General features: G+C 43.7%; 1 protein-coding gene and 1 long non-coding RNA gene across 2 annotated transcripts; both read right to left on the bottom strand.

The window, feature by feature from the left end:
* Positions 1-50,470: 50,470 nt before the first annotated feature.
* LOC143931968 (uncharacterized) lies at positions 50,471-123,388 on the bottom strand. The gene is made up of 3 exons (XR_013262893.1): positions 120,636-123,388; positions 52,217-52,437; positions 50,471-50,785 (listed from the first exon to the last, which is right to left on the bottom strand). It is a non-coding gene; the product is annotated as an uncharacterized LOC143931968 (long non-coding RNA).
* A 2,864-nt stretch (positions 123,389-126,252) lies between these two features.
* Positions 126,253-143,031, bottom strand: LOC143931952 (glyoxal reductase-like). Its single transcript, XM_077455795.1, has 2 exons — positions 142,877-143,031; positions 126,253-127,439 (listed from the first exon to the last, which is right to left on the bottom strand). Exons 1-2 carry the CDS (start codon positions 142,908-142,910, stop codon positions 126,580-126,582), a joined length of 894 nt encoding a protein of 297 aa, XP_077311921.1. The 5' UTR covers positions 142,911-143,031; the 3' UTR covers positions 126,253-126,579.
* Between the last annotated feature and the right edge of the window lie 1,148 nt (positions 143,032-144,179).

The raw sequence follows: 144,179 nt of genomic DNA, 5'->3' as shown, positions 1-144,179 counted from the left end.
CGGAACTGTATCGAACGCTTTCGCAAAATCCAAGTATACCACGTCCACCTCCACCCCTCTGTCCAAGGTTTTACTTACTACCTCATAAAAAGAAATCAGGTTTGTCTGACAACTTCTGTCTTTCATGAATCCATGCTGTCTGTTGCTTAAAATATTTTTTTCCAGCAAGAACTCGTCTATGTGGTCTTTTATTATCCCTCCAGTATCTTCCCAACTATAGAAGTTAAACTAACAGGTCTATAGTTACTTGGTAAAGACTTTGTTCCCTTTTTAAATATAGGCACCACATTGGCTGTGCGCCAATCCAGTGGTACTATTCCTGTCATTAATAGTCCCTAAAAATTTGATACAATGGCTTTGAAATTACAGAGCTCAATTCTTTTAGGATCCGTGGGTGGATGCCATCAGGTCCAGGTGCTTTATCCACCTTAATTCTGTCCAAATATTTCTGGACCATATCACTTTTGAGCCATTGTGGATTTGGGGCTGCGTCACTACCACCCCCATTATAGACATGAGCTCCCCCATGCTCCTTTGTATACACAGAGCTGAAGAAAGTATTTAATAAGTTAGCCTTCTCTTTGTCCCCAGTCACCCACTCCAGATTATTTTGTAAAGGGCCTACATGCTCAGACTTGACCTTTTTACTATTAATATATTTGAAGAATTTTTTGGGGTTTGTCCTACTATCTTTTGCAATCTGTCTTTCATTTACAATTTTTGCATCCTTGATTTCCTTTTTACATATTCTGTTATATTCTTTGTAACATTTAAATGACACTAGCGTTCCTTCATTTTTTAAAAGCTCTTTTTTTATAGTTTATAGCTTTTTTTACTTTGGCCGTGAGCCACATCGGTTTTATTTTTAGCCTTTTAAACTTATTGCCCATGGGAATATACTTTGCCGTGAGATCACAAACAGTCTTTTTGAAGAATTCCCATTTCTGTTCTGTGCCCATTGATGCCAGTATTCCCTCCCAGTCTAAGTCCTGGAGAGCAGCCCTCATCCTTGTAAAATTTGCTCTCTTGAAATTAGGTGTTTTTATCTTCCCCGTATGTGATTTTTGCTTACAGCTAACATCAAATGAAATCATGTTATGGTCACTGCTACCCAGGTGTTCCTTTATCTGAACATTAGTAATACGTTCTGCATGGTTTGTGATTACCAGGTCCAACAGAGCATCATTCCTAGTTGGAGCCTCAATAAACTGGGCACATCTGTATGCAGTTCCACCCATAATGCTTCAGACTCATCACACTCTCCGTCCACCAGGTCCTCTTTCTCACTCGCTTTGAGATCACTTCTCACATAGAGACAGACCCCTCCACCTTTCCTTTTTACCCTGTCTTTCCAAAAGAGTGCATACCCAGGAATATTAATAGCCCAGTCATGTGAGGAATGAAGCCAAGTTTCAGCAATACCGATTACATCATAGCTCTCCTGATGCACCAGAGCTTCCAACTCACCTATTTTACTTGGCAGACTTCTGGCATTGGTAAACAAACATTTTAATGCATTAATATATTTTGACCGGTCACATACTATCCTCTTGGGTGTTCCAAGATTACAACTAGGACTTGCTACTATGGTTACCTTGGGTTTATGTGCTTTTGTTACCCTACAACTAATGCCCCTAATATTACCCTCTGGAATATGCTCCATGCTGACTATCTCTGGACCCTCCCCCCCATTGCCTAGCTCTTTTGCTAGCGGAGGAGCCCGGCTTTCTTCTTCGTTGCCGCCCTCTTCTTCCGACTTCGGGGGTCTTGCCGGGCTACAGCTTCTTCTTCCAGCTCTTTTACTAGTGGTGGCCCGGTCTTCTGTTGCCGTTGCCGCCGCCGCCGCCTTCAGTTCTTCTTCTTCTGCAGATGTGGAAGACCCCCGGAGCTGTACAATAAACTATTTTAACCCTTGTGTGTTGTGTTTTTTTGTACATTTTTTTCACAGGTGAATGGGTAGGGGTACATTGTACCCCATACTCATTCACATAGGGTGGGGGACCGGGATCCGGGGGCCCCCTTATTAAAGGGGGCTCCCGGATTCCGATAAGCCCCCCGCCCGCAGACCCCGACAATACATATATAGGGATTCAAAAATATATTAGAAAGATGAACATTAAAAAATCTATAATGAATAACCCTATTAGGTCTACTTATGAGATACAGAGTGAGCAGGGTCTAATACAACATAGTACGCTACGGAACAATTCTGTATACAACCCACAAGTAGCCAATAATCAGCACATTGAGGTTTTTAAAAAACTTGTACTTGATGATTTAGAATCTTTGCAGATTAAGAAAATCTCTGATCCGATACATATTAAGAAAGGAATGAAATCCCTTGCACAGAGAAAAGACATTGTGATTCGCCCGGCGGATAAGGGAGGAGCCATGGTCATACAATCTAAAGAAGCATATCTATATGAATTGGACCCACAATTACAAGATGGAGACACTCATGTTAAACTATTAGGTAATCCTACTCATAAATAGAAGAAGGAATTGGAACAACTGGTACACTTTGGTATGAAAAAATCAATTCTAAATAAAAAGGAGACTAAATACCTTATTCCAGAGTCTTGCAGGACACGAATAATATACACTATTCCAAAGATGCATAAGAATCGTGAACAACCACCAGGCAGACCTATCGTTAACAGTATAGAATCACTCACATCAAGAATGGGAGAATATTTGGATTTTTTTATACAACCAGCAGTACAAAAAACGAGGGCATATTTGAAAGATCCGAAACATACACTACAACTACTGGAGACTGTTCCTGTTTTGGAAGGGAGAACTATTTTGGCCACGGCAGATGTGTCATCTCTATATACTATTGTAGCACATCATGAAGCATGTGCTGCGATTAAATGGCTCTTAAAAACATATACGATACTAGAGTACAAACAGAGAAAGTTCTTGATAAAATGCCTCGACTTTTGTCTAAAGCATAATTATTTTTGGCACAATCAGACGTATTATAGACAGGCCATTGGTATAGCAATGGGTGCCAAATTTGCCCCCAGTGTTGCCAATGCATTTATGGCACACTGGGAGGAGGAAGCTGTATATAAAAATATGCCTGCTTAACTTACATTATATAAAAGATCCATTGATGATTTGATCATTGTATGGAATGGCAGTTTGAACTCACTGGAGAAATATTTGAGTGATTTAAATAATAATGATAGGAACATCTATTTAGAATGGAAAGTGGATAAAATAATCTGTGGATTTTTTGGATCTAAATATCTCTTTAGAGAATGAAATCATCACCAAAACCCACTTTAAAAGTGTAGATACCAATAGCTATCACTCTATAAAAAGCTGCCATTTTAAACCTTGGTTATACAATATACCTAAAGGACAACTGGTAAGGATAAGGAGAAATTGTACTAAGGATGACGATTATCTTATGCAGGCTAATTTAATTGCTGGAAGATTTAAAGAAAAGGGATATGAGGATACCCTAATTAAAGATCAGATTGAACAAGTTAGGTTGTTGCATAGGAAGAATATGCTTCAACAGAGGACAAATGAAAGAAAATTTAACCATGAGGTTCCCTCCTTAATATTAGACTATAATGTTCAACACAAAGAATTATCTAGACTTATTCGATGCCATTGGCATATTTTGAAAAAAGACAGAGACCTGGGAAGTATTCTACCTGAGAAACCCAATATTATTTACAGAAGGGCTCCCACCTTAAGGGATATAATTGTTAAATCAGAATTGCTTTGCCTGTCGACATTCAAAGAAATTTGAAAGTAAGAGATCAGAATTTTCAGCTACCACTACGGGACTTACATATACTATCCGCGACTTCATTGGATGCCATACTGAAGGGGTTGTAATCTACAATATATAGGAAGAACTAAGAGGGCTTTGAAAATAAGAATAAAGGAACATATACAAAATATTGTTAAGGGTTTTCCTAAACATAGTGTATCTAGGCATTTTGACTTAACGTACATAACAGGGATCCCTCTCATTTACAATTTTGGGGTATTGAAAGATATAACCCATCATGGAGGGGCAGTCGTAAGATTAGAACCATTAGCCAAAAAGAGTCCAGATGGCTATACACTATGAGAACTGTTACTCCTGAAGGCCTAAATGTCGAATTTGATTTGAATTGTTTTTTAAGTAATTTTTAATTTTCCTTTATAATATATATATATATATATATATATATATATATTTATTTTTTTAATATATAACTTTTTTCATATATAAAAAAATTTTTTTATGGAGATATATATATATATATTTTATTGTTTTCCCTGATTGGTCATATATGATTTGGTATTTTTGTATTTTATTTACATACGTTTGAAGTCCTACTTCATTTCCGGTATGCGTTTTTTTAGTATAGAATTGTATTAAAAAAAAATTATTTTTTCATTTTTATTTTGCATTTATTTTTTATTTGTATTATTTATTTTCATTTTATTTTCTTCAATTTATTTCTGTTGTTTATTTTTATTATTTTTTTTTTTTCACATTTATTTTATTTTATTTGTATTTATTTTTTTATCTTAATTTATTTTTTTATATTTTTATAAACATATACATTTTTTAATTATATATGTAACTTTGCCGCTGTTAAGAAACGTTTGGTTTCGTTTGAATGGTCTGGGTCTATTGTATTTGTGGATTTATAACACTCTATTCGATATATTATGAAACCATGGTTGCCCATATATCAATACTATGTATAGTTTGACATTACCACATTCAAGATGGCGGAACCTATACTTCCGGTTTCTATTCATTTTCCTAAATAACCATAACCAAGATGGCCGTGCGGGCACTTCCGGTTGTGATGTATTTAAGGAAGGGGTTTACGACCAATCACGCTACCCTGAAGAAGTCACGTGATTGACGTAACGCGTAGGGAGTGGTCGTGACGCGATACCGGAATTGAAGTAAGACTAGCAGAAGACGCCAGGACACCATTTTTCTTTATGCGCTGTTTCATTTCCTAAATGTGAGAGTCCGATTTTACTTGTAATTGATTAAAATTGATTGTTTTAATAAATACTACACTATCAGAGCCCCTTTCCTCTCCATATGTTTTTCTTCTGAGCGGCACTAATCAGTGGAAATCGCCACCGCAGTTACTATCAGCTAACACAGGGATGAATGGCCCCCTGGTGGTCTAGCATGGATATTTATGATGTTCCAGTCAGCTATTACTGAAGATCCCCTGGTGGTTAAAGATAAAATGGAGGCTGTTTGGTTTGCTTGATGTGCCTGATTTTAAAGATCTGAGGTGAGAGTTCTGGGAGCCCTTAGTTTCCCATTTTTTTAGAAGCACCTTTACCTGCTGTTTCTCTGAAATATCGTTTGAATACATCTGACGCCATTGAACGAATATTCTGGGATTTATTTATGGACTGTTATTTGTGCCTGATCTTTACTTATTAATATTTTTTAAGCACGTAGCACTTTTATTAGTATTTGGTTTGCGCAGGACCATTTTATATCTATAGCTGTCACTTTGGTATTGTATATAATATCATTAGGTCCAGCTGCAATACATTAGCACTTTATTGCACATTTACACGTGCACTTTTTTGGGAAATAGTTGTCAAGTGCATTTTATTTATTCGCACATTTATGTACTGTTTTCTATGAGGTATATTATTACCCTTCCTTTATTCATATATATTTTTCACCTTGAAATAGTAGCGCGAAGGCTCTGTTCACTTTTATAACAAAAAAACATTGCACCTACAGCCATTTTATTCTACAGGGCATCTGCTTTCTAAAAATATATGATGTTTGGGGGTTTAACGTTTTTTTAGCAAAAATTGCACATTTTAACGTGTGCAAAAAAATTAAAAAAATGCCTTGGTGGACAAGTGGTGTACTGTGCATCCTTGCCAGTAACCTGTCCCTAGCTAGAGTCATGTCTCCCACAAAATGGGTTCCTGTCCCTGCCTGAACTTCTCACACTGCAGGGCCCCCAATGATCCAGGGAAGGGCAATTTATAGCCCCTCTGTATCAAAGTTGGCTGCCCAGATCTTTTCCTGTATCCAATACGACACAGGCTCACCCAAGATGGCACCCGAAGTCCATAGGACCATTTGCTCCAATGCTGGGCTTCCCAGGTGCCAATAGTAAGGAGCCATCACAAGATTGCTTTGTTTACTACAGCAACAAAACTAGGACTTGACTGAGTGATTGCTGCATCACTCCCTTGCCACGTTAATGACAGAACTATAACTATATCTTCAGACTAACAGTCCCTACTGCTGCCACCTGCCTACATATGCACTCAGGTGCTGTTTAGAACAGATAGCACAGCACATAAACTGTGAATTTACATGTAAGGCACATTATAACACAGGGCTTTAACTTGCATTGCTGCACATGCATAAATGTAAATCCAAGCTTAAATAGAACATGTAAGGACCCATTCATTTCTAGGTGCTACCATATGTACATGGGTATGAATGGACTCTAAGATCTGATAGTATTGACTGGCAGAGAAGAAATAGCCATAGTGCACAGAGCTCTGATTGAATACTTCAAGCTATTCTTTAAATAAGTAAAATGTGTTATTTATAACTAAAAACTGGTCTGTTAAATCCCTCATCAAAAATAATGTGATGTCTTTCTGCACCAATTTTTATGTGCTGTTCACAAAGAAATAACAGCTTTTCCCCTAAGTATGCATGCTAAAACCAAAAATAGCTTGTGTGCTGTAGAGTCAACAAAATGGTCAGCAAAGCAGATGAAAAAAAGAACATTTCCCATGTCACCTTGGATACAGATTTTCTCTGACGCTCTCTTACTAGTATATTGCTACTTGTCATTAGTTACCAGAATCTCAGTGCAGAAATGTATCTTTCCATTTGCATGTGAATCAAGCTTTGACTGTCATTTTGGCTGGTTAGCCTGTACTGAAAGAAAAATAAAATCTGCATGGCTCAGGCATATGAGATTAAAACTATGCATAATCAATTATTGTAATAAACTGCCCGAGACATCAAAGGAAATATGCCTCATTATATCTACTGGGCTGTTAATGCTTGCTTATGCTAAAAAATAAATAAATACAAAAAACACAACCATAGCCTTTCTAATTATTCTACTTTTTTTTTGCATTCATTACAAAATACAATCTATATTAGCTATAGTAAATTGGTAAAATGGTATTATTGAGATCATGCAAATAACATTAATCTGGAGTACAGGACTATTACATCTACAGCAGAATAAATATACTCATGTACAGGGCAATTATGTGACACATTTGGGCAAATTTGATTTAAAGTGCATCTTTTAAATCTACTAGCATAAAAACACATACAGTTTTGGACTAAACAACATTCTTTCTTATATGCTAAATTAAATTTATCAAGAATCAAAACTAAGGTCTTATTTATATCATACTTACCTGTTCTGTGTAATGGTTTTGCACAGAGCAGCCCCGATTCTGCTCTTCTCAGATCCCCCATCAGCGCTCCTGACCCCTCCTTTCTGCTGAGTGTGCCCACAGCAAGCAGCTTGCTATGGGGGGCTCCCGAGCCACTGCTCTGTGTGTCCATTTGCACACGTAGCTTGCTTCAGCCTCGCCATTGCTCTCTCCTCATTGGCTCCCTGGCTGTGATTGACAATAATGGGAGCCATTGCCTCCCACTGCTGTCTCAGCCAGTGAGGAAGAGAATGGGGAGAGCTGCTGCTCTTGTGCACATTGCTAGATCGAGATGGGTAAGTATTAGGGTGGCTGCTGCACACAGAAGGTTTTTTTACCTTCATGCATAGAATACAACCACTTTAATAAGAGGGTCCCGATTGACCACCTGGCTTCACCCTATCTATATTGTGCCAGAGGCAAGATGTAGGCGAATATTTGTTGGGCTGTTGATTTAATGGAAAGAAAAAATAGGAATTTTTACTTACCTGTAAAATTCCTTATCTTGGGGTATAATATAATATAGGACTTGTATTCATAGACCATGGGTCAAATGCTTCTTTTCCTTCAGTTGATTAGTCGCTGGCAAAGGTTTTTGCTAGAGCCACCCATAAAGCATACCCTTATAACCCCACTTACTCTGTGGAGCTCTGTGTTTTTAGCAAGCAATAAGGAGTGATCAAGATGTAGAGAAAGAGAAACCTGTGTCCTGTACTGTTCTCCAAGGTAATAAACGTACAGGAGACATCAACAACCCTAGTATAATATACTCTGATGGGAACAGAAGGAACCTTTTCCTTAAAGCGAACCTTCAGTAATTATTTCAACTTTCCATCTATTAAATCTTCTTCCCTTGTTGTTTTAACTTTGGATAGTAAAACATTTTTTTCCTGCCAGTAAATACCCTATACAGCCCACTATGTTTTTATTGCAGATTATGTGGGCAGACTGCAGTCCCTCTTTAATGATGGAGGGCCCAGGAAATGAGCTGTCCACTTCACCTGGCAATGATGGAACAGGGAGACAGGTGTCTCAGAGTCCTCTACTAGGTGCTCTAAAAAAAACAAAAGGACTGCACCTTGGGAAAGAGGCTGTGGCAGACAAGAAAACTGACAGCCCCGATCACATCCAAACAATGTAGGGCTATTTTCTTGTCAAATTATGGGGCAGGACAGAGGAAAGGGAGGACAATGCCCTCAGGGAGGTGGCAAGAGGAAATTACCTTAGGTAAAAAAAGTTTTGTTTCCAAACCACCTTGTCATTATGCTTAACAAGAAATGTCTCTTTACAAGAGAGAGCTGCTAACTCAGAAACACTCCTAACAAACGTGATGTCAACCAAGAAGGCAATCTTAAAGGCGAGGTTTTCCAATAGAATTTTCAGTTAAAGTTGAGATACCAAGGTGAAGCAGTAGGTAAAATTGGGGGAACTGTATTAGCAACTCTCTGTAGAAAAGTTTTGATAAGGAATTGTGAGACAAGAAGTTTCTGGAAGAGGAAGGATAGGGCAGAAACCTGTCCCTTTAGGGTACTCAGAGCCAGAAGATGGTCAAGACCAAAATGAATAATGGCCAAAAATGCAAGTGATAAAGTAATGATAGGGCAAACTTTCCATCCTCACACCATGCAAAGCCTTCTGTGTGTAATGGAAAATTTTGCGAGAGTTGGATTTCCTTGCTCTGAATGAGGTGGGAATAGCCAAATAGAGATATCCCTATTCTTTAAGACTTGGGTTTCTATAGCAATGCTGTTAAAGCTAGTGATGGAGAAGTACAAGGGACCTTGAACCAATAAGTCTGGTCTGTGTACCACAGTCTCTCTGGCCCAATTTGGTGTGATGATAATAAATGGGACCCTTTCCTCCTCTATTTTGTTCAGTAGTCAAGCAAGGATCGTCATTGAAGGGAAGGCCTGAATCAGTTGGATATGAGTCCAAGGAATCACCAGAGCATCTACTGTGAAGACTATAGGATCCCTGATCTTGGCCACAAACTTGTTCAGCTTATTGTTGAACCTGGAAGCCACAATGTCCACATCTATTTTTCCCCACCTTAGGCAGAGATTCTGAAAGGAACTCTGGAGCAGACAACTCCCAGACACAGCCACCAGCAGGGCTGGAACTGCAAGAGCAAACAGAGCTCTTTAAGGAGCTTCAAATCACCTATCAACAGAATCCTTAGAGGAAACGTCCTCAACAGTAACTATAAAGTGTTTACTAATACAAAAAAATCTAAGCTTTGCCAGACCTCGTAAAGTGCAAAATAAATGTGTGTGTGTATGGAAAAAGTATTTTTAGACTCTGAAACAGAAGGTTCTAGAAGGGCCAAAAGTTTTCCAAAGCAGTCAGACCTACAATAGTGGCAGAGAAATCATCTTTTGCCTCACAGGCCCCAAAGTGCATGCTAGAGTCATACGAGGGGAGTGGTGTCAACATAGGACATTGCTCTGGGACAAGGGAACAGATATCATCCAGAGTGGTGTTCTGTGTTTCCTATAGGCTATCAGCAGAACACATTATTCTGGCCTTTAGTCCCAGCCCCCTTGCCTGTAATCTATCGCTAGTGAGGGGGATAACCTGTGGGGTACTCACTATTCAGGAGTGCAGAATTAATAGAATACTGGGTGCATGCTCGGTGGAACATTTGGGCATAAACACATCTCTGAGGTGGGATGCATTTACCTCATCCTTCTGTGACTAAGTTCATATAAAAGGGAAAAACTATTTTATAAGTGCTTGTGCTTAGAAGCGTTAGAGAAAAATGGCAGGGATTCCCACAATTAAGTGAAAAACTCCCAAGCCTCTGCCCACTAAATTGTATAGTGCTCTCACTGCTCTGTGCCCTGTGGATAGTGTTGCTAAAAGCCAGGAATGAGAGTCCATATACAGGGAAACCCTTTGTTACCTTATCCATGATGGTGTCCTATAAAGGTCCATGCTTCTCCCACCATGCTGGGAATACCCCTGAAGGGTTTTACGTGTCTGGAAAATGGTCCTGGACCTTTATAGCAGCCTGCAGCTGTCTTCACATGTTGCAATTTGTGCCAAGGTGAACTCCTAATGCATGGTCCGGTGCCCAAAGCAAAAATTACAAGCTGGCTCACATAGAGCAGTCTGGGTGCAGTTCCCAAGGTACACACCAAGGGTAACCAATTTAGAAACTACTAGGTAGTACAAGAAAATAAGCAGTCAAATGTTAATAGAAGTTTGAAATTAAAAAATAACAATGTTTTAAAATAGAAAAATATTTCTCTGGATGAGAACAGGTTTATCACCTAAGGACACTAGCAAAAAACTGGAGCCTCACAGAGTGGGCGGTGTTACATGGGCATGCTCTAGAGCAGTGATGGCAAACCTTGGCACCCCAGATGTTTTGGAACTAAATTTCCCATGATGCTTATGCACTCTGCAGTGTAGTTGAGCATTATGGGAAATGTAGTTCCAAAACATCTGGGGTGCCAAGGTTCGCCATCACTGCTCTAGAGACAACCCTAGCTAAGGTTTTTGTTAGTATTCAACCACCTGAAAGTAGCAGCATATAACCCTTGGTCTATGAATACAAATCCTGTGTTCTGTATTGTACAACTTAAGCCGCGTACACACGGGCAGACTGTCTGGCCAACTAAGTCCGTCAGACAATCCGACAGACAGTCCGTCCTACTTTTGAATGAACGGACTTGACCACACACGATGAACAGACAGTCCGTTGAAAGCTTGCGCGATGACGTGTACAGCACGTACGACGGGACTAGAAATACGACGTCCAATACACTGCAATGCAACCTTCGGCCGTGTAAATCCTTTCTGAGCATGCGCCATACTTAGTCCGTCCAACTTGCCTACTCACGAGCGGACTGTCCGCTGAAACCAAAGTTGGACGGACAATATTACGGAAATTCCGAAAGACTTAGTCCGCCAGACTGTCCGCTGAAAAAGTCCGCTGAAGCCCACACACGAGCGGACTGTCCGCTGAAACATGTTTCAGTGGACTAAGTTGGACAGACAGTCCGCCCATGTGTACACGGCCTAAGATAGTTACATAATGCACTCAAGTCGAGCCTGATTTTGATTCAGCATTGTGCCCGAGAGCAGTGGCTTTCTCTTCTCTATCTCTGCTCACTGGACATGGAGGCTTTGGTTTCTGCTTCTGTCAATCACAGATTGTGAGGAGAGAGTAGGGGTGGGGCTGAGCATTGCTGTGGCTGTCAATTGACACATAGAACTTGGCACAGGATAAAGCTGGCATGAGTGCCCCCATAGCAAGCCACTTGCTATGGGGGTACTCAGAAGGGGGAAGGAGCCAGGAACGCCAGTGAGGGAATCCAAAAGAGGAGGATCGGGGCTGCAAAACCATTGCACAGAGCAGGTAAGTATGACATGTTTGTTTTAAAAAATATATATCTTTACAATCCCAAATGAAACTTGATTGACAGCACTCATCTGTGGCAGCAGACACATGCTAGAGATGAGTGGCATCTTTCAGCACAGCAGGGGGTGGAGTCAGCTTGAGTCCCAACACAAGCATAAAGGATCAGTAAGTGCTGGCAGGACTGTATAATAAGCCAAGAACACCCCATATTTACTAGCAGTCAGCTAATCACACAGCCCCACAAGTGCAGACTTTGGCAGAATAGTTTGTATAATTTCCCCAAAATGCTTACAGGCAACCGGGGATGCTGCCTCCCTGGCGCCCTTGGTTTCCTGAATGTGCCTTGTGGACGTTTTACAAACTATTCTGCCACAGTCTGCCCTGCCAGTCGGCAGGCCTGTGTTATTGATAGTCCAACAGTTGCACAAATCACATATCTGATGCTTATAAGACATAAGAATCTCTAGATGAAGCTTGAGTATGATCATCTGGCTGCTAGTAAACTTTTGGCTTCCTTAGCTGCCCGCATGCACCTTGCACCTTGGGGAAGTTATCAAACTATTCTGTCACAGTCTGTGCTGTATGAGGGGCAGCAGGTGAGGTTACATTCATTCTTTTGGTGAGTTTGGCAAGCTAAAACACTGTGTACAACCTTTTTCAGCAAATATCTGAAAGAGGGAAAGGTGACTACAGTGCTGTGCTGTAGCTCCCCCCATTGAAATCACTATAGACTGAGCCTGGGATGAAGCTTACAGCCCACACGAAAGAGGGCCAAAGCAGTGAGGGCCAAATGATAGCATGGACCTGAATGGGAAGTGTTACATGAGCTTGGACCCCGGAGAGATTCAACAAGGATTTTTATGTTGTGGTGATAATTTTCCTGTGTGCATGTATGGTGAAGGTTAGATGGCCAAATCCAAACATATATGGCCTGTGTAATAGCAGTGAGAAATGACATCATTTTACAAATTAGATCTGTACATTTTAAACTTCAATGCAAGGAGTTTTATACAATAACATTTATAACAAACCCTGTTGTGTTAAGTGTCATACTAATTGCATTGCCAGGAAAGCGACTTAGCCCTTGCACACACTGTCGGACATTCTGACAACCAAATCCGTTGGATTTTGTCCGAAACTGTTGCATACACACGGTCGGACAAAGTTGTCGGAAAATCCGATTGTACATAACATGATGACGTTATTTCGTTACAACGGGACTACGTTCAGGCTAGTAGCCAATAGCTTTGGTCTAGGAATTTGATCTGAGCATGCGTGGCACTTTGTCCGTCGGAGTAGGCTACACATGATCGGAGTATGTCCGATCGGAGCATGTTGTCGGAAAATTTTATAGGCAAGTTGGAAAACTTGGTCCGTCGGATATTCCGACGGAAACAGTCCGATGGAGACCACACACAGTCGGATTATCCGACAATACGGTCCGATCGGACACATTCTGTCGGAATCTCTGACGGTGTGTACAAGGGCTTAAAGGCACAGTCCATATTTCTTGTTATAGCCATATTTACATAGCCTGATGAGGCTGCACTGATGGCCACTGATGAAGAGGCACTGATGAGGCGGCACCAATATGCTGCACTAATGGGCACTGATGATCCATGCCCTGTTTATTCCTGTCACAGGAAAGCCGGTTATCACTGACGGTGCTGAGGAAAGCAAAGCCCGATAACCAGCATTTGTTTACATGGGTTCACCTGTGATTGGACACAGCTTATCACATAGTAAAGAGACAATGTCATTGGCTCTGTACTCCAATTGGTTCTGTGTTTGAGGGACTCGGTTCTGTGTTTGAGGGACACGGCCCACCACTGATCGCCACACTGTGCTCCCCAGGGTGCAAGCACAAGCGGCATGACTGGGAGAATGTCATATGGCGTCCACCCGGAAACAGGAGCGTCCCTCTCGGCCTTTAGCAAATTTTTCTCAATTCAGTTCTCGGCAGTTCTCAGAGAAAAAAGCTTCTCCCCTGCAGCCTGTTTATGAAGTGAAGAATTTCTGTTCTCATTGGGAGAAGAGAAACGTTTTTCCTCTCAGAACAACTGAGATCCAAGTAGAAAGGGAAGGCCTGCCTGTGATCTCAGATACAATGCCTTGAAAATGTATTCACACCCCTTGAAATTTTCCACACTTTGTCATGTTACAACCAAAAATTTAAATTTAAAGCGACACATAACTGATACTACATGACAAAATATGTGTCAAAAGGTATGCTTTCTAACCGCATTTGGTGTGCTAACATGCTAACAATGAATTGCACCCAGAAGCTCATTTTGCTGCAATTCCAGTATGACCTGGAATTGCAGGCAATAACTATATATAACAATATATATATATAACAATATATATATAACAATATATATATATATATATATATATATATATATATATATATACACATACACACAGTATCTCACAAAAGTGAGTACACCCCTCACATTTTTGGAACTATTTTATTATATCTTTTCATGTGACAACAATGAAGAAATTATACTTTGCCACAATGTAAAGTAGTGAGTGTACAGCTTGTATACTGTAACAGTGTAAATTTGCTGTCTCCTCAAAATAACTCAACACACAGCCATTAATGTCTAAACCACTGGCAACAAAAGTGAGTGTCCAAAGTGCACCCAATTAGCCATTTTCCCTCCAGTGTCATGTGACTTGTTAGTGTTACAAGATCTCAGTTGTGAATGAGGAGCCGGCGTGTTAAATTTGGTGTTATTGCTCTATTTCTCATATACTGGTCAATGGAAGTTCGTTTCAAATAGTTTTATTGAAGAGTCAAGTAAATCACATAGGGATAAGCAGAACAGTTTACATTGGTAACAGTAACAGATAATAATCAAATGAGCTGCTACCTAATTTTGCAGAAGCAGATATTCCAGAAAAATCTAAAGCAAGCTCATGGACCCTTCACATAAGTAGTATGGCGGACATGTAACATCCGAGAAGGGGGTCAGATAAAAGCAAACTAACGGTTTCCAGAGGAAGAAAAACATTTAACAAACATTGCTGTAGTGGCAACTATTACCACGGGTAATGGCAGAGAGAAGAGTTCCGCTGGATAAATTTTACACATATAGAAAAGAGAAAGAGGGGGGAAGAAAGAAAGAAACAAGGAGAGGGGTGAGGAGGAAAATAGGAGTAGAGACACAAAAAAGGAAGGGAAGCGAAAAAGGGGGGGGTATGGTCGGAAGGCCCGCGAGAACCACGGACCCCAAACTGACGCCCGTTCCGGGCTAAGGGGCCATAAGACGAGTATCAAAGTCCTTCGGTAGAAAATGGTCCACCCAAGGTTGCCATATTCTATTAAATAACGGGATTCTATCTAGAACGACTGCCTCTATCTTAGCATGAATCATTGCCTGTGTGATTCTATGTTTAGTTTCAATTATATTCAGGGATGGTGTCCTCCAGGCTCTCGCAATCGTTTGTTTAGCTGCAGTTGTTATTTGAAGGAAAAGTCGATTTTGGGCTTTATTGAGATCTTGATCTTGGGTCAAGAGTTATGGGGTATTGCAACAGTTTAGTTAGCAAATGGAAGACCGAGGACCAGAAATTTGTCACGATGGGACAGGTCCACCAAATGTGGAGATGAGCGCCCCGATCTTTACAACCTCTGAAACAATCGGGTGGATAGTTAGGTACAAATTTGGAGATTCTAGAGGGGACCAGATACCACCGCATCAGGACCTTATAATTCGCTTCAGACGCCACAACATTTTGTGAAGAATTTTTAGTATTGGTCCATATATCAGTCCATGACTCTGCATTAAGGTTAAGTGACAAATCTGTGGCCCATGCGGTAGCATAAGGCGGGAGGTCCTCAGAGATATTTGAGAGGCAAGAATATAGACATGAGATAATGCCCGGGGCATGTGGATCAGAGGAGCATATGGATTCAAATTGGGACATGGAATTAAGATTAGAGTTAAAATTAATATGTGCTCGAAAGAAATGGACTATCTGCAGGTAGCGAAAACATTCTCTAGGGGACAGTTGGGCCTGTGTCTGCAGGTCAGAAAATGTTGCGAGGGATCCACCTGAAGAAAAGTCACAAACTCGGGTAAGGCGTGCACGGGACCAGGCCGAAAAAGTGCCTGGCTCCGCGCAGGCCGGATAGAAATTCGGGTGACCCATAAACGAGAGCAAGGGGAGATGTGGGGACAATAGTTTAAAAGGAGTACGTACCATGTGCCAAATTTTAAGGGAGTGACTCGTAACGGGGTTAGTAAGTGACCTGCATGCCTGTGGGGGGAGCCAAAGTAAGTTGGAAACAGAAACAGGGTGAGCCTCCACTGCTTCCAAACTGACCCACAGTGGGATTTCAGACACAGCGTGGTATAGGGTCATTTGTGATAGCTGAGCTGCATAGTAGTAGTTTTTAAAATGTGGAATTCCCAGGCCCCCTTGAAGTTTATGCCGAAAAAGAACAGACTTAGAGACCCTGGGTCTTGTATTACCCCAAATATATTTGAAAGTTCGACTTTGGATAGCTTTATGAAAGTATGATGGAACCATGACCGGGAGTACTCTATATAAATATAATAATTTAGGCAACAGAGACATTTTAACAGCCGCAATGCGTCCAAGCCAAGAGACAGATAGGGGTTGCCAGGAATTGAGGAGTGATGACAGTTTACGAAGCATGGGTAAATAATTAATTTGGTATAGGTGGGCTGGGTTACTGGTCAATTTAACTCCCAAATAGGGAATGTAGGATGTGGACCACTGAAACAAATAATTTGCACGTAAACATTGAATCGTCTCTGTAGGGAGGGATACTGCAAGGGCCTTAGACTTAGCCTGATTCACCTCGAGGCCTGAGATTTGTGCAAATGAGTCAAGGAGTTTAAACAGGTTAGGTAAAGTAGTATGAGGTGAATAGGGCGTCGTCTGCAAAGAGACATAGTTTATGGGTTGTGGAAGCTACCTCTAATCCTCTGATATCGGGGTTGGATCTGATCAAAGCTGCTAAAGGCTCAATGGCGAGGGCAAAAAGCAGGGGTGACAAAGGGCACCCCTGCCGAGTGCCTCGTTGGATTGGGAATCTGTTAGAGCTAAAGCCGGAGTAGCGAACGAATGCTTGGGGATTGGCATATAGGGCCTCAATCCAACGAAGGAAATGAGGGCCAAAGCCCCATCTATGTAGAATATACGTAAGGTAGGGCCAAGAGACGGTATCGAAAGCTTTACGAATGTCAAGGGAAAGAAGATGCATAGGGATACCTCGAGATCTAGCTAAATGCTGCAATAGAATGACCCGGCGTACGTTATCACTTGCTTGGCGTTTGGGAATGAACCCTACCTGATCTCTATGGATCAACCCTCCAATGTGCGGATTCAGGCGTGAAGACAAAATCTTTGCTAAAAGTTTTATATCTAGATTCAAAAGCGATATAGGCCTGTAGTTGGACCATACGGAGTGGTCAGTGTCGGGTTTGGGTATCATAGAAACGGAGGCTGTAAGCGTCTCGCTACCGAGGGCACCCCCTTTCAGCAGGGCATTAAAGGAGTTCGCCAAGAGAGGGGCCAGGATATCTGCAAATTGTTTATAGTACAGCCCTGTAAACCCGTCAGGGCCAGGTTGTTTATTAGATTTAATTAATTTGATAGCCTGGATTACCTCAGAAGGCGAAACCTCCTCGTCAAAGGCATTGCGAATCGGGGTGGAGAGGGAAGGAATCGGTAAATCACGGAATAAGGCCTCAGCTTTATCTTGGGGGAAGGGGGCAGGGGATTCGTACAATTTGGCGAGGCGTTTAGAGAATTCGTTGACTATTCTGGCCGAGTTACTAATATGGGTCCCGTTGTGGATTTTAAGCCTAATTGGTTTGTGGATACGCTCAGGTTGTCTAAGGCGGAGAGCTAAAAAAGTGTCAGGCTTGTTCGATTTTGTGTAAATAGTATGATAGGCCCTGTGCAGAGTTTTGTCAGCCGCTTCTGAAAAGAGCAAGTCCAATTTCAATCGGATATTGTCTAATTTAGACTTGTTCGTCTCCGAAGGGGCGGTCTGAAACAGCAGAAATTGGTGCTGATATTCGTATTCTAGGTGTTGTAGACGTTTAAGTCTATCTTTTTTGAGGAAAGAGGCGGCAGAAATGCATTTACCCCGTATAACTGGTTTATGTGCTTCCCATAAGAGAATAGGAGGGGTGCCTGGGGTGGCATTGTGCACGAGATAATCACGTAGTGCTACTTGTATATCAAGCCGAAAGGATTCGTTCGTGAGATATTTATCATTCATACGCCAAGACCTTTCTTTAGATTGCGGTATAAGTGAAGAGATAGTGATAATCACTGCACAATGGTCAGACCAGGTGATTGGATGAATAGAGGATTTAAGCAATGTGGTCAATGGAAGTTCAACATAGCATCTCATCTCAACTCTCTGAGGATCTGAAAAAAAGAATTGTTGGTCTAGGTAAAGATGGCCTAGGCTATAGGAAGATTGCAAGACCCTGAAACTGAGCTGCAGCACGGTGGCCAAGACCATACAGCAGTTTAACAGGACAGTTTCCACTCACAACAGGCCTCACCAGGGTCAACCAAAGAAGCTGAGTGCACGTGCTCAGCAACATATCCAATGGTTGTCTTTGGGAAATAGACGTATGAGTATTGCCAGCATTGCTGCAGAGGTTGAAAGGGTGGAGGGTCAGCCTGTCAGTGCTCAGACCATATGCTGCACACTGCATTCAATTGGTCTGCATGGCTGTTGTCCCAGTTGGCCTCTTTTAGAAACTGTGAGGGGTGTACTCACTTTTGTGAGAGATATATATATATGTGTATATATATATATATATATATATATATTATATAATCAATTATTTATATAATTTTTAACCCTCTGGTGCTGATAATACAGGAAGTATTATTCCTCACATAGCACCAGCTTCTCTCTTAGATTCTCCATCTCTGAGCTAGGGAACCTGGGATGGAGATATTTCACACTAACAGCCAATGAGATCTTCAGATCTCACTTTCATAAACTGCCCGTTTGTGTACAAGTGAATGGCAGAACGGTTGTTTGCTGTGATGAAAAGAAGAGAACATGTTTCTAAATGGTCCCAAAAAGCACTTTTTGCCTCGCTTATCCAGGTAAATTCGAGATTTTAATTTTGACATAAAATTACCCATCTCTTTACCTAAAAACAAATAATGAACTAGGTGAAATTTTTAATTTGGTTTATGAGAAAATTGTATGTAAACTATGCAAGTTGGGAATTGCATGAGATAGGAAACAACAAATATGTAACAAAAAAAAAATATATATAACAAATGCCATGCAAAATATCATGAAGATATTTCACTTATCAATCAGGTAGTGTTCCCTGATATAGAATGCCACCAAATATCTACACAATCAGGTGCCATCAGTCAATTTATTAACTTACAGCATTATGAGGGCTTTTTCAGATAACACTTTATAGCGAGGAAAGCAAGCAGGCCTGGCTAACAAAAGGAATGCAGCAGTTACAAGGGAATGGCTGTGAAATTAGCTTTCCACAGTGATCTCCCCAGTCACCACATCTCAACAGAAATGAAAATTTATGAAATGTAGCACAGAAAAATGAACTGTTTAGCTAGCAGTCCACAAGTGAAATATAAAACATACAAAATTCAGTTTTTCATTCTTCACCGCCCCAACATATTCTTACTTGCAAGTGTTTTTAAAGCTACATGTGTTTTCTTCTTGGAAATTAACAAGGAAAGGTTAGAACCCCAGGCAGGTTTTTATTGCTATCTGTTTGCCATTTCTATTCATCTTGGTTGGTTGCCACTCTCAGGATTGAAAGTGAAAAACTACAATTTTGAGTTTTCACCACTGGGTGAGAAATAGAGAAGAAACCTTCCAAAAGGAACACTTGGTTTTGGAGACTGTCTCCCTTACTTTGTAGAAATCTCATTTTCCTGTTGTGTCTCAAAAACACAAAGAAAAAGAAAAATCTCCCAAATTGGAGCTAGACAGCAAAAGACAAACATTCCATACTCTATTTGTCTACCAGCAGAGCAGATGATGTCTAGAGAAGTCAATAGATGCGCATGGGCGGAGCCTGACTAAGCAGACGGGCCAGCTTAGAGCTCTGTTCCTGAAGGGAGGTTTCTGCCGTATTACACCATGTCCCGCCTCAGCTTCACCCAGTAAATATTGTTACTCCATCTGCTAATAACCCCCCACACTTAATGTAATGGTTCTTGGGAGTTTTCGCTTGAAAATTAAGTATAAAAACAACAAAGAAGCGGTGCCTCAGACTTCAATCAGAATGGCACTAGCTTCATTGTCCCCCCCCCTGGTACCTCACACTCAGTGAAATCTTCTCAGTGCTCTAAGGTATATGTAGCAACATGGGGAATAGGACTCAGATTCATCTATACAAATTACATCTTTTACAGACACTGCTTATTCTTCTGTTTTGTAAAAAAAATGATTCACAAAGCCCTTAAACAGTCTGACTATCAAAAACAGAGACCTGGGCCAACACACTGCAAATCGTGAACTGAGGGTTTATGCACTTGAAAATAACACCCAGGCTTATGTAGTTGAATTTGAAAACCTCAAAGAGGAAAACGTAGTCCTTCAATCTTGTTTAAAAGATTACAAAAATAGGGCCCGGCGTTCCAATATCCCTATACGTGGAATACTTGAATCTGTCACTGATTTGCAAGCCACTATGCCAGCCCTATTTCAAGAACTACAGCCTTCCATATCAGTCGAACAAGTGGAGATGGACAGGGTTCATAGAGTCCTCACACCTCGCAAAGCTGATGGATCACCACGCAATATTATCACCAAATTTCACTATTTCCGTACCAAGGAACAACTTCTAGCTATAGCTATAGCAAAAGATTCACTGATTTTCCAGGGACATACCTATTAACTTCTCTATCTCAGCTCACCATTTCTAAGCGTCAGGCTTTGAAGACATTTCTTCAAATTTTACAGGGACATCAATTCACCTATCAATGGGGCTTTTTACATTTTCAATTCGCTTCACTTACCAATGAAATATGTCTGCCATTCTGCTGAAGAACTCCAATCTTCTTTACAAAACATCCAGCTTATAGAATGCCCTCTCAACCAAAGCAACACACAAAATCGAATGATTACCTGTTCCCTGCAAAAATCAGCTGGTGCTGAAGGACATAAAAGTCACCCGGGGCAATCAAAACGTGGTCGTTTTTCTTCTCCTATGCCAACTCCTGAGGACTTTATGGACTGACTTTTTTCTTTTTGTTGGACCCAATGTCAGGTATTCTTATATCTTTTTTTTTTTTTTTTATATTAATCTTTATTAAATTTTCACAGTATACAGACCACATTTTAAAGTAACGTTGCCAAAATTTCAATACATATTCCTTCCATTCAGGAGTCTGAGTTTTAAAATTCTAGGGGGGGGGGGGGGGGGGGCATGAAAATACATCCATACCTCACATATAATTAACAAAATAAAAACAATATCTGGACAATACCATAACCCCCATTATCCTTCCTCAACTATTTTTGCAATTCCTACCCTTTTCCTATTGATATAACCCCCCCCCTCCCTCCCACCCTTTCTATCGACACAACCCCCCCCTCCCCTCCCCGCCAATATATATATTTGTGCTTTTATCCTACAATGTGTCGTAAATGTGTTATAGTGCTTCCCATACCTTTAATGTACTCTACCCTGCTTCTTCCCAATACCCGTCCCCCCTCCCCCTCTCCTCTTCCTTTTCCTATCATGGTTTAAACTGGGGTATGCATCTCTTCTATCCACTCTCGCCAATTTCTATTAAACTCTTTTAAGTTATTTCGTTTTGCATATACTGCTCTCTCCTTACATAGGTATTCGTTTACAGCACTTATCCAATCCTCTACTGTGGGGGCTAGATTTGATTGCCATCTCCTAGCGATCATCCTTCTGGCTTGGAATAGGCATCTTAGAATTACCGTTGTTACTCCCTTTCTCTCTGCTTCCTCATTTCTATATCCTAAGATACACACTATGGGATTTAATTCTATCACCGTCCCAAAGGCCCTACTTATTGTCTCTACCACTCCTTCCCAGTATCTAAATAATTTGGGACATTTCCAGAGCATATGCATTAAATTCCCTGACCCCCCACACCTGGGGCAACAGTCATCTGTTCTCTTACCGAATCTAAATAATTTCTGGGGAGTATAGTATGCTCTATTAATTACCATCAAGTGGGAAATCCTATGGGGGGGAGAAACCGAGACCTTTGGGCATGCCGCTAGGATATTTTTCCACTGTGCTCGTGTTATATTACCTAAGTCTTGCTCCCTTTTCTCCTTCTCGACCCTCCCTTTCCTCTCACCATTAATCTGTTCACCCAACTGGGCATAGAATTTAGATATTAATCCTTTAGTGGGTCCTACTTGTGCTACTGGGTATAGCAAGGGCAGTTCTTCCCATGTTAGTGATAAGTTTCCAAACTGGGTCTTTAAAGCGTGCCTCACTTGTATATAAGCATAGAATGAGTTTTGTGATATCTTAAATTCTTTTTGCAGTTGATCGAAAGATTTAATACCCCTGCCGCCATTTAAATGGCTAAGCCTTACAATACCGCATTTTTCCCATTCTACAATTTTTCCAACCCGCCATATTTCCTGTAGCTTCTTATTGTTCCAGAGAGGTGTATACTTTGTTATTTCACTATATCCCATTTTTTTTTTAACTATATCCCATAGCTTTAACATCATTTTTACTGTAGGGCAACTACACTGGAATGAGTCCGCTTCCAAGGTCTCAATCAGTGTGCTATGTGGGGAGCCTGTTAATACTAATCTCCCATTTGGGGTTCCTCCGTTCATCTCATCAATCCCCCCTAGCTGTTGTAATTGGGACGCCCAAAAATAGCACTCCGGATAAGGGACTGCGAATCCTCCTTCCTCTCCCGGTAGCTGGAGCATCCACAATCTCAATCTGACCTGTCCTCCCTTCCATATTAACTCCCTGAACAACATCTCGATTTTATTAAACCAACTTCTATTAATCCATATTGGGGCATTATGCAATATGTATAAAAGTTGGGGCATCCATATCATTTTTATCAAATTACATCTGCCAGCCACCGAGAGAGGCATTCGCTTCCATATAGCAATTTTTTGTTTAAACTTAACCAATAATGGGACTAAGTTATAACTTCTATATTGCTTAGGATCCCTTGTCAAGGTTACTCCCAGATATTTCAACTTATCCACTGTTGGCATTTGGGGGGTTCCCAGGGCCGTTTGCTGACCAATTGGGTCCAGAGGAAGACATTCCGATTTTTCCCAATTTATCTCCAGCCCTGTGAAGCCTCCAAACCCTTGCACCAATCCCATTGCCCTTGGTAATGAGTACCTCATATCCCCCAGAAACAATAGGATATCGTCTGCATAGAGTGAGATTTTTTCCTCTCCAGTTTTTCTTACAAAACCGACTATCTCCCGGTTTGCTCTAATTGCACATGCCAAGGGCTCTATAGCCAACGCAAAGAGCAGGGGTGATAGTGGGCACCCCTGCCTCGTCCCTCTCCCCAGCTCTATTTTCCCGGATAACTCGTTATTAATTTTTAGTCTCGCACTAGGTTTATCGTATAACATCCTAATCCAGCCTATGAAGGAAGGACCCAGGCCAAATTTCTCCAAGACTTTCCATATATATCCCCATTCTACGCTATCAAATGCTTTCCTTACATCCAATGCCACTACTGCACCCGGAGTATCGTTATCCATTGGGATCTGCAAATTCAAAAAGGTTCTTCTAATATTTATACTAGTTGGCCTGTTGGCTATAAACCCTGTTTGGTCCATATGGACTAATCTTGCTATAACTCGATTAAGCCTAATCGCTAATACCTTGGCCAGTATCTTTGTATCGGTACACAGGAGAGAAATTGGTCTATACGCTGCAACATCTAGGGCGTCCTTTCCTTCTTTGTACAACAGGATTATAACCGCCTCCATCATTGATGGTGGCAATTTACCCTTCCCATATGCTCCTCTTAACATCTCCAGGAGTTCAGGAAGCAGTATCTCGCCAAAATTTTTATAGACTTCAATCGGTAGTCCATCCGGCCCAGGCGATTTCTGATTTGGCATACTCGCAACTGCTTCCTGAAGTTCTTTCAAAGTTATTGGGGCTTCCAGTTCTTCTCTTTCTTCTTGTTTCAAACATGGTACCTCTAGTTGACCTAAAAATGTTTCCATTTGCTCATCCATCACCACTTTCTGTGCAGTATATAATTTTTTATAATATCCTTCAAATACTTGGCATATACTCCCAGTTTCCGTTGTAACCTCTCCCTCAGGTATCCTAATCGCCGAAATTGAGGAGGGACCCGTGTTATTCTTCACCAGTTGTGCCAACATTTTTCCCACGCTTTCCCCTTCAGCAAAGGAGGCTTGCCGTTGGAACATATGTTGTATCTCTGCTTTCTTCAGGGTTATTAGCCTAAGTTCTTCTTGTTTATCTAACCAGATTTTTTCTTTGCCCTGAATGGGGTCGCTAATAAAATCTCTTTCAGCCTCTAACACTTCTCTCCCTATTTGTACCTCCTGTTCCCTAGACTTTCTGTTTATTTTTGCTATTGATTGGATCAGAAGACCCCTCACAAAAGCTTTCAGAGTATCCCACAGGATCCCTGATGTTACTGTACCTCGGTTATTTTTTAGAAATTCTTTTAGTTCCCACTGAATTCTCTCAGGGCGTTCTTCTGTCTCTTTTTTTATCAGTTCCAACCAGAGCGGGTTCACTTTCCACAACCTCTGTACCTTTCGTTCTCTCATTTTTAAAACTGCTGTTACTGGGGAATGATCTGAAATCCCCCTGGGCTGATATTCAATCTTTTCCACCATTTGTAAGGCCAGGTCATTCCCCAGTATCATATCAATCCTGGATAACGTAGCATGCGTGGCCGAATGACAACTATACTGCCGGGCTCCCGGGTTCCCAGTTCTCCATAAATCCAGTAGTCCCACTTCTTCCAGGTACTGACCCAACCTCCCCTGCCAAGCTGGTTCCGCCAGTATTTTTTCTGGGAATCTATCAATTTTAATATCCAAGACCGTGTTGAAATCCCCTACTGTTATTATAGGAACACCATCTATCCCCACTAAAAATTCCTGTAATTTAAAAAGCACTTCCATTTTAAATATTGGAGGGATATAGATATTTGCCAACATACATTCTCTATTTTCAATTAAGCAATGTAAGAAAATGTATCTGCCCTTTTCATCCAGGCTGACCCGTTTACATACAAAATTCACCCCCGTTTTTACCAAGACACTCACCCCTCTACTATATGTCGAATTAACAGAGTGGTATTGAAATTGATATTTTCTACTCTGCAACCGGTATATTGTGTCTCTATTTAAATGGGTCTCCTGCAGGCAGAACAGCTCTACTCCATATCCCTCCAACAAGGATAGCACAGCTTTTTGTTTCACCTGCGTCCCCAGGCCCCTCGCATTCCAGGAGCCTATCTTAATTTTTCCATCCTGCATAACCATAAACAAATAAAGAAAAAAAAAATTGGAGCAGGGAAGAAAGAGAGCAAAATAACCAGTCTACTGAGGACACTATTGAGATCCATTTGTCTCCCAGTACCCACCAACTCCCCCCTACCTTCTTTTATTAACTTATACCGCACTCCCCAAATATTACTCCCTAGTGTAATAACAAATTTATTAGTCATCACCATTATCTCATATATTATGTGTCTCTTGATGTGAATTATACTATATAATTGTTTATTACCATTTTCCCCCTTTTGACCAGTAGATTTTCCTTGTTTTTTACCACCCCAAGTTTTACCACCCCATATTTTGTGTCCTTTCTTAATTTGAGTTATTTCCTGCACCCCATTTATTAGTGCAAACATATTTTTTTCCCCTTCAACCTCCCCCATATTTCCCCCCCCCCTCCCCCCCCTTTCTACCTCCCTCCCACCCCTCCCCCACCTTCCTAGGTGTTACCCTAGGGGCTATTAGTGACCTTATACCACTCTCTTCACAACCTATTCACCACCCACACCTAGTACACTCACCGTGTATTACCTCCCTCCCGCCCCCCCTCCCATACAAACCAAAAAAAAAAAAAAAACACACATACTTCATCCCCCCGGCTCTTTCTATCTTCCTGACCCCACTCAATACCAAGAACCCCAACGGCTACAATTTTTCTTTATTTTCTTCTATCCATTTTTCCACTTCCATTGGGGAACAAAAAACCTGAGTATGCCCTAGTGCATTAATCCGTAGCTTTGCAGGATAAAGAAGAGCATACGGCACCCTGAGCCTCTGTAACCTGCGTTTCACCTGGAGGAACTCTACCCTTTTTCTCTGGAGTTCTGGGGAAAAGTCAGAATATAGTGAGATTCTAACACCCTTATACAGTACATTCCCCATTTCCCTTGCTTTCCGTAATAACACCACTTTATTTTTATAATTAAGTAATTTCATCAATAATGGCCTGGGACGGCCCCCCTCCAATGGTGCTCTAAAGGGTACCCTATGCGCCCTCTCTATTGAGAACGTTGTTGAAAAAGCATCCCTCCCAAACAGTTCAACCAAAAGATGCTCCATAAATTCAGCAGGGTTTACACCCTCGCTTTTTTCCGGGAGCCCCACTACTCGCACATTGTCCCTCCGGAGCCTATTTTCCATTTCGTCCATTCTTGTTCTATATCCACTGAACTGCTCCTTCAGGCTTTCTATTTCTTTAATTAGGAATGTTGTATCGTCTTCTAATCTACTAGTCCTTATCTCAAGTTCTGTCGTCCTTTCCACCACTTTCTGTAAGTCTTGCCTTACCACCATTAGATCTTCCTTCACTCCCTTCATTTGATTACAGAGTTCTTTAAGTGAAATGTTGCATGCGTTTACCGCCAGTAGCACATCCTTTATAGTTGGCTCCTTTTCTATCGGGGGGGAGTCACCTCCTGTAATTTCTATATTCTGTTCCCCCACTTCCGTATTTCTATTTACTGAGGGTTTTACCACTGCTCCAGCTTGTGTGTTGATATTAATGTTTGACTGTCCCATACTTTTCCTTTCAGTCATTACACCTTGCTGCCCCTTTGACTGTCCTTTTTTTGGAGATGTCTGGGATGACTGAACCGGGTTATGAGCATATTGTTCTAACTTCGCTGCTGTGACGGACTGTTGCGAGCTTTTTTCCCCCCTTTCTTTTGCAGAACACAAATGTTGCATCTTACTTTCCCTTTTCTCGTCCCTGACTTCGGGACAATTCTGGATATATCGTGTTATATCGTGTTTTAAAGGGTTTCTAATCAAGCCGCCCACAACACAATATTCATTTAATGCAGTAATGACCGTATTCCAATGCTCATTTCATATATCACAAAGACCTCCTATTTCCTGGTTTTGCAGCGCCACATACATTTATTTACTCACATTGGCTCATTCACTGTTTAGCTTGTCCCTTTTTTTTTTGACACAGAGACCGTCCCACGGTTAATAGATTAATACAGTACTGAGCTAGATTTATAACCAGTTTTAAAGTCAGTCCACACGTTCTCTGCTGCTTACAAAATATTCAGTTTCTTTTTTAGCAAGAAGTATTCCTTTGCCCAGGCTATCAATTTTAGCAGTCTCTTGCCTTAAGGCACACACAAGAGGCAGTGGAATCCGAACATCCAGACATCAAAAGGAAAAAATAGAAAAATGACCAGAGAACAGGTGCTTATTTGCACATACTATTTCAGGTACTGTTCATTCCTCTTACTGTGCAATACAATACGGTGAAGTCCAGATAAAAGTGTTATAAATCCTTCTCACCCTCAGCCAGCACACTCCTGTTTGCTAATTGCCAGTCTCCAGGCACCGCTATGTCCAAGGCTTACACTGCAAAACATCCGCCTGCTATGCCCCTCACACCTCCGTCTTCTCCCCCCCCGCAATCCTGCCGCTTACCTCCTTCCTCCTAACGCGGCTTGCGGGAGAGCTTCTCGGTGTACACTGCGTGTAGGATCGTTCAGCAGGACTCGGTGACGGTCGGCGTGGCTCGGAGGTGCTCGTGAATCCTCGGCCGTGTTTGCTGGAGTTCGGAACCCGGAAAGCCCCGAGGGCTCCGTCTGTACTCGGCACGCTGGTACGCTGGCACTCCTCCTCCCGCCCAGCTTCGATAATCAGCTCCGGTCCACCTCTCGCTGCGTCCGGCCACCGCTCTGGACACACCGCGCTCTCATCAAGGGGTCAGGGAGGGAGTCATACACGGCGTCTCACATCCCTCACTCACTCCACTCCACCTTGCACATCCGGTCACACCCCTCAGGGGGTTCAAACTCTTTACTACCCTTCTTATATCTTTAACTTCCAACTAAATAGAGGTGTGTAAAACTTTTAATTTTTTTATTCTTTTTGTCTTACCAGTTTAGAACTCACTAGATGCAAACTCTTTTCTATTGTTTAACTCCTTGCTTTTCTGCTGATCTTTTTTTTACTGACAGCAATGAGTTGTTTGCTATATTTATTTTCATAGTCTTGAGCTATTACTGTATTTATCGGCATATAACATGCACTTTCCCACTTAAAATAGGGGGAAAATCGGGCTGCCTCGGAGGGGAAGGCAAGAACGAGCGCCGCCAAAATACATAGCCGCGACTCTTGTTTACTCGGCTCAGCTCGCAGTCACACCCAGTTTTGCGCCCTTGGGGGGTCCTACTGCTGACGTCCCGGCATTGAACAGGTGTTATGTCCAATATAGGAGCCGAGCCAAGGGACGGGACTGGGTGCGACTGTGAGCTGAGCCAAGTACACAGGAGATCCGGCTCTGTCTTTTCCGGCAATGACAAGGCTGCAGATGGGCACAGATTAGCCTACAATTATGGACAAGGCTGCAGATGGGCACTGATTAGGCTGTAAGGATGGGCAAGGCTGCAGATGGGCACTGATTAGGCTGTAATGATGGGCAAGGCTGCAGATGGGCACTGATTAGGCTGCAGTGATGGGCAAGGCTGCAGATGGGCATTGATTAGGCTGCAGTGATGGGCAAGGATGCAGATGGGCACTGATTAGGCTGCAATTATGGGCATATGGCCACCGATTAGGCTGTAATGATGGGCAGATGGCCACTGATTAGGCTGTAATGATGGGCAAGGCTGTAGATGGGCACTGATTAGGCTGCAATGATGGACAAGGCTGCAGATGGGCACTGATCAGGTTGCAGTGATGGCCACGGCTGCAGATGGGCACTGATCAGGCTGCAATGATGGGCAAGGCTGCAGATGGGCACTGATCAGGCTGCAATGATGGGCAAGGCTGTACATGGGCACTGATTAGGCTGCAATGATGGGCAAGGCTTCAAATGGACACTGATAATGCTGCAATGGTGGGCAAGGCTGCAGAGGGGCACTGATTAGGCTGCAATGATTGGCAAGGCTGCAATAGTGGGCACTGATCAGACTGCAGTGATGGGCAATGGCAAGGCTGCAGATGGGCACTGATGAAGCTGCAATGGTGGGCAAGGCTGCAGATGGGCACTGATCAGGCTACAATGATGGGCACTAACCCTTATTTTGCTTTAAAATTCTATCAAATTTAAGTTTTTTCCGGAAACTTCCCTCTTAAAAATAAGGTGCGTGTTATACACCAGTGCGTGTTATATGCCGATAAATACAGTATTTGTTTTTTGAATGTTTTCTGTGATGTTTTTTGTTACTTGCCCCATCCCTTTCATCTGTCTTCATATGCTATCTCATCCACATTCATGTGTATTGAACTTTTGGGACAATGAGACAATGGTATCATTTCTATTCATGTATTACCTTTTATTGTTGGCAGTGTTCCCTTTGGCGTTGTTTTTGCATCTCCAGTTTGCTACCCTCAGATCCCCATTATTATTTGGGCTTCTGGCGGTATGTTATTATTATATATATTTTTTATATAATAAATATATTCTTCAAAAATGGGGGTTTGGACTGCATTTTTTTAAAGTGGATTTCCTCCTTATATGACAAGCCAAATGCATTTATCAAATATGTTAGTTTTAAATCAGACCCTTTCTCTATAGAAAGAGGCACCTGTCAAAGATGTCTTCTCTCCCCCTCCTATTTGCACTCCTCATTAAACCCTTGGCCCATTTAATTAGATCTGATCCAAACATAAAAGGTATTGAATTAGCTGGCTGTCATCATAAAGTATGTCTTTTTGCTGATGACATCTTACTCTTCATGTCATCTCCCCATATCACAGCACCAAATTTCCTCTGTCCTAAACGGCTTTGCACATATTTCAGGCTTAACAGTTAACTATCAAAAATCGACTGCACTCAACATTTTATTGCTGAAGATACACTTCCCTTCTCTTGAGAAGAGCGCCAGTGACCACAGTTTACGGTAAGAGGCAGTGTGTGCATACCTGCTGGTAGAGGATTCCTCACAAGATTTATTGTTCACCATTTGGTATCACAACATCTGGACTCTTATCATTATGAACTTTATACTTTATATTTTCCTTTTAAAAAAACCTTTTTTAGCGCTGTACCTTTTGTGTTTTTATGTGACATAATTACCATCATTTTATTTTCCAGGTTCTTGGCTTTTAGAAAATATATACTGTTTTGGGGATTTAACTAATCTTCAGGCCTAAACTGTGCATTTTAACAGAAAAGCAGAAAAGACAGCCCTGGTACACTTAGGCCGCGTACACACGGGCGGACTGTCTGGCCAACTAAGTCCGTCAGACAATCCGACAGACAGTCCGTCCTACTTTTGAATGAACGGACTTGACCACACACGACGAACAGACAGTCCACTGAAAGCTTGCGCGATGACGTGTACAGCACGTACGACGGGACTAGAAATACGACGTCCAATACACTGCAATGCAACCTTCGGCCGTGTAAATCCTTTCTGAGCATGCGCCATACTTAGTCCGTCCAACTTGCCTACTCACGAGCGGACTGTCTGCTGAAACCAAAGTTGGACGGACAATATTACGGAAATTCCGAAAGACTTAGTCCGCCAGACTGTCCGCTGAAAAAGTCAGCTGAAGCCCACACACGAGCGGATTGTCCGCTGAAACACGTTTCAGCGGACCAACTCCGTCAGACAGTCCGCCCGTGTGTACGCGGCCTAAGCCTCTTTATTGTCGGATACTTGCTTTTCCAATGTACATACGTTGCAATCTCAAGTCATTCCAAAGGAAAAGTAAAGAGAACATAGTGCCCTTCAAGCAAAGCACTGTGCCTTTTTTTTTGCGATTGTAAATAGTCACCTATACCGGGGCATCTACATGCTATCGTGCACAACTTTTTTTTACAAACAGGAGTGCTTTATTGGAGGAAAATATACAATACAACATCACAGAAAAAAAAAAACTGTGGCATAGTGAGTACAAACGATTTACATTATCAGTGCAAACATTTTATGGGTATCAAGATCAGCAACCATTTCCTAATACAATAATTAGGCCAGTACAGGAGAGGGTATGCTACCCAGCAATCAAAGTTATAATCAGATGCTAAATCCCTTGAATGAGAGGAGGGGGGCAGGGAGAGGGGGGGAAGAGTGGGGGGAAGAAGAAGGGCACGGGGGGGGACCCAAAGAAAGGGAGGGCCAAACCAGCCACCCATCTATAAGGCTGTCCATGGCGACCACACTTTGTCAAATTTCCAAGGGCATCCACAATTAATATATGTCAGTTTGTAAAGGGGAAGGGCGGTATTAACTTTAGCCTCCTAGGTGGATACAACTGGTGGGGTAGTTGATGTCCATTTACATAATATTTATTTTTTGGCGTAGAAAAGAAGGTATGAAATCAGTAGTTTACTGTGATATGGGCTCTGATCATCGTCATGAACCCCTAATAAAGCTAACTCAGGTGTCATAGGGACCGAGAGTTCAAGACGAACGTTCAGTTGCTCAAAAACTCCTGCCCAGCAGGAGGACAGCATGGGACACTCCCAGAACATATGGAGATAGGTGCCCAACTGTGTCTTACTGAGGTGCCCAACTGTGCCCAACTGAGGACAATGAGGATCTCTAACAGGAAACATTCTAGCCATACGTACTGGAGTGAAATATACTCTATAGATGAATTTCGTTTCTGTGAGCTTGTCCCCTGCAGCGATGACCAACTTAGGGCCCTGCTCCAGACAGTCTTCCCAATCCTCCCTCTCCAACGCCGGTAAGTCCGTTTTCCACTTTTCCCACAGCCTGTCCAATTTTAGGGAGTCTTTGGGCAGCAAGATACCATAAAGTGCAGAGAGAGGCTTCTTTAGGTCTTCAGAGGATAGGAGGTCCTCTACCGGATCTAATTGTAACATTGGAGGTGTAGGGAATTGGGCCCTTGCCGCATGCCGAAGCTGGATATATCGAAATTACATCCAGCCTGGTTAGGCATATCGTCTAGTTAATTGGGGGTATGTCAGCAAGGTGCCCTCAGGCATAATGTCCCGCAGTGTCTTAATGACGAATATCGCCACACCTGAGGATCAGGTATCAATCTAAAGTGGGGTAGATTAGGGTTCCCCCAGAGGGGCTGGACTGGGGACCAGTGCTCCGTCCGGGAGAACCCACGTCTGGCCACAATCCACACCCTGATCGTTGACTTAGTTGGAGTGGGAAGGTTTTCATACGCCTCTACGCAAACTGCCGCATTTGTACGTATTGCCTCGAATCACCAGTATGTTGTGACCAACATTGCTGCCCAGTAATACACTTGGCAGTTTGGGGGGGCCAGCCCCCCAAGATGAGTTGGTAAGTATAGCGTGGACTTTGCCAGCCTCGGAACAAAGCCATGCCATAAAAAGGAGGTGATGCATCTATCCACCTCCCTGAAAAAAGCCGCAGGTATCCAGACCGGGCTGTTCCGGAAAAAATAATTTAATTTAGGTAGTATAATCATTTTGAGAATACTTATTCGGCCTAGTAAATTTAGTGGGAGTCCAGACCAAGACTGGAATTTCTCTTTTAGAAGTCGGAGCATTGGGAGTGCATTTAAATTGTAATATTGACTCGTGTCCCTACCCACCCTGATACCGAGATACTTGAACTGCGACACCCTTAACAGTGACGTGGGGGTCAATGTGGCCCGGGTCTGACCATCTAGAGGGAAGAGAACCAATTTGGTCCAATTAATGCGGTTACCTGACAGAGATCCGAACCTGTCAAACAGCTCTAGGGCAGCCGACAGGGACGGACCAGCATCATGCAGGTATAGCAGAGCATCGTTCGCATAGAGGAATATCTTTTCCTCCAAGTTGCCAAGCTGTAACCCCCTGACCACTGGAGATTCCCTGACTAAAATTGCCAGGGGCTCCAGCGCCAGGGCAAAGAGACCAGGGGACAGCGGGCAACCCTTACAAGTGCCTCAGTGTAGTGTGAAAGAGTCAGATATCCAATTGTTGGTACGTACCCTAGCCCTTGGAGCTCTGTAGAGCAATTTAACCCAGCCTATAAACTTAGGGCACAAGCCAAAACACCTCAAAACTCCCCATAGATATTCCCATTCCACTAAATCGAATGCTTTTTCAGCATTGAGGGAGGCAATTACCCAGGATCCAGCGTTGGCATGAGTTATGGACAGATTTAAAAACAGGCGCCTAATGTTTATGTCAGTGCCCTTGCTCTGCATAAATCCGGTCTGGTCAGTATGAATCAGGGTAGATATTACAGAGGACAGGCGAATGGCCAGTATCTTCGTTAATATTTTTGCATCTACATTGAGTAACGAGATGGGCCTATATGACCCACATTCCTGGGGATCCTTGCCAGGCTTGGGAATCAGGACAATTACAGCCTCCTCCAGGGATACAGGCAGGGCCCCTGATTCAGCAAGACCAGCAAAAAGGGTTTTTAGTCTAGGGGCAAGGAGGTCCAAGTGTTGAGAGTAGAACTCCGTAGGCAGACCATCTGCACCCGGGGTCTTGCCACTCTGCAGACCCCCAATTGCAGTCTGGATCTCCTCAAGAGAGATGTCCCCATCCAGCTCTGCTTTATATTCATCTGACAGTACAGGGAAGGGGACACCCTCCAGGTATTCCCAGAGTTCAGATGGGGAGAAATTGGCTCTGGAAGTATAAAGTTCCCGGAAAAACTCCAGGAATCTAGCACTGATGTCTTCAGGAGAAGACTGCATCCGCCCCTGAGCATCTTTAATGCCAGCTATGTGTGTGGAGGCCGCATGGTCCCTTGCCAGCCATGCCAACAGTTTCCCATTTTTGTTACCATGCTCAAAAATCCTCTGCTTGAAATACAGCATGGATTTTTGGGTCTGTTCAATATTGTGCAGGGATAGATCTCGGAGGGCCCTCTGCCTCACCCCATGGTTATTGTCGTTGGGGGACTGAATATAATTTGCCTCATGCCTCGCAGCCTCCCCCTCCAGAAACTCTAGGGACCGAGAGGCCTCTCTCTGCAGGGAAGAGACACGGGAAATATACTCCCCCCTAACCCACGCTTTGAAGGTGTCCCATAATGTAGCAATATTAGTCGACTCTCCGTTCAACACCCAAAAATTGCAAATAGCTTCCATCATTGGTTCCTGTAACCTATCATCTATCGCCCAGAACCTGGACAGGCGCCATAATTTCAAACCCGGAGAGTTGGCCAGCGATATCGTAACATGTAGAGGGGCATGGTCCGATATGCCACGGGGTAGGTGCTCTGCACCTCTTGTCCATTGCAAAGCCCCAAGGGAGGCATAAGCCAGGTCTATACGGGAGAGGGCCCCATGGGAGGTGTAATGGCACGTGTATTCTCTACCAGACTGGTGAAAATGCCGCCAGACGTCAGTGAGAGTAAAGACGTCAGCCCAGTTCTGTAAATCTGACGAGGGGCGGGTTACTGCGTTCAGCCTGTCCATGTTCTGCGACGGTACCATGTTATAATCCCCTAACAAGAAAAGCTCTCTTGTGTTAAATTCCATCACAATTTGCATAATGTCATAAAGAATTTGTATATTGGCAGGGGGAGGAAAGTACAGCCCTACTAGTACCAGGCTTCTGTTATAGAGTATAGCATGTACAATCACAAACCTACCCCCCAGGTCCGTCCGGACATCCAGTATCTGGAGCCGGAGGGACCTGCGGACCAGGATGCTTACTCCCCTGGCATAGTTGGAATAGGTAGAGTAATGATGGATTTCCACCCATGCCCTCCTGAGGCCAAGTATCCACGCGCCCGTCAAGTGGGTCTCTTGAAGGATACAGATGTGGGGGTTATATCTCAGGAAGATATTTAAATACTAGAGACCTCTTGGTGGCTGAATTTAATCCCCGGACATTCCATGATATAATAGATAGACTAGGTAGGTATATATGACTGACCGTGGTCCACAGGTCCCCCCCACCCCCCCAACCCAGCCCCAAGGGTGATGCAAACAGAACAGCGCATAATTCCTATACATTTTTACCACATATTCGGTACATAAGCGCCTGAGTACTGTGCACATTTGACATATAAGAACTCCAATTTTGAGAAAGCAACTCCAAACTGAACGTTTTAACCAAAAACCTCCCAGACATCTGCAACTGTAGTAAACCCCCCACCCCCAGAAGAGACTGGACGTGGATAGTATCCCAAACCCCCAACATAAACAGTAACTTATAGAGGGCGCACACTCAGAGCAAGAGGTGCTTTTTAACAGGTCAGCAGAAATGCTGGTTAGAAGTGTATATTTAGCCTCCTAGGTGATCCCAGGGGTACGTGGCTTTGTTTCAAAAGAAGAAAAAGGAAAATGAAGGAAAAAAAAAAAAAAAAAAACTTAACTGACTAATGTCAACCATGTTGTGGTAAAGTCCAGCCTGCTGAAATGTAGCTCAACTCCACCATCTCCACGACAGGCACAGCGGTTCGGATATATGGCATACCAGGAAACAACCAGTATTAAGATCCCAAGCCTGAGGCATAGACCATGTAGTCACTCCAGGTTCCAGAGATTAGGAAACTAGGAGGTGGTGTCCTCAAGGACACTGAGCTTAACATCCATAGTACCCAAGGCAAGGGGCCAAGAACACTCCAGAAATCCAAAGGGGCACTTCCATCTTCTGGGATCAGGAAACCCATGTATCCAGACATGAATTAAACAGGGCTGCCAATTTCCCGTCAGGTGTGAACAAACAATGGGCTGGCTCCCTGCGTGCCAATCAGAGTGTATGTTGAAATGCCCGGCGAATGCAGAGCCCAGAGTATCCAGTGTATCAGGGTAGGAGTGTTCAAACTGTAGGGTTGTCCGTCCAGACCCGATCCTCCTAGCAGGGTATAGCGACAGGAACTGTGGGCATGAGTAGCGACTAGATCTGGGTTACCCAAGTTAGTTTGGTGTTGATAAAGTCACAGGATAATCAGACATGGCCTCAGCCTGCATGCACACACATCCAGAAATTTCAGGCATCAGTTTCCACTGACAGAGGCGTGTAAAATAGATGTTGAGCAGGATCTCAGCACATTAGGCTGGCCGCAGGCATTGGCACTTAATGGTCGGGGGGCAGCGAATCGAGCCAGGCAGCGGCATCCCGAGGAGTAGTGAAGAATTTTACAGTCTCCCCCATTTGAACACTCAGCTTGGCAGGATACTGTATTTGATGTTCCTCACACGCAGCCCCATTTTGATCTGGTCAAAGTATCTGCGCAACTTGTGTCTCAAGAGAGTAACTGGGGAAGAACATCAGGGCAGCATTCTGGTATTTTACCTCACCTGCCCTGCGAGCCGCCCAGAGGGTTTGATCCCGAAAGTTGTGCATCCTAAAAATCAGGGTGCGAGGATTAGCTCCAGGTCAACCTGGGACCGGGGGGATCCGGTGGGCTCGCTCCACTGTATAGTATGGGGAGAACAGTGCTGTAGGTAGAACGTCTCTCAGCAGTTCCTCGACAAATACCGTAGGGTTTTTTCCCCTCCACACCCTGCGGCAGACCGACAATCTGGAGGTTGTTCCCCCGGTTCCTGTTCTCCACGTCGTCCACTTTGAATTCAAGGACCTTCGTCTGGAGAGTGCGGAGAAACGCTGTATGCTCCATAACAGCATCCTCCGATTGCCCCACTCGCTGCTCTACCTCCATCACTCTCGAGCGGAGCTTGCTAAGTCCTGGCGGATAAGACCAACATCCAGCTGCACCGCCTCAATCTTGTTGGTCAAAGTAGCCTGACATGTTACGATCGCCACCATTACCTCCTGACAGCCAATCTGCTCCTCTGTGTCCCGGTCTGCTGTCTCCGTCTGAGACGCCATATTGCCTACACGCTTAGGAGAGGCAGCCACGTGCGGGGCCGCTTGTACGGGTGTACCTTCCACACCCTGCAGAAACTAAGCCTTTTTCCCCTGTACCGCATTCTGTATGACATCCGGGGCGTGTCAGGGGAATCTGCAGGTTAGTAATTCAGGTAGGAGTAAGGATAAATGCCGAATATCCAGCAGAGCTCTGGATCCTGTGTCCTCTCAGATCGCCATCTTGGACACGCCCCTATCATGCACAACTTAGTTTCCAAACAGAACAATCCAACATTGGCCCTCAGGAATAATCTAATCTACCCAGTAACAAAAATGACCTGCTCCTAGAGTGCCAGTTTACACTATGAGATGCGGGGAACCGCATGCAATTTTGAACTGGAATCAAACCGCATGCAATTTTGAACAGGAATTGCACTGCATGCTATTCTTCAGCAGTTCAATTTGAGCCATCGTACTGAATTTTGCGAACTGATTTTGGGGTGGAGTTAACTTAACATACACACTCGCAGCGGTTCACATAAATGCTTGCGATTTGGATGCAGTGCAGAATCTGTAGAATTCGTTGAGAATTTGCAGAGCACAACCGTGAGCCAGGAGTGTAAGCATGTTGTTAAGCAGTGGTGATTTTATTTAAAAGAAATGGCACTTTAAGAAAAGATATACCAAACAAAAAAATAATGGTTCTCAGGTGCACTTCAAGTATTTTATAAATGGTAAATTACTTTATTATGCCATATTTATAACATGGCCTTTCTACAAGCTAACCATCAATTAAAAATAGCAATGTTGTCATCCAAATAAATCACTCACACTTGTTGGAAAATCATTTTCTTAAGCTGATCGTTTTCAAGTACTGATATCAATCCAAACAGTCATTAGTATTCAAAAGCTATTTGCTACTGCTGAAAGAACAAATGCTGAGACAAAAGACCAATGAGAAGAATGAAGTATGAATTGTATAAAATTATTACATATTATACAGTATTGTTAATTTATATCTGATTAGTATAACTTTTTTCATAGAATCTTGTGAAAACCATCCTATTTCAGAATGGGGATTTTGTAGCAACTGCTCACATTCAATTGCTGATTGACTGAACTACAAATTGCAATTAGCAATCCCATGGAAAACAAATTAAGATTTTCAACTTATAAAAATGATAACAAAGCCACCTTTATAAATGTTTAGTATTTGCAATCTACCAACAGATACATATACGGTAGAGAAATGCAAGCTTTTTCCATCCTATTCTTCTCACAGTCATGCCATTTTTTTACAAGGGCAGATAATTCCATCTTCCTTTACTTCCTGGAACCCTGTCTCCTGGAACATGTGACAGGAACTTCCCAGGATGCAGCTGTGAGGCCAGTGTCACATCACCAGTGCTTTTAGTAGCCTAATGCTTCTCCTAGACACACTGGCAGTGGGGTTTTTCCTGCCTCTAAAAGCTCCTGCCACTAAGCCTCACATGGACATGACATCACCTGCCACCGGGACCTGGAGCATGCAGAAGTCCAAGGAATCCGAGGCGCCTGCACCAGGCCCCAGCCTCTGAACCATCAGGACTGAGGCAGGATCTTTGGCCGGCCAAAGCCTTTGCTGGGCTGGGAAGGTGGAGGGAACTCCGGAACACCACTTAACTTTCGGGAGGGGGGGGGGGGTGCTGGGATGGCCCCCAAAGGGATAAAAAAAAGAACAGGAAGTACAAAAAAAAGGTATGCTGAAAAAAACATTCCCACACCTGGAGAAAGTGTAGCATACCCACGGTTTCATGCCCCACTTCCGCCATAGCCTTGAAAAAATAAATAAATAATATTTTGGTCCTGTTCGGTGGCACATCTGGATATGATAGCCTAAGAATACTCCTGCAAAAATGTATACCTAATAAACCAAAAAAATCTGCACTTGTGATTTATTGTTAATGCAGATGGACACTATCCCTTTGATAACAAGCACACATTTAAACATCCAAAAAAGTGCATATATAATTACCTGTAATCATAGTTTTGCAAATATAATGAAATATAGCAAAATAATCATAACTAAACCAATAGTTGAAAAAAGTGTTATATGTACATTCAATAAAGAATTGCTCTACATGTGTAGTAGTGTGTGTGTGGCTCCTCCCTATGTGTTTTGTCAGATATGCCATCAGGGGCACGAACACACGTCGAGACCATGCATCTATATAAAGATCTAAACAAGGAGGATCACTGTGATTGGACCCAACCCAAATCGCTTGGATAGCTAACAACCTAACAATAACAAGGGGCTCTGATGATCATGGTTTAGCTTTTCTTTTTCCTGTCAGCAATATGCCATTGAAAAAATTATCAAAAAGCACTGGTCAATCATTAAGACTGGTCGAGTCTTAGGCCCAATTTTACCAGATCTTTTTAGGAAGGCAAACAATCTAAGAAATCCTTTGGCACCAAATGTTCTTGATCCCCCTATTAGACCTACTTTTTTGCTAATTTGGAGGCGTACCATCTTTGCAGCAAATGTCAAGCTTGTAGGGTCAATTCATTTCGGAGCAGAAAAAATTACAGTGTACATCGGTAGGTACTGACAAGATGTATGAAATACGTTAATTTCATGTACGGCAAAATATGTTGTATATCTTTTGAGGTGTCAAGTGGCCTAGATTATATTGGGCAGACCACACGGATGTTAGTGCTAGTAACGGGTTGAACCCCCTTTTGCCTTCAGAACTGCCTTAATTCTTTGTGGCATAGTTTCAATAAGGTTTTGGAAACATTCCTCAGAGATTTTGGTCCATATTGACATGATAGCATCAAGCAGTTCCTGCAGATTTGTTGGCTGCAAATTCATGATGCATATCTCCCATTCCACCACACCCCAAAGGTGCTCTATTGGATGAGATATGGTGACTGTGTAGGCCATTGGAGTACAGTGAGATGATTTAAGCTTCGTGACATGATGCATTATCCTGCTGGAGTTGCTGTCATGTCATTGGCTGATTACCAGTTTGTGTTACCAAGCAATGGAACAGGTATACCTAATAAAATGGCCAGTAAGTATACATTTCACAAAGTTTGGGAGCCATGGGTTTCCCACTTCCTCCCATGGGACGTCAAACATCGCCTTCTAGAACTTTGATGCGTGCTAAGATTTAGAATGGGCAATCTTTGTGATGTAGGAGTGCTGAACCATATGGAGATGCATTATAATGCAATGGGTGGTTTAAGGTCCTAGAGGCTGCTCACCAACAACTGTGGGGTCTTGCTGGGCCCCCAGAGGAGATTAAAGTTTTTGAGAGGATGGGAGCACCACACCAGCTTGTATAGCCCTTTATCCCTTTTCCGCCTCTGCCTCCCGTCCCTTTTTTCTTAAAAAGTATCATTTTTATTGTTTACATACAAACAAATACACAAATTTGCATGTATCATTATTGGAGCAAACAGTGCTCAATCATTAAAAAAGTAAATTTACATTGTATCCAATCAGTGAGTACAAATTAACCACTTTGCGCAAAACGACATACTTTTGACATGACAGCAGCTAGCTGCCATAACCCCGGTATTTTCGGGAACGCTGTACATTTCCTAAAAATGGTCTCAGCTGTGAATTTACCGCAAGATCACTTTTATACTTTTATTGATGGCGGGAAAGGTGACCACCCCCCTCCCACCATGCTCCGGTCATCTCTGCCGCTTACTGAACCCACTGGTAGCAGCAGAGACGCTCTGCTCCATAGCATTGGGGGGGGGGGGGGGGGCGGAAGCGACGTCAAACGTCACTTCCGCCCATAGCTCTTGAAGGAGAATTTTTTTCTTTTTTTTTCAAGGGGCTTTTTTAAAATATTTTATTGCATTTTATTGTAAATGTGAGATCTGAGGTCTTTTTGACCCCAGATCTCATGTTTCAGAGATCCTGTCATGCTTTTTTTTTCTATTACAAAAGATGTTTACATTCCTTGTAATAGAAATAAAAGTGACCCAAATAATTTTTTTTAAAAGTGTCAAAATAAAAAATGAAAAGCAAAATAAATAAGATTTTTTTTTTTTTTTAAACAGCCCATCCCTTGCGTGCAGAAGCGACTGCATACGTGAGTAGCGCTCGCATATGAAAACGGTGTTCAAACCACACATGTAAGGTATCACCACAATCGATAGAGCAAGACCAATAATTCTAGCCCTAGACCTCCTTTGTAACTCACAACTGGTAACCTGTAGAAATTTTTAAACATCACCTATGGAGATTTTTAAGGGTAAAAGATTGTCACCATACCACAAGCGGGTGCAATTTAGAAGCGTGACATGTTGGGTATCAATTTAATCAGCGTAACATTATCTTTCACAATATAAAAAAAATGGGCTAACTTTACAACACAAGTCAACTTTGTTGTCTTGTGTAATTTTTTCAAAAAAAAGTGCTCTTGTAAGACCACTGTGCAAATACAGTGTGACAGAAAGTATCGCAAGGACCGCCATTTTATTCTCTAGGGTGTTAGAAAAAATATATATAATGTTTGGGGGTTCTAAGTAATTTTTTAGCAAAAAAAATTATTTTAACTTGTAAAGAACAAGTGTAAAAAAGAGACTCTGTCCTTAAGTGATTAATAGGTTTAACCTTAAACTACGTAGAGGGTTCTTTACTGTAAGAGAGGCAAGGATGTGGAATCCCCTTCCACAGGCGGTGGTCTCAGCGGGGGGCATTGAAACTATTAGATAAGCACTTTAACGCCCACAACATACAGAGATATACAAGGTAATACTGACATATAATCACACACATACGTTGGACTCGATGGACTTGTGTCTTTTTTTCAACCTCACCTACTATGTAACTATGTAATAGAGGAATCTAATTTTTGCCTTCTGAGTTCCAGTGTGATGACAAAGAGTCAACTTATGTATTTTGAGAGATCAAGGAGCAGGTGGTATATATCTGAACTAACCCACAGGCTCCAAATCTTATTAAAAAAATTGGGCATCCTCTGGCCTCATACGTCAATTTGTATAAGAGTATAGATTGGTTGACTATAGTGAGCCAGAAGGCTATAGTAGGTGAGGATTGACATTTCTAATGCATAGTTATTGTTTTCTTTGCATAAAACAGGACAATTCGCAGAAAGGTTTGCACATTCTTAGATATACCTTCATCATCTATGTATCCGAGCAAGCATCTCAAGGGATTACAAATAATAGGCAATTGAGTGAGGGAGCTGATAAGGGCCGTGACCCCCGACCAGAATTTCCTAATCGGCAGGCATTCCCACATTAAAAATGGAAAAATGTGCTATCAGCCATGCCACATATCGAGAACATATCGTAGAGGGTAGTCTCTTTAGTCTATAGCGTAAACAAGGAGTAAAGTGTAAAGTAGGACCTATATGTTAATTTATTTTGAATAACTTTATCTCAGGAGGAAATGACAGATGATACCCGGAGGGGGAGCATGTCCTGCCAAATATCCTCCTTCAGCTCCGGTATGTCAGAGCGCCATTTATTTTTTGTGGTGCAGATTCTAGTTGTTGTAGTATGAAGAGTTTTGTAGTATGTGGAAAGGAGTTTGGTGTTAAAAGGGTCAGTCAATAAATGAGTGGGGAGGGTTGAATATCACTGATTAGAAGGCCAAACTGTGTCGCAGCGGTATGGCGTATCTGCAGATATTGAAAATAGGCATAGGAGGAAGACCATAGTCCCTACAAAATTCAGCAAAGGATCGAAAAATGTTCGCTATAAATAAATGGGAAATCAATCTCACCCCCGGACGGGTGGACGGAAGCAGCTTCGAAAGCTTGAATATCTGTAGCATCATAGAGAGAACTTTAGTAACCTCCCTCCCCCTAGTGGATAAGCAATGTATTTGATTCTGGAGAGCTTCATAGAAAGTGAGGATGGCTGCCTCCAATGCTGTAGAACACATTGTTTGCTTCGGGGTAGAACCACCAATGTGCATGAGCAAACTGTGAGGCAACATAGTAAGTTTGGAGACAAGGGAGTGCCAATCCCCCCTCCAAGATTGGTAAATGTAACATGTTTTTTGCTATCCTAGCTACCCCTCCCCCAAGATAAATTTAATAAGGATCGTGTCAATTTGTTTGAATTTGCTTTTAGGGATGTATATTGGGGAGTTATAATGTATAAAAAGCATGGTAAAAAGATAATTTAGAAAATATTTATTCTACCCAATAATGTCAGGGGAAGACTGGCCCAAGTCTTAAGCGTATTCCTCATTCTACTGATGAGTGGATCTAAATTAATTTTGATGTATGAAAAAATAGGTTTCTGTATCTCAATACCCAAGAAATGAAAGTTGTGAACAATCTGTAATGGACATGAGGGTGGTATTGTAATTGAGGTGGGGTGAACTAACATAAATAAACAGGGATTTGTCCCTATTTACCTGGAAGCCATAAAAGTGCCCAAAGCACCGAATATTATCCAGCAAAGTAGGGAGTGACGACTGGGGGTCTGCCAAATATAATAACATGTCGTCCGCATATAAGGATACCTTTTCTACCAGGCCCCCAGTCGTCAGTCCCACCACTTCTCCACTAGATCTGATCAGCGCCGCCAGTGGCTCTACTCAACCCCTGTCTGGTGCCCCTGCGTATCATGAGGGGGTCAGAATTAATTTTATTTACTCTCAATCTAGTCCCTATCTTGAGCCACCTCTTACAGCGGCACTTTTGATGTTAGGGATCCGGCACCTCCTCCTCCCTCCCTTAGGGTATTTGCTCCCCCAATGAGTTACTCTCTATAAAAGCAGTCACACCTGGCAGGTATGTCTCTGATTGAGCACTGCCGCTGTGGTGGAAAGTTTGCATTGGTAAGTTAAAAGGTATTGTACTCTGTTAGGGGGACATGACATTGTGCTTCCCCACCCTCACCCTCATGCAGCATCTTTTGCTCGTTTATGATGAACGCAAGGAAGTATGTGTAAAACCGCTCCTTCAAAAAATTATTTATTTTTGTTTTAGACAATAATACCTTCCTGCTGGTGTAGTCTACAAGGCTTTTGTTGTGGATGCTTGCAAGCTGCTCATCCAGGAACACACCCACCCACCCGCTGCTCTGTGGATTGCTTGAGTCATTGTGGAATCCTCTATTGATTTGTTTTATTTTTCGGGCTTTATTGTCTTGTGGATCAATAAGTGAGTATCAAAATGGCTATGAATACACCACAACTCTATACCTCAGCATTATCTATTTTACTGGCTTTGTGTACTATAACGTGATTATGTTCATATTCTAGAATTTTTTTTTTAAAGTCACCCAAATAAACTTCCCCTGATGAAGGAATACACATCGTTTATTCCGAAACAAGTTGGGCTATGTGCAACAAACCTCTGTTGACTGACCACAGATTGTCTCAGGCAGCTAAGGGCATATTTGCTTTTTTGTTGTTTTTTGGCTTGACATAAGGTTTGACGTATTATTTTCTCTTATGTCTGTACTGTGTTCTTTATAATACTTTGCCTAATAGGCTATGTTTACACTTTTTATGCCTTGTATATAGAACAGAAGTGGCATATATTGCCTCTTACTATAATTACTACTTTTATGACTATTTATGCCTAAAATGTACAAGGGGCTGCCCCTATCTTGCACCTCGGTGGATGTGTCCATTTTCATTATATTTAGGATGTTGACAACAAAACACTATTATATCCCAATTTATTTGGTTTTTACTCTAAATCTAGCTTTAGGTTTGTGATATAGCAATTGAACCCATTTAATAAATGTATTACCAAATCCAAATTATAATAAGACTTCCATTCGACTGAATCAAAGGCCTTATGAGCTAAAACAGCCCTGGAGCCAATTGAGCCATGAGTGGTCTGCATGTTGGTGAAAAGCTGGTGTAGATTTGATTGAAGTAGATCTGCCAGGGATAAATCCCATCTGATCCACTCCAATAACAGTAGTAATGACTATATTTAGTCTCTGGGCAAGCACTTTGGCAAAATTTTTTATACCTAAGTTAATTAGGGAAATTGGTATGATTCACAGAGACAATGGTCCTTGTGAGGTTTGGGGATAAGGACAATTAGAGCCTCAGACATAGAGAGTGGCAGCTGTCCTGTCTTCAGTGCATGGTTATATACCCTGAGCAGATGTAGAATCAGCATCTCTCTGAATTGCATACACCAGTGGTCATCAACTCTGTCCTCAGGGCTCACTAACAGCCAGGTTATATGTTACCTTGGGGAGATGCAGACTAGAATACTGCAATCACTGAGCATGAGCAACAAATTATATCACCTGTCGTGCATTTCAGTTACCTTGCAAACCTGGCCTGTTAGTGGGCCCTGAGGACAGGGTTGATGACCACAGGCATACACCATTCTATAGGGAATCCGTCCAATCCTGCCGTCTTATTTTTAGTAAAGGATTGGATGGCGTCTCCTATTTCATCAGTCGTTAGAGGGGCATCAAGCAATGAGACCTGAGATTCTAGTAGTTTTGGAAGTGAGATATCATCAAGCTCCACAATAGTATAGTGGGCTCTAGTGGAGTATAGAGTGGATTAAAATGTAACAAAAGCCTCCACTACCTCCCTAGTCTGTTCCACTATTATGCCCTCAGAATTCTTAATTCTGGGGCTGTTGCATAGCTGATAGTCAGGCCTAGACTGGTAAGCTAACTAGGAACAATTTTTGTCATCAAATTTGAAGAGTCTCCGATTTTGGTATAACAGTTTTTTCTGGGTTTGTTTCAGTAGTTGTTGGGGCGTAGATTGGTCTAGGGGTGAGCGTACCCTCAGTTAAGATATCTGCCTAGAGTATCCTTCAAACCCAGCAGGCCTGGAGACCACTCTGATCAGGAAGTATTCACACACACACACACACACACAGTTCTCAAAGTGGTCTGACAATTTATTTCCGGACTTCAGCTCATAAGGGCAAAATTACCTCACAAAGAAAGCCCAACCCTCCTTACATTAATATATGATAAAATACAGACATTAATTAAAACAAGTAGTTGAAAATTACTGGGTGCGTGCAGAAAACAATGTACACCCCCAAATTCATATAGAAACTGGCCACAGGAAAGGCTAGTAGAAAAAAAAATAGATTGTTCTCGAGAACATTTGTTCTCAATGAGAAGAAATTAACTTAAAGTGGTTGTACACCCTTACAACACACTTTGACCTACAGGTAAGCCTAGATTAAGGCTTACCTGTAGGTCCAAGAAATATCTCCTAAACCTACACGGTTTAGGAGATATTTGCCGTAAAACAGGCACCGCTGTCTACGACTCATGCGCCGTAGACAGCGGTGCGCAGGCGCACTGAGCGCGCCGCGGTCAACGGCGATATGCCGCGAGTGGCGGCTCCCATGCACACGCGCGGGAGTGATGTCATCGTGGCTTCGTCGAATGACAGCGGTGGAGCAGCGAGACCCACCGAGAAGATGGATGCGCCGGACTACAGGGGACAGTGGTGACTTCGCTGGCTCCTGTGTCAGGTAAGTGACACATAATGGACTACTATGCAATGCATAGTAGTCCATTATGCTTTACCTTTGCAGGGAATGAAAGAGGAAGTAAACTCATCAGGGTTTACTTCCTCTTTAACTCTTAATTTAACTCCTAACAGACTCTATGTGAATATTTATCTTAAAATGGATACTCATAGGTTACAATATCTAAGAATCTAAGATGGCAGGCAATAAGCTAAAACAAACATTAAGCTAAAATATCCCTTCAGTAGTACCATATCTAATTCTCTGGCCTTATGTCGCCAGATAGCATCTATTTTGAGTGTAGGGGATGCGAAGAAGGCAGCCTCCGCCACCTGAAGCTCCCCCTCCGCATCCATCAGTCTGGAAAGAGATGCCTTGTGGGTCTGCCCCATGGCTGCAGCAAAAGAGCCGCACATGATGGCCTTAAAGGCATACCAGACCACAGGGATGGATGCACTCATGTACTCTGTGTATTGGTGGCCCAGTAGGAATTCATATCAGCCAGTCCCCTATCTGTGACAGCCTGGTCCGCCAGCCACAGCGGGCTTAGCCACCACACCAGAAAGGAGGGCGATACTTCAAGGACAAGGCCCATCAACAGGGGAAAGTGATCAGACACCGCCCTAAGGAGGTATCTGATGTCACTCACCATGCTAAATAAATCAGAGGATAGCAGATATTAAATCAATAAGTGATAGTGTAACATGAGAATCAGATTGAGAGGAATATTTCCTCACATCCGCATGTTTCCATCTCCGGGCCCCTACTAGGTAATATTGGGTTAGCTGAGTGCTTAAGAGGGTGAGGGGTACAGTGGAGCATCAAAATCTGTCAAGGGAATTGTCAAGGACCTGATTGTAATCCCAGCTATGAATAAAGGGCCCTCTGCAATTTCCAGGATGAAAGGACGTAATCAAAAAATTGTTTAGTAAAAGGTGGTGGGGTATATGGGCTAGTCACCGTGTATGGTTTACCAAGGAGTTCTAATACAACGATTACATAACAGTCACCGGGATCTAGCTTAATATGTTTGATAGCGACAGGAGCTGATTTAGCTATGAGAATAGATGTGCCCCCGAGAGTACGTGGAGTGAGTAAGCTATTTTTGCCCTCTTTAGTGCCATAATTCTGGAGCCATGTAAATGAGTTCCCTGGAAAAGGATAACATGCGGATTGTATTGTGCCAGGTACTCAAACATCAGTGAACATTTAACCTTGGAGTTAAGCCCTCTAACATTCCATGAGATCACGCGTAGTTTAGACATAATCATGTATACCATAATGAAGGATATTTCCTATATTGCAGTGAGGTTAACCATATCTTAGAAACCTGCAACCCTAATATAGAGTGAGTCAATAACAATATATAGATGAGATGAAGGAATAGTATGTTGTTGCAGCTGTAGACTGGATACCAGGGAAGGTGACCGATCTGGCCAGAAACCATGGAGGAAAAAAAAAGGAACATGTCCACGAACAAGGGAAACAGGTAACCCCCCCCCCTCCCCAACCCTCCCAACCTCCAATCCCAAACTCTTGGGGGCTTTGTTCCCATAACCAAAACTGCAAAGCAGGGGGACATGGTGTAGTCCCGCAACCAACAAACCGTGTTAGGTCTTGCAGTCCTCTTTTAATGGCCAGGAAAGTAGCCCTCTGTTTTTGCGTAGCCACTGAAAAATCGGGGAAGATAGTGATCCCATTGCCATTGAAGGATATATGGCCCTTTACTCAGGCAGCCCTGAGGACCGCTTCCCTATCCCTGAAGTGTAGTAGTTTGATGAGCATGGCACGTGGCGGTGCCCTAATAGGTGGGGCTCTGTGGGTTCGCTCTATGGCGAATAGTGAAGTGAAGGTGGAGGTGGAGGCATCAAAGGTAGATGTTAACCACCTCTCCATGCAAGCCTCAGGGGCCGTGCCCTCTGAACCCTCCGGGAAGCCCAGATAATGCTGATTATTATGCCACAGGCGGTCCTCCATAGCTGTTAACTTATCAGTGGTATGATCTTGGGTTTGGTACAATTCTCTGATAGAGGCTTGCAGGTATCATCCTCTAAATCTCCTATGTGTTGCTCTGCATTGGTCTATTATGGAGATTATGTACATCTTGTTTCAGGAAGGATAAATATGTTTTGATAGAGTCTGAGTGGTGAGGGAAGCATGGCTGTGCAGAATAGCCGCCATGATCTGTGTCATCATGGGTTCTGCAGGGCCTGTGTCAGCATGATCAGCTCTGGGGGTGGGAAGAACTGTGAGAATAGCAGGGGGTCATCAGGGCTAGAAGCAGGGGGGGTTTTGCGACTCACTCTTCCCTGGTGCATGTTGCGCTGCTGCAGATGAGGAGGATGGCTTACTGTGACCCCATCCATGAGGCTGGCCGGTGCCATTTTGCTGCGGTTCACATGGAGAGAGCAGTGGCGGGAATTCCGCGATATCCTCCAGCACGGGGCCATATTTTACCATGTGAAGGTGGGCATTCTGATCATGTGACCGCTGTGATTGGCTGACACAACAGTCACATGATCGGAAAGCTCCAGATTGCAAGTATGCATTGGGAGCTTTCCGTTACATGTCAGTTGCTGTGCTGGGAATGTGCAGTGAGCATGCTTTCAGCACAGTAAATGGATTACAAATAGATGCATTAAAGCCCACCCGCCAAGAGGCTGCATATATGTGCCACCACAGCGGGAAGAGGTTAAAAGGTTTTTATTCATTTTTTAACAGCCAATGCATTTCGGGGGACTTTAGCACTTTATCAGGGCTAAAACTTGACTTGCCTATTATTAGAGCCAAAAAAGCACATACATTGCTCAACCAGATAATGCAGGCACCTGGACTGGAAAATCCCTTGAAATGTAGAACGGAGACCCAATTGAGTACCGCGACCCCTCTGGCCACCCTTTCTCCCTCCTCCTTCCTTCTTCTATTCTCCACTCTTTAAAATGTTTTAGCTTTCTCCCATTCTATTTATATTCTACTTTCCTTCCTCTTGATTTATGACATACTATGATTTTTTTTTTATGCTTACGCTACTAGTAAAGCATCAAATAACAATTGTTATGTTGTTTCTGAAATTTCCTATTATAAGACTGACAAGCCGGCTCTGCATTTCTATACTCGTTTGATGTACACTTCAATAACTGTTGTTACACATTAAGGTATTTTTCTTTGGATATATTTTGAAGTGCCTTACTGTATGCTCTACTTTTACACTTGAAATAAATGAAAGGATTGAACATGAAAATAGAAATATAGGTTTTCACCTAGATACAACCCTAGGTGTGTGCACTGGGGCATACAGTATGTGTCTGCACACCAGCTGGTGGAAAGACACATACATAGTGTAATTATAATTTACTTAGTTCTCTGCTGGGGACACCCAAGTAATGTGAAGGGTATGTGGAAGATATGCATGTAAACATTGGGGGAATTCATGAGTGGTCAAAATAGGAGATAACATTTGCATGACATATAAATGTCAATGTCCGCCGATGTCCCGCAATCGTGTCACGGAGAACGGGGAGATGCCTATGTAAACCAGGAATTTCTGCTGTCATCGGGAGCATGTCCTAGGTAGACCCCCCCACAGTTAGAATCACTCCCTAGGACGCACTTAACCCCTTCCCTGCCTGTGTCATTTATAGTAATAATAGTAGTATAGTAATCGGTGCATTTTTATAGCAGTGATCGCTGTATAAATGACAATGGTCCCAAAATAGTGTCAAAAGTGTCTGATGTGTCTGATGTAATGTTGCAGTCATGGGAAAAATCGCAGATCGCCACCATTACTAATAATAAAAAAAAATAATAAAAATGCCATAAAGCTATCCCCTATTTTGTAGACACTATAACTTTTGCGCAAACCAATCAATATACACTTATTGTAATTTTTTTTTTACCATAAATATGCAGCAGAATACATATCGGCCTAAACAGAGGAAAAAAATTGTTTTTTTATATATTTTTTGGGGATATTTATTATAGCAAAAAGTTAAAAATATTGCTTTTTCTTTCAAAATTGTCATTCTTTTGTTTATAGCGCAAAAAATAAAAACCGCAGAGGTGATCAAATACCTCCAACAGAAAGCTCTATTCGTGGGAAAAAAAAGGACATTAATTTTGTTTGGATGCAACGTTGCATGTCCACGCAATTGTCAGTTAAACAGATGCAGTGCCAAATCCCAAAAAGTGCTCTGGTCAGGAAGGGGATAAATTCTTCCAGGGCTGAAGTGGTTAAGAAAACACTAGAAGTAGAAACCCACTTAATTCCATCTTCCAATCCATCGGTCATCACTCCCTTCAGTGATCCACATAATCCTGTGTGGCAATCTTTTGCAAATCCAGTGCATCTGCGTAAAGAAAGATACTTTTAAGAAGGGAGCTAAAAAAAAATATGGAGGGTAACAAGAAAAGTTATAGTCATTACATTCTACTGTGAATCTACTTTCAATATGGTGAAAGCGCAGCACAAAAGCCGAGTGCAGTGTTTCTCAACCTTTTTTTTATCAAGGCGCCCTTTAAAATTATTTACAATCTCAAGGCACCCCATTCTAAAATGTAAAACTAAACGAATAGTTTTACATAATTCAGCAACATCCACACATGTAGGATGCTTAGCCTTATACCGTGTACACACGACCGGACTTTCCTGCAGACCATCGGACAATTCGAAAGTGTGTGGGCTAATCCGATCATTTTTCATGGAAAAAAATCTGAGGGACCTAGAACTAGAATATGTTTCGAATTTGTCTGACGACTCAATCCCTAGCGGGAAAACCGCTCGTCTGTATGCTGGTCCGACGGACCAAATACGACGCAAGGGAAGCTATTGGCTACTGGCTATTGAACTTCCTTTTTAAGTCCCGTCTTACGTCATCACATTCAAAACTAATGGACTTTCGAACGGACTTGGTCCATTCGTGTGTGGTCAAGTCTGTTTGTTCGGAAAGTCCGTCGGAACGCCACCGAAAGTCATTCGGGAAGGCCGTCGGACCTAGTCTGCCGGAAAGTCCGGTTATGTGTATGCGACATAAGAGGCGATGACGGGGAAGCCTCCCATCTGTCAAAATAAGACACAGGAGGGAGGAATCAGGTCTGCTAGATGAATGAAGAAAAAAAAAGGGACTCATCTATGGGCTGCATTGGTCTTCCAAAGCAAATACACCTTTACACCCTTGTACTGACTAGTATTCCAACATTTTCTTCTCCCTCAGCTAACATGACCCCACTGCTGACAGAGAGGGGCAAACATGGATGTTGTGCAGATGCCCAACATCTTCCTTATAAACTGATGACGTCTTTTTTTTGTTAGGACCATGTCGGCTGGAAGGCTGGAATGGTGCACAATGAAAACCTGTGGTTTTGTGTAACTAAAAGGCAGGCTTCATCCATCTGCTGGCTTGCATACACTTTTTTGGCAATATTTAGGCATTTTGTCAAGGCATCCCTGAAGAAACCTGAAGGCACCCTGGTTGAAAAAGCTGGCCTACTGGTTATTATTTCTGCCTTGCAGTGCTGAGGTCCCTGGCTGGTATTCCTGGTTTTGTGTCAGCACACTATCTGCATGGAGATTACATGTTCTCAATGTGCTTGTACGAGTTTCCTCAAGGTACTCTGGCTTCCCCAACACTCCAAAGTCATGCTGGCAGGTTAAAGCAGTTTTAACCCAAAAGAAAACATTTATTATATTGCAGCTTACCATTTCTTGGCTAAAGACAATGAGAGGGGCGCCTCTGATTATATATCAATAACAATTTATTATAAAACCAATATCTACTCACGCGGAAGAAAATAAAGTTGAGTTCGGGCATATCTCTGGGCTGACAAGGTGGGACTACAGGTTGCAGTGAGTCCGCTTCAAGTTTGAAAGGTGCAGCACATCAAACATCAGTCCGGAGGGTGTAGAACTGTAAGTCTCAGCAAGTCCTCTAGGTACTCCTCTGTGGTGTTTACATTTCCTGTCCTGGTGATCCCCATTTCCTGTCCTGGTTTCACATGGAATCTAAAGAATAATATCCCCAATAACAGACAATCCACAGTAACAGACAATAAACCCATGACAGAAATATTAAAGCGTCAATAAACCCAGACCATGAAAAACTCTCATTACCTTTTGAAGAATAGAGTGCTCATAAAGCCAATAAAGCATTTGTTTTGTGCAAAGTTAAATATACCCGATTGATCCTGCCTTCAGCTGTCCCTCCCATATTTTCTGTGTCCCCTGAGATTGTGTAGACCAGCTGGTGTCCTCTAGGGAGCATGCTCAATTTCAGTCCCCTTCTAAGCACTTAATTTCCTCCTCTTCCATATTTGTGCAGCCCACATGACTATAGAGAAAGACATGTAGGCGTATACACAGTGGTAAATGACACTCTCCTCCCTCCCTCCTCCTCCATGTCCTCCTATTGCTAAACACTGTTGGGGCAGGATATAGTATGCTGATTGATTACGTTCACTAAGAAACTCACAAAAAGCTTAGTTTCATTGTAAATCAGTATAAAATATATCTGATGTAATTGCCAATACCTGTAAAATAAAAAAAATAAAAAAGGGCCTTGAATGCAGATCCTGTCTGAACAAAATGAAAGCTAGTGTCAATCATCTTTTACTCTGTGTACACCATATTAATGCACAAAAAATACACATCTGATGTTGAATAAAGATTTATTGAGAGCTATAAAACTGTTTGAAACTGCTGGCTAGACATAGACTCATGCTACAGACAGCATACATCAGCAGAGTACTAAAAGCCCCTCCCAAAGATCAGGAATAAGGAACTTAAAGAGGGAAAAATTATTAAAAGCCAGCAGCTACAAATACTGCAGCTGCTGACTTTTAATAAATTGATGCTTACCTTTCCTGGAGTCCAGCGATGTCGGCAGCCTCGGCTGCTGTCGGCGCCATTCTCGATGAAGGAATCAGGAAGTGAAACATTGCTGCTTCACTTCCAGGTTCCCTACTGCGCATGCGCGAGTCGTGCTGCGCAATGAGAATGGTCCGCGCTGTCTCTGGGACCCGTGTGTGTCCCAGCAGACAGCGCGGCGGGACAGGAAGAGGCATAGACTCCCGTGGGAGTCTATGACCAGAAGTGGGTGCAAATACCTGTCTTAGATGGGTATCTGCACCCCCCTTCCCCCTGAAAGGTGTCAAATGCGACACCAGAAGGAGGGAGGGTTCCGAAAAGCGGAGGTTCAATTCTTGTGTGAACCTCTGCTTTAAGAGGATTTAAAAATCAAGAAAAAAAATACAGTAACACGATATATATCATTTATGTAAATGAATTATGGAAATTAACACTTCTCCGTTTAATATCACTTTAACCATTCCCCACTCGGTTCAAGACAAAGAGGTTTTGGCTGAAGTTTGCCTTCAAACTGTATATTGTCAAAAAAGTATGCCTCAAGCAATAATATTCTTAATAGGAAAAAGGGGGAAAACACTGCGCTAAAGCCTAAAGAAGGAAAAAAGTCAGCTGCTGGCACTCAAACAAACCAAGCTTAGTGAAAATATACAAAAATTTGTGTAACGCTGGTAAACATATGTGCGCACAAATTGTCACTGTTTTAGGTCTGGCAGTTCTGTTGAATGTCTGAATGAGCATCATCTGTTGTCTTTACCGCTTGCCTGTTTGTTTTATAAAACCAAGAGGAAAATTTCATTTTGAACAATCCCGTTTTAAGAATATTATTATACAAAAATTAGTGTAGTGCTGGTAAATAAATTAGTGTAAAGATCTGTGACTGAGTAGAGGGAATAGCAATAAAGCACACATATACAATTATGTGCCCATGTGAAAAAATTCAAATAAACCAATGTAAATAAATGAATATTGAATTCAACAATGCACTAAGTATTTTGAATGACGGGGGGTGTATAAATCCTAATATATGCTAGAAAAAGTGTCCCAATATATAATCCACATAGGTTAGATGGTAAAGTTTCAATGAAGATCTTCCCAGCAACAATATGGACGACCACACAAATCAAACCAGGAACAGCAGCTTGTCTGTAGTTACATCAATTTCTGAAAAGTTTGTATACTCTTACCAGAAAGGTTGGACACACCTGTCATATGACAGTGTGTCATAAACGCTTAGAATCCTGACTGGTCTCAATCAGATGTTGTGCATTTGGATAGGTCCTGGTGATGGGTCGTCACTGTATCATTTCAAGGCTCCGCGGTTGGCTGGATCTCCTGATATGGAAGGTTAAATTGTGCGTCTCCAAACTCCAAAGTCCAAGAAGTCGAGCACTCACATTTAAATGGTGTCCAGAATGTGGTTAATCGTAAAAAAATGAAAAAAAGAAAGAGGGGCTCCAGATGGTGCAGGTCAGAGAGCAACCAATTGGTTTATTGAAAAGTCATAAAAAATGACATAAAAAACAGCAAGCGATCACATGCCCCTGTTGAAGACCTTTTGCTGTCGAAATGCGTCAGCCTTGAATTTCTTGTACCCCACATTGCATTTATGACATATTTTCTGTCCGATTTTATTTTGTGATCACTTGCTGTTTTTTATGTCATTTTTTATGACTTTTTCAATAAACCTATTGGTTGCTCTCTGACCTGCACCATCTGGAGCTCCTTTCTTTTTTACATTTTTTTTTACGATGTACCACATTCTGGACACCATTTAAATGTGAGTGCTCGACTTCTTGGACTTTGGAGACGCACAATTTAACCTTCCATATCAGGAGTTCCAGCCAACTGCGGAGCCTTGAAATGATACAGTGACGACCCATCACCAGGACCTATCCAAATGCACAACATCTGATTAAGACCAGTCAGGATTCTAAGCGTTTATGACACACTGTCATATGACATGTGTGTCCAACCTTTCTGGTAAGAGTATACAACCTTTTCAGAAATTGATGTAACTACAGACAAGCTGTTGTTCCTGGATTGATTTGTGTGGTCGTCCATATTGTTGCTGGGAAGATCTTCATTGAAACTTTACCATCTAACCTATGTGGATTATATATTGGGATACTTTTTCTAGCATATATTAGGATTTATGCACCACCATCATTCAAAATACTTAGTGTATTGTTGAATTTAATATTAATTTATTTACATTGGCTTATTTGCATTTTTTCACATAGGCACATAATTGTATATGTGTGCTTTATTGCTATTCCCTCTACTCAGTCACAGATCTTTACACTAATTTATTTACCAGCACTACACAAATTTTTGTATAATAATATTCTTAAAACGGGATTGTTCAAAATGAAAATTTTCCTCTTGGTTTTATAAAAACAAACAGGCGAGCGGTAAAGACAACAGATGATGCTCATTCAGACATTCAACAGAACTGCCAGACCTAAAACAGTGACAATTTGTGCGCACATATGTGTAGTATAACAACAGTAAAAGAATTACCAAAACTGTAAAAAAGCATCATCAGAACTGCAACTGACAGCATTTCATATTGCCTTTGTTTGTTTTTTTGGTTTATATTATGTATATTGTGTATGGTTTATGCCTAAATACTGTATATACAGTATAGTACCAAAAGTATTGGGACACCTGCATTCACACACATGAACTTTAATGCCATCCCAGTCTTAGCCCATAGGGTTCAATATTGCGTTGGCCCACCCTTTTCAGCTATAATCAGCCTAAACTCTTCTGGGAATGCTGTCCACAAGGTTTAGGAGTGTGTCTATGGGAATGTTTGACTATTCTTCCAGAAGCACATTTGTGAGGTCAGGCACTGGTGTGGACGAGAAGGCCTGGCTCGCAGTCTGTGCTTTAATGCATCCCAAATGTGTTCTATCGGCTTGAGGGTAGGATTCTGTGCAGGCCAGTCAAGTTCCTCCACCCCAAACTCACTCATCCATGTCTTTATGGACCCTTTGTTTGTGCATTGGTGCACAGTCTTGTTGGAACAGAAAGGTGGCCATTCCCAAACTGTTCCCACAAAGTTAGGAGCATGAAATTGTCCAAAATGTCTTATGCTGATGCCTTAAGAGTTCCCTTTACTGGAACTAAGGGGCCAAGCCTATCCCCTGAAAAATAAACCCACACCAAAATCCCCCCTCCACCAAATGATTTGACCAGTCCACAAAGGAAGGTCCATAAAGACACGGATGAGCGAGTTTGAAGTGGAGGAACTTCACTGGCCTCCTGACCTCAACCTGATAGAACACCATTGGATTGAATTAGAGCAGAGACTGCGAGCCAGGCCTTCTCGTCCACATCAGTGCCTGACCTCATGAATTCTCTTCTGGAAAAATGGTCAAACATTCCCATAGATTCCTAAACCTTGTAGACAGCCTTCCCAGAAGAGTTAAAGCTGTTATAGCTGCAAAGGGTGGGCCAACTCAATATTGAACCTTATTTACTAAGACTGGGATGCCATTAAAGTTTATGTGCGTGTTAAGGCAAGTATCCCAATACTTTTGGTAATATAGTTTACATACAGTATCTCACAAAAGTGAGTACACCCCTCACATTTTTTGTAAATATTTTATTATATCTTTTCATGTGACAACACTGAAGAAATTACACTTTGCGTCAATGTAAAGTAGTGAGTGTACAGCTTGTATGACAGTGTAAATTTGCTGTCCCCTCAAAATAAATCAACACAGCCATTAATGACTAAACCACTGGCAACAAAAGTGACTACACCCCAAACTGAAATTGTCCAAATTGGGCCCAATTAGCCATTTTCTCTCTCCGGGGTGTGTTAAATATGGTGTTATCACTCTCACTCTCTCATACTGGTCATGCCAAAGAACTCACTGAGGATCTGAAAAAAAGAATTGTTGCTCTACATAAAGATGGCCTAGGCTATAAGAAAATTGCCAAAACCCTGAAACTGAGCTGCAGCATGGTGGCCAAGACCAAACATCAGTTTAACAGGCAGACTCCACTCAGAACAGGCTCCACCATGGTCGACCAAAGAAGTTGAGTGCACATGCTCAGCATCATATCCAGAGGTTGTCTTGGGAAATAGACGTACGAGGGCTGCCAACATTGCTGCAGAGGTTGAAGAGGTGGGAGGTCAGCCTGTCAGTGCTCAACCATATGCCTTACACTGCATAAAATTGGTCTGCATGGCTGTCGTCCCAGAAGGAAGCCTCTTCTAAAGATGATGCACAAGAAAGCATGCAGTTTGCTGAAGGCAAGCAGACTAAAGGCAATGGATTACTGGAACCATGTCCTGTGGTCTGATGAGACCAAGATAAGCGTATTTGGTTCAGATGGTGTCAAGCGTGTGTGGCAGGAACCAGATGTACAGGATTACAAAGACAAGTGTGTCTTGCCCACAGTCAAGCATGGTAGTGGAAGTGTCATAGTCTGGGGCTGCATGAGTACTGCCAGCACTGGGGAGCTACAGTTCATTGAGAGAACCATGAATGCCATCATGTACTGTAGCATATTGAAGCAGAGCAAGATCCCCTGTCTTCGGAGAATGGGCCGACAGGGCAGTATTCCAACATGATAACCACCCCAAACACACCTCCAAGACGACCACTGCTTTGCTAAAGAAGCTGAGGGTCAAGGTGCATGACAGAGCAAACATGTCTCCAGACCTAAACCCTATTGAGCATCTGTGGGGCATCCTCAAAACAGAAGGTGGAGGAGCACAAGGTCTCTAACATCTTCCAGCTCTGTGATGTTGCCATGGAAGAAGACTCCAGGGGCAACCTGTGAATCTCTAGTGAACTCCATGCCCAAGAGGTTTAAGGCAGTGCTGGAAAATAATGGTGGCCACACAAAATATTGGTGCTTTGGGCCTAATTTGGACATTTACACTGTTATACAAGCTGTACACCCACTACTTTACATTGTAGCAAAGTGTCATTTTTTCCAGTGTGTATGCATATGTATGTATGTATGTATATATATATATATATATATATATATATATATTATTATTATTATTTTTTTTTCTATTACATTTCCCTGTGGATATAAAATTTAAAGACTAACTCCAGGTTTCTTGCGAGTTTAAATTGTTTTCTTGGACCAAGTAAACTAATTGTTGCACTAATACATGCAAACATGCATCTGCAGGGAGTTTTGTGTAAGCATCAACACCCAGTAAAACATGTCCCACCCCCAGCATGCATCAGTTTAGCAGCAAGCAACGATAAGAGTGCATAATAAGAACAGAGAAGAACCTGTGTCCTGTAATGCAGTGGTTCCCAACCTCGATCCTCAAGTACCACCGACAGGCCATGTTTTGGGAATTTCTCTTAGATAAAATAGCTGTCCAAAATACCAAGCCATTGACTCTGGTTTAAAGCACCTGTGCAAGATAAATGAAAACCTCAGAACATGGCCTGTTGGGGGTACTTGAGGACTGAGGTTGAGAAACACTGCTGTAATGTACTCCAAGAAAATGGTAAGTACCCAAACAGGTAAGTCCAGTACAGGTAAGACAAAAATTCTATTAGCTGTACCTTGCGGGACACAGGATAGTGTTTTGTACAAAAGCAGTCCAACTGGAGGTTGTGCAAAGGCAAACAAAAAGCTAATGAGCCAATGAGGTAAAAAAACAATAAGTTAACAAGGGCAGCTCAAGGGAGCCAACAGTGCCACCTGAAGTACCTTATGACCAAAACTAGACATGTGCAAAAGGAAAAAATTTGTTTAGTTTAGTTTCGTTTTAATTTAATTAATTAATTTTGTTTAGTTATATTCGTTAAATTAGTTTTCGGATTTTGTTTCGTTTTTCTGCCGAATTCGAAAAATGGGTCGCATTTGAAAATATTTCAACCAAATTTGAAAATATTTCTAACGGATTCTAAATGATTTCAACCGCATTCAAAACTATTTCAACCAGATTCGAAAATATTTTGCGACCCGAATTTAGGGCCATGTATCTCAGGGTCACTTGGTGCTAGAAACCTCAAATGTGGAGACCTTGTAGTGCTAGTTCTATTGTGTTTGCATACCAAATTTGGTGTTTCTAGCTATAAGTGACCCCGAGATATGTGGCCCCAAAGTCGGGTCGCAAAATGTAATTCTCTGCTGCAGAAAAGTGCTTGACATTTTGTGACTCCACTTTGGGGCCCCGTATCTCGGCGTCACTTGGTGCTAGAAACCCCAAATTTCATTCTCTGCTGCAGAAAAGTACTTGGCATATTGCCCATATCTGGGGTCACTTGGTGGCAGGTGACGTGGCAAGTGGACAATCCACAACTTGGTCACATGGCACTCGTGGCCGGTCATATGGCACTAGTGTCAGGTCACGTGGCACTCGTGGCAGGTCACGTGGCACTCGTGGCAGGTCACGTGGCACTCATGGCAGGTCACTTGGCAAGTGGACAATACATAACTTGTGGCAGGTGACGTGGCAATTGGACAAATACAATACACAACTTGTGGCAAGTGGACAATGACATACAGCATATGCACTTGCCTTGTGATTGACATTCGTGACTTCTTCAATCAGGCATGCTGACAACTTCATTGATACCATAAATGTAAATGGAATAAGATGTGTGTGTGTTTTTTTTTTTGCACTGGTACACTGCAAGTATGAAAAGTTGATGTGACAGATATATATAAGTAAGTATAAGTAACTAACCATCTTCCAAAATTTCTAATTCAAATAGAAAAGATTAGAACAGAATAGAAAAAAAATATAATTTAATAGAATAAAATAGAAAGAATATACAACCATCTTCTGAAATTCGAATTTGAATAGAATAAATTTGAATTTCGAATAGTATGAATTCAAATTTTTTAATTAATTAATTTTAAATTTGGATAGAAAAGATTATAATAAAATAGAAAATAGACTAGTAAAACGATACAACAGAATAGAATATATTATATTTTATTCTGTTCTATTGTTTTTCTAGTCTATTCTTTTATATTCTATTAAAATCTTTTCTATTAAAATTGAAATCATATATATATATAAAACCATCTTCCGAAATTCACATTTAGTATATAATGATTTCAACTTTAATAGAAAAGATTTTAATAGAATATAAAAGAATAGACTAGAAAAACAATAGAACAGAATAGAATAAAATATAGTATATTCTCTTCTGTTCTATTGTTTTTCGAGTCTATACTCTATTTCTATTCTAATCTAATCTTTTCTATTCAAATTCGAATTCATTCTATACGAAATTCGAATGTCGGAAAGAAATATATATATATATATATATATATATATATATATATATATATATATAGAGAGAGATATAATTTCTTTCCGACATTCGAATTTCGTATAGAATGAATAAAAAATAATATATTCTATTCTGTTCTATCGTTTTTCTAGTCTATTTTCTATTTTATTATAATGTTTTCTATCCAAATTTAAAATTAATTAATTTAAAAATTTGAATTCATACTATTCGAAATGCAAATTTATTCTATTCAAATTTGAATTTCAGAAGATGGTTGAATATTCTTTCTATTTTATTCTATATCAAGTGGCCCCGAGATATGTGGCTCCAAAGTCGGCTCGCAAAATGTAATTCTCTGCTGCAGAAAATTGCTTGACATTTTGTGACCCGACTTGGGGGCCCCATAACTCAGGGTCACTACAGTTCATTGAGAGAACCATGAATGCCATCATGTACTGTAGCATATTGAAGCAGAGCAAGATCCCCTGTCTTCGGAGAATGGGCCGACAGGGCAGTATTCCAACATGATAACCACCCCAAACACACCTCCAAGACGACCACTGCTTTGCTAAAGAAGCTGAGGGTCAAGGTGCATGACAGAGCAAACATGTCTCCAGACCTAAACCCTATTGAGCATCTGTGGGGCATCCTCAAAACAGAAGGTGGAGGAGCACAAGGTCTCTAACATCTTCCAGCTCTGTGATGTCGCCATGGAAGAAGACTCCAGGGGCAACCTGTGAATCTCTAGTGAACTCCATGCCCAAGAGGTTTAAGGCAGTGCTGGAAAATAATGGTGGCCACACAAAATATTGGTGCTTTGGGCCTAATTTGGACATTTACACTGTTATACAAGCTGTACACCCACTACTTTACATTGTAGCAAAGTGTCATTTTTTCCAGTGTGTATGCATATGTATGTATGTATGTATATATATATATATATATATATATATATATATATATATATATATATATATTATTATTATTTTTTTTTTTTCTATTACATTTCCCTGTGGATATAAAATTTAAAGACTAACTCCAGGTTTCTTGCGAGTTTAAATTGTTTTCTTGGACCAAGTAAACTAATTGTTGCACTAATACATGCAAACATGCATCTGCAGGGAGTTTTGTGTAAGCATCAACACCCAGTAAAACATGTCCCACCCCCAGCATGCATCAGTTTAGCAGCAAGCAACGATAAGAGTGCATAATAAGAACAGAGAAGAACCTGTGTCCTGTAATGCAGTGGTTCCCAACCTCGATCCTCAAGTACCACCGACAGGCCATGTTTTGGGAATTTCTCTTAGATAAAATAGCTGTCCAAAATACCAAGCCATTGACTCTGGTTTAAAGCACCTGTGCAAGATAAATGAAAACCTCAGAACATGGCCTGTTGGGGGTACTTGAGGACTGAGGTTGAGAAACACTGCTGTAATGTACTCCAAGAAAATGGTAAGTACCCAAACAGGTAAGTCCAGTACAGGTAAGACAAAAATTCTATTAGCTGTACCTTGCGGGACACAGGATAGTGTTTTGTACAAAAGCAGTCCAACTGGAGGTTGTGCAAAGGCAAACAAAAAGCTAATGAGCCAATGAGGTAAAAAAACAATAAGTTAACAAGGGCAGCTCAAGGGAGCCAACAGTGCCACCTGAAGTACCTTATGACCAAAACTAGACATGTGCAAAAGGAAAAAATTTGTTTAGTTTAGTTTCGTTTTAATTTAATTAATTAATTTTGTTTAGTTATATTCGTTAAATTAGTTTTCGGATTTTGTTTCGTTTTTCTGCCGAATTCGAAAAATGGGTCGCATTTGAAAATATTTCAACCAAATTTGAAAATATTTCTAACGGATTCTAAATGATTTCAACCGCATTCAAAACTATTTCAACCAGATTCGAAAATATTTTGCGACCCGAATTTAGGGCCATGTATCTCAGGGTCACTTGGTGCTAGAAACCTCAAATGTGGAGACCTTGTAGTGCTAGTTCTATTGTGTTTGCATACCAAATTTGGTGTTTCTAGCTATAAGTGACCCCGAGATATGTGGCCCCAAAGTCGGGTCGCAAAATGTAATTCTCTGCTGCAGAAAAGTGCTTGACATTTTGTGACTCCACTTTGGGGCCCCGTATCTCGGCGTCACTTGGTGCTAGAAACCCCAAATTTCATTCTCTGCTGCAGAAAAGTACTTGGCATATTGCCCATATCTGGGGTCACTTGGTGGCAGGTGACGTGGCAAGTGGACAATCCACAACTTGGTCACATGGCACTCGTGGCCGGTCATATGGCACTAGTGTCAGGTCACGTGGCACTCGTGGCAGGTCACGTGGCACTCGTGGCAGGTCACGTGGCACTCATGGCAGGTCACTTGGCAAGTGGACAATACATAACTTGTGGCAGGTGACGTGGCAATTGGACAAATACAATACACAACTTGTGGCAAGTGGACAATGACATACAGCATATGCACTTGCCTTGTGATTGACATTCGTGACTTCTTCAATCAGGCATGCTGACAACTTCATTGATACCATAAATGTAAATGGAATAAGATGTGTGTGTGTTTTTTTTTTTTGCACTGGTACACTGCAAGTATGAAAAGTTGATGTGACAGATATATATAAGTAAGTATCCAAAATTTCTAATTCAAATAGAAAAGATTAGAACAGAATAGAAAAAAAATATAATTTAATAGAATAAAATAGAAAGAATATACAACCATCTTCTGAAATTCGAATTTGAATATAATAAATTTGAATTTCGAATAGTATGAATTCAAATTTTTTAATTAATTAATTTTAAATTTGGATAGAAAAGATTATAATAAAATAGAAAATAGACTAGTAAAACGATACAACAGAATAGAATATATTATATTTTATTCTGTTCTATTGTTTTTCTAGTCTATTCTTTTATATTCTATTAAAATCTTTTCTATTAAAATTGAAATCATATATATATATAACCATCTTCCGAAATTCACATTTAGTATATAATGATTTCAACTTTAATAGAAAAGATTTTAATAGAATATAAAAGAATAGACTAGAAAAACAATAGAACAGAATAGAATAAAATATAGTATATTCTCTTCTGTTCTATTGTTTTTCGAGTCTATACTCTATTTCTATTCTAATCTAATCTTTTCTATTCAAATTCGAATTCATTCTATACGAAATTCGAATGTCGGAAAGAAATATATATATATATATATATATATATATTGTAAGGGATCTTCCCGGGGTAGGGTGTGTTTGGAGACAGTTCACAGCAGACTTGGAATTTATAAAGCAGATCTTGGCGTTTATTCGTGGTACAAACAGTCCAGCAAACAAAATATACAGCAACACCGTGCTTTCTAAGTACAACAAAAATAAAAGTCCTAGCCCGGCTGGGCGCTTACTAACAGGTTCTGCTCACCTATCTGACACTTACAAACACAGCGTCTTTCACCTGGATATCGCAGGGTGGGTTTTAGCTCCAGCAGTGGCAGTGCTTGCAGCTTCCTTCAACACACAGATTGTTCATTCCCTGGCTGAGAGCAATCACCTGCAGACTCTGCAGAGCCTTTAGCTTCCCAGGCTAATTAGGATCAAAGCTCACCTGATCCCAAACCCAGAACTGGATCGGGGGATGTGGAATGACAGGTCCCTCTACCAAACCTACCTGCCATTCCATATAAACCCAGGCCCGGCAAAATTTAAATAACAACTCAGCAGCATATCGCTGCTGAGAAACTGATCCATCCTGGATTTACCATCTCACACTGTGTAGCAACCTAGGTGAGATGTACACCCCCTCAACCACTTCTCCAGTGACATGTCTACATATCCCCCCCCTCTTTTTCAGACCGGAGGGCTGAGCCTTTTGTCCCCACAGACAACTTACCCTTGACAATGCGTCAGCATTTGCCTGTAATTTCCCTGGCCTGTGTTCCACAGTGAAATTAAAGTTTTGTAGGGAGAGAAACCATCTAGTCACTCTTGCATTTCTCTCCTTGTTTAACTTCATCCATGTTAGGGGGGCATGGTCTGTCACCAACTTGAATTTCCTGCCTAGCAAGTAATACTTTAACGATTCTAGGGCCCACTTTACTGCCAAACATTCTCGCTCCACAATGGCATAATTTTTCTCGGCCGGGGTTAGTTTTCTACTCAAGTACGTCACTGGATGCTCCTCACCATTCACTATTTGTGAGAGTACTGCACCTAAGCCTGTGTTAGAGGCATCTGTCTGGACCAGAAATTCTCGCCTAAAATCGGGGGTAACTAAGACAGGTGGTTGGCACAAGGCAGACTTAAGGCTTTGGAAAGCCTTCTCGGCCTCTGGGGTCCACGTGACCATTTCTGTCTTTCCGCCCTTTGTCAAGTCAGTTAGTGGAGCAGCAACTGAGGCAAAGTTCGGCACAAATCTACGGTAATACCCCGTAATACCCAGGAAAGCTCTAACCTGTTTCCTTGTCAGGGGTCTAGGCCAATTCTGTATTGCCTCAATTTTATTTAGCTGTGGCTTAATCAACCCTCTCCCAATAATGTAGCCTAGATATTTGGCCTCTTCTAGGGCTAGAGCACACTTCTCGGCATTTATGGTCAACCCCGCATCACTTATGGCATCCAACACGGCCTGTACCTTACAGAGGTGACTTTCCCAATCAGGGCTAAAAATGACCACATCATCGAGGTAGGCAGCTGAGTAATCACGATGTGGTCGCAGAATCAAGTCCATCAACCTCTGGAAAGTTGCAGGCGCTCCATGTAACCCGAATGGCATCACTACATACTGGAATAGCCCATCAGGGGTGGAGAATGCAGTTTTCTCTTTAGCCTCACCAGAAAGTGGAATCTGCCAGTAGCCCTTTGTGAGATCGAGGGTGGTTATGTACCTGGCGTTACCCAACTTCTCAATCAACTCATCTACCCTGGGCATAGGATACGCATCGAACTTGGAGATCTCATTCAACTTTCTGAAATCGTTACAGAACCTCCAAGTTCCATTGGGCTTTGGGATTAGCACAATTGGGCTGGACCATTCACTCTGTGACACCTCAATTACCCCCAGATCAAGCATACGTTTTACCTCGGCAGATACGGCTTCCCTACGTGCCTCGGGTATCCTATAGGGCTTAAGGTTTACTCTGCTTCTAGGCTCAGTTTCAATGTGATGATGGATGAGGTGTGTACGCCCTGGGAGGTCAGAGAACTTGTTTTTGTTTTTCTGTAAAAATTACTGAACCTCCTGTTTCTGTGACACTGATAGAGTATCACCTACCTTGACTGGAGGGATTGGTGGTGACAAATTATTAACAGTATTTGTCGCCACCAAGGATTCCCTGTCTTTCCAGGGCTTGATCAAGTTTATGTGATAAACTTGGAAAGGCTTCCTTCTACCTGGTTGGTGCACCTTGTAGTTCACCTCACTGACCTTTTCAACAATTTCATAGGGACCTTGCCACTTCGCCAAGAATTTACTCTCAACAGTGGGGACTAGTATAAGGACCCTATCGCCTGGGTTGAATGTCCTGATTCTTGCGGACCGGTTGTAAATTCTACTTTGGGCCTCTTGAGCCCTCTGGAGGTGTTCCCTTACCAGGGGCATTACAGTGGCTATACGGTCCTGCATTTGTGCTACATGCTCAATAACACTCTTGTATGGGGTGGACTCATTCTCCCATGTCTCTTTTGCAATGTCTAGTAGACCCCTAGGGTGATGACCATAGACCAACTCGAATGGTGAGAACCCTGTGGACGCTTGGGGCACCTCCCTAATAGCAAACATGAGGTAGGGTAATAAATGATCCCAGTCACGACCATCTTTTGCCACCACTTTCTTCAACATATGTTTCAAAGTTTTATTAAATCTCTCCACCAATCCGTCCGTCTGGGGGTGGTACACAGAGGTACGGATGTGTGAGATTTTAAATAGTCTGCATAATTCCTTCATTACTTTCGACATAAATGGCGTACCTTGGTCAGTTAGGATTTCTTTAGGGATCCCAGTCCTAGAGAACATATAAAACAACTCACGTGCAATTGTTTTAGATGCAGTGTTTCTTAAGGGTACAGCCTCAGGATAGCGGGTCGCATAATCCAGGACTACCAAAATATACTGGTGTCCTCTAGCTGACTTTACAATGGGACCCACTAAATCCATGGCAATACGCTCAAAAGGCACCTCTATAATAGGGAGCGAAACCAAAGGACTGCGAAAATGTGACACTGGGGCACTAACCTGACATGTGGGGCACGACTCACAGTATTTTTTAATGTCATCATATATGGCCGGCCAAAAAAACCTCTGGAGAACCCTCTCTCGCGTTTTGTCAGTCCCCAAGTGTCCCCCAAGAACATGGTTATGTGCCATGTCAAGCACCTGACGCCGGTACGGCTTAGGTACCAGAAGCTGTTCCACAATCTCATCCTTAACCTTATTAACTCTATAGAAAAGATCATTAGTTACCGAAAAATGTGGAAATCTTTTTTCAGCATCTGGTTCCTGAGGTACCCCGTTCATAACAGCAACCTGCTCTCTCGCATTTTTGAGAGTGGGGTCCTGTAATTGTGCAGTCCCAAAATTATCGCTAGACACCTCTAAGTCTAGTATATTTTGCTCAGTGGGAGGAGCCTCCTCCTCCCCAGCCAGGACCTGCAAAGGAAAATAATCATTTTCATCCTGCACACTTTTATCATTCACCGTGGACAAGGCAACCACCTTAGAGGTATCCTCACTCCTTTTGGGGATTTTTCTTTTTTCCCAGAGAGCCCAGAATAAAGGAAAATCGCGCCCCAATATTACATTATGCATGAGGTTTTTAACCACACCCACTTCATATTGTACTGTGCCTTGTTCAGTCCCGACTTTAGCCAGCACTATAGGGTACACTTTTGTATCACCATGTATACACACAACGCTCATATGCTTTTTAGACTCTAAGTCCCCAGTCACCAGGCTAGCATGCACCAAGGTTACAAGGCTTCCTGAGTCCATTAACGCTTTAACAGGAAAGTCATTGATTGTAATATCGCAGATTTGCGGTTCAGTCTCTAGTCCAGGAACTGCAGCACAAGATGGTTCCGCAAATAGCGACTGACGCCGGCTAGCGTCACATTCCATGGGTTCAGAGGTAAGAGGGCAATGGGCCGACACGTGTCCCGCCTCATGACATCTCCAACACTGGATAGGGCCTGGTCTCTTTGGCAAGGAGTCCTTTTCAGAGCCCCTTAGCCACCCGGGACCATCACCAGTCTTTTGTCCCTGAGACACCACTTGAGCCCTTTTCCCCCCATCAGCACCCCTCCACACTCCCCCAATAGATGGAAGTCTCTTACCAGCCGACGGCACAGATCTGGCGCTCCGGGGAGGTGAAGATGCTGCAGGAACATCACGGAGGTAGTCCTCAGTCGCCTGGAACCTCTCCACAAGGTTGACAAGTTCGTTTGCATTCTTAGGATCACCTTGTCCCACCCAGCGTTGCAAGTCAGTAGGAAGGGCTCGGAGGTAGCGATCCATCACGACCTTCTCTAGGATTTGTGCAGGAGTAGAAGTGTCTGGCTCCAACCACTTTCTTGCCAAATGGATTAGGTCATACATCTGGGACCTCGCTGATTTGTCCAGACTGTAGCTCCAGTTGCGTACCCTCCGGGCACGGACTGCAGTAGTAACTCCTAGTCGGGCAAGTATCTCCTCTTTTAGCCGAGTATAGTCCTTAACCTCTTGCTCACTGAGGTCATAGTAGGCCTTTTGGGGTTCACCTGTTAAATAGGGCGCAATTACCTCTGCCCACTCAGCGGCTGGTAACTTCTCTCGCTCAGCCACGCGCTCAAATACTGTTAGATAGGCCTCAACATCGTCCTCAGCAGTCATCTTTTGCAGCGCTTTCTGCACAGTCCTTCTCCCAGAAAAAATCTCTGGAGCGGCTCCCATCACCACAGGCGCCTCTCGATTTGCTATCAGGTGCTCGATAAGTTGTTGTTGTGCAGCCATGGACTGTTCATGTCGTCTATTGGCCTCTATCTGAGCCTGCTGTTGTGCAGCCATGGACTGTTCATGTCGTTGCTGTTGTTGCAAACTCACTTGCATAAACTGCTTCAGCATCTCCTCCATGTTGCTGGACTGTTCCTGGAGTGTCATTGCAGCTTTCACCCAAGACATAAGCAGCTGTAGCCAAGTCTGTCCACACCGTTGCCCCTAGCAACCGACTTTGCCCGCATTCGAACACCAATTGTAAGGGATCTTCCCGGGGTAGGGTGTGTTTGGAGACAGTTCACAGCAGACTTGGAATTTATAAAGCAGATCTTGGCGTTTATTCGTGGTACAAACAGTCCAGCAAACAAAATATACAGCAACACCGTGCTTTCTAAGTACAACAAAAATAAAAGTCCTAGCCCGGCTGGGCGCTTACTAACAGGTTCTGCTCACCTATCTGACACTTACAAACACAGCGTCTTTCACCTGGATATCGCAGGGTGGGTTTTAGCTCCAGCAGTGGCAGTGCTTGCAGCTTCCTTCAACACACAGATTGTTCATTCCCTGGCTGAGAGCAATCACCTGCAGACTCTGCAGAGCCTTTAGCTTCCCAGGCTAATTAGGATCAAAGCTCACCTGATCCCAAACCCAGAACTGGATCGGGGGATGTGGAATGACAGGTCCCTCTACCAAACCTACCTGCCATTCCATATAAACCCAGGCCCGGCAAAATTTAAATAACAACTCAGCAGCATATCGCTGCTGAGAAACTGATCCATCCTGGATTTACCATCTCACACTGTGTAGCAACCTAGGTGAGATGTACACCCCCTCAACCACTTCTCCAGTGACATGTCTACAATATATATATATATATATATATATATATATATATATATATATATATATATAGAGAGAGAGAGATATAATTTCTTTCCGACATTCGAATTTCGTATAGAATGAATAAAATATAATATATTCTATTCTGTTCTATCGTTTTTCTAGTCTATTTTCTATTTTATTATAATGTTTTCTATCCAAATTTAAAATTAATTAATTTAAAAATTTGAATTCATACTATTCGAAATGCAAATTTATTCTATTCAAATTTGAATTTCAGAAGATGGTTGAATATTCTTTCTATTTTATTCTATATCAAGTGGCCCCGAGATATGTGGCTCCAAAGTCGGGTTGCAAAATGTAATTCTCTGCTGCAGAAAATTGCTTGACATTTTGTGACCCGACTTGGGGGCCCCATAACTCAGGGTCACTTGGAGCTAGAAACCCCAATTTCGGTCGCATTCCAAAATATTTTAACCAAATTCGAAAATATTTCTACCGGATTGGAAATGATTTCAACATGATTTGAAATTATTTCAACTGCATTCAAAACTATTTCAACAATATTCGAAAATATTTTGTGATCAGACTTTAGGGCCACGTATCTCGGGGTCACTTGGTGCTAGAAACCCCCAAATTTGGAGATGTTGTAGTGCTAGTTCTACTGTGTTTGGATACCAAACTTGGGGTTTCTAGCTACAAGTGGCCCCAAATTTGGGTCATTTTTCGAATTTGATTCGAATTTCATCTGAATTTGGTTGAATTCGTTAGCATTGTAATTCGGTAATTCGGATGCATCCGAATGTCGGATTAATGAAAATTCGCCCGAATTTCGATTCGGAACAAAACGAAATGCACATGTCTAACCAAAACTGGCATCAGCTGAGCCCTGAATATCACCCGGTAAAACCGAATGTATGAATAGAAGACAAGATGGCCTTGCAAATCCAAGCAACCAATGCTTGATGTTAAAAAGCCATTGAAGCACTAACTGATCTAGTGGAGTGCTCTTTGCCCTGGAAAAGTGGAGCCTTGCCCCTGAAGTCATTAGCTTGAATGGGGAAGCTATGAAGCTAAGTGATAAACTCAAACAGTGTGTACCAAATCAAGGCAATGGAGGGAAATCTCTGTGGGATGTTTAGGAGCAGGATAAAGAGATAGCAGAACAAACCCTCGGTTAAGGTAAAAGGAAGAAACCACACTGAAAAGAAAAGAGGCCTTGGACCTCAATACAACCTTGTGCCTTGTGTAGCACAAAAAATGAGTCTACAGATTAAAGTATAACTAAAAGGCAAAACTTTTTTTTTACATTTTGGACAGAGTTTAGAGGGATTAGAACACATGTCAGTTTTTATTGCTGCCTGTATCCCAGTTCTGGAGATTTTGGGTTGTCCCCAGAAAAACAATAGAGGGGAAAACTTCCAATGGGGACACTAGTTCTGGTAACCTGGGGGTCTCCAAAGAATTCCCTTAATCTGGGAGAATTTCCTCTCACTTCCTGTTTGGCTATGGGGCAGGAAGTGATGGGAAATCTCTGTAATAGGACAAAGATGGCGAAAAAAAATCTGACAGGTTATAATCCTTCCTTACTCTATGCAAAAAGAAAAAAATAGGATTTTTGTACTCACTGTAAAATCCTTTTCTCTGAAGTTCATTGACACACACAGCTCCAATAAATCTCGACCGTAGGGTAATACACGTGAAAAACAACAGAACTCTACAGTTCCACCCAGGGGGCAGTCCCTCTGGCTATAACCCCTCAGCCTGCTTCCTGCAGCTCAGTACGTCAACAAGCAGTATAACGTAAAATAATAAGAAGGGTGGGTACTGTGTCCATCAATGAACTTCAGAGAAAAGGATTTTACGGTGAGTACAAAAATCCTATTTTCTCTTTCGTTCATTGACGGACACAGCTCCATTAAAACTTGACCGTAGGGACATCCCCAATCAGTGTCAGAACGAGGGGTGGAAACAGCAAACATAACTTCACCCACAACCAGAGGTGCTTCTCAACAAAGGAGTCACCATCTGAATTGACCGCATCAGAACTTGCGGCCAACGTAATCAGAATGCATTGACAACCAAAATGTAGAACTTTGTGAAAGTGTGAACGGACGACCAAGTCGTCCCATACCTGGGAGATGGATGCTTGATGTCGGAAAGCCCAGGAGGTCCCAATTGCCCCGGTGGAATGGGCCGTGACTGGAAAGGGGGGCACCTGCCCCTTCAAGGCATAAGCCTGGACCATGATCTGTCTGATCCACCGTGTGATGGTGGTCAACGAGACTGCCAGTCCTTTTTTCGGACCAGCCACCAAAACGAATAGAGAATCTGACTTCCGGAAGGAAGCCGTGGCAGACAGATATATCCTTAGGGCCGGACCACATCCAGGGAATGGAGGGCCACCTCCTTAGGATGAGTCGGCTTAGGACACAGAGATGGTAACACAATGTCCTCATTGAGATGGAAGGCCGAAACCACCTTTGGAAGAAAGGAAGGTTGCGGACGCAGCACCACCTTATCCTTGTGAAAAAACAGATAGGGCAACTTGTAAGACAAAGCCGCCAACTCAGAAACCCTCCTGGCAGATGTAATAGTCACTAGAAACACCACTTTCTGAGAAAGAGTCAACAAGGGAATTTCCCTGATGTTCTCAAACGGCGGTTTCTGAAGCGCCGATAGCACCAGGTTCAGATCCCACAGAGGTAGGGGTGGTCACACTGGAGGGACTGATGGTGCTTAAGGCCAGTTTCTTTTCCACTCCTCACTGTAAGAACAGCAGGATCCTGGAAACGGAATAGGTGCGCGGACGCCACCCCATCTTCTCACACATGGAAATATAAGCCTATCTTCCGAGAAGAAGATTTATATGCTCTCAGCATAGTGGAGATTACCAAGTCCGATAGACCTTGGTTCCTCAACACCTGTCTTTCAACAGCCATGCCATTAAAACTAGCGACGGTAAAGCAGGATGGAGTATTGGACCTTGTGATAGGTGGTCTTCTCGCATCAGTAACCGCCAAGAGGCATCTGCTACCAAGTGCACTAGGTCAGCGTACCAAGGCCACCGGGGCCAATCTGGAGCTATCAGTATCACTGGAATATCCTCGGCCTCCACTCTGCGAAGCAGTCAAGGCAACAGTTTGAGCAGAGGGAAAGCGTAAATCAGCCGTTACTGCTCCCAAAGAACCACCAACATGTCTGAAGCATCTGCCCAAGGATCTCTTGTCCTGGACGCGAACCTCCGCATCTTTCGATTGAGCCAAGAGACCAGGAGATCCACATCTGGTGTGCCCCACAGCAGGCAAAGAAGCCTGAATGCCTCTGGATTCAACAACCATTCTCCCGGGTCCAGCATCTGGCGACTTAAGCAATCCCCCTGACAGTTTTCTACTCCCAGGATGTATATGGCCGACAGGGCCGGTACATGTCGCTCTGCCCACCGGAGGATGTGAGTGACCTCTCGTACTGCAGCCGAGCTCCTTGTTCCTCCCTGATGGTTGACATATGCCACCGCTGTGGCATTGTCTGACCGGATCCTGATCGGATGCCCTCGTAGCCTCATTGACCATGTGGAGAGAAATAGCCTGATCGCTCGAAGCTCAAGCACATTGATCGGTAACTGGGATTCTTTCTGCGACCAGATGCCCTGGGTCGACTGTGCCCCCAGTACTCCACCCCAGCTGGTCAGGATGGCATCTGTTGTGATCACCATCCACTGAAGAGGTAAGAACGATTTCCCGGACCGAAAGGCAAGAGATCTCAGCCACCAGGGAAAAGAGTCCCTGACTAACTGGCTCACCCAAATCTGCTGATCCAGGGATAACGGAGATTTGTCCCATTTGACAGTATCTCCCTCTGCAAGACTCTGGTGTGAAATTAGGTGTACGGTACCGCCTCGAAGGAGGCTACCATGAGGCCTAGAGTGACAACCACGACATCAACAACTTCACCGCGGCTCTGAGAGTCTGCAGTTTGTCCGAAGGGAGAAACACCCTTGATTCCACGGAGTCCAGCAGTAAGCCTAGGTACTCCAGGCGCTGAGTCGGCACTAGCACCGACTTCTTGAGGTTCAGCACCCACCCAAACTCCTGTAGAGTTTGCATGGTAATCTCCACATCCTCCCTTAATTCTGAGGCAGAAGCCGCTCTTAGAAGGAGGTCGTCTAGGTAACCCATGATTGCGATCCCACATTGTTGCAAAAACGCCAAAATTGGAGCCAATAATGGCAGTGCTTTTCCACCACTGCAAATCGCAGGAACCTCTGATGCCTGAGGCATATGGGTATGTGCAAGTATTGGTCCTGGATGTCCAGAGACGTCAGGGAGTCCCCCTGATGGAGAGCGACTACGGAGCGAACTGACTCCATTCTGAACTTTTGTACTTTCACAAAGCAATTAAGGGCTTTTAGATCCAAAATTGGACGTACCCCTTCCTTTTTGGGGACTACAAACACATTGGAGTAGAATCCCTAAAACCTTTCCAGCTTTGGAACAGGCACTATTACCCCATGTCTGAGCAGGTCCCTTACTGCCCCAAGCAGGGCCTCCCGGCGAGCCGGGAGCAAAGGTATGCTGGAGGGAAAAAATCTGGTGGCCGATGAAATCAGATTGCAGACCCATTGGTCGGACTGCTGAGAGGCCCACCGAGCTGCAAACTCCCAAAGGCGACCCCCCCACCCGTGTGTTGGGCGGGGGCAAACCTTTATGCGGTAGCACTTTTGCTCGCAGGCTTGCGAGACCAGGGAGGTCAGGGTGGAAATGATCAGGAGAGAGAGAATATGACGGTCAACCAGAGGGGGAGATTCCCAACCGTCTCGGTCCGACTCAGAGTTAGGGGGAGGGGGAACCAAGGTCAGCAGATGCCTCTATCCAGGAGGACCAGATTTTATCAAACTTCCCTGGGCATTGTCTACTTTCATAGGTCAACTTATACAGGGGGAGCACCAGGTTTACCGATCTCCTCCATGAGGCAGGGGTAGGAGGGTCTTCAAGTTTTCATCTGAATAAAATCTCGCGTCTAGCATAATACAATGCGAAGGCAAGGCACAGTTTGCAGTACCTGTCCCCCTCAACGTCTGCCAAATGGCTCAATAGTAGGGTTTGAGGGTCAACCTGAAGGTTCCACCCGGTCACATTATTTAGCATATAAACCACTTCCATCCAGTAGGGCTGGATTTTGGGACACGACTAGACCATGTGCCAGAAAGTGCCCACCTCCTGTTTACATCTTTGACAATTAGGGTCCCTTTGAGGGTATATACGTGCCAGCCTCTGTGGGGTGAAGTAGGCCCTATGCAGGAACTTAAATTGTATGAACCTGTCCTTCGCAGCGATCATTGATGGAATGTAAGAAGTCAGGCACTCCTCCCATTCTTCCTCATCTAGGGATGGAATGTCTGATCTCCATTTCTCCCGGGATTTGGTCAATTTAGTGTCATGTTCCACCGTGAGGTAAAGATATAAGGTCGAAAGGGGTCTCCCCATTACCCTGGAAGTCAGTAGACGTTCAATGGAGTCAGATTCCAGAGTCAAAGGGGCAGGAAATTGGGCCCCAAAGGCGTGTCTCAGTTGCCAGTATCTGAACTGGAAAGAGATTGGAAGTGCATATGTACATCTCAGTTCCTGGAAAGTCATTAGCCTACCCTGATAAACTATGTGCTTTAAGGTGATGATTCCTTTTTTTGCCCAGAGAGAAGGGTCTGGGATACTATGTAGGTGAGGGAGCATGGGATTACCCCATAGGGGCATCAGAGCTTTTTTAGATGCCTGGTCCGCAGACCAGCATTTCGGCCAGATCAGGTGCCGTAGCACAACTGCTGAAACCGATGCTCTGGAGAGCAGGGGAAGTGTATCCAGGGCCGCATCACAGACATACTTAAGGTCGTGCACCAACTGCTAGTTCTATGCAGACTGGGGGAGACTGTTGCTTCTCCAATTCACAGTGAAATAACTTTGCCCACTCAGTAAGCGTCTGCAACACCAAGGCTGTGGCCAGTACAGGTCGTAATGCTGACCCCACTACCGTAAACATGGACCGGGCCACTGCCTCAGCATTCCTGTCGGTAGGGTCCTTGAATGCAGGAGCCCCTTCTACCGGAATCGTGGTTACTTTATTTAACCTGGATACTGGGGGGTCAATGACCAGGGGAGCCGCACATTTTTTAAGGAGGCTCTCCTCAAAGGGGTAACACACTGCTATCCTTATTGGAACTGAAAAGGTCAGCTGCGGGCTTCCCCATTCCTTGTATATGAACTTATCAAAGTAAGTCAGATACAGAAACACCTTAGGTGTACGGGCCCCAAAGGGAACCAACACCTCAGCAGAGGATCCTGATGCATCCTGTATTTTCAGGGTATCCCGCACATCGGTGATAAGTGCTCCAACTAGCGATTTTTCCTGCGTGGACCCAGAATCTGCATCCTCGCAGTCCGAACGGTCCTGGTCAGCATCCTCTGGCACATCAGAACAGGGGCCGCCAGTCACTGTTGGGCCCGAGTCTGAATCAGAGCTCTCCCTGGAGGACGGGGACAGGGGACTTTTTTACCTCCCTTGCGCATGCATGCCACCTCCACCCTGGCAATGAACGTTTCCAGGACCGCCGACAAAGTGTTCAAGGGCACTGCACTATTTGGAGGCGAGCCGGTTGCAGGGAGATCTGGGGAAGAAACGCCAGCTTCTGACCCACCCTGTCTGCCACCTTTGGGGACTTAGGACAAGGTGCTGGAGGGGAATGTCGTGGCCGGCCCAGCATGTAGCTATGGTCTGCACACGCTCGATGGCCAAGCTGGGGAGACTACAAGGATCTATATTATCCAGCCTGTTACCCAGCCGGCTGTTAATAGAAGATCACAGGATCAATATCTTGCGCAAAAGACAAAAATCCAGAAAAAAAATCCCCAGGACCGATAGTCCCAGCAGGGAGAATATGTCCTTCTCCTTTACTAGGCAGAAAAAAACTGAGCTGCAGGAAGCAGGCTGAGGGGTTATAGCCAGAGGGACCACCCCCTGGGCGGAACTGTACAGTTCTGTTTTCACATGTATTACATGTTCTGCCTAGTACTCTCCTGAAGGTGGCATGATAACCCTACGGTCAAGATTTAATGGAGCCGTGTCCGTCAATGAACTTCAGAGAAAAGGATTGTATGGTGAGTACAAAGAAAGAGAAGAGATTTTGCCTATAGTTCTACTTTAAAGGAGAAGCCCAGCCAAAGCTTGTTTGGCTAAGGTTCTACTATGGATCATAGAAGTGCCATTCATTTTACGATCCAGTGACCCATTCCCAGCAGAGAGCAGACTGAAGCCTGAGAGCCTGGGACGGCCGCTCCCCACCCCGCCCCACCACAACTCAGCGCTCTAGTGAGCAAGAAGGAACAGAGCGGAGAGCTGCTGATTGACAGTCGGTTCTCAGTGTAGAGGCACTGGAGGACAGATGCAGCATCAGACCAATGCTGCAACCACCTAGGTAAGTACGATATTGAAAAAAAAAATCCTTTACCTCTTTTAAAGGCCAGTAACTTGGGGCGGCACAGTGGTGCAGTGGTTAGCACTCTCGCCTAGCAGTAAGAAGGGTTGCTGGTTCAAATCCCAACCACGACACTACCTGCATGGAGTTTGCATGTTCTCCCTGTGCCTGCGTGGGTTTCCTCCGGGTACTCCGGTTTCCTCACACAATCCAAAGATGTGCAGGTAGGTTAATTGGCTTCTGTCCAAAATTGGCCCTAGTATATGAATGGGGACCTAGGATTGTGGGCTCCTTGAGGGTAGGGACCCATGTGAGTGTACAATGTACAGGGATAGGGACAATTGTAGACACTCACTCTGGATGGACTGGTGTCTTTATTCAACCTTACTAACTATGAAACTCTAAATAAAACAAACAATGTAGCATCCCCAATATCCCCAAACATCAGAGTGTAAAACATATGTAAACCCTCACCTTGTAAAACAACCCATTCAGTTTTAAATAGAAATGAAAAGCAAAACATTTATGTGTACAAAAAAAACATTAGAAATATATTTTTTCCCCATTTTAGTGATGAACTTTTGTGTATTTTTTCAACTAGACTATGTAACTATGATTACATACCCTCTGTTCTCAGTTGCATAGGGGGGTTCAGGGAAGAGAAACAGCAGGGGGATGTCAGAAGTCTGATCATTGGAGGAGATCATGCAAAGTTCCAGCACAGCCATAAAACTGACCACGGTATGCTCTTATGGCTAGTGTGGTCAGTTTTTAATAGGAAAGGAGAGGGATTGACAGGGACACCAGGGATTTCACACAAAGGAAGCAATTTAAAGAGAACAGGATACGCTTTTATACTACGTGGTATAGCAAGATTTAATTTTGAATATAGCTTTACATAATGAAGGGTTAACTGAACGTAACAAAAAGCACCATCATCCAAATTAGTATAGAGGAACAGGGGAGAGTGGGAAAGTAGGGTGGTGACTGAAGCTGACCATACAAATGGTTCACACCCAAATGGTTACGGTGGACTATCTCAGTACTGAGAAACAACAATGTAGTTAATATATAAAATTAATTATTACATATAATAACATACAGAATTCATTTTAAAAGCAAGATTGAAATAATCAAATACTCAGGGTTCCCCCAGGAGGTATCTGTTGATGAAGTGTGTCTCAAAGATTGACCTTTCCTCTACTAGTTTTGCCGTACATACACCGCTTCCTCGGGAGGAATAATCTATAAGACAAATAGTTGAATAAAACACAAATACAAATAAGTTGCAATTGAACTTATACAACTATGGTTCAGCAGAAGAATATAAAAAGAGAACGAGTTGCTCACCCGGGTCAATGGCCAAGTGTGGAAAGAGGCTCCCCCCCCACAGCGGACAACGGGGATTATGCATCAATGGTTCTAAATAAAAGGGAATATGGAAGGGCATATCACATAGTCACTTCACAGTTGGTTTCCTTTATTATTCTCACCAACTGTGGAGTGACTATGCCGTTCCACCTTCTTCTATACATGGTATAGCAGTCACATATCAGGAATATTAAATGTTGGGTTTACAAAATGAGAAAGTACATCAATTTAACAGCCAAGCTGTTAAAACAAGTGACTGAGAACCAGGGTGGTAAACCAGCCCTTAGGACTGAAGATCTGGACGATCTGGCAGGGCTCTTGAAGAGTGTGCTAGGAGCCTGGCATGGTCCAAGTACCAGGTTTTTCTGGACCAAATTGGTGCAATGAGAATCACCAGAACTGCCCTCCATTTGGATCTTGCGGAGTAGGCGAGGAAGAGTTTCAGGGAAAAGGTGTAGAGCTGAAGAGTTACCAGAGTATCTGCTACAAAGGCTAGGGAACCATTGAATTTGGAGAGAAACCTACTAAATTCCTTGGTGAATCTGGAAATCAGAAGATTCATGGCTGGCATCCTCCCCCTGTGACAAAGGTCTTGAAAGACCTATCAGTGAAGAGACCATTCTCCAGATTTCAGACAAATGAGGAAGCTCATCTGCAAGACTTCTACTCTAAGGCTCGGTTCACACAGGGGTGACACGACTTCAGGACGACTTTGTGAGGCAACTTGGAGACGACTTGAATACGACTTAGACACGACCTGTGGCGACTTACAACACAACTTTAAGTCGCCCCAGGCCAGGTGACTTTTGCCGTGGCCAATCAGAGAATGAGCTCTGAAGGGGGAACTCCACGCCAAATCTATGAAAAAAAATTTGGCATGGGTTCCCCCTCCGAGAGCATACCAGGCCCTTAGGTCTGGTATGCATTCCAAGGGGAACCCCCTACGCCGAAAAAATGGCGTGGGGGTCCCCCCCAGATCCACACCAGACCCTTATCCGAGCACGCTACCCGGCCGGCCAGAAAAGGGGGTGGGGACGAGCGGGCGCCCCCCCTCCTGAGCCGTACCAGGCCACGTGCCCTCAACATGGGGGGGTGCCTTGGGGAAGGGGGGGCGTGCGGCCCCCCCACCCCAAAGCACCTTGTCCCCATGTTGATGAGGACAAGGGCCTCTTCCCATCAAACCTGGCCGTTGGTTGTCGGGTCTGCGGGCGGGGGGCTTATCAGAATCCAGGAGCCCCCTTTAATAAGGGGGCCCCCGGATACCGGCCCCCCACCCTATGTGAATGAGTATGGGGTACAATGTACCCCTACCCATTCACCTGTAAAAAAAAAACACAACACAGGGTTAAAATAGTTTATTACACAGCTCCAGGGGTCTTCCGTCTTCGGGGGTCTTCTCGCCGGACTCCTCCACTATCTTCTGCTAGCTCTTTTACTAGCGGAGGAGCCCGGCTTTCTTCCTCGCCGCCGCTCTCTTCTTCCGACTTCGGGGGTCTTGTCCCCCTCTTTGGTTCTGCTGCCGGGCCACCGCTTCTTCTTATAGTTCTTTTACAGGCGGTGGCCCGGTCTTCTGTCGTCGCCGCCGCCTTCCGTTCTTCTTCTTCTCCTTCTTCTTCTCCTGGAGATGTTCACTCGACGTTCTCTCCGGCCACAATGCCAGGGAGGCGCTGCGCGGCGACTTATATAGGGACAAGGGGCGGGGTCATCGGTTGATGTCACATGGGTTGATGTCACATGGGTTGATGTCACATGGTGACAGTCCCAGCATCCTCCGGGACTGTGACATCGTAAGGGGGCGGGGTCACCATGTGACATCAACCCATGTGACATTAACCGATGACCCCGCCCCTTGTCCCTATATAAGTCGCCACGCAATACAAGTTAAGCTTTTATATATATATATATATATATATATATATATATATATATATATATATATATTTTTTTTTTTTTTTTTAACAAGAATAATTTGTTTATTCAATTTTTACAGTACAAGCGATGCATATGCACAGTTTATCACAGAAGATTGTTACATGAATTGTCACAAGGTGGATGGGCTGTACATTTTAGGCCGGAGAAAGATGTGCCGGATTTTTAATTACAATACATTAGGATATGGGTACGAAGGCATTCGTTTTCAGCAGTACCAAGTAAGGAGGTCCAAAGGGGGGGGTATAGGGAGGGAAGGAAGAATATGGGGTGAAAGGAGGAGAGGGGGGTGGGATGTACGGAAAGAGGGGGCGGGGGGAGGAGAGGGGAGGGGAGTGAAGGACAGGCCTCATATGCTGTATGAAGTTCACATATTACAAATAGTGATTATGCACTCAATAAATCATATCAATGGTGTCCTATTTCGGGGTAGGTCCAGCAATATAATTTTAATGATTATCCACCAGTTCCGTGCACAAGGCATCTATCCATCCCAACCATATTTTGTCAAATTTGCCAGGGCAGTTTCGATTGGCATAGGTAAGCTTATAAAGTGGCAACACTGAATTCAGTGTTAGGTGCCATGAGGACACCCTGGGAGGCACGGCGTCTTTCCAATTATAGGAATACCTCTCTGTGGGCATAAAAAGTAGCGTAACTCAGAAATAATCTAGTATATTTACCCTTTACTCTGGATTCAAAGACATTTAGTAGCATCGTTTTGGGGTCTGTTCCCAGTTCCAGAGAGGTAACCCGACCCAGGGTATCAGTTATCTCTGACCAATAGTCTCCAAGACGGTGGAGATGACCATGTCATATGGAAGAATGAGGCAGAGCTACGATCACATCTAGGGCAGGCCACTGGGTTGCTAGGATTCATGATCGTTAATCGGCTAGGAGTGTAATAGGCCCAGTGAAGAAACTTAACCTGCATAAATCGGTCTCTGGCCGAGATCATATTAGTGACAAAGGAAGACACACATGACTCCCACTTCTCCTCCGTTATGGCCTGGGATATCTAGGTTCCACTTCACCAGGGTTTTTTCAAGTTTCTTCAGTGGGGCTATAGATAAGTGCAAGTATAGGGAGGAAAGGGGTTTATCTATGATCTTGGTAGTAAGCAGTCCCTCCACAGAGTCCGACTTCAATATAAGCTGTGCCGAGAACTGTTCCCTATATGCATGGAAAAGTTGATAGCATCGAAATAGCATCCACCACGGTAGCGAGTAGGAGCTTTTGAGATCAGAAAAGGCTCTCGGCTTACCCCCCGAAACTATATGTTTCAACTTGGTTATACCCTTCTTTGCCCAGACCTGGGGGTCTGGAACTGTACTCATGTGTGATAGGTTGGGGTTGCCCCAGGGATGTGGGGAGAGAACATTTCCGGGGAACTAAACCACGCCGTGGCTTTATTCCATACTTTAATGGTTGTGCACATCAGCTCCGTGATGCCAGGGTGAGACCTTGCTCCCCTGAACACCACCTTGCCGGGGGAGGAGTATGAGACCATTATATAGATGCTAGGGTGGTGGTTACAGCGCTCACCTGTTATTGATTGAACTTGCGGTTAAACCCACCTAAATTATTTAAAGTAAAAGATAAAATAAAATAAAAAATATACTTCAAATAACACCTTTTTTGTGCATTGAGTGCTATGTTAGCAGTACCTCTCCCAAAAAACAAACAACAAATGGTAAAATAATGAAATAAATGTGTATATCACTGCCACTATAAGATATGCAAAGTGCAAGAAAAATGCTCAAACAAACCACTTGTTACAATATTAAGGTGCTTATGTGAATTTGTATGTGCAAATATGCAAATAAAACCCCTTATTACAATACTAAAGTGCTGATATGAATTTGTGCAAACCGTACGGTAAAAAGTGCTACGTGCTTAATAAAGTGCCATAATAACAAAATTGGCTATGTAAAAAGTGTCACGTGCTATTAGGGTTGCCACAGAACACAAATCCAGTCTTTTTTGTTCATAAAATCGCTAAATAGAGGCATGTGATTTTTTAAAAATCGCTAAATGGAAGTATGCGATTAATTCCACATTTAAAGTTGCACTTTGCATATCTTATAGTGGCAGTGATATACACATTTATTTCATTATTTTACCATTTGTTGTTTGTTTTTTGGGAGAGGTACTGCTAACATAGCACTCAATGCACAAAAAAGGTGTTATTTGAAGTATATTTTTTATCTTTTACTTTAAATAATTAGGCGGGTTTGCCCGCAAGTTCAATCAATAACAGGTGAGCGCCGTAACTACCACCCTAGCATCTATTTATGTCCTTCACCTTTTAGGTGAATATATTAGGTAGTGGCAGCCCCTTTTCATACAGTTCGTTTGCACATTTGGGTTTTTACTTTCGGCATAATTTAGTTGTTTACTGGTTCTGTTTTATTTAGAATAGTCCAGGGTCCTTAGCGCACCTTTACCCCCCTTTTTTTACTTATTGTATGAGACCATTATGGCTGCCTCCAAGGCCACTGCTGGGCTGTCCCGCGGCTGCGAGAACCACCATCTGACCGTCACCAGAACACTTGCCCAGAAGTAGGTCTGAAAATCTGGCAGGTACAGGCCTCCCTGGTTGACAGGCAGCTGAAGGGTGGCAATAGCCAGTCGCTGGGGTCTTCCATTCCAAACAATAGAAGATATTATGTTTTTTATTTTGGCGAAGAACGAGGCTGGGGGGATCAGGGGGGCATTGCGAAAAAGATATAGGAATTTGGGGAGATAGACCATATTAACTAAGTTTACCCTAACCACAGGTGATAAGGGGAGGGTCCTCCAGACCACACATTTCTGTGAGAAGCTTTTTAGCAATGGTTGGGGTATAGCATCTGTAGCACCACTCAACCGAGTCAAAAGCCTTTTTGGCATCTAGAGAGACGACTACCTCCGAGCCGCCCCCACTCGCTCTGGAGAGGTGTGCAAGAAGGCACGGAATGTTTATGTCGGTCCCTCTGCCCAGCATAAATCCGGACTGCTCTGAGTGGACCAGCGCCGTGATCACAGTGTTCAATTGACTGGCCAACAGCTTGGCGTCTACATTAAGGAGGGATAATGGGCGGTATGAGGAACACTGCTCAGGGGGCTTTCCGGGTTTAAGAATGATCACTATCACTGCCTCGGCCATTGTCGGGGTAGCAACTCCCCCTCCATGGCTTTTTGCAGCACTAATTTAAATGATGGTAGTATTTCCTCTACATAGGTTTTAAAGAATTTAGCAGGTATTCCATCTGGGCCTGGCGTTTTGCCGTTTTGTAGGGAGGCCACTGCCTTCTGCAACTCCTCCAGTCGTATAGGGTCATCTAAAGCTTCTCTAAATGTGGATGTTAAGCGGGGGAGCTCCACCCCGTCAAGGTATGTCGTCAGTTCTTCATCTGTGCACCCCATTCGGGAACCATATAGGTTGCGGTAAAACGCCGCAAATCTTTCATTAATGGAGGAGGGATCTGTCAGAATCGCACCATCCAAATAGCATATACTCGAGGAAGAGCTTTCCCTCGCCAGCCATGCCAGCATACTACCAGTCTTTTCCCCGTGCTCAAAGATTCCTTGGGATTGATGTAGGAATTTAGTTTTGGTGGCAGATGTTCGCAGCAACATGGCATCCCTTAGTGCCGCCTGAAAACCAGAGTATGCCCTTGGAGTCCACGACTCGGAGTACTCCTCCTCCAGTGCTGTCACCCTTTCCTCTGCCTTTTGGGTCTCCTCCCTTAGATCCGTACGGATCTTACGTATATGGGACTGCAAGCTACCCCTAGTGAAGGCCTTAAAAGCCTCCCAGGATGTGATCGGAGATACCGTTTGATCCAACTCCCGCCAATACTGCATCGCCTCAGACCTATACAGCTCAGATATTCTGGAATCAGACAACCAGAACCTAGACAATTTCCACAAACCCTCCCCCGGTGCCCCGGACACACCCAGTCTCAAAGCAAGCAGGGCGTGATCAGAGACCCCGTGGGGGAGAATGGTGATATCCCTGACCCTGGGCAGGACAGACCCCCCTGCGTAGGCAAGGTCTATACGTGAGAGGGTTTTGTGTGAGGCTGAGTGGCATGTATAGGCCCTTCGAGAGGGGTTACGCCATCTCCAAACATCATTATGGTTAGAGGCTTCCGCCCAGATGAGCAGCTCCGAAGATGAGCCCGCTCCCGGCGAGAGTCTGTCCACCCCAGGATCCGGGCCAGATTAAAGTCTCCCAGCATCACCACATTATCTGTAGCATAGACGGCGATTTTATAGATAAGCTGGTTAAGTAGTCTCATGGAGGCCGGCGGGGGCAGGTACAGTCCCACCACCACCACCAACTCCAATCGATCTACCATGGCATGGAGTATAACAAATCGACCCTCCAGGTCTAATTCCAAGGGATTTATGAACAAGGATACTGACCCCTCTAGAGTATTTAGTGTACGTGGAGTGGTATTGATGTCCCACCCAGGGCCACCTAAGGCTCAAAAGCTTACTGCCCGTCAAATGTGTTTCTTGTAGTATGCATATTAGAGTATGGTAGGTTTTGAGAAACTGAAACACTAATGACCTCTTCGCAGAGGAGTTCCAGCCCCTGGTGTTCCAGGAGATTATAGTACAGTCAGCCATAATCTAATGGTGCATTTTTAAACTGTGGGCCTCTACCCAAAGTTAGATGCAGGGTCTGGACCACTGTGTGGGTCAGGACATGGCACCTCAAATATCCAATGACATACATTTTTTCATCGCTTGCGAAAAAACAATACAAGAACCAAAAAGAGCAGAACATACCCAACCAACACCCCCACCCCGCCAACCCCAACCTTGGGGAGGCTCAGGATCCCAACATACAACCAAGGCGAACACGCCTGTCACGGGGGAACATGTGCAAAAACGGCATCTACAGTTCAGCAGGTAGATGTTACATCTAGTCTTCTGCTGGAGACCGGATCATAAAAAAAAAAAAAGAACAGGTGCAGGCTCCCAGCAGTTGCCGGGGGTACAGTTCTTAACGTTAACATTGCAGAGTAAATCAGGTTATTACAGCCTCTACTAAGGGATAGAAGATAGTGGTATTCAATGGATGATCTGGGCCAAGGGGTCCTACCTAGGCCAATATGTAATAGAGGCACGTCTCTAGGGCCATCAATAGCTACGGCAGTCATAAGCTGAGTTCCCCAAAATAGGGATAGCATTTTCCAAGTAAGTGCTAACACATTGGGCTGGGGAGAGGGGTCTGGGTCCCGGATGGGGAAAGGGAGGGGAGGAGGAGAGAAGCAGGATGTGTCCCAGGACCCAGCTTTCCAGCAGTAAGGTCTCAAAGGATAATCCAAAGCTCAGCTTCCCGGCCTTCTGGGTTCAGAAGTGGGAAGCTGCGATGTGCGGGTGGTATCCAGACCCAGTATAAGAGCCCAGGCCAATGGGTAGAAAAAAGGCACGTGTAAGAAAAAGGTGTATAACAGTAGCCTTTCAATCAGGCCATCCAGCAGGTCACTTATCTGAGCGGGAGTGTGTCGATCCATCCGGAGGCCTCCACTGGGGAAGTGAAGAACCGCATGGATTCCCCATCCTCCACCCTCAGCCTGGCCCGGGAAAAGCATGCTGTATTTAATATGGTGGGATCGAAGCATCGCTCTTACAGCATCAAAGGATTTCCGCTGCTTCTGGGTTTCCAGCGAGTAATCCAGGAAGATTAGGATTTTTGCATTTTCAAAGCAGCATTCACCCTGTGCCCCAGCCTCCATCAACACAATATCTCTGTCCCTGAAATGAAGAAGTTTAAAGATAAAGGTGCGGGGTGTTGCTCCTTGGAGTCCTCTGGTGGTGGGTATGCAATGGGCCCTTTCCACAGTAAAAAAACGGAAAGAAACGAGCCAAAGGGAGTAGCTGTTGTAGTAAGCGTTCAGCAAAAGCTGTAAGATTCATGCCCTCCGCCCCCTCCGGGAGTCCCAGGATACGCAAATTATTCCTTCTGTTACGGTTTTCTGCATCTTCTGCACGGGATTCAAGCGTCTTTACCCTGGCCTTAAGTGCATGTATGTCGGCCCCATGGTCACGTACTGTATCCTCGGCCTGGGAGACCCTCTGCTCCAGCTCGGTCATTCTGCCACGAAAGGCATCAAAGTCCTTCCTAATAAACTCCACTTTGGCTTGAATATGGTCCATTTTACCAGTCAGAGTGGTTATGGCCTGCAGAACTGCCTTAAAATCGGCCGCCGTAGCAGGCAGTTTGTCGGGGTCTTCAGCCTGGTTCTCCATCCGAGCAGGAGTCCTAGGCGAGAATTGTCGGGCTTCACAGCCTTCCTCCGGGATTGGGGCTGGCACTTCTTCTTTTGCATACCCCAGGAAGGGTATCAGGAGCAGAGAGGGGTAGGGGGCACCCGTTAAATTCACCCTATCAGACGTTCCGGGGAGCCCTCAGGCCACCCCGCAAGATCTCAGGCAGATGTTCAGGCGAGTCTGTGTTTCTGGCCTAGTGCACGAGGCCTGGCACCGCTGCCTTTGCCCGGGGTCTCCCCCAGTCTATTCCCCCCCAGTCACCCTGAAGGGCAGCAGCAGAGTGGGGCAAGAAGGAGCCATCCACTATACCTTTCAGGCGTGCGAGTGGGCTCTGGACAAGATTTTCAGGCGAGTCCGCGGCTTTGGCCTAGTCAGCCAGGCCCAGTGCCTTTCCTCAGGTCTCAGCCGATGTGTTTCCCCACCGAGGTATTCTGAAGGGCAGCAGGAGCAGTTTAGGGCAGGAAGGACCCATCCGCCACCCGTTCCAGGCATCTGAGCAGGCTCCACGCCAGCCCTATGAAGCCGTGGGCATGGATTCCCAGGCGAGCCCGTGGCTTTGGCCTAACGCCGCTGTTCTCTCCCGGGATTTCCAGCCAGCCAATTTCTCCCCCAGAGCCTCCGGGTGACCCCCCTGTCAGAAGGGATAATTAGGTGCCTGCCTCTAGTGTCCTACACCCCCAAAAAAGAAGGATTAATATGCTGGTCCTAGGGAGCTCAGACAGACACGTCTGCTCCCTTTGCCATCTCGGACACCCCCCCCCCCCAAGCTTTTATATTTAGTAGGGATTTAGCAGGAATTTTGTAAAATATTTGCTGTGCTTTTATCTGCTGATAATGGCTTTAGTGTATTCTTTGCAAATATATTGGTTTGATAAACATTTTCTCAAATACCGCAGGGTCTAAAAAATAAGTAGCACTTTCTTATTCTAGAGGTTATATGCTTTCAGAAAATATATGGTTTTGGGCGTCTTTCACAAATTCTGAAAGCTGTAAGGGAAAAATTAAAACCTTCAGATTATTTGAGAAATTTGGATATTTACAATTTTGTGCCCTTTGCAGCCTCATCCTTCCATGGTCCGCTATCCCTCTGTCATACTCATCCAGTAATACTCATCAATCCATCCATCCATGCTTAGCCATCCATACTCAGCAATACTCATCCATCCCATCTGAACCATCAACATTTATGGCTCATCCATGCCCAGTCATGCCACATCAGTTCGCATACATGCCACTACAGTGCCTCACAAAAGCGTAATTGGTAGTCAAATTAGATTTGAGGAATGTATGCCCCTAGAACATCTGATGCTGCTCCCTGCATGTTGGGCCTCTGTATTTGGCCAGGCTGTAGAAAAGTCTCCAACATGTGGCATCACCATATTCAGGAGGAGTAGGAGAATCTATTTTGGGGTGTAATTTTTGATATGTACATGCTATGTGTTAAAAATATTGTATAAATGGGCAACTTATAAAATAAATAAATATAAAAAAAATTATGACATGTTCAAAAGACTCATTATGCCTCAGATTATATGTTGGGGTGTTTTCCTTCCAAAATTTGATAATTTTTCGGGCATTCCCATTGTCCTGGTGCTCCAATGTATGCTCCTAGAACACCTGAAGGTGCTCCCAGCATGTTGGACCTCTATATGTAGCCAGGCTGTGTAAAAGTCTCACAAGTGGTATCCCCATGCTCAGGAGTAGTAGTAGAATGTGTTTTGTGGTACAATTTGTGGTATGCATATGCTGTGTGTGAGAAATAACCTGCTAATATGACAATTTTGTGGGAAAAAATAAAAAAATATATATATTTTGCAAAGAATTGTGGGAAAAAATTACAACTTCAGTGGAGTGGAGCAACTCAGGACCTATCAGTCAGGTCCTGTGGGGAGGACTCTGCTTTATTCTAATTTTTTCAGTATTTTATTAGCCTTATTTTTGGTTTGAAATAATTTTTTTTTGTTTTTCATTTATTCATTAATAGATTCATTTATCAATATGATTTGTTTATTTTTGTTTGTCAATATTTGCTAATTTTTGGTTAATAATCTTTTGTATTCAATTGATTTCATTCCATTTTCTCATTGTCCCACAAGGTTTAAAGAGTAATTGTCATCAAAACTGTGGTTTCCCATTACTATTTAGGGGATAGTTTGTCTCAGTTACGAGTAAGCGCTATTTTTTGCGTGAAACATGTTAATATTCATCTCCTAGTGCTGTCATGATTTTATCTTTTTATTTTTGATATGCATCAATAAAGTATTGACATCTGTCTGGAATGTGCGACCATCGACTTTTCTTTTGTTCCTGCTGATATTGGAAGGAAGATGGGCGGGCACCTCTATTCTTGGATGTTAAACAGGGCGTTAACCTACAAAAAGGTACTTACAAAAAAAAAGAAAACACTGCTGGATCAGGAAGGGTTAATGCCATGCGTCTTTTCATTGGAAACAGCAGTAAGTCCAATTGAAGGTCCTGAAGGATTGCAGTGGGGGAGAGGTTAAAAGGAGATGGTAGGAAATACTAAGTAGGTCTTTATGTGCTAAAGAAACTCAGGGCATGCATTACAGTACGATCAATCTCAAGGAAGGTTTTAATAGGGGAGCAGGGCAGTAAGCCCCGTGCAAACGGCACCAAATTAAAAAATGGTTGGTACTCCCTTAGGGGACAGACTGGAACGTAAAAGCACACAGAAGGTTTCCATAGTCAAGGGCAAAGGCCCTTGCTTACCCAGCTGTGGTCCTAACATCTGCAGCCCCCACAACTGGGAAAGCCCCCTTCTAAGTAGGACATGAAGGTTGGTTGACCTATTCAGTTAGTCTTAACTCTTGTGATGGTTATACTACATAAGGAGTTTTTTTTTTTTTTTATGTTGAGAAAAGCAGAAAATGTTTACTTCTTTTCTCAAAGCAGAAATGATTTCTGTTCTCCTACAATACTAGCACAAAATGGAGGCATTCTAGGAGTGAGAGGAGTTATAATGGGCTGTTCTTACAGCTTTGTTTGCCATTGTCCAAGCTCCTGAAGGCAGCAGCATAATCCATAGTACCCGAATACTTCATTCTGTGTGTCTTGATGTATGATTAACCACTTCGCATCCAGGCCAATTCTGCCATTTCTCTCCTACATGTAAAATTCCTAATTTTTTTGCTAGAAAATTACATAGAACCCCCAAACATTATATATGTTTTTTTAGCAAAGACCCTAGAGAATACAAAGGTGCTTGTTGCAACTTTTTATCTCGCACGGTATTTGCACAGCAATTTTTCTAATGCGTTTTTTTTCAGAAAAAAAACGGTTTCATGCTTAAAAAACAAAACAAAAAAAACAGTAAAGTTAACCCAATTTTTTTGCATAATGTGAAGGAGGAGGATACGCTGAGTAAATAGATACCCAACATGTCACGCTTCAAAATTGCACGCACTTGTGGAATGGCGCCATAGGCGACGCTTTACATTTTTTTACTGGTTACATATTTTGGGTTACAGAGGAGGTCTAGGGCTAGAATTATTGCTCTCGCTCTAACGTTCGCGGCGATACCTCACATGTGTGGTTTGAACACCGTTTTCATATGTGGGCGGGACTTACGTATGCGCTCGCTTCTGTGTGCGAGCTCACGGGGACAGGGACGCTTTAAAATTATTATTTTTTTTATTGTTCATTTTATTTTTTTAGTTTTACACTTAAAAATAAAAATAAAAAAATTGATGACTTTTATTCCTATTACATGGAATGTAAACATCCCTTGTAATAGGAATATGGCATGATCGGCCATATTTACAGTGAGATATGGGGTCAATAAGACCCCATATCTCACTTCTATGCTGGGAAAAAAAATTAAATAATCCTGGCTTCCTAGCCAGATCGGCGCCGTTAATTTGAATACAGAGGCCGGGCGTGACGTCATAACATCGCGCCCGGCCTCCGAACAATCATAGAGACTCCAGGGACGATCTAGTCCACCGGAAATCTCTATGGTAACTTGCTGGGGTCGGCGGATTCTGTGACCGACTCACCGATGGAAACGGTGAGTCGGTAGAAGCACCGGAGGGCGGTGGGAGCATCCCCTCCCGCCGCCCGTAAGAACGATCAAGCGGTGGAACAGCCGCTATGATCGTTCTTATGGTGCAGGGAATCGCCGGCTGAAAACGGCAATATCTGAATGATGTCTGTAACCTCAGGCATCATTTAGATATAACCACTGAAAGCCCATGACGTCAATAGACGTAGTGTGGGCGCCAAGGAGATTAAATGTCATCCCATTAGGGTTCAATTATACTTTAAAAGACTGACCTTTTATCTGCTTGTTGTTTTTAATTTTTTTAACTATACTTAAAAAAAGATAAAGTCTGCATTCAATGCAAATGATTGGAGTACAGAGACCCAAATAATGACTGCATTATATCCAAATATATGCCATATTGTGGGTTGTCATGAGCCAGCTGTCACAGCGCTTTTCAAATATATATATAATTATTATATCATTTTTTTCCACTTGCTGTCTCTCTAGCTTCTTGGCAGGTATAAATATTCATGAGAAAGAAGAGCTTTGCACAAAGCTGATAATGGGTGGAGGTTGATGGACTGAATCACTTAGTGGCTTGTAATATCTGTCAAGGACTTCAAAGGGGAGATCTCCCCAGCGGAGTTCCTGCAAGTGCTCCACCACACCATGTAGTCTTACATTTACTCTTGTAAAACAAAACAATATTTCTGCTGTTTCCTCATAATGCAAATAACTAAAACAAAAAAAAACAAAAAAAAAAACTTTTATATAAGAGTTGTGTTCGACCTAAAATCCCAGGTGCCCAATTGCAGAATCGCCAAGAGATATGAAAAACCCATTTATCATTAAATAAAAAGGAATCTACACTCAATTGAAATACTGGTTTAGATGCCAGTTTGGATGTATTGGCCCTTAAGTCTTATGTACACTAGCCTACACTGGCAGCTCCTAAATTAGGAACTCAGGTGTAAGTTGAACGAATCAACCCAAAATTAAATCAATCAAGTAGAAAACTCAAAACACAACACAAATCATATAGTATCTCTCCAATACTTTCTAGTGCTACCAATCTAGCCGTTAGAATTGTATCTAAAAGTATACAAAACTATGTAGAAAAAAACAAAACAAAAAACTCAGTGTTGTATGACCACACTAACACGTAATTGAAGGGTGGATAAATAAACCCACAAGTGCACCTACTTAAATCTATGCATACAGTTGTGCTTATAAGTTTACATACCCTGGCAGAATTTATGCTGCTTTCTTGGCCATTTTTTAGAGAATAACAAAAACTTTTTTCACTCACGGTTAGTGTTTGGTTGAAGCCATTTATTATCAATCAACTGTGTTTACTCTTTAAATCACAACAGAAACTACCCAAATGACCCCAATAAAAAGTTTACATGCCCTGGTGATTTTAGCCTGATATCATGCACACAAGTTGACACAGAGGTTTGAATGACTATTAAAAAGGTAATCATCCTCACCTGTGATCTGTTTTCTTGTAATTGTGTGTATAAAAGGTCAAATGAGTTTCTAGATTCTTGATAGACCCTTGCATCTTTCATCCAGTGCTGCACTGAAGTTTCTGGATTCTGATTCATGGGGAAAGCAAAATAATTGTCAAAGGATCTGCAGGAAGGGGTAGTTGAACTGCATAAACCAGGAAAGGGATATAAAAAGGATATCCAAGGAACTGAGAATGCCAATCAGCAGTGTTCAAACTTTAACCAAGAAAAGGAAAATGAGGTTCTGTTGAAACTAAACCACAGTCAGGTAAACCAACTAAAATTTCAGTCACAACTGCAGAGAAAATCCTACAAATAAAACTGCAAATTCCACAAAGTATCCTGCTTCCAATACACCAAACAGCACAGAGACAAGACTCAAACATAGTTACATAGTTAGTAAGGTTGAATAAAGACACCAGTCCAACCTGAGTGTCTACAATTGTCCCTATCCCTGTACATTGCACACTCACATCGGTCCCTACCCTCAGGAAGCCCACAATCCAAGGTCCCCATTCATATACTAGGGCCAATTTTGGACAGAAGCCAATTAACCAACCTGCATGTCTTTGGAGGGTGGGAGGAAACCGGAGTACCCAGAGGAAACCCACGCAGGCACAGGCAGACTCCAGGCAGGTAGTGTCGTGGTTGGGATTTGAACCAGCGACCCTTTTTACTGCTAGGTGAGAGTGCTAACCACTACACCACTGTGCCGCCGAACCTTCTGGCACAAAGTAATTTGGAGTGATGAGACCAAAATTGAGCTTTTTGGCAACAACCATAAACACTTAATTTGGAGAGTAGTCAACAAGGCCTATGGTGAAAGGTACACCATTCCTACTGTGAAACACGGAGGTGGATCACTGATGTTTTGGGAGATGTGTGAGCTACAAATGCACAGGAAATTTGGTCAAAATTGACGAATGCAGTAGGTTATCAAAAAATACTGGAGGAAAATTAGCATTCATCAGCCAGGAAGCTGTGAATGGGATGTACTTGGACATTCCAACATTGCAATGTTCTAAAACACAAGGCCGAATTGACCTGTCATTGGCTACAGCAGAATAAAGTGAAGGTTCTGGTGTGGCCATTTCAGTCACCTGACCTCAATATCATTGAACCACTTTGGGGAGATCTCAAAGAATTTACAGGAACTGTAGGCTTTTTGCCAAAAGGAATGGGCAGCTTTACCATCTAAGAAGATAAAGAGCCTCATCCACAAAAGACTTCACACTGTCATTGATGGTAAAGGGGGCAATACACGGTATTAAGAACTGGGGTATGTAAACTTTTGATCAGGGTCAATTGGGTAGTTTCTGTTGTGATTAAAAGAATAAACATGGTGGATTTACAATAAATGACTTCAGCCAAAAACTAACCATGAGTGAAAAGAAAAGTTTTTGTTATCAATCTTTCTCTGAAAAATCTTAAATTCTGCCAGGGTATGTAAACTTATGAGCACAACTGTGTATATATCAGATCCAAAAAAAAAAAAAAAAAAAATGGAGAGTCCATAAAAGTGTCCCAAAGTTATATATCATGCCAAAATAGCAAGTTTGTGTCAAAAAAGTTCAATATTCTTATTTAATCACACATATGTGAAGAACAATTCCTTCTTCATAATATGAACACCATCCCAAGTGTTATATCCCTCACCGATTATGATTGAGGGCACTCACTGTTAATAATGACTGGTGATGAGGAACCAGCAAACAAGCATTCACCCTTGCGGGGCGCAATAGCCTGCAGATCCGTATGAGGATTTCAAATCTGCTCTGTTATTGGCCAATCTCGATATCCAGCAAGCAGTTATCCTCCCTTTGCAAGGCGCAATATTCTGCACAGCCAAAATCGTCGATCCTGACTCTCCTGGCCAACAATCAATCTCTCCAGAGATTTTGGGTAAAACCCAAAAGGAAAGAAGCGCATCAAAGCATAATAATATGCTTTAAAAAAGTTTCTTTACTTTATTAAAACCACATAGCACTCACATTTATAGGTGTCTGCCGACACTGGTAAACAGGCATAGGTTATGTAGGGGTCTATCCCGGATCTCTCGATACCGCGAGCAGACAACCAATCCAACTCAATGACAATCCAACTCAAACCAACTCCAACAGCACACCCTACATATGTTTTGTCGTTAGACAATCTCACAGGGCAGTGAGGACGTCAAATGATTAAATGTATGCAGAGTGTGTTGTTGGAGACATCGTTACCACGCTACATTGGTAGCATTCAGAGATTCAGTTTAATGTTAAAATACTGTTACAAAATCAAAAATGAGAAGTAACACAAATGGGATTGAAAGTGAAAAGTACTGTCTAGTCTTTGGTTCCACACGTAGTTCAATCTAAAATATCAGAGTCATAAATGACTAGCTCTCATAAATTACTAGGCATTCCTATATATTTGTCTAATGGTCCCTGAAAAAAAAGTGTTTACAGAATGGATACAACCAAAATGTCTGAGAGGTTTTGAAGTGTTTATTATGCTTCAGTGGGCACACCTTTAATGCTGATTCTAAGTGTATCTAGATTTCCCGATAACAAGGTTTTACACTTCGACCGACCAACATACAGTGCACCCGGAATGTATTTACAGTGCTTCACTTTTTCCACATTTTGTTACTTCATTATTTTCCTCACAATTCTACCAACACCCCATAATGACAACATGAAAGAAGTTTGTTTGAAATCTTAGCAATTTAATAAAAAAATAAAAATAAAATCACATGTACATAAGTAATTCACAGCCTTTGTGATGACACTCAAAATTTAGTTCAGGTGCATCCGGTTTCCACTGATCATGCAGTATTTTAGTAGCTTTTTTTTATTATTGTATTACATTTTTTTTTTTTTTTTTAAAGCTGTGCGTTATCTTACTGCATACTCGGAAGTGATAAGATACCGCTTTGTGAATGGAGCCCATTGAATTTAAAGATAATAATAAATTCCTCTCATCTTAATCATACAGTATTAGGACACAGCTAAAGAATATAAAATGCCTTTTTAGTTATTGTTATACTGCCCATCGTTGTGTGTGTGTGTTTTTTTTGTTTAGTTTTTTTATTAAAACTCAACAAAATAGAAATAGAAAAAAAAAGTAAAGTATTCATAGAACTTGGGATGACCCCAAGCAATGAATGAGAATGGTGGGTAACAATTAACCGCTTCCCACCCGCCCTATAGCCGAATGACGGCCTTAGAGCGGGCGGCTTCCTTCGCCTGGCCGTCCCTGGACGGCCTGGTGTTTACTTCCGCAATGCGCGCCGCCGCGGGCGCGCATCGCGGAAGTTCTGTGTTTGCCGTGTCCCCCGGGGACAGGCAAACACAGATCGCTGTAAACGGCCAATCACAGCGGCTGTTTACAGCGTGATCGGCGTGTCCAATGGGAGATGATCTCATATGTAAACATATGAGATCATCTCTCAGCGCCGCTCTCCCTCCTCACACAGACAGCGTGTGAGAGGGGAGAGAAGAACGGCTGCAGCAGCCGTCAGTGTACAGAAGCAAAAAAAAAAAAAAAGTGTAAAAAAAAAGTTTAAAAAAAAGTGCCATCCTCCCCCAGAGCCATCCTCCCCCAGTGCCATCCCCCCCCCCCAGTGCCATGCCCCCCCCAGTGCCATCCTGCCCCCAGTGCCATCCTGCCCCCAGTGCCATCCGCCCCAGTGCCATCCGCCCCAGTGCCATCCACCCCAGTGCAATCCACCCCACCCCAGTGCCACCTGCCCGCAGTGCTATCTGTCCCCAGTGCCACCTGTTGTCCGTGCCATTTGTCCCCAGTGCCATCTGTCATCAGTGCCACGTATAAGTGGCATCTGTCATCAGTGCCACGTGTTATTAGTGCCACATAGTGCCATCTGTCATCAGTGCCACGTATTAGTGCCATCTGTCATCAGTGCCACGTATCAGTGCCATTTGTCATCAGTGCCACCTGTCAGTGTCACGTGCCATCTGTTGTCAGTGTCACGTGTCATCAATGCCACTTATCAGTGCCATCTGTCATCGGTGTCACGCGTCATTGGTGCCACGTATTAGTGCCATCTGTCACCGGTGGCACGTATTAGTGCCACGTATTAGTGCCACGTGTCATCAGTGCCACGTATTAGTGCCACGTGTCATCAGTGCCACATATTAGTGTCATCTGTCATCAGTGCCACATATTAGTGCCATCTGTCATCAGTGCCACGTATAAGTGTCATCATTGCCACGTATCAGTGCCATCTGTCATCAGTGTCACGTGTCATTGTCCTGGTATTTCAAAAGTGTAATAAGTAGTCAACAAGTTAGATGTGTAATTTATGCTTCTAGAACACGTGATGGCGCTCCCTGCATGTTGGGCCTCTTTATGTGGCCAGGCTGTGAAAAAGTCCCACACATGTGGTATTGTAATACTCAGGAGGAGTAGCAGAATTTTTTGGGGGGTGTCATTTGTGGTATACACATGCCACATGAGAGAAATAACCTATTACAATGACAATTTTGTGGAGAAAAATAAAAAAAATGAAAAATCTTCATTTTGCAAAGAATTGTGGGAAAAAAATGACAACATCAAAAAGCTCACTATGCCTCTTACTAAATACCTTGGAATGTCTACTTTCCAAAAAGGGGTAATTTAGGGGGTATTTGTACTTTCCTGACTTGTTCGGGTCACAAGAAGCGAGATAGGCCACCAGTACATCAGATGTGATCAATTTTGTGCGATTCGCACCACAGCTTGTAGACTCTCTAACTTTCACAAAGACCAAATAATATCCACTAATTTGGGTTATTTTTACCAAAGATATGTAGCAGTATAAATTGTGGCCAAAATTTATGAAGAAAAATTAATAATTTGCATAATTCTGTCACAGAAACAAAGAAATATGCATTTTTTTCAAAATTTTCGGTCTTTTTTCATTTATAGCGCAAAAAATAAAAACCCCAGAGGTGATCAAATACCACCAAAAGAAAGCTCTATTTGTGGGAAAAAAAGGACACAAAATTCATTTGGGTACAGTGTTGCATGACTGAGTAATTGTCATTCAAAGTGTGAGAGCACCGAAAGCTGAAAATTGGTCTGGGCAGGAAGGTGTTTAAGTGCCCAGTAAGCAAGTGGTTAAGCAAGAGAACTGTATTAACCAGGCCCAATAACAACGAGATTCAAAAAGACCCAATTTCAGAATGCTGCTGCAACAACCTTGGAGTAAGAAAGCAGCAACCGCAGATGATTGGACATCCACTTGGTATAACTTTGAGAAAGTATGAACAGAAGACCAGTCGGCAGCCTTACAAAGCTGGGCTACAAAGGCTCAATGCCAAATCACCCAGGTAATTTCCACTATCTGGTGAAATGGGAGCAAAAAAGTGCAGATTTGTCCTTGAGAGTGCAGGTTCTACCAAACAGATTTCCTACCGATCTCATGATGGTGGACTTCGAAGCAGAGTGTCTGATCGAAGCTGTAGCTTTGAGGTAGACTCTAGTGCGGTGATGGCGAACCTTGGCACCCCAGATGTTTTGGAACTACATTTCCCATGATGCTCCACTACACTGCAGAGTGCATGAGCATCATAGGAAATGTAGTTCCAAAACATCTGGGGTGCCAAGGTTCACCATCACTGCTCTAGTGGGTCTGACTATGTCCAGACAATGAATAGAGAATTCCTTTGGATGCTTTAGGATGTTGGAACTATGTGCATATTGAGGTGTAACACAACCTTGTCTTTGTGAAGTACGAGGAACAGCTTCTTACAAGTGAGCCACCAAATTGAGACATGTCTGAAAGACATGACAGCAACGGGCTACTTTGTAGGAGAGGTCATAGTTACATAGTTAGTCAGGTTGAAAAAAGACACAAGTCCATCCAGTTCCACCTTAAAAACAAATAAATAAAATAAAAAATAATCGTACAATCCAAATACCCAATTTTATGCCCACAATTGATCCAGAGGAAGGCGGAAAAAAACCCCAGCAGAGCATGCTCCAATTTGCTACAGTAGGGGAAAAAAATTCCTTCCTGATCCCCCGAGAGGCGATCGGATTTTCCCTGGATCAACTTTACCTATGTTAGTACCCAGTTATATTATGTACATTCAGGAAAGTATCCAGGCCTTTCTTAAAGCAATCTACTGAGCTGGCCAGAACCACCTCTGGCGGGAGTCTATTCCACATTTTCACAGCTCTAACTGTGAAGAAACCTTTCCGTACTTGAAGATGAAATCTCTTTTCCTCTAGACGTAAAGAGTGCCCCCTTGTCCTCTGGGTTGACCGTACAGAGAACAACTCAACACCAAGTTCACTATATGGACCCCTAATATATTTGAACATGTTGATCATATCCCCCCTTATTCTCTTCTCAAGAGTGAATAAATTCAGTTCCTCTAATCTTTCCTCATAGCTGAGTTCCTTCATGCCTCTTATCAGTTTGGTTGCCCTTCTCTGCACTTTCTCCAGTTCCCCGATATCCTTTTTGAGAACTGGTGCCCAAAACTGAACTGCATATTCCAGGTGAGGTCTTACTAATGATTTGAACAGGGGCAAAATTATATCTCTCTCTCTGGAGTCCATACCTCTCTTAATACAGGAAAGGACTTTGCTCGCTTTGGAAACAGCAGCTTGGCATTGCATGTTATTATTGAGCTTATGATCTACCAAAACCCCCAGATCCTTCTCCACTATGGATCCCCCCAGTTGTACTCCCCCTAGCATGTATGATGCAGGCATATTCTTAGCCCCCAAGTGCATAACTTTACATTTATCAACATTAAACCTCATCTACCACATAGTCGCCCAATTAGACAGTGTATTGAGGTCGGCTTGTAAATTGGAGACATCCTGTAAGGACGTTATTCCACTGCATATCTTGGTGTCATCTGCAAAGACAGAAATGTTACTTTTGATCCCAGACCCAATATCATTTATAAAGATGTTAAAAAGTAAGGGTCCCAGCACTGAACCTTGGGGTACACCACTGATAACCTTAGACCATTCAGAGTAAGAATCATTAATCACTACTCTCTGAATTCTGTCTTTTAGCCAATTTTCTATCCATTTACAAACTGATATTTCCAAACCTGTAGACTTTACCTTACACATGAGCCGTGTGTGGGGAACTGTATCGAACGCTTTTGCAAAATCCAAGTATACCACGTCCACCGCCACCCCTCTGTCCAAGGTTTTACTTACCTCCTCATAAAAAGAAATCAGATTTGTCTGACAACTTCTGTCTTTCATGAATCCATGTTGTCTGTTGCTTAAAGTGTTTTTGTTCAGCAAGAACTCGTCGATGTGGTCTTTTATTAAATGCTCCCGTATCTTCCCAGCTATAGAAGTTAAGCTAACAGGTCTATAGTTACTTGGTAAAGACTTTGATCCCTTTTTAAATATAGGCACCTTGTTCGCCCTGCGCCAATCCAGTGGGACTATTCCCATCATTAATGAGTCGCTAAAAATTAGATAAAATGGCTCTGAAATTACAGAGCTCAATTATTTTAGGATCCGTGGGTGGATGCCATCAGGGCCAGGTGCTTTATCCACCTTTATTCTGTCTAAATATTTCTGGACCATATCACTTTTGAGCCATTGTGGATCATTTGGGGCTGTGTCACTATCACCCCCATTATGGACATGCGCTCCCCCATGCTCTTTTGTGTACACAGAGCTGAAGAAAGTATTTAATAAATTAGCCTTCTCTTTGTCCCCAGTCACCCACTCTAGATTATTTTGTAAAGGGCCTACATGCTCAGACTAGGTCATCTAAGGGAATACCCCTGATTGGTGCTAAGGGTGGCTTTTGCTGGGCAGAGAGAATCAAGTTGAGATCCCAAAGAAGTACAGGTTGCTGTAATGGGGGCTTAACGCTAAATCAAGGCTTGACAAATTTGCTTGCAATCTAGGAGCCAACTAAAAAAGTTAGGAGCCAGGTCCGTAACGGCGATCCGGACTTGTCCCTGGCCTGACATGGAGACGAGTGAGGGGAAGATAGCGCCCCCCCCCCCCGTCTCCAAGTCATTGCCCATAAATATGAGATCTGAGGTCTCTCTGACCCCAAATCTCATATTTAACCACTACAATACAGGGCACTTTCGCCCCCTTCCTTCCCAGACCAATTTTCAGCTTTCAACGCTCTCGCACTTTCAATGACAATTGCGCAGTCATGCTACACTTTACCCAAATTAAATTTTTATCATTTTGTTCGCACAAATAGAGCTTTATTTTGGTGGTATTTATTCATGACTCCGTTTTTTATTTTTTGCGATGTAAGCGCAAAAAAAGCGGAAATTTGGAAAAAAAACTATATTTTCTTTTTTCTATTTTAAAAGAAATCCAATAAAATCAAATTTTGTCATAAATTTAAGCCAAAATGTATTCTGCTACATGTTTTTGGTGAAAAAAATGCTGTTAAGTGTATAATAATTGGTTTGTGTGATCACGGACATATGTACGCAAATGATCATGTACAGATGTGCGCAGGTGATCACGTACATATGTGTGCAGATAATCATTGGAACATGTGATTTTAGTGGGACATATGTGGGGGACATGTGTTTTTTTATTTGGGGACATGTCTTTTTATTATTTGGGGACATGTGTGTTTTGGGGACATGTGTGGTGACGTGTATTGTGGTGACATGTGTGTTTACACTAGACTGGTGATCAGTTAGTAAAAAGCTGTAAAAACAGCTCATACTCACTGATCACCAGCCGGCTGCAGCGATCTGCTCTCCTCTCCTCATCCATGACTTCTGTGTGAGGAGAGGAGGAGCCGATTGCCTAGCAACCGGCTGTTTGCTTACATCACATGATGGCCGTGATTGGACACGGCCGTCATGTGATCAGGAGGGCCAATCATAGAGCCCTCCTGCCGATCCGCGATGCGCCGTGTCCGGGTGACACAAGCACATGGGGATCGCGCCGCTGCGCGGGCACGCGCGCGCTCAATCCCCCTCCTTCTGAAGGACGTTCCTGAACGTCCTCTCAGAAGTAGAGAGCTCCCACCCGGCCGTATATGTACGTTGGCCGGGTGGGAAGTGGTTAAGAGGACCTGTCATGCTTTTTTCTATTACAAGGGATTTTTACATTCCTTAGAATAAAAGTGACACTTTTTTTTTGTAAAGAGCAGTGAAAATTTTTTTAATAAAAGTTAAAATAAGAAAAAAATAAGTTTTTTTAACGCGCCCTGTGCCACCAAGCTTGCGTGCAGAAGCGAACGCATACGTGAGTAGCGCCCACATATGAAAGTGGTGTTCAAACCACACATGTGAGGTATTGCCGTGATCGGTAGAGCGAGAGCAATAATTCTAGTCCTAGACCTCCTGTGTAGCTCAAAACATGCAACCTATAGAATTTTTTAAACGTCGCCTATGGAGATTTTAAAGGGTAAAAGTTTGTTGCCATTCCATGAGCGGGCACAATTTTGAAGCATGACATGTTGGGTATCAGTTTACTTGGTGTAACATTATTTTTCACAATATAAAAAAAAATTGGGCTACCTTTACTATCGTCTTATTTTTTAATTAAATAAATTATTTTTCCCCAAAAAAGTGTGCTTGTAAGTCCGCTGCGCAAATACAATGGGACAGACAGTATTGCAATGACCACCATTTTATTCTCTACGGTGTTAGAATAAAAAATATATATAATGTTTAGGGGTTCTAAGTAAATGGGAGGAGATGGGCGGGCAGTGAAAACAGGCAGGGGAAGCTCCATTAGCATTGGTGGCCGCTGGTATGACAACCAGCACAAGAGGGCGCCAGATTCCAGAAGGAAGCATAGGACCGCAGAAGGCCTCAAAGCCGCGGCCTCAATTACCGGCTGGCGGCAGTACGGCCCAATGCGTTCACGCCGAGGGGGGGTGCACGGAGACAGGATACCCCCAGCAATATACGTGTATTAGAAGAGGGGAGGGACCTCTGTGTCCCGTGATGTACTCCAAGAAAAGGATTTTACAGGTAAGCTGTTACAAAAATCCTATTTTCTTTATCGTACATCATGGGACACAGAGCCATAGTAGTTACTATGTGGGATGTCCCAGAGCAATACCAATTGAGGGGTGGGAGACACAGCAAAAGTAGGGCACCATGAGACCAGGACTTATACTGCTACTTGCAGCACACTACGTCCAAAGGTAATATCCTCACGCCTTTTACATCCACCTGACAGTATCTGGTAAATGTATGGACTGAAGACAAAGTTGCTAAAGACAAAGGTATAGATCGACATTTCTGTGCAGGTTCGTTGTGTCACTTCCTATAAAAAAACTACAAAAAGAGAGAAGTCCCCTATTTGTGGACTTTGGAGGCACGTACAACAATAAAGTAGAGTAAGAACTATTTTTATTTGAACAAAGTATATATACGTAATAGCAAAAAAGGATGTAAATCACAAAACAAGACAAGCAGCACTCTCCGTGATACAATATAGCTAATAAATTTATCACCCATACCGAGTAAGTACTCGTTACCCTACGCGTTTCTGAGGTATTATGATCTCTTTTTTTTTCTTTAGGATCTTTTGCCACTGTCGCCTCAGTTTATCCCCCGGCTCCATTCCATCGGGGTGGGGGAAGGGGTTTCTTTAGACCCCCTCTTTACCTTGAGAGCAAATCCAACCTAGTATATATACATTTTTACAAGTAAACCTTGGATACTGGAAAGCCACGTATGATATCTGCTTGATTCAAGTGTTTTTAACCACTAACATGCCGCATGTCTACATCTTTGTAATTTGATTTGTAAGTGCAATATTGGATGATTTTACATGGTCTGTATGTCATTATTACATCCTAATGTCCTGCCATTTGTGTTCTCCACCAGAATTACGCTTTTTGTCCCATACCTATCCCTGATGAAGGAAATCATAATACCTCCGAAACACATAGGGTAACAAGTACTTCGGTCTACCTTACTTTGTATGGGTGATACATTTATTAGATATATTGTATCACATAGAGGGCTGCTTGTCTTTTAATTGTTTTGTGATATACATCCTTATTTTGCTATTACATATATATACTTTGTTCAAATAAAAATAGTTCTTACTCTTCTTCATTATTGTACGTGCCTCCAAAGTCCACCAATAGGGGTCTTCTCTCTTTTTGAAGACAAAGTTGGGGCCTTGCAGATTTGAGCCATGGAGGCTTGGTGATGCACTGCCCACGAAGCACTAACAGCCCTGGTGGAGTGCGCTTTTATTTGAGCGGGTGGAATCTTCCTCTTCAAACCATAAGCTTGAACAATTACTTGCCGAATCCATTCAGAAATAGTAGATTTCGATGCAGACTGTCCTTTTTTTTAGGACCTTCTGGCAACACAAACAAAACATCAGTTTTTTTAAATGGAGCAGTCGCCTTCAAGTAGTCTGAGGCCGCGTACACACGCGGGGACTGTCTGCCGAAACTAAGTTCGTCAAACAGTCCGCTCAAACTTTTGAATGAACGAACACGCCCACACACGGCACTTTTTGAGCGGACAAATACGTCAAACTTTGTTCGTCGTACTAAGTCCGCGCAACTTTTGAAATGAACGGACTCGCCCACACACGAGGCAACAGTCCGCTCATTTCGAGCGCGTGTGCAGGTAGGCGGGGCCCGCGACGGAGACGTCGCGGGCTCCGCCGCCTGGAATGTACTTAAAGGGGAACCCCAACGCCGAAAAAAATCGGCGTGGGGGTCCCCCCAAAGTCCACAACAGACCCTTGTCCGAGCACGCTACCCGGCCGGCCAGGAAAGGGGGGCGAGCGAGCGCGCCCCCCCTCCCGAGCCGTACCAGGCCGCGTGCCCTCAACATGGGGGGTGCCTTGGGGAAGGGGGGGCCGCGCGGCCCCCCCACCCCAAAGCACCTTGTCCCCATGTTGATGAGGACAAGGGCCTCTTCCCGACAACCCTGGCCGTTGGTTGTCGGGGTCTGCGGGCGGGGGGCTTATCGGAATCCGGGAGCCCCCTTTAATAAGGGGGCCCCCGGATACCGGCCCCCCACCCTATGTGAATGAGTATGGGGTACAATGTACCCCTACCCATTCACCTGTAAAATAAAAGTACCCAAAAAAAAAAACACAACACACGAGATAAAATATTTTATTGCACAGCTCCGGGGGTCTTCCGTCTTCGGGGGTCTTCTCGCCGGACTCCTCCGCTATCTTCTTGTAGCTCTTTTGCTAGCGGAGGAGTCCGGCTTTCTTCCTCCCCGCCGCCGGCCTCTTCTCCCGACTTCGGGGGTTTTTTCCCCCTCTTCGGTTCTTCTGCCGGGCCACCGCGCCTTCTTATAGCTCTTTTGCAGGCGGTGGCCCGGTCTTCTGTCGCCACCGCCTTCCGCTCTTCTGCCGGGCCACCGCGCCTTCTTATAGCTCTTTTAGAGGCGGTGGCCCAGTCTTCTGTCGCCGCTGTCGCCTTTCGGTCGCCTTCCGTTCTCCTTCTTGTTCTTCTTCTTCTCCAGGAGATGTTGACACGTCGCTCTCTCCGGCCGGAATGTCAGAGCCGCGCTGCGCGGCCACTTATATAGTGACAATGGGGCGGTGTCACATGGTATATGTCACATGGGTTGGTCACATGGGTTGATGTCACATGGGGACTATGACATCGTAAGGGGGCGGGGTCACCATGTGACCAACCCATGTGACATATACCATGTGACACCGCCCCATTGTCACTATATAAGTGGCCGCACAGCGCGGCTCTGGCATTCCGGCCGGAGAGAGCGACGTGTCAACATCTCCTGGAGAAGAAGAACAAGAAGAAGAACGGAAGGCGACCGGAAGGCGACAGCGGCGACAGAAGACCGGGCAACCGCCTCTAAAAGAGCTATAAGAAGGCGCGGTGGCCCGGCAGAAGAACCGAAGAGGGGGACAAGACCCCCGAAGTCGGGAGAAGAGGCCAGCGGCGGGGAGGAAGAAAGCCGGACTCCTCCGCTAGCAAAAGAGCTACAAGAAGATAGCGGAGGAGTCCGGCGAGAAGACCCCCGAAGACGGAAGACCCCCGGAGCTGTGCAATAAAATATTTTATCTCGTGTGTTGTGTTTTTTTTTGGGTACTTTTATTTTACAGGTGAATGGGTAGGGGTTCCATGTACCCCATACTCATTCACATAGGGTGGGGGGCCGGTATCCGGGGGCCCCCTTATTAAAGGGGGCTCCCGGATTCCGATAAGCCCCCTGCCCGCAGACCCCGACAACCAACGGCCAGGGTTGTCGGGAAGAGGCCCTTGTCCTCATCAACATGGGGACAAGGTGCTTTGGGGTGGGGGGGCCGCGCGGCCCCCCCTTCCCCAAGGCACCCCCCATGTTGAGGGCACGCGGCCTGGTACGGCTCGGGAGGGGGGCGCGCTCGCTCGCCCCCCTTTCCTGGCCGGCGGGTAGCGTGCTCGGACAAGGGTCTGTTGTGGACTTTGGGGGGGACCCCCACGCCGATTTTTTTCGGCGTTGGGGTTCCCCTTTAAGTCCATACCAGGCGGCGGAGCCCGCGACGTCTCATTCGCGGGCCCCGCCTACCTGGAGACGCGCTCGAAATGAGCAGACTTTCCTCCGAGCGGGAACAGTTTGCTCATTTCGAAAGTGGCCTACACACGGGCGGACTGTCCGCTCAAACCAAGTTTCAGCGGACAGTTTTTCGGAATTTCCGAAAAACTTTGTTCGTCAAACTGTCCGCTGAAACTGTCCGCTGAAGCCCCACACACAAGCGGACTGTCCGCTGAAACACTGTTCAGCGGACAAAGTTGAGCGGACAGTCCGCCCGTGTGTACGCGGCCTGACTGCTCTCACCACATCCAGAGAATGTAGTGATTTCTTTTCTGTAGAACAGGGATCTAGAAAGGACGAAGGTAGAATATATCCTGGTTTAAATGAAAACCTGACATTACTTTCGGTAGAAAATTAGGATGAGGATGCAATACTACCTTATCCTTTTGAAGAATTAAATATGGCTCTACAAGAAAGAGCATCCAACTCTGATACCCTTCTTGCAGAAGACATGGCTACCAGAAAAATTATTTTCCTTGTCAGAAGGACCCAGGGAATATGCTGTATCGGCTCAAAAGGCTGTTTCTGCAATGCCGACAGGACTAAACTCAATTCTCAAGGGTTCAGGGGTGACCTAACCGGAGGATTAAGCCGTGTTGCCCCCTGAATAAAACCACAAACAAAAGAATGCAAAGCAAGTGGTCATTGAAACGATACTGATAATGCCAAGACCTGGCTTTTGAGTACAAGGCCAGCTTCATCTCTAACCCCATCTGGTCAAGGATTCTGCCAATGACACTTCCTGGGGTGCCTTCCAGACTCTATAATATATGATTCTGGAGGTCAGTTTCCTTGCATTAATCAAGGTAGATACCACAGAACCTGATAGCTCACGCTCCTTCAAAATGTAGGTCTCAATAGCCAAACCGTTAAATTTAGCATTTGTAAGGTAGGATGGAATACCGGACCTTGCGAGAGAAGGTCTGGATGTGGTGGTAGGGTCCATGGTTCCCCTACCGCCATTCTTATGATCTCTGCATACAAGGATCTTCTGGGCCACAAAAATCACCGGCTTCCCTTCCTGCTTGACCCTGCAAAGAAAACACGGAAGCAGCAGAATAGGAGGGAATGCATAAATCAGTGAAAACGTATTCCACTGGAACACCAAGGCATCTGTTTCGAATGCTAGTGGATCCCTTGTTCTTGATACAAAGTTGTCGATCTTTTTGTTGAACCTGGACGCAAACAGATCTACGTCCGTGATCCCCCATCTTCGGCGTATCGTCAGGAATACATCGGGGTAAAGGGCCCACTCTCCCCGGAACAACTGTTGACGACTCAAGTAGTCCCCCTGCCAATTTTCTACTCCTGGAATGAAGACTGCCGATTTGCAAGGTACATTGTTTTCTGCTCAAGTTAGGATATGATTCGCCTCTCCCTGGGCCGCACGACTTCTCGTGCCCCCTTGGTGATTGTTATATGCCCCTGCTGTGGCATTGTTGGATTGGATCCTGACAGGACACTGGCCAATATTGAGAGGACCCTCATTTTAAAGCTAGTCAGTGATCGTCCCCTGGTCACCTATAGATGAGCCAAAAACATCAAAGCAAAAATAGCTCCCAGCAAGACAAAATCATCTCATCCCATCACAAGTACATCATCAACTTTTTTCAACATCAAAAGGTATGCACCAATGCAAAAAACCTCTATGTCTTACATGTGCTCATGTAACACATAGACAAAAGGACTTCTATCGCAAAGGCAAACAGTACCTAATACCAGATTTTTTTAATGCTCCTCTGAATATGTAATCTATTGCTTGACCTGTCCCTGTGGTCTACATTATGTAGGCCGTACGATTAGGACTCTGCTGAAGCGGTTTGGAGAACATCGAAATCTAGTGGAACAAGGCAAAGATAAACATAGTGACATTTTTTGGAATTTCATGATCAATCATCTCTAGGACTACGAGTTTGGATACTAGAATCCATCACGAAGACTCTGCCCACTGCCGAACATTATAAAAGACTATGTAAAAGGAGAAAACTATTGGATTTATTCCCTGGATACCTTATCGTCCGGAGGCCTAAATGAAAGCAAAGAAATGAATACCTTGCTATGATGGGATGTCAAACATACGCTATACTTTTCTGATGAATGCCCCTCCTTTATTTGACAGATACTCTGGGAAACAGGAGAGGACATATATGCATGTGTATATATATATTTATTACACACACACATTCATACATGCGTATATATTTTAGATACCATGTTCAGTGCATGTGGGTCTATACACAAATACATGATTATAATAATTTCAATCCCATTTTTAATGCTTTCGAAATATTTAAAAACATTTTTTAAAAACTTTACAATCTAAAAGTGAAATAAATTATATATATACATTTTATCTATAAACACCACTATGGGAGTGATATTATCCATTAACCAAATTAGCTGCTACAATGGTAACATTACTATTAATCTAATTTTATTTACTCTAATCTTACTACTTCATCTTCATCAATTGTATTATTTTAATACTAGAATATATATATATATATATATATATATATATATATATATATATATATATATATATATATATATATATATATATATATATATACATACACACACACACACACACACACACACACACACACACACTACTACTACTACTACTACTACTACTATTATCCATTACGTTTTTAAATAATATCCATTATTGATTAATTAATCCTCGGATTTTCTCATTTATTATTGATTTATATACCAGACCGGCACTAATATAATGAGATACCTCCTGTTATTTACTTTATTTTAGGTCACTGGTCGTCTGTATGAACTAATACCATTTCTATACAACATTCCCCAGTCCAATTGATAGGATCGACAGCCAGGCCACATAACAGTATTTGAAAGTAATTAAGCATTTTATGAAGCATTTTTGCAATAAGTATAATCTCAGATTCTGCTAGCTTTCTATGTTTTGTTTCTATGGTAATCAATTAGGGCCGAAACAACGAATCGATTAATTGACAACTAATCAATTATGAAATTAATCGATTATGAAAATAGTAAATCGATTAATCGGCCACTAAAATAATGGGGTTAAAAAAAAAAAACTAAAATTAGCCCTTTATGGTACAAAAAGAGCAAATAGCTACTGTAAATATTACTTCACTGTCCCATGGTAAAAAATGAACCTCTTACAGTAGCGATTATTTTCTTTTTTTGTAATAATTTTTGTTTTTTTAACCCCATTATGTTACTAAACATCTCAGGCCTGGGTCACACCTCTGTTTTTTTTTGTGCTTTTTGCAGAAACACACTACAGTTCATTTACATGGTTTCCTATGAGACATGTTCATATCCATGATTTTTTCAGCTGCTTCGTATTTGGAAGAGACAAGGACTTTTTTTTTTTAATGCAAAATGGTGCTATTTTGGTTAAATATACTTCAGTGGAGAAGCTGCAGAAAAGCATGTAATAATGCGTTTTTGCAGCGTGTTGCTGTGTTTTTTATTAACCGATTAATCGAAATAATAATCGGCCAACTAATCGATTATGAAAATAATCGTTAGTTGCAGCCCTATAATCAATCATGTGAGCAGGATTAGTTCAGGCATATAATTCACATGGCCTCCATTGAAGCCTGAGGAAGAGGCACGCATGCCCCGAACGTGAAGCACTGCCCACTGACCCGACCTGGAAGTGCAATCTGCCCGTGTGCGCCACTGATCACAGTCCACACCACGGAAGCATTGTGTGCCCACTTTGTGGCCAGAGGATTGGTAGGATCGCGGACATACATCTAGAACAGGATTGAACATCTCCCTCCACCCGGAATTCGAAGCAGATGATACCACTGTACACACCTATTTTTATCACACCCTTGTGAGTGTATCCTATATTCTTCTATTTTATTAAAATACATTTGCATACTGCACTTAGTGGGTGCTGTTCTCTTGTCCTTTTCTGCATTTCAGAGTTTTTTTGCCTTCTAAACTACTGAACTGGCAGCCCTCCATGGACAGTTAATCACCAATTGGTTCCCACATGGACTGATTTCCTCCTAAAAGGAACTGATTGATCTATTCCCCCATGCCCCAGCCCAATCTGTTTTTATGATATTGTTATATCCAGAGTGTGCCGTATTATCCAATTATATGTACACAACAATTCCGTAACCTGATTGTTCAGGCCCTCAGGGCCAAGCGTGCTGCCCGAATCTCTAGAATGTTGATGGGCAAGGTCATTTCTGATCTGGACCATTTCCCTTGGACAGTCGTCTCTTACAGGACTGCTCCCCAACCTGAAAGGCTGGCATCTGTTACCACCTTCCAGGTAACTGGTAGGAAGGATTTTCCTTTCTGCAGATTCTTGGTTATTAACCAACTGAGGCTCCGGTGCACCCTTGGAGGCAGACGCATTGGAAAATCTAGCGCTTGGACCTTCTTGTTCCAAGCCGATAGAATACTGTTTTGCAGCAGCCTCAAATGAAACTGAGCATAAGGAACGGCCTCGAACAAAGCCACTAACTTTCCCAACAGCCTCATGCAAAGTCAAATGGAAGGATTCTTCTTTGCCTTGACCAGATGAATCAGATCCTTTATGGCACTGATCTTTGCCTGAATACCCTTTTCTGGGCTGTATCTATGATCAAATTCTATGCTCCTTGATGGTTTTAAAGGAGGATTTCTCTAGGTTGAGAATCCAACCTAGGTATTCCAAGTAGCTGACTGTGGTGGTCATGCTTTGGTCTAAGCGGGCTACCAACTGATCTATCAAGAGTAGATTGTGTAGGTACGCTATAATGGTTATACCTTGGGCCCTTACTCTGGTCTAGAGGAGGGGCCAAGACCTTTGTAAACACTCAAGGTGCAGCAGTTAGACCAAAAGGAGCTACAAACTGAAAATGAAGATCTTCTACCTCAAAGCGTAAATACTTCTGGTGAGCTGGAAAAATCGGCACATAGAGGTATGCATCCTTGATGTCGATTGAAACCAGAAGTTCTCCTTCTTGTAGGATGGAGACTATTGATCGGATTGACTCCATGAGGAAAGAACAGATATTCAGGAACCGGTTTAGATCTTTGAGATCCAGAATGGGTCTGACATCTCCATTTGGTTTTGGTACAGTGAAAAGGTCTGAATAAAACCCCAATCCCTGCTCCTGCATGGGGACCACCGAGATCACTTTTTGCGACAAAAGACGGACCAATGCTTGAAAGAGAGACTTCTTTTTCTCTGGATCCTTGGGCATATTTGATCTAAGAAAATGAGGAGACGGGGACTCTCAGAACTCTAGCTTGTAGAGCTATTGAAGAAGTCACCCATTTGTCTCGACACTCTTCCTGCCAGATCCTTGAAAACTGCAGAAGTCTTCCCCCCACTCGAGCAAGCGGGGGCGCCCCTTCATAAGGAGGCTTTAGTATTTTGTTTGGTAGGTTTCCTCCCCCAGGATTTCTTTTGTCCCTGGGGTTGACCCTGAGGTTTACCTCTTGAACCTGACGGTGGAGGCCGTTGTGACCAACACCTAAGACACTGGCGAAAAAAACTGAGGTACTCCCAGGAATGGAATTCTTGTCGTAGGGTGTGCCAGTCTCCATCACCTGAAGGTGGTCTATAATCCACATAGTAACTACTATGGCTCTGTGTCCCATGATGTACGATAAAGAAAAGTCTTTAAAAGAATGGACAAAGCTGAAACCTGTCCTTAGTCTTTAAGGCCAAGACCTGATTGTAGGAAGTCCAGAATGCAAGGCACATGGTAATTTCTGTAGTAGTGACTGAAGTGCCTGTGTTACACTAGGCCAACAAAAAAAAGGGGGGGGGGGGGATTTCTATGTGCAATAATAAATCTAAGTGTTTTTTTCTTGCTTTCAGCAAGATTGGAATCTCAGATTCAGAGACCTCTCTATCTTAAGACCCAGGCTTCAACAGCCGTGCCATTGAACACAGACTAATAACCAGTATGGAAAAGAAAGCCCTTGAGATAGCAGATCTGGCCTGTTGAGAAAAGAGCGGGGGGTCTGCTGCTAGAAGTCTAAGTATACTGTGTCTGTATACTAGGTACTTCTGGGTTCTGGGCCAGTTCAGTGCAATGAAAATCACCATTGTCCTCTCTAGCCCTATCCTTTTGGGCAGACAAGGTAGAATTTGTACTGCGAAAGGTGCAGATGAGCCTGAACTAAAGCCAGGACATTATCAAGGCCTCCCGAGGCCAGCACCATTGGACACTTGGTCCTGGCTACACACAGAGATAGTTTGTTGTGAAATCTAGAAGCTACAATGTTGGAAGTCTCCCAATTCTAGCTTATCAGATTGAAAATGTCTGGGTAAAATGCCTTCTCCCCACGAGCCACGGTCTTGAACATATGAGGCAACACAACAAAAATAGGATTTTTGTACTCGCCGTAAAATCCTCTGGAGTTCACTGACTGACACAACTCCCATATTCTGGACCATCGGGTTGTTACGCCACCTTCAGGAGAGGACTAGGCAGAACATGTTAACATGTACAAATAACAACCCCCCAGCCTGCTTCCTGCAGCTTCAGTATGTCAACAAGCAATATAACATAATCAATAAGAGGGGAGGGTGCTGTGTCAGTCAGAGAACTCCAGAGAAAAGGATCATATGCCTGACTAAGTCCAAGTCTTCTGGTAAGCCTCCCCCAGTTTCACGGTGGTGGTGGTGATGCATGTATGAAGAGTACACAATTTCCTTTGGAAGCTGTTTCTTGGAAAGTTGTTTCTTCTAAAAATATCATTGAACTTTATATTTTGGGACTTACTTAGCACCTGCACTTCTTTTGGATAATTGTCCACATATGATTATTATTTATAGTTTTTGTTCATTTTTCACCTGTATTTGCATTTCAAAGGTTTATTTAACTGCTCAAATGCGGTTTAAGGTTTTTCACTATTAGGGAATTTGTTTTTTCTCACCTTAAGATTTCTTGTCTAGAAGCGGTGTTGGCGACTTGATAAAGTTTATTATCACAGCGCAGTATATACCAAAACAGTTGGTACTGATCCCATGGAACCACCAGCGTGATTGACACGTCTGCCCAAGGATCTCTTATCCTGGATATGAATCTCAGCCCCTTCCGATTGAGACGGGAGGTCAGGAGATCTACGTCTGGTGTGCCTCCCCGCAGGCACAGTAGCCTGATCATCTCTGGATGCTACGCCCATTCTCCTGGGCCCAGCATCTGGCAACTTAGGTAGTCCGCCTGCCAGTCTTCAATTCCCAGGATGCAAATGGCCGACAAGGCCGGTACCTGTCACTCTCTCCACTGAAGGATGTGAACGACCTCCCGAGCTGCAGCCAAGCTACTTGTTTCTCCTTGATGGTTGACATATGCCACCGCCGTGGCGTTGTCTGACCTGATCCTGATCAGACGCCCACGTAGTCTCATTGACTATGTGGAGAGGAAAAGCCTGATTGCTCGGAGTTCGAGCACATTGATCGGCAACTTGGGTTCCACACCCGACCAGAGACCCTGGGGCGACTGTACTCCCAGTACTCCCCCCCAGCTGGTCAGGGTGGAGTCTGTAGGGATCACAGTCCAAAGCAGAGGTAGGAACAACTACCCGGACCGAAGTGCCGGGGACCTCAGCCACCAAAGCAGGGTGTCTCTGACTGACTGGCTCACCTGAATCTGCCGATCCAGGGATAACAGAGATAGGTCCCATTTTGTTAAGATCTCCTTCTACAAGACTCTTTAATTCTGGAGGTGGAAGCTGCTCTCAGAAGGAGATCGTCCAGATAACTTGCCATTGCGATCTCGTGTTGTCTCAACAACGCCAAAATTGGAGTCAATACCGTGGTAAAGATTCGGGGTGTTGAAACCAAGCCAAAAAAGGGGTAGCCACAAACTGGTAGTGGGCTTCCCCGACTGCAATTCGCAGAACCCTCTGATGCCTGAGGCATATGGGTATGTGCAGGTACGCATCCTGGAGTTCAAAGACGCCAGGGAGTCCCCTTGATGGAGTGCAGCGACTACTGAGCAAACCGATTCCATTCTGAACCTCTGTACTTTAACAAAGCAATTGAGGCTATTGGGTCCAAGATTGGATGTACCCCTTCCTTTTTGGGGACTACAGAATGGAGTAGAACCCCTGAAAACTTTCCGACTCCGGAACAGGCACTACCAACCTGCGGCTTAGCAGGTCCCATACTGCCCCCAATAGGGCCTCCCAGCGAGCCGGGAGTAAGGGTATGCTGGAGGGGAAGAGTCTGTTTGGTTGCCAAGAGAGGAACTCTATCTTATAGCCAGAGGAAATCAGTCGCAGACCCAATCGGTCAGATAGCCAGGAGGCTCACCGCTCTGCAAACTCCCGAAGGCGACCCCCCACCTGTATGATGGGTAGGGGCAAACCTTCATGCAGTAGCACTTTAGCTCGCAGGCTTGTCAGGCTTGCGGTTCCAGGGATGCTCTTGTCCCTCAGAGGTCGTCCTCTTGGACTGGGAGCGTTTAGCTGAAGTCCCGGACAGACGGAAAAAACTATTTTGAGCGGAAAATGAGCGCCCTTGCCTGTGGTGTGGCTCCTTAGTCTTCCTGGCCTGTGGGAGCAAGGTACTCTTCCCACCTGTGACATTCTTAATAATGTCATCCAACGAGGCTCCCAAGAGCTGCTCACCAAGCAAGAGTAGATCTGTCAAGGCTTTTTTTTAGATGCCTAATCAACAGACAAGCATTTCAGCCAAATCAGGTGCCTCAGCACCACTGCTGACACTGAAACCCTGGATAGCAGAGGAAGCGTATCCAGAGCTGCGTCCCAAGCGTACTTAAGACCGTGCACTAACTGGTCTGCTAGTTCCACACAGACGGGAGTAGCCTGCTGCTTCTCCAATTCGCAGTGCAAAAGTTTGCCCATTCAGTAAGTGTCTGCGACACAAGTGCTGTGGTCAGTACTGGTTGTATTGCTGACCCCCAACCGTAAATAAGGAACGGGCCTCTGCCTCAGTTCCTGCCCGGGAGGTCCTTAACCAAAGGAGCCCCCTCTACCGGGATCGTGGTTACTTATCTAATCTGGATACTGGGGATCCACGACCGGAAGAGCCGACCATTATTGCAGAAGGCTTTCCACAAGGGGGTAACACACCACCATGCGATGCGTTACTACCGATCTGCGATTGGCTGTGTCCAAGGGACACAGCCAACACAGAACTTCCCCGATGCACGCTCTCAGGAGCGCGCATTGCGGAAGTAAACAGGAGGATGTCCGGGGACGCCCTCCCGGCAGGTAGCGTCCACGCTGTAGCAGTCTTTTGGCTATAGCGTGGGCGCAAAGTGGTTAAATATGAAATGTAATAAAGCTTGTGCCCTGAGACATACATTATTCCTTCATGGACACATGTTAAAGTTCCATGAACATCATGTTATATAGAGGCCACGCTAATACCCGAGACAGCACTGATACTCCAAGTTACGGTGCACCCTCTGCCACCTGAAAAGACTAAGCAGTAAGGTGGGGTTGCCTAAAATGCAGACCTGACTACCATACGTTACAGATTATGGGATGCCAAAAATCCACTAGAACAAGCCTCCAAATGCACCCCTCTTTCTGCTAATTTGGAGCGCAAACACACTTAATTGCACATGCGCGTATTTTATTCGCGCCTGCAACCGCCTCACTTATTGCAATCATTGTGGAAGATGAGAAGGCGCTGCTGCTGGCTGTTTGTCAGAGCAGAAGGTAAGCAACCAAGTTGCGTCCCTTATGTTCTTGCCTTTGGCAGCCATGGCTTTTAGAACCACTTGCACACTTTGAAAACATGCAGGACTCTGATGGCATGGTTGGATCTGAACCGATAACCCCAGGGCCACCTGGTAGAAGCATCAACCACCAAAATATGGTTATACCCTGTACCAACATTTATTGTGGCACAAGGACACACACTACATAAATGCAGCAATATAAACTATCATATCCTCTACACACGAGGCATAACATTTTGATACAGTATCAACACCATCCCAAAATGCATATGTACAACGCATGACATGAAGACTTAGGGTTGAAAATTTGTTGCAACACTCCACACTAAGTGAAGCAAAACATTCCATTCCATTAATGTCTTTATTAGCAAGGAAGCTCTGAAGAGGGAACCAATGTAGTACAAGATAGATAACCCCAGCACTCATAAGTAAAGCACATGTAAATAGCTGTAGCGTTAATGATTCTAGCATTAAACTAGTGCTGCAGAGAAAGCCCATGACAATCTCTATATGTTTAGATAGAGGGCACATTCACTACAAGGAAGTCATGCAGAGGTCTAAAACTGATCTAGGATGGATAACAAAAAAGAGCACAAGAATCACACATGGCCTGTCAGTTCTTGTGTTAAAATACTAATTGGCTGCAGAACTCTGTTACCAAGCTGTATAAAACATTACCTAGATCAGGGATATGCAGCTGTTGCAGAACTACAAGTCCCATGAAGCATCAGACGACTGACAACCACAAGCATGACACCCAGAGGCAGAGGCATGATGGGTCTTGTAGTTTTGCAACAGCTGGAGGTCCACCAATTGCATATCCCTGACCTAAATGGTTAACGCTGTGGAATGGGATTGACATCAGAAGTACATGAGTACAACACACTATCCTGGCAAGGGTCTATAGTGTAACTGGTTGCAACACCAGACTAAACCAAGTGCTGACATGCAGTAGGAGACATTACATAAATATAAAATCTTAGGCCCAAAAGAGACTTGTGCTAAGGCTGTACATTTTCCCTAACACAGATTTCTATCACAGAGAATGTGTATGGCAGGATAAACCCCACAGAACTACTGAGGCTTGTAAGGTCAAATCCCAAGTGAGTGAAGGCATATTACACCAGGTGACAAGTCCTTCATCATAAAGCTCTGGAGTTTACACTACCTCCCTCCCAGCTCTGCACTAGTGGGAATGGGGGGCTCTGTAAGACAAGTGGAGATTAACAATTCAGCTGGCAGAAGTTTAATCGACTGCAGATTGCACCCTGTGTAGGAAGGCAAGGTCAAAACACCTGTGAGGCAGCCACACCCAGGTAACAGACAAAAATGCAAAACCATATGTAAACCCAGTAACACCAAAATGGTTACTACACATCACACCCAAGATGCAAAGTAGAAAATTAAACGTTAGGCCTAAAAGACAGTCTTGTGCTAAGGCTGTAAATTTACCTTTTTCACCGACCTCTCCAATGAGGCTTGTATAGACCGGTCCCAGGTGAGTGAGGACTCATCCATCAAGAGCTTGAGGAGTTTACACTTAAACCTTTCCGGCTCTAGTGGAAATGGAAAGCTCTGAGACAGGTGGAGCAAAAAGGATTACTACTCAGACCCTTGTGAAGTAGAACATTAAACCTCAGGCTTTAAGACGCAGACTTGTGCCAAGGCTGTACATTTTTTCAAATTTTTATTCTTTATTCAAAGGACAGAGAAACATGGAGCAAAACAGTTAAATGTTACAGAGAACAGATAACAATAGAAATAAACCATTGCAGCAACGGGTGAGATATAAAACATGCACAAGTGGTACATTAACCTATGGCGCAAAGAAAGAGGGTCACCCGACAACTCAGCGTTGTCCAAGTAACTCTTTCCCAGCTCTCTAGTGGGAATGGAAGGTTTCCGTGAGACAGGTGGAGAATAAAAACACCTGTCAGCTGAAAATAATATGTGTAGGGAGGTAAACCAAGCACCTGTGAGGCAACCACACCTAGGTAACAGATAATAGAAAAAAATAAATAAAAATCAGGCTAATTAACCGGTTCCCGACCAGCGCACGCCGATGTACGTCAGCAGAATGGCACGGGCAGGCATATTGGCGTACAGGTACGCCCAATCTCTAATGCCGCCCTGCCATCACGAGCACGCTGCTGCTGGTCGGGGGACCCCCGTGAGTCCGGTCGCGTGTCCCGCGGACTCGATCGCCATGGGCATACCCGCGATCGTCTCACGGGGCGGCTGAACAGAGAGATGCCGTTGTAAACAGCATCTCACCGTTCTGCCTAGCAACTAGTGACGCTGATCTCTGCTCCATGTGAATGGAGCAGAGATCAGTGTTCACTAAATGAAAGCCCAGGCCCCAACAGTTAGTAACACACCCCTAGGAACACTTAACCCCTACACTGCCATCCACTGGTTAACCCCTTAACTGCCAGTGTCATTTACACCGGAATCACTGCATTTATATAGCAGTGATTGCTGTATAAATGACAATGGTCCCAAAAATGTGTCAAAAATGTCCGATGTGTCCGCCATAACGTCGCAGTCACAATAAAATTCGCCGATCGCTGCCATTATGTAAATGTAATATTAGTTGACTGAGTTTAATGCACAATGTAGAAGGATACCGTTAGCTTAAATGGAGAGACACCACCGATGGGTATTGACATCACCAGAGGTAGTGCGCTAAGGGTTCCACATGTTCTCGATGACAGAATATGGGGACACGGAATCCAATACTTGACCATTGTGGAGATGGGGACACTCAGTCTCGATCTCGGCGTACGCGAGACCTATCAGCACGTAGCGTATGTAAATTATTGAGACCGGAGCGGAATCTACATAACATCGAATGCAATATCTAAGATCGAATGTTTCGACGCACATGATAAATTTCGACGCACGTGCCGGAGACCGTGGCGAACTCTCAAGTCGAATGCCTGGTATTATATACCAGTTTTCGAAATGGGGATGTCGAATGCTGTGATTTGAGCATGCGCAAATCAGGGATTTGATTTCGGCGCGTGTTGTGGACGTTAGTACACACTCCATTAATATGGGTGTGACAGAGGGAGAGCCAAGGACGTTGATTGGACGATGGGGGAATATAAGGTGGGATGCTGGACCAGATAGCCAATCCCATGATTAAGTCTGATATGACGAAACATGTCGGGGGCGTTGCTATCTGGTGAATATTGAGCTGACATACACGGAGCTGGGAAGGAGGCACAGGACTAAGAGGACTAAATCATTTGACTTGAAGGCGCCCTTTTCGAACAGACCTGCTGTGTGGGACCAGGCGGGACGCACGAGGAGGGGTGAGATTAAGCGATTCAGTACCGCATCTAATGAGTCCGCCGTGACCACCAATGCCCCGACGTATTCAGAATAGTATTGTGGAGTGAAGTTGTGAAGCGAGTCTTTTTACTCTTTTGAAGTGATTTTGCTTTTTTAAGTTCATGTGAGTGCATAAGGAGTGAGATTTTTTAAAAAACATTAAAGAGTGATTGCAGTATTACACTATTGGGGTCTCCCTCTGTGATTTCTCTTTGAGGTATATATATATACAATGACGTGCGTAAGTGGAGAAGTTCCAATCGGATGTGCTGGGGTCTGAATTTCATCTTGAGAGATTTTTTGAAAGCCCTTTAGCCTCACACGAGAGTGTAAGGCTTAGCAGTCGGTGAGTGTTTTCACGAAGGGGGGATCATAAATCACGGATGGTGTGGTGAAGGAGTCACTTGTAAAAAGGAATCTGAACACTGGAGATTTTTTCACGCATTTATAGAAAGACTTTCTGTAATCTGGATATTCTTAAATACTGTTTGGTGGATGGACTATATTCACATTTTTTTATATTTGTCACTGTATATGTAATCTAAATGTAAATTTGGGTATTCACTGAGTGATAAATATTTATATAATTTGTTATTGATCACACAATTTATGGTCTGAGATAGGATCACTGAGGAGGTGAGGGCACGTTTACTGAAAGGTACACAGGTAATAGCGCCACGTGCAACCAATTAGTTATTTGGAATTTTAACACTAGTTTTGTATGCACCTTTATATATTTGACAGTTTATGGTAAGTGGCCGCTAAGGTATAAAATATTGGGTCATCTGTAGCGCTGTGACGATACACTAGGTAAAGGGCTTGTGGGGTGTGTATCTTTAAAATAAGATCGCTGCCATTACTAGTAAAAAAAATTTTTTTTTATAAAAATGCCATAAAATTATCCCCTATTTTGTAAACGCTATAACTTTTGCACAAACCAATCAATAATCGCTTATTGTGATTTTTTTTTTACCAAAAATATGTAGAAGAGTACGTATCGGCCTCAACTGAGGGAAAAAAATGTTTTTTTATATATTTTTTGGGGATATTTATTATAACAAAAAGTAAAAAATAATGCGTTTTTTAAAAAAATGCATTATTTTTTACTTTTTGTTATAATAAATATCCCCAAAAAATATATAAAAAAACATTTTTTGTTTATAGCGCAAAAAATAAAAACTGCAGGGGTGATCAAATACCACCAAAAGAAAGCTCTATTTGTGGGAAAAAAAAGGACACAATTTTGTTTGGGAGCCACTTCGCATGGCCATGCAATTGTCAGTTAAAGCGACGCAGTGCCGAATCGCAAAAAGTGGTCTGGTCTTTGACCAGCAAAATTGTCCGGGCTGAAGTGGTTAACATGCTCTGTGAGCCTAGAGAAGATTGGGAAAAAACGCTCCTCTCTTTTTAAGCTCTACACATCCTAGTATGAAAACCAACTAGTATAACTAGCATGCAAAAAACACTGACACTTTCAGCTGAGAAGTAGTGGGGCCAGTAACCCCCCCCCAATCCACCTCCTAGGGTTCCCCTACAACCCCCCCCCCCCTTACCCACAGGGGTAGGGGATCTTGGCACTAGTCAGGTTCATTATCCTCCCTGGTAAATATGGGGAGCCCAACAGTGCCCTGTCACATTAACGCCAACTCAAGGGGCCCCAGATGACAAATTACAGGCTAGGGGAAAACCTAGGCGCAAACACAAGTGAAAGTAGGTAGGTACAGCAACCTCCATCTTACTTGTGTCCTGCTGGTGCCAAGGGCGCCTGTATCTGCTGGAGCTGTAATCGGCGTTGAACCCAAAATGCAGCATTAGCTCCTCCACCTGTAGCTTCCCAATAGCCTGTGTCTGAGGGAAATGCTATTTAAAAGGCACCAGCTAGCCCTTCCCCTATTCCTGCACCGAAATAGAGGCTTTGAACCAGAGCCTCCGGCGCCCGGAGATGACTTTTCCCCTACAAGGATTACTGCTGTGCATCAATCCGGTCACACAGGCCACAACCCAACGTAGCTACTGCGCGAGCCCCTCTGCCCAAAAATGTCCTATAGTGCAGACAGTGCATGCCCCCAGATACTTGGACTGGGGATCCATGCTGCCTGTGCTGGTCCCTGTCATGGCTTTTGCCAGAGTGGTCTTGGAGGTCCCTCTTGATGAAAATCCTACTAGCTGCTCCCAGTGGAGCCAAGTAGGTAAAGATGTGGGTGGAACAAAAAAAAAAGCCAGAGAACACAGACCTCCCTCTACCTGGTTCCAGGTGATGAATCTCCTCTGTCTAGAGGAAACACAATAAACTGAACAGTTTAGCAGAGGGACTGCCTTTTAAAGTGTATTGCTGATGTGTTTCTTGTTCCTTTCGGGAGGAGGGGCTTCTCTCATAGGCTGTCCTGGAAGACTGGGGAAAAATTATCTTTTAGTGTCAGGTAGTTCAACATTAAACTTATGCAATTTGGAAATTGGAATAGCCATCCTGCTTTTACATCCACAAATACAGAGCATGCTCACAGTTGATTACAGCTCTATGCAAGTTGTTCCACTGAAGTGTGCATGAACACTAGCTTGCACTGAGCACAGAAGTTTTGCTATCTAAACACATTGGCTTGCACCCACTGACAGACATCAAAGCAGGACAGGTGTACTTGACATCAAGCTTTTTTTTTTTTTTGGTTTGAGACCTGGGATATGAAAGCATAGTAAACTGCGTGGGGGTACGATTCAATAACTTTTTAATACATTTTTCTTACATCAAATTTAAAGGAAAGCACTCATTCTTAATTGAGTTTTTCAATCGCTTTACAGTATGTTTGGTTTAACAAGTACATTTTTTCCATTTAATTTAAAGTGTGCCAATGAAAACATACTCGAATTTTGAATTCAAAATAAATAAGGAGGCCAAAAAAAAAACACTTAAAGTACAAAAAATACTCAAAAACAATAGGCAGAAATTAAAAATAGTTGCAAAATAGATGCGTGTTTGTCAAACGAAGTTAAAGTGATATTAAAGTCTTTTTGTTTTCCAAAATAACAAACATGTTATACTTACCTGCTCTGTGCAATGGTTTTGCACAGAGAAGCCAGATCCTCCTCTTCTCGGGTCACACTTCTGGCCCCTTCCTCCTGTTGAGTGCATCCACAGCAAGCAGCTGCTAAGGGGGCACCTGAGCCGAGTGTCCATTCAGACATGGAGCTGTGGCCTGGCCCGCCTCGCCTCTCTCCTCATTGACTTTGATTGACAGCAATGGGAGCCAATGGCACATTGCTGCTGTCTCAGCCAACGAGGGAGAGTCCCGGACAGCAGAGTATCTCATACAACGTCGCTGGATCGAGTGGAGCTCAGGTAAGTATCAGGGTAGGGGGTTTGCTGCACACAGAAGACTATCTTAATGCATAGAATGCATGAAGAAAAAAAAAACCTTATGCTTTTACAACCACTTTAAGGCTTGGATCACATATATGTAGTTTCCCCGCAGCTGCGTTTGCTTGTGCGCAGCAATCCATTCATTTGAATGAACTGTTGTATCCACTGAAAACACAGGAAAAAAGTCCTTGTGCCTTTTCAGAAAACACAGCCACAGGGAAACTGAATAGTGTGCTGAGGTTTCTAAAGGATTAATGGTACCACCATGCATCTCCTAAACGGCAGCGCAGATGCAACCACATGCACAAGTGTGAACCTAGCCTAAAACCATGCAAAAATGTTTACTGCTGCCTGTGTTTCCAACATCTAGGCACGTTGCCTTACTTACTATCTGATGACTGTCAGACAGAACAGTAAGTGAGGGAAATTTACACAATAGGAATACAGTAAAAAAAAAAAAAGTAGTACAGTTGTGGATTCTGGGTGTCCATTGGGGAGGTTTCCTTTTCCTTCCTGTCCAGACAAGACGGGTGTTAAATGGAACGTTTTTAAAGAGATTACATTTACACACAATAAAATCAAAATTGAAGTGAAGATAATCATGTGCCCAGAAATTTAGTTTCTCAAAAAGCACCACAGACATTCTTTAGCAACTTCAGCCCCCAAAGGATTTACCCCCTTCCTGACCAAGCCCTTTTTTGCGATACAGCACTGTGATGCTTTAACTGACAATTACGGGGCGCTGTACCCAAACAAAATTGATGTTTTATTCCTCACGCATAGAGCTTTCTTTTGGTGGTATTTGATCACCTCTGTGGTTTTTATTTTTTTCGCTATAAACAAAAAAAGAGCGATAATAATAAAAAATAAAAAAAGCAATATTTTTTACTTTTTGCTATAATGAATATCCCCAAAAAATATATTAAAAAAATGTCTTTCAGTTGAGGCCAATATGTATTCTTTTTTTTTTTTTTTACTTAAAAAAACGCAATAAACGCAAAAGTTATCGAGTCGACAAAATAGGGGATAGCTTTATGGCATTTATTATTTTTTTATTAGTAATGGCAGCGATCTGCGATTTTACGGACAGATCGGACACTTTTGACACTATTTTGGGACCATTGTAGGGCTGCAACGATTAATCGATATTATCGATAATAATCGATAATGAAAATCGTTGTCAACGATTTTCATTATCGATTAGTTGGTCCGCACCTTCCGCCTGTCTGTTAGTTGAAAAAAAACGGAAACAAATCCTCTCCTCCTATGTCATCCGTCCTCGGCGGCGCTCTCTGTGACCAGGCACGCACTCTCCGCGGCGCACCTCTCCTCCTCGCTGATGTCACGTGACATTCACACAGATCTCAGCCCCGCCCGCTGCTGCCTCGAGGGAACAGAGAGGGCGAGAATCTGTGAGGAGGACACAGCCGAGCTGCACACAGAGTGAAAAATGGTAGCAGCTATCGGCTAAAAGTTGTACCCAGCACGCGCGCGCGCGCGCGCGCACACGCACACACACACACACACACACACACACACACACACACACACACACACACACACACACACACACACGGGGACACCAATGATGGGGCACTATCCCCCCCGGCTGAAACACCAATGTGGCACTATTATTCCCCCCCCCCCCCCGCTGAAACACCACCAATGTGGCTCTATTATTTCCCCCCCCCCCCCCAGAAACACCAATGTGGGAGGAATAACGCCCAATCATTGGTGTCAGTGGGGGGAATAGTGCCCCATCATTGGTGTCAGTGGGGGGGGGATAGTGCCCCATCATTGGTGTCAGTGGGGGGGAATAGTGCCCCGTCATTGGTGTCAGTGGGGGGGAATAGTGCCCCGTCATTGGTGTCAGTGGGGGGGAATAGTGCCCCGTCATTGGTGTCAGTGGGGAGGGGGAATAGTGCCCCATCATTGGTGTCAGTGGGGAGGGGGAATGGTGCCCCATCATTGGTGTCAGTGGGGAGGGGGAATGGTGCCCCATGATTGGTGTCAGTGGGGAGGGGGAATAGTGCCCCATCATTGGTGTCAGTGGGGGGGGGGAATAGTGCCCCATCATTGGTGTCAGTGGGGGGGGAATAGTGCCCCATCATTGGTGTCAGTGGGGGGGGAATAGTGCCCCATCATTGGTGTCAGTGGGGGGGGAATAGTGCCCCATCATTGGTGTCAGTGGGGGGGGGGGAATAGGGCCCCATTGGTGTCAGTGGGGAGGGGGGAATAGTGCCCCATCATTGGTGTCAGTGGGGGGGGGAATAGTGCCCCATCATTGGTGTCAGTGGGGGGGGAATAGTGCCCCATCATTGGTGTCAGTGGGGGGGGGGGGGAAGTAGTGCCCCATCATTGGTGTCAGTGGGGGGGGGGGGGGAGTAGTGCCCCGTCATTGGTGTCAGTGGGGGGGGGGAATAGTGCCCCGTCATTGGTGTCCATGGGGGGGAATAGCGCCCCGTCATTGGTGTCAGCGGGGGGGAATAGCGCCCCGTCATTGGTGTCAGCGGGGGGGAATAGCGCCCCGTCATTGGTGTCAGCGGGGGGGAATAGGGCCCCGTCATTGGTGTCAGCGGGGGGGAATAGCGCCCCGTCATTGGTGTCAGCGGGGGGGAATAGCGCCCCGTCATTGGTGTCAGCGGGGGGGAATAGCGCCCCGTCATTGGTGTCAGCGGGGGGGAATAGCGCCCCGTCATTGGTGTCAGCGGGGGGGAATAGCGCCCCGTCATTGGTGTCAGCAGGGGGGGAATAGCGCCCCGTCATTGGTGTCAGTGGGAGGAATAGTGCGCCGTCATTGGTGTCAGTGGGAGGAATAGCGCAACGTCATTGGTGTCAGTGGGAGGAATAGCGCCCCGTAATTGGTGTCCGTGGTAGGAATATAGCGCCCCATCCATGGTGTCCATGGTAGGAATAGCGCCCCGTCATTGGTGTCCATGGTAGGGATAGCGCCCCATCCATTGTGTCCATGGTAGGAATAGCACCCCGTCATTGGTGTCTCTGGGAGGAATAGTGCCCCGTCATTGGTGTCCCAGTTTTTTCATTATTACTTTTAAATAAACGGAAAAATTGAACATTACGTTTTTTTTGTGATTTTATCCGATTAATCGAAAAAATAATCGGCCGATTAATCGATTATGGAAATAATCGTTAGTTACAGCCCTAGACCATTGGTATTTATACAGCGATCAGTGCTATAAAAATGTGTGTAAATGTCACTGGCAGGGAGGTGGTTAAACACTGGGGGAAGATCAAGGGGTTAAGTGTGTTCCCTCAGTTTGTTCTAACTGTAGGGGGGATGGGCTCACTAGAATATGACAGATCACTGCTTCTGATCACTGGGAGCAGTAGATCCCTATAATGTTGCTAGGCAGAACAGGGAAATGCCTTGTTTACATGGGAATCTCCCCATTCTGCTTCTCTGTGCCACGATCGTGGGCCACCGACGGACATCGAGTCCACAGGACCCGCAGGCACAATCCCCCAGAGGCCGATGACAGAGTGACGTACGGGTACGTCGTTTTGCACACCTGTGCCACTTTCGCAACATTTGTTGGTGTGAGTCGGTACGCAAGTGGTTAGAAATTCATTGCGTTTACACAACACAATTCTCGGGGCTTGCAACAGATTTATTTACTTGTTGGGAATAGGTACATGAATTTGTTGGTTACAGAGTCAGTCGGCACAGAGACTTAGCATTGCTGAGCTACCTGCTTGGCCAGTAGGTGGGAGTGGGTGAATTCCAAAGATAATGGACAGCTCAATAGCATCTATTCAACACAGAGGAACCCTTGAAATAACCTTCTGGTCTCAGGGAACCCCTGCTAAAAAAAAAAAAAAAAATAGTAATATATATATTTATTACTATCTACAACTCATTATACAAGTGTGATAGTCAGTGGGAAGGATGTTCCTTACACTTGTGCTCACTGGCAAGAATTACCCCCTTACACCTATTTAGATATCTAGATCATTGGCGTCAATAGAAATGTAGCCGAGGGGCAGAAATTGCTCAAGGACCTCTTAGCAAACTCTGGCAGAACCCTGGTTAAGAAACCCTTGCCTATGTTATCCACCCACCGCCGTAAATCACATGAAAGGCAGACCAGATGGGGAACTAGTCTCTTAGAATCTCCACCCACTGCCCAAGTTCAGCTCTACGTCATTGGTAGGTAAGATGCAGGCAGCCTCTGTCCTAGCAACCAACAAAGCTAATACAAAACACTTTAACAAGGTTCACACACATCTTCTCCCACCCTGGATAACTCTGGCCTGCCTGTCTTTGTACCATCTTAGTTGGTCCTAATTACCTTCAGTTTTGTTATTTACTAATAATTTTTTTTATTTGTTGTAGCCATAGTGACACAATGTGAAAGTAGCAAATAGCTAAAACCTGAATCTGTTGTACCACCATTAAAGAACCTGTCGTGAAGCTTTCACAAGACTTTTTTTTTTTTTTCCACAAGAAATGGCACAAGACTTTTTAAAGGACCAAAACTGCCAGAAAAGTGTTGCAAGCACTTTATTACGTTGCTCCCAATATGTTTTAATGTTGGCTCTCTTTTACATCTAGATGCTAATTTAGTTGTTCCAAAGAGCAATAAGCTGTCATTACCTATTGCATGCAAAGTCACTTTTTTGCAGTTAAGTCATAAAATGACATTTTCATTTTGCGTATTAAACAAATGCCAGATCTTAAAACAAGTAAGACGCTGAATTATTTGTTTTAATAAATGAGAAATGTTTTTCATAATAACTGGCAGAAGAGTAAGGGATGTAAAGGTAACTACTACATGTCCATAAAACAGTTCTATATAGAAAGGGTACAGAGTTCTATATAACTCCGGTAGGATCCCAGCAGTACCTCTGCTCTGTGCCATCCCCTCTAAGTATCTCAGCTTCTTCATCACTCATATTAAAGTCCCAGACCCCAAAATTTTCCTGTATTCTTTCAGGTACTGAGGCCTTGGGTATAACCCCAACACCTTGTCTGAGAGCCCACTGAAGCAATATCTGGGAAGGTGAGCGTCCGTGGATACTTGCCACCTTAGTCACTTCATCCTTTTTCAGTAGGTCACCACATCCTAAAGAGGAGTAGGCTTGCAAGTGGATCCCATGTTTTTTGCAAAAGTTCAAAAGGTCAAGTTGTGGTAGTCGTGGATGAAATTCCACCTGCAACACTGCCGGTGGTATGCGACATGATCCAAGCAGGTCTGTGAGGTGAGAGGTTGTATAGTTAGATACTCCCAGAGCCCTAATAGTGCCAGCCTGATACAAGTCCTCCAAAGCTTTCCAGCTCTCTTTTCTTGCTTCTTGATTCCGGGTATCATCACTTCGCCACCCCTGCTTACCTGGCCAATGAATCAGGAAAAGATCCAAGTATTCACATCCTAGTTCAGCCAGGCTCTTCAGGCAAGCTTCACGTGCTCCTTTACCCATATCTACAGGAGCCAATTTAGTTGTAATGAACACATCAGTACGACTCAAGTTATATTTAGGGAGAAGCTGGCGCAAAGCCTGGCCAAGATCACCTTCGTTGCGGTAGACAGAAGCTGTGTCAAATGATCGATAGCCAGATTTCAATGCGGCATCTACAGCTTGAATAACATTTTCAAGCCCACGTAGACGGAATGTGCCCAGTCCAAGGAGAGGCATGGTGACCCCATTATTTAGTGTCAAAGTCTGCTGTAGGTCTACAACGGGGGAAAAAAAAAAAAAAATTATTAATCTTGCATCTATCACAATTTCCTTTGAGCTTGTTGGCCTGTCCAATTCCATGCATATCTAGGAATAAAACCATCATGTCCCTCAGTCATCAATCACAGTTCAATTTACTTTAAAGCGGGAGTCCACCGGGACTCCGCGTTTTTTTTTTTTTTTTAAAGCCAGCAGCTACAAATACTGCAGCTGCTGACTTTTAAAATAGTGACACTTACCTGTCCAGCGCGCCCGCGATGTCGGCACCCGAAGCCGATCGCTAGGTCGTCTGTCGGGTCCTGCCGCCGCCATCTTGGGTATGGGAATCAGGAAATGGAGCCATTCGGCTTCATTTCCCGGTTCCCTACTGCGCATGCGCGAGCCGCACGGCGCAATCCGGACGGTCCCCGCTGCCTCTGGGAACTGTGTGTTTCCCAGCAGGCAGCGGGGCACTTGCGCAAAGGGGCGTAATCTACGCCCCTTTCCGCAGACAGCTATCCCGGAAGTGGGTGCAGTTACCTGGATTATCCAGGTAACTGCACCCCCCTCCCCCCTGAAAGGTGCCAATTGTGGCGCCGGAGGGGGGAGGGATTCCAATGAGCGGAGGTCCATTTTAGGGTGGACCTCCGCTTTAATTATTCAATACAGGAAGGCAAGTTTGTTTTAGTTATATACTCCATTAGAAAAGGGAACGCATGTATAAAAAGTGTAAATACAATATATATAATCAGAGTTCATGAGGATCATGTATGATACCTTAAATACATTAAAGCCCCATACACACCATCAGATTTTCCGCTGATTTTTTCCTTCAGATTTACTAAAACCATGTAGTGCAAGGGTCTGCCTAATTGCATACAAATTTAAACTCCTAAGGTTTGACCTCATATTGTATGGTTTTTGGTAAATCTGAAGAAAAAAATAAATAAAAAATCAGCAGAAAATCTGATAGTATGTATGGGGCTTAAGGGTGCGTTTGCACAGGCGTTTGTCCAGTGGCAGGAATCTACCAATTCCCATTTCTGGGTTTGACAGTTGCGAATAGTTGGTTGTTTGCAAAGTGCATCCAGCCACCTTCAGTGCAAATAATCGAAAGGCTGTGTGAACAGCCATGAATTGCTGCAGCCTCTGACAGCCTATCATTAGAGTGGCGGCCGCAGCTAGCCGTTCACAGCTAAGCATTGTGATCCTTTATACACATGGTTCCTTTTTATGGAGCATAAAATTTGTGAAACTATACTGCTTAGGGTACAATTGCATGGACATTTTGCCAAGGTGCGAATCCCAGCATTAGGAAACATGATGGCTTGGCGTCATGCGCAGAAGCAGAACTCCAGCCAAAAATAAGAAGATAAAACAATCTGCCAATTTGAAGAAAATATCAATAGCTTTTTTGCTGCAATATTCAATTTCAAAGATTTTTCCAGTCACTAGATGTCCTTAGTCTGATGGTCAACATCAATTAATCCATTTCCTTTGAGCCCAGGTCCATCTGGGAGCACCCAGATTTTTACTGGACAATGAAAAGGAAAGCAGCACAGTGAAGGGCTCATACTGTCACTTTGCTTTCTTCTCCTATAAGCATGCTGCTTGTCAGCAAATGAACCCAGGGCTGCAATAGACTGACACCAGGCTGAACTGCTTGCACTAAAAACATTTTTTTTTATAACAGCTTGCCTGTAAAATCCTTTTCTTGGAGTACATCATGGGACACAGAGCGTAAGTAATAACTTAATGGGTTATGGGCCACCTTCAGGTGATTGGACACTGGTATACCCAAGACGTTCACTCCCCTATATAACCTCTCCTCCTTCCAGGAGTACCTCAGTTTTTGTAGCAAAGCAATATACTTAAACCCCATAAAAGAGGGGTGGAACCACAATTTACCCCAAGAAAAGGATTTTACAGGTAAGCTGTTATAAAAATCCTATTTTCTTTATCGTATATCATGGGACACAGGGCCTAAGTAATAACTTAATGGGATGTCTCACAGCAATGCTATTTGAGGGGAGGGAGAGACAACCCATAGGGCACCCCCAGACCTGAGGGCTTATACTGCTGCCTGCAGCACACTGCTCCTGAAGTCAATATCCTCATACCTTCTTACATCCACCTGATAACATTTTGTGAATGTACGTACTGAAGACCAAGTTGCGGCCTTACAGATCTGAGCCATGGAGGCCTGGTGACGCACTGCCCAAGAAGCACTAACCGACCTGGTAGAGTGTGCCTTAACTTGAAAAGGAGGAATCTTACCCCTTAAATCATAAGTTTGAATTATAACTTGCCGAATCCACTTAGCAACAATGGATTTTGGCACTGCCTGTCCTTTCTTAGGACCCTCTGGCAGAATAAATAAGACATCAGTCTTTCTAATCTGAGCAGTTGTCTTTAAATAGATTTTCATTGCTCTCGCCACATCAAGACAATGTAGTGACTTCTCTTCCATGGAACATGGTTTTGGAAAAAACGATGGCAGGACAATATCTTGGTTCAGGTGAAAACCTGAAACCACTTTTGGTAAGTCTGGACGAGGGCGTAACACCACTCTCTCCTCATGAATAATCAAATATGGCTCTTTACATGAAAGTGTAGTCAATTCCGAAACCCTCCTTGCTGAGGATATAGCAACCAAGAACACCAGCTTCCTTGTCAGAAGGGCTAAGGGGATATGCTGTATCGGTTCAAATGGCTGTTTTTGTAACGCAGACAAAACTAAATTAAAGTCCCAAGGGCTCAAAGGTGATTTAACTGGCGGATTAATCCACATCACCCCTTGCATGAAACTCAGGGCTAAAGAATGTGTAGCAACCACTGTTTGAAATAAGATCGATAAGGCTGAGACTTGGCCCTTAATACTACTCAAGGCCAATTTCATCTCTACGCCTAATTGTAGAAAGGCAAGAATTCTGCCTATGATATATATCCGAGGGTGTCAATCCTTGGATTTACACCAGGAAACGAAAGCCTTCCAGACTCTATAATATATAGCTGTGGACGCTAGAGATAACTGACCCGGAAAGCCCACGTTTCTTCAGAATGTGGGTTTCAATAGCCAGGCCATTAAATTTAGTGCTCTTAAAGTAGAATTGAATATCGCCCCCTGTGAGTGCAGGTCTGGCCTTAGTGGAAGGGACCATGGATCCTCCACTGCCATCTTTACGATTTCAGCATACCATGACCTTCTGGGCTATGCTGGTGCTACCAGAATTGCTGGCTTTCTTTTCAGTTTAATTCTGCAAAGAAGTCGAGGCAGCAACTGAATTTGGGGGGAATGCATAGATCATTGAGAACCGATCCCACGGGGTCACCAGCGCATCTGTTCCGCAAGCGAGTGGGTCCCTTGTCCTGGACAAAAAGTTTACCAACTTCATGTTGAATCTGGATGCTAGAAGATCTATGTCTAGAGTCCCTCATCGTTGGCAAATAGCCCAAAAAATGTCGGGGTGAAGAGACTATTCCCCTGGGAATAACTGCTGACAATTTAAGTAGACCACCTGCCAATTCTCTCCTCCCAGAATGAAGACATAGGCATGGAACATTCCTTTCTGCCCAAGTTAGAATATGGTTCACCTCTCTCTGCGCTGAGAGACTCTTGGTGACCCCTTGGCGATTGATATAGGCTAGGCATGTCCAAAGTTCGGCCCGCTGGCCAATCACAGCCCGGTTTTGAACGGCCCACCTGGTTATCCCTCTCTCAACCAGTGTGCTGCGGGATCAGGGCTGTCAGATGAGCCCAATCCCCGGCACTGAGAAGCTAAGTCAGCTGCGAAGGTAAAGTGCAGAGGAGTATGCTGTGCTCTCTGCTTCCCTCTACAGTGCAGTACCCGGCTGAACGAGGAAGCTGGAAAGGTACTGTACTATGCTAAAAGCTAGAGTAGTGTTAAAAATGGCTTTATTCATGTGTGTGTATGCATATGTATGTATGTCTGTATATGTTTGCATGTATGTATTCATGTGTCTGTAAGTGTGTGCGTGTATGTATATGCATGTGTGTGCATGTCTATATGTATGCCTGTATGTATGTGTGTCTATATGTATGTGTGTGCGCATGTGTCTGTATGTGTGTGCATGAGTCTGTATGTGTGTGTGTATGCATGTGTATGTATGTCTGTATGTATGTCTGTATGCATGTGTATGTATATGCATGTGTGTGCATGTGTCTGTATGTGTGTATGGGCGTGCATCTGTCTGTCTGTATGCCTGTATGTGTGTGCATGAGTCTGTATGTGTTTGTGTGTGTGTGTGTGTGTGTGTGTGTGTGTGTGTGTGTATGTGCATGTGTGCATGTGTGTGCACGTGTGTCTGTATGTATATGTAACTGCTTTTGCAGGGCTTGTGTGTGATATTAGCCAGGACTGCTGCTCCTCTGAAAAGCAATCCATACACAGATCGCTTTTCAGAGGCATTTGAAAGGTGGTAAAGAGGCATTATGTTGCCTCCTCACCACCTGTTTTAAGCCCGTAAATACAGCATCACTATATCACAACTGTGCAATCCACGCAGTTGCGGGGTAGTTGCAGTGCAGGCCCATTCCCCTGGGTATACCTCCAGCTAGGGATGAGCTTCGAGTTCGAGTCGAACTCATGTTCGACTCGAACACTGCCTGTTCGCCTGTTCAGCGAACAGTGAACAATTTGGGCTGTTCGCAGCAAATTCGAAAAGCCGGAACACCCTATACAAGTCTATGGGAGAAATCTAAAGTGCTAATTTTAAAGGGTAATATGTAGGTTACTGTCCTAAAAAGTGTTTGGGGACCCGGGTCCTGCCCCAGGGGACATGGATCAATGCAACAAAAAAAAGTTTTAAAAACCTACGTTTTTTCAGGAGCAGTGATTTTAATAATGATTAAAGTGAAACAATAAAAGTGTAATATTCCTTTAAATTTCGTAGCTGGGGGGTATCTATAGTATGCCTGTGAAGGGGCGCATGTTTCTGGTGCTTAGAACTGTCCCTGCACAAAGTGTCATTTGTGCAGGAAAAAAAGTATTTTAAAATCACTTGCGGCTAAATTGTCGGCTCCCCGTAATACCGAGAACACTCAATGAGTGTTCTCTGTATTAGCCGACAATTCATTCATTGATTGATTGATTAAAAAAAAAAAAAAGCGTGGGGGTTCCCCTAAATTCAATTACCAGGCCCTTCAGGTCTGACGTGGATATTAAGGGGAACCCCGCATCAAATTTAAAAAAAAATAGACGTGGGGGTCCCCCTAAAAATCCATACCAGACCCTTTATCCGAGCACGCAACCTGGCAGGCCGCAGGAAAAGAGGGGGAGGGACGAGAGAGCGGCCCCCCTCCCTCCTGAACTGTACCAGGCCACATACCCTCAACAGGTTCTGGTGCGAACCGAACAGGGGGGTGTTCGGCTCATCCCTACCTCCAGCTGCAGCCACAACATGTGTACACCCCCAGCTGCTCCCTCTGCAGCTAAAGGGGAGAAGTTGGGGGTGGTAAAAATCAGCTTAACCATGTGGTTTTACTGCCCCTCCAACCTGACATGTGAACAAGCCCTTGGTTCACATCTGTGTGGCTGCGTCTAGGGCAGCCCATTCATTTCAATGGACTTCCCTACTTACAACACAAACTTCACCCATCACAGCAGGCTGCGTTGGTAAACCTTCAAATGCCGGGTCCCTTAATAGGGGTTGCACTCCTTTGGACCTGTATAGCACCTCTCAGGAGCAACTTTAGGTAATGTAGCAAGACCCAAAAGAGCCCTGGTTCCTAAGGTCCAGCCCTCAAAGAGAAGCGTTACAGGGAAAACCTCACTATTCTATGCAAGGCCCGGGTACCATCCCTGTGGCCTCAGTGGCTTGGATGGATCCAGCTGTGGAGGTTATTTAAATCCAGCATGGAACCCTCCTGGAGCTCCTCAGAGCACATCTTCACTCGTGACCAACACCTTAGACACTGGCGAAAAAACGGAGATACTCCTGGGAGGAGGAGAGGTTATATAGGGAAGTTAACTTCCTGTATTGGGTATATCAGTGTCCAATCACCTGAAGGTGGCCCATAACCCATTAAGTTATTAAGTTATTACTTAGGCTCTGTGTCCCATGATGTACGATAAAGAAAATACATTTAATGATGTATTATACCATGATTACAGTACTACTATATTCATGTTTAATCTGCCCAGAGTTCAGTTTTAGAGGTAATGTTGGGCTGTATGAACATATCACATTCTTATCTTATAATTTGATCTGATGCCTCTTTGCAAAGGTAATGTGTGGCCTACTTGTGAACCAAGGGACACTGCATTACTCCCTAAGGCTTTTAGTTTTAATAAACATAGCGCACTGTACAGATATACAGTACATGAACCAAAGTGGTTTAGTTATATGTATGATGAACACATGCCATGAGAAATGGTAATAAAAGTGCAGTTGTCAGGAGTAACATATAATCTTATATTGCTGGCCTACTCCCAGAAATGATAGTTGCCTGACTGTGTGTGGTTGAAACTGATATTAAACCTCAAGGGTGTACATTGATATCTACCACTGACGGAGAATGTCTGTGTACTGGGTCTAGTCCACTTACCGGTCATGTCTAGAGCAATGAGAACACTGAGAGGTTTACTGTTATTATATGCCTGCCAAGCCATCTTGCTCAAATGGAATTCCCCGACGGCATCTACAGTGGTGTGAAAAAGTGTTTGCCCTCTTCCTCATTTCCTGTTCCTTTGCATGTTTGTCACACTTAAGTGTTTCGGAACATCAAACCAATTTAAACAATAGTCAAGGACAACACAAGTAAACACAAAATGCAATTTGTAAATGAAGGTGTTTATTATTAAAGGTGAAAAAAAATCCAAACCATCATGGCCCTGTGTGAAAAAGTGATTGCCCCCCTTGTTAAAACATACTATAACTGTGGTTGTCCACACCTGAGTTCAATTTCTCTAGCCACACCCAGGCCTGATTATTGCCACACCTGTTCACAATCAAGGCATCACTTAAATAGGAGCTGCTTGACACAGTAAGGTCCACCAGAAGATCCTTAAAAGCTACACATCATGCCGAGACCCAAAGAAATTCAGGAACAATTGAGAAAGAAAGTAATTGAGATCTATCAGTCTGGAAAGGGTTATAAAGCCATTTCCAAAGCTTTGGGAATCCAGCGAACCACAGTGAGAGCCATTATCCACAAATGGCGAAGACATGGAACAGTGGTGAACCTTCCCAGGAGTGGCCGGCCGCCCAAAATTACCCCAAGAGCGCAGCGACGACTCATCCAAGAGGTCACAAAAGACCCCACAACAACGTCCAAGGAACTGCAGGCCTCACTTGCCTCAGTTAAGGTCAGCGTTCATGCCTCCACCATCAGGGAAAAGACTGGGCAAAAATGGCCTGCATGGCAGAGTTTCAAGGAGAAAACCACTGCTGAGCAAAAAGAACATCAAAGCTCGTCTCAATTTCTCCACAACACATCTTGATGATCCCCAAGACTTTTGGGACAACATTCTGTGGACCGATGAGACAAAAGTGGAACACTTTGGAAGGTGTGTGTCCAAGTATATCTGGCGTAGAAGGAACACTGCATTTCATAAAAAGAACATTATACCAACAGTAAAATATGGTGGTGGTAGTGTGATGGTCTGGGGCTGTTTTGCTGCTTCAGGACCTGGAAGACTTGCCGTGATAAAAGGAACTATGAATTCTGCTGTCTACCAAGAGATCCTGAAGGAGAATGTCCGACCATCTGTTCGTGTACTCAAGCTGAAACGAACTTGGGTTCTGCAGCAGGACAATGATCCTAAACACACCAGCAAGTCCACCACCGAATGGCTGAAGAAAAACAAAATGAAGACTTTGGAGTGGCCTAGCCAAAGTCCTGACCTGAATCCTATTGAGATGTTGTGGTATGACCTTAAAAAGGCCGTTCATGCTCGAAAACCCTCTAATGTAACTGAATTAGGACAATTCTGCAAAGATGAGTGGGCCAAAATTCCTCCAGGACGCTGTAAAAGCCTCATTGCACGTTATCGCAAACGCTTGGTTGCAGTTGTTGCTGCTAAGGGTGGCCCAACCAGTTATTAGGTTTAGGGGGCAATCACTTTTTCACACAGGGCCATGATGGTTTGGATTTTTTTTCACCTTTAATAATAAACACCTTCATTTACAAATTGCATTTTGTGTTTACTTGTGTTGTCCTTGACTATTGTTTAAATTGGTTTGATGTTCCGAAACACTTAAGTGTGACAAACATGCAAAGGAACAGGAAATGAGGAAGGGGGCAAACACTTTTTCACACCACTGTATGCTTGACTTCTAGAAAACTCTAGTCAATTCAGCAATATTGCTGTATAAATACATTTATAATTCTCCAAAATCTGGGATATCTGGGTTGACTCCTCTGTAACGACACCTTCTGCTGATACTTCAACATTATTTTGTCCTTATACTAACTCTTAGCCCTTGTACACATGGTCGGACATTCAGACGGAAAATGTCCGATTGGACTGTGTTGACGGATAATCCGACCATGTGTGGGCTCCATCGGACTGTTTCCGTCGGAATATCCGACCAACAAAGTTTTAGAGCTGGGCTTTAACATTTTCAGACAACGTGATCCGATCAGACTTTGTCCGATCGTTTGTAGAGAATTCCGATCGGACAAAGTGCTATGCATGCTCAGATCAAATTCCTAGACCAAAGCTATTGCCTACTAGCCTGAACGTAGTCCTGTCATAACGAAAAAACACCAACACGTTCAGAACAATTGGATTTTCCGACAACTTTGTCCGACCGTGTGTACAAGGGCTTATTCTTTTGACCCTTTGAGAATCACCTGAATAGTGGAGGAAGTCTGGTCAATGTCATCCTCAGTAATGTATATGCCATTTAGCTGCATCTTATATGGTTACCTTGGTTGTCAAATTTATAGTTGTGCTCAGCACTGTTTTTGTTTTTTTAGGGCACTTTCACCATGGGGCGGAGGGCGTCGGCAATAAAGCGCTGCTACTTTTAGCATTGCTTTATAATCATTTTAGCAGCGCTTTTCGGCTGCTAGCGGGAATTTTTTTTAACGCAGCCGAAAAAGGGTTAATAGTGTCGCTGCCGAACCGATTTACAGGCACTTCTGCAGCACTGGTTATTGATTTCAATGGCAGGGGAGATTTAGGATTGCTAAATAGGGCGCTCCCACACTGCTCCAAAGATGCTGCTTGCAGGACTTTTTTTTTGTATAAGCCTGTGTATGTCTAATAGGCTTTGCTTTGTACCTTATATTATAAACAGAATCTTAAAAAAAATAAAAGTGATATTGAACCATAGGTTTTTAAACACATTCAGCAGCTCAGAGTCAATAAGCTGTGCAAAGTGCTTAACCACTTGCCTACTGGGCACTTTTACCCCCTTCCTGCCTAGGCCAATTTTCAGCGCTGTCACACTTTGAATGACAATTTGGCAGTCATGCTACAAATACATTTCTATTGGTGGTATTTTATCATCACTTGTTTTTTTATTTTTTGCTAAACAAATTGAAAAAAAAAAAAATGTAAAATTTAGAAAAAAAAAAAAAAAAAAGTTCTTCATAGTTTGTTATAAAATGTTGCAAATGGGTAATTTTTCTCCTTAAGACCGCTTTCACACTGAAGACCGTCCCGCGCTAGTGGTAAAGCACCACTTGTTTTAGCGGCGCTTTACTGGCATAGCGCGGATGGGAGCAGGGCATTTTTAAAAAGTGCCCGAAAAGCACTACTGCCAAAGCACTTTCCATGTGCTTTTGTAGCACTGCCTTATTAATTTTATAGGCGGGGCGTACACACCGCCACAAAGATGCTGCTTGCAGGACTTTTGTTTTTTGCATCCTGCAAGTGCACAGCCCCAGTGTAAAAGCACTTGAACTTTCACACTGGTGAAGCTTGAGAGGCGCTATTTTTAGCGCTAAAATGCTTGAAAAGCGCCTTCAGTGTGAAAGGGGCCTTACTGATGAGCGCCGATTGTCAGCACTGGGACTGCACTGACAAATAGTGCCCTTGTAACGACATTCAGCGACCCACCACAGTTTGCTACGGAAGTGACGTTCCGTCGCCGCCATCTTGCTACACCCCACACGCCTCCATAGTAAGGATACACTAAGAAGGGGGAAAGCGGCCATGTTGTTACATCCACTGGAGTTTTGCATTTTAGGCGTATTTATAACAGCAAAGTGAGTTTCTATAGTGAAATACAGGACTTAGAACTCCATCTGACTGCTTAGATGTTGAATTTTAAAAGCAGCAAACTTCTGTCAGATTAGCAAACCTGTGAGATGAGCAGAGATGCCGCTGCTTTTAAAATTCAACATCTAACTAGTCACACAGAGTTCTAAGTCCTGTATTTCACTATATAAACTCACTTTACGGTCATAAATATGTGTAAAATGCAAAACTCCGGTGGGTGTAACCAGACGTCCGCTTTCTCTCTTTAGTGTATCCTTAATGTGGACGAGTGTGGGGTGCAGCAAGATGGCGGCGGCGATGGAATGTCACTTCCGTAGCAAAATGCGATGGGTCACTGAATATGTCATTACACCCCGATTATCAGTGTAGATGTCCCTTTCACACAAGCCAGTTATCAGCTCTCTGCTGTCAGAGTGAGGAAAGGAATGCCGATAACCGGCTTGTGTTTACATCATGATCAGCTGTCATTTGACACAGCTGATCATGTAGTAAAGATCTGCTGTGATTGGCCCTTTACACCGATCTGAGATCAGCTGTGTCCTAAGGATGCCGTCCCGGCAACGTAAACCTGCGCTGTAGCCATCTTTCGGCTATAGCGCATGAAGAAGGAGGTGAGGTTAAAAAACTGTTTAATCTCACTTGAGGCCTCACACACAATTATTTAACCCTTGTACATAGGATTCTGGCAGTTTCTAGCAGGTGGACTGTCCAGCCCCATGGTACCATCCTGTAAAAGTCTATGAGAGGCTGAAAGTTGCTGCAGCTGGACCGTGCACAGAGTTTTAGTAACATTAAAGGAGAAGTATAGCCAAAGCTCATTTGGCTGTACTTCTATGAATCACAGGAGTACAATTCATTTTGCACTCCTGTGACCAGTTTTCAGCAGAGAGCGGGCTAAAGTCACCCTGCTCAGGCTCTCAAAATAAAACAAACTATATTTTCTCCCCTCCAGTAATGCAATGTTCGGGAGCTCCCTCTGGTGTGGACACCTTTGCCTGATCTACTGAGGGTTGGTTTACCTTTTGCACTTACAGTAGCTGTTGGCTTCATTGTAGAAGTGATTTGTGCTGATAATTAGCACATTGTTTATCAGCACAGCCGTCAGATGTGCAACCAACAGTGCCCATCAGCTGCCAGTCAGTGCCCCTTTAGAAACCCCTGTCAGTGCTCACCACAGTGCCAATTAGTGCCCATCACAGTGTCAATCAGGAAAACCTGTCAGTACCTCATCATCAGTGCTGCCCATCATTGCCATCTATTAGTGTCCATCAGTGCCACCTGTCTTTGCCCATTAGTGCCGGCCTGTTCCAAGGCTCAGGTAATTAAAACGGGGGGCCGGTCACTGCCAGGTGTTTTTAATAGGATGCATTAAAGGGGTTGTAAAGCTTTTTTTATTTTCTAAATAGGTTCCTTTAAGCTAGTGCATTGTTGGTTCACTTACCTTTTCCTTCAATTTCCCTTCTAAATGTTTTTTTCTTTGTCTGAATTTCGCACTTCCTGTTTCTCCTCAGTAAACTTCACACCATCATCCGAGCGGTGTTTAGTCAGCCAGAACAGCTTACTGAGGAGGAACAGGAAGTGAGAAATTCAGACAAAGAAAAAAAAAACATTTAGAAGGGAAATCGAAGGAAAAGGTAAGTGAACCAACAATGCACTAGCTTAACCCCTTCCCGCCAAGGGAACGCAGATGTGCGTACTCGGCTTCCGGGGATATACCGGGATGATGCCCGCACCTGCAGGCATCATCCCGGTACTGTTTTTCCCAGCGGGTGTTATGGTTATCCAGCCATAACAACCGATGCGGCTAAAAGCCGCTCGGCTGTTATGCCGGAGGAGCGGGAGGGTACGTCCCCCCTCCCACCACTGTTACCGGTGCTCCCGATCAAGCTTCGTTCCAGTATCCTCATAGTAAAAACGGAAGCGACGTCATGACGTCACTTCCCATTTACTTGGCTGCCAATGGTGCCAGTTTAAAAAATATATACGGTATTCAGAATCGCCGTTTTCGGCGATCTGAATACATTGAAGTGTAAAGGAGGGATGAGGGATCCCTCCATAAAGAGTACCTGTCACCACCTATTACTGTCACAAGGGATGTTTACATTCCTTGTGACAGCAATAAAAGTGATCAATTTTATTTATTTTATTTTTTTTTTAAACAATTTAGTCATTTTAAAATAAAAAAAACATTTTTTTAAAGCGCCCGCCGTCCCCGTGAGCTCGCGAAGCAAAGAAAACGCATACGGAAATTGCGCCTGCATATGTAAACAGTGTTCAAATCACACATGTGAGGTATCGCCGCGATCGTCAGAGCGAGAGCAATCATTCTAGCACTAGACCTCCTCTGTAACGCTAACCTGGTAACCGTAAAAAAAGAATAATAATTAAAGCGTCACCTATTGAGATTTTTAGGTACCGTACTTTGTCGTCAATCCACGAGTGTGTGCAATTATAAAGTGTGACATGTTTGGTATCTATTTACTCAGCGTAACATTATCTTTCACATTATGCAAAAATTGGGCTAATTTTACTGTTTCGTTTTTTTTCAATTCATGAAAGTGTCCCTTTTCCCAAAAAGTTGCGTTTAAAACATCGCTGCACAAATACCGTGTGACATAAAATATTGCAACAATCGCTGTTTTATTCTCTAAAGTCTCTGCTAAAAAAATATATATAATGTTTGGGGGTTCCAAGTAATTTTCTAGCAAAAAATATGGATTTTAACTTGTAAACACCAAATGCCAAAAATAGGCTTAGTCATGAAAGGGTTAAAGGAACATATTTAGAAACCTTTACAACCCCTTTAAGGTGAAGAAAACCATGAGGGTTTACAACCCCTCTAGGCCTCTTTCACACTACCGATCCGTTCAGGTCCGCCTGTCAGTTTTTCAGGCGGACCTGAACGGATGCTCCATAGAGGTCTATGGAGCGTCGGATGTCAGCGGACATGTCACCGCTGACATCCGACGCTCCGATCCAAAAAAGTGTGACGGAGGACAAACCTACTTTTCCATCCGTCATCGGTTTGGATGACGACAGACACTGTGGTCCCTCGTCATCCGATCTCCCATAGGGGAGAGTGCCACTCTGACAGGTCTGTCCCTGCGCAGTGTGCAGAGACAGACCTGTCATCTTCCTGCTCAACGGGGATCGACGGGGCGATGCCCGCCGAGCAAGCGGATATCCACGGGGCGGATCATTACCGCCCCGTGTGAAAGGACCCTTAAAGCGGAGTCGGCTTAAAAAAATTATTAAAAGTCAGCAGCTACAAATACTGTCTACAAATACTTACCTGTCCCAGGGTCCAGCAACGTGGGGGAACGAAGCCCCGCTCATCTTCCCCTCCTCTCTGCGGCGCCCGACACGCTCTGCGCATGTGCAAACCACGCGACACAGTGTTACAGGCCGGGCAATCATCTGGGACCTGTGTCGTGTCCCAGATGATTGCCAAGAGGGAGGGGTGAGAGGTGATCCTTCAGGTGCCGTGGTGCGCCAGGAGGAAGTGGGAGCTGGATGCCTCTAAGAAGAGGGTATCTGCTCCTCCCCACCCCCAAAAAATGACATGCCAAACGTGGAATGTCAGGGGCTCACCTTCCCTGAAGTTCAATTTTTGGGGGTGGAACTCCCCTTTAACCACTTGGGATCCGCGCTATTGCCAAATGACGGCATTAGCGCGGACCTACATTTCCGGGACTACGTCTATTGACGTCGTCCCGTGTACGAGCGGCCTGCGCGCCCTGTGATCGGCGAGTCCATGAGACTCGCCTGATCACCGATCCGTGCAAGGGGTCGATCCCGACCCCTTATCACGTGATCAGCTGTCAGCCAATGACAGCTGATCATGTGATAGAACGGAGCCGGTAATCGGCTATTATTCCTCCTCGCGCTGACAGCGCGAGGAGAAAAAAAAAAAGCCGATCACCGGCGGCCGTGATCGGGACATCAGTCCCGATCACGGCCAGCAATACAAGGGACCACCTGCCAGTGCCCACCTGCCTCCCGCAGTGCCATCCTGAATAAAAGTAAGTGCCCCCCGTCAGTGCCCATAGTGCCCACAGTGCCACCCCACAGTGCCACCCACAGTGCCCACAATCTGCCTCAAAGGTGCTGCACCCCAGTGCCGCCCATCAGTGCCCAGCAGTGCCGCCCATCAGTGCCCAGCAGTGCCACCTATCAGAGCCACCTATCAGTGCCACCTATCAGTGCCCATCAGTCCCATCTATCTGTGGTACCTATCAGTGCCCATCCGTGCCACCCATCCGTGCCACTTATCCGTGCCACCCATCCGTGCCATCTTATCTGTGCCCATCTTTGCCCATCAGTGCCGCCTTATCTGTGCCCATCGGTGCCGCCTTATCTGTGCCTATTAGTGCCACCTTAACTATGCCTATCAGTGCCCACCAGTGCAGCCTATCAGTGCCCACCAATGCAGCCTATCAGTGCCCACCAATGCAGCCCATCAGTGCCCACCAATGCAGCCTATCAGTGCCGCCTAATCAGCGCACTTCAATGAAGGAGAAAAATGACCCGTTTGCAAAATTTTATAACAAACTATTAAAACATGATTTTTTTTTTTTTTTGCATCTTTTTTTGTTTGTTTAGCAAAAAATAAAACTCCGAGCTGTAACTAAATACCACCAAAAGAAAGCTCTATTTGTGGGAAAAAAATGATAAAAATTTAATTTGGGTACAGTGTTGTATGCCCGCGCAATTGTCATTCAAAGTGCATCAGCGCTGAAAGCTGAAAATTGGTCTGGGACTGAGGGGGGTTTAAGTGCCCAGTAAGCAAGTGGTTAAGTAATAAAATTTGCATGCACGTGCGCAAAACATTTTTAAAAAATTTGCTCCGGCACTCAAAGGGTTAAAGGAAACAATGCTTTATGGATGGCCACAGAAAAGCAGATGTCTCCCCAAGAACGATGTGATGGGTACATGGTTTGATCGCATAGTGTCAGGACACTTGTGTAACTCCCTGTCCTGGAAAGGTGAGTGCCCAGTCACTACCTGCTCAGTGAGAACAGAGGAGTATTTCAATGTGAAGTGTTATGACCATCTTAGGTGCAAACCTACACACCCTGCCCATCCTCCTCATTCACTACTCACTTTACAAGTGTCTATTTATCATAAACACTAAACCAGGAAGTAGAAGAAGGACCACACGACCTCATGTATCCCCTTCTGAGTCCCACATTGGGGGTGTGACCGCTCCCATACACACCGGGACCTCCCCGTGTACAGCCCCCCTCTGCTCCCTCACCTACCTCCGTGCCGCTCCATGTCACTACACCAAAACATGAGGCGATCACGTGTCGAAAGGGGAGGAGCCGACAAGGGCGTCCCTCATTATGGGTGACCAATAGAAATGCCGCTGGGGACATCACCTCAGACCATTCTCCGGCTCATAGCGAGAAAGGAAGGAAGGTCGAATATCACCGGCGGAGAGAAGGAGCCGATGTTTTCTATGTGATTGTCCTCTCCTCAGAGGAAAGACAGAACTATGGAGGACTCTGCAGACTACTAGTCTTGTCACACAAGTCGTTTTACTATCTTCACTTTATTTGTTGGGCTTGGTATAGATAAATGTCCTTTTTTTTTTTATGGCGTGTTCACACCTCATGTAGCAGAAACTCACCGTTTTCATGTGATTGCAAGTGGCGCTGCCTTCTTACGTTTTTCTTGCGTTTTTTAAGCGGCACCATTCGTGGTAACCCGTGTTTTGCTGCAGTTTTCATGGCTAAGTCACACTGCGAATGTGTGTCACGCGTTTAACCACGATTTGCAATCGCCAAGTGCGAACTTGGACCACTTTTTGACATTTGTTGTTTACACGTTAAAAACTTTTATTTTTATGCTAGAAAATTACTTAGAACCCCCAAACATTATATATATATATATATATATATATATATATATATATATATATATATATAAAAATTATATAACACCATGGAGAATAAAATGGTGGTCGTTGCAATTACTTTCTGTCACACCGTATTTGCGTAGCAGTCTTACAAGCGCAATTTGTTTCGGAAAAAATACTTTTTTTAATTTATTGATAAGACCATAAGGTAGTAAAGTTAGCCCATTTTTTTTTTTTTTTTTTTTTTTTAGATTGTGAAAGATAACGTTATGCTGAGCAAATTGACACCCAACATGTCACTTCAAAATTGCACTTTACCTTTAAAAATCTCCATAGGCGGCATTTAAAAAAATAATATAGGTTGCATGTTTTGCGTTACAGATCGTGGTGATACCTCACATGTGTGGTTTGAACACAGTTTTCTTATGCGGGCACTACTCACGTATGGGTTCGCTTCTGCACACGAGCTTGGCAGGACGGGGCGCGTTTAAGAAAAAAATCTTATTTATTTTACCTTTTTATTTTTTATTTTTACACTGTTCTTTAAAAAAAAAAAATGTCACTTTTATTGCTATTACAAGGAATGAATGAAAAACATCCCTTGTAATAGAAAAAAGCATGATAGGACCCCTTAAATATGAGATCTGGGGTCAAAAAGACCTCACATCTCATATTTACACTAAAATGCAATAAAAAAATACCAG

This window comes from Lithobates pipiens, unplaced genomic scaffold (assembly GCF_037356315.1).
Source record: "Lithobates pipiens isolate NorthernLeopardFrog02 unplaced genomic scaffold, aLitPip1_a1.2 Scaffold_10, whole genome shotgun sequence".
Taxonomy (NCBI): domain Eukaryota; kingdom Metazoa; phylum Chordata; class Amphibia; order Anura; family Ranidae; genus Lithobates; species Lithobates pipiens.
The sequence above is the reverse complement of the archived record's forward strand: the minus strand, read 5'-3'. Positions and strand labels throughout refer to the sequence as shown.

Coding starts and splice junctions, on each gene's coding strand:
- LOC143931952 (XM_077455795.1), bottom strand. CDS start 142,910: ATGTTTTGGTGTAGTGACATGGAGCGGCACGGAG. Junction 127,440..142,876: donor TGACATGGAGCGGCACGGAG/GTAGGTGAGGGA, acceptor CCCCCGTTGTAG/ACCTACAGCAGACTTTGACA.